The sequence below is a fragment of the Rhinolophus ferrumequinum genome, chromosome 13 (genome assembly GCF_004115265.2).
Source record: "Rhinolophus ferrumequinum isolate MPI-CBG mRhiFer1 chromosome 13, mRhiFer1_v1.p, whole genome shotgun sequence".
Lineage (NCBI taxonomy): Eukaryota > Metazoa > Chordata > Mammalia > Chiroptera > Rhinolophidae > Rhinolophus > Rhinolophus ferrumequinum.
The window spans coordinates 211,941-356,119 of record NC_046296.1 but is presented as its reverse complement, the minus strand read 5'-3'; the positions used below and the strand labels follow the sequence as shown (position 1 = coordinate 356,119).

At 39.0% G+C, this 144,179-nt stretch overlaps 1 protein-coding gene across 1 annotated transcript; it reads left to right on the top strand.

Annotated features, from left to right (window-relative positions):
* The first annotated feature begins 67,142 nt into the window (after positions 1 to 67,142).
* MRPS9 (mitochondrial ribosomal protein S9) lies at positions 67,143 to 126,629 on the top strand. The gene is made up of 11 exons (XM_033125351.1): positions 67,143 to 67,297; positions 74,169 to 74,348; positions 93,951 to 94,013; positions 94,098 to 94,128; positions 104,843 to 104,922; positions 114,609 to 114,694; positions 115,536 to 115,611; positions 118,006 to 118,171; positions 119,075 to 119,183; positions 122,954 to 123,123; positions 125,116 to 126,629. Exons 1-11 carry the CDS (start codon positions 67,163 to 67,165, stop codon positions 125,205 to 125,207), a joined length of 1,188 nt encoding a protein of 395 aa, XP_032981242.1. The 5' UTR covers positions 67,143 to 67,162; the 3' UTR covers positions 125,208 to 126,629.
* Positions 126,630 to 144,179: the final 17,550 nt, after the last annotated feature.

Genomic DNA, 144,179 nt, shown 5'->3' with positions numbered 1-144,179 from the left:
CAAGTTTTCCTTACAACCCTGTGTTCTATCAATTTCTCCTTCTCTCAACTTAATGACGGCAATGTGAGACCCTCAGAAACAATAGGTTTGAGAGGGAGACCATATCCTCTCAATCTAATGTTTGACACTGGACTCCATTTGCTTCCTTCCCTTCCCCTCTCGTCCCCTCCCCTCATCTCACCTCCTCTCTCCTCCTCCTCCTCGTCTTCCCCCTCCTCCTCCTCCTCCTCCTTCTTCTTCTTCTTCTCCTTCTCCTTCTCCTTCTTCCTCTTTCTCCTCCTCACTTTCTGGCAAAAAAAACACGATTAATTAATTAATTAATTAACCAACTGTGCCTGAAAAACACTTTGGGTCACATTGCACTTCCTCCTAAGCCTGTGGCGTCATTTGGGGACACAGAAACACCTGGCTTCTTAGCTCAGCCTCTCAATCAACCCAAATTTTATGTGGCAGACTTTGAACCCTGCCCTTTGAAGAACAAAATCCCCTTCCGTCACTGCTTGCCAACTGACTACCTCTAGCTTGAGTTTATCTCTCTCTTTTAAGCCTCTGCCAAAAGCAGCAAGAAGCAGCTAATCCCTGTAAGAATTCTCAGTTTCCCCAATTGTTTTCCCCTAGAGCTAAGGCTTGATCAGTATGTGACCTGACTCCCAGGTTACCAGAGGAGATGGTTTTACCAAGCATTTGCCATGCCACGGAGAGCATCACTGGCCCTCCAGGAGCCAGCACTTTCTGCATCCTTGAAACTGTGTCCAGTTTCCACCACAAAGTCAATGCCACACAATTTAGACAGTTTTAATACCAAATTCTGTTTTATTTGGATATGCTGTATGGACAGCTATATGTAAAAGGGGTCCAACATAAAAGCAATTTAAATTAAATAGACACTTATTCTCACTAATGTAACTGTCCATAGGTAGGTGACTTGGGACTGGTGTGTGACTCTGCTTCATTTGGTCACTCATAGTTGTCTTGTCATCTCTTCACTCTATGGTCCACAAAGCCTCATTTCCACATACATCTGTGCCTCAAGCAGCTGGATAAGGAAGAGAAAGGAAGATGGATATACTTCTTCCATTCAAGGACTTTGTCTGGAACTTGTAGCCACCACTTTTGCAGACATCCTTTTGCCTAGTGCTTAATCACATGGCCATACCTAGTTGCCGGGAGGAGAAATAGTCTGTACTTTATGAGGTCATGGGCCCAGCTGACAATTGGGGGATCTGCTACTAAGAGAATGAAGGTTTCTTCTGTCTCCAAAAACAATTGGTTATTTAAGAGACATAGAAAGGTTCATTTGCTTCCAACTAGCTGTCTCTCCAACCCACTCTAGTGTCATTGTTCTCATCACTTTAGATTAAGCGGAAGATTCATCTCCAAGTAGTGTCACATTTCACGATTTTGTCTATACTTGTATTAACAGGATTTTCAACAACACAAAATAATTATTGATGTTTACCCTTTGCGGTCTTTAACCAAAACTGCTTCCCAATTCATTTCGCACTTCCGATTCCTCATAACAACAGCTCGCAATCTGTTGCTGTCTCCACCTCTTTTCTGAATTGGTTTGCCACTCTCCCACGATCTTGCATCTGTTGGCCCCATTTTTGAGCTGCATATAACCTGCTTGCTTAATTATGAAATGCAGCCCCTGCTGCCCGCACTACTTACTAGTTTCACAAACCATATCCAAATTGTGCCAGTTTGTAAAAGGTGGTTAGTTCTATGCATCTTCCTCCATAAATCTAAGGTATTGTAAACATAGCCCCATGTATCTTTTAAGTGCAGCACAATTTTTATAAAGTACAGATATGGCAACTTTTGTACTGCAAAGGTACTTTCATCCAGCAAGTTTAAGTGTACAGAGGGAACCAGCTATTTAGCATCCACCAGGAAGCCCTTTGATATGAAGGTAATTCCTGAAAAAGTGAATATTCTCTCCTGATCGACGTTGGAGCAATCTGGGTGTCCTGTTTTTTTGGGAGGTTTGTACTCAGGCTTATACATGATTGGAGGAGCTGGGAAGCCAATGGCTCCATAGGCAATCCAAACTTCATATTTGTTGGATATCACTTGGTCTGGGACAGGTAAGCCTTTATGTCTTTATCAGTGAACACTTTTGATTTGCATATTAGATCATGTGTGATGATAGGTTGAGAGGTGTCTTCACTGGGAATATACAGAAAATTGGCCTTGGTGTTGGAAGGATGTGCTGGAGAGATTAGAAAAATGAGAAGGGAAAGCATAGGTGAGAAATGCCCAAGGTTTTCCCTGGCTCCCCTGGGCTCAACCTCCCTTATTCTAATCCTCAAAATAAAAGCAAAAGAGGGTGGGATGGAGGCCAATGGATGAACCACACAGGACCTCCTTAGAATATGCAGAACTGGATGCTACAACCCTGTGCCCTGCAGGACCCAGAGAAGGCATAGGAGAAGTCCTCAACTCCCAAAATAGCTTTCAAACTACAGAAAGTAAGGGCACAAAGGAAAGCTAAATGATTACTGATGATTGAGCCTAGAATTAAGGTTAAAGAGAAAAGACTATTCATTTTCCACAGAGCTAGCGAGAAGAGGAGCTCTTGGCAGTAGTTCTGAATTTCCAGCTCTGACAGAATTAGAGAAAGTTAACCCAGCCACAAAGGGTTTCAACTCAGAGGTGGAATTTCCTGATGGGGAGTTCTGTTTGTTTAAAAACCATTTTTGGATTAGGTTGGGAATTCTTCCTTTTGGGAGCTTTGTAAAGACACATGGAGATGAAAGGGCAAGGAGAGAAAAAGAAAAAGAGGTGGAGGGGAGAGAGAAAGGGATAAGGACTGAACGCTGGCAAATACAGCAAGTTTGTAAATTAAAAACAAATTCATGAGTCGGCAGGATAAGGAATCAGGGGAGGGGAGGAAGAAGACAAGACTTCCTGACTTCTCCTGACCCCACCCTATGGCAGCCTCATGTAATATTCACAACCCATGTGGAAGTGGGCAAATGGAGAGTAGACATTATGATCCTCCTTAAAAAAATTATTTGGCGAGGAAACTGCTGCACAGAGAGATTAAGTAACTTCCCCAAGGACACACACCTTACCAGTGTACAGACCAATGTTCAACATCAGAGCCCAAATTATATGTGTCATATTCCTGATTTAAGATATGCTGGGGTCAGCACGTCCCATGGTATTAGGGGCCTGGAACTGCTCTAGTGCCCCAAGGTTTCCCCAGGATGCCCTTAGGTGGGTCACAGATTTCTCGATGTTCTCAAAGTACCCTTTCTTTACACCATCTTTGTCTCTCACAATCCTGCATTCTGCTAGTTAATCTGAAAAGTGCATTTTCACATATGTGTTAATGTTTATTACTGTAAAGTAAAACATACACCTGTGCACAGGAAAAATTCAAATGCTACAGAAAAATGTCAAAGATAAAAAAAAAGTTTTCCTTCCATCTCCTGACTTACTCTTTCCAGAGAGGAGAGGAAATCAACTATTAACAATTTTATGTATGTCCTTCCAGAAAAATGTCCTAGGCGTATAAATGGCTCCATATTTAATATGGACCTTCTGCCATAATGTCTCAACTCCAAGGAGTGAGCAATATTATGAGAATTTGAGGTACAATTGTCATGAGGCAATAGTTTATTTTTGTGTTTTTTGTTATTTTTTTAAAATACAGCTAATGAATAACAACAGCTAATGCTTACTAGTAATTCTTTTGGATCTGGCACTCTAAAAACTTATATATATATAAAACTTAATCTTCACAATACAATAGCCTTATGAAGTAGATATTATAGTTTCACAGATAAGATCCTTAAGAGCTTAGGGAAGACAAATCGCTTAAAGTCTTCCAGTACTAAAGGACATAGACAGGAGTTATACCTGGACAGTATGACCACCCGTCTTGCATTGCTAAGCACAATAGATCACCTTTCATTCCAAAAATGTCACAGATACCTTGGAAAAACAGAGAAACTAAGATGAGCACCACTGTCCAAATCAAATCCATGTTCTCATTTAATTTGATCTATTTCCCATTGTGGCTTTCTCTCCTGAACTCCGAATCTCGCCATGGAACCTCACAACTGGTTTAGTTGTTTGATTTGGGAGTGTGTTCACACACAGAAAGTTCTACAACAGGAAGGAAGTTCAGTTACTGTTGGTTATACAACAAATCATGAAGTCACCTGAAAGAACTATCCTAGAAAATCCAGAACTTGCTCCTTAACTAAGACAGAGGAGGAAAATGAGTAATGTCATGGCACCTGGCCTCCCCATAAAGGTGGTCATAGAAAGGACTCTGAAATGGTGAGAGTGGGTGACCCTTGGAGGACTGGAAAGCAGCTGAATGCCAGTGACAACCTCTTCTGCAGCCCCTGACAGCTGGTGCCTGATCCTGCACATTGCCAAAAGGCTAGGAAGAAGGTCCGGGTGACACGGATGCCAGCCACTGTCATCTTTTATTTTAGACTGACACAGAACCACAGGACTGCTGTGAGGCTAAATAAAATACAATTATATTTGGGGTCCTTCTAAGGAAGGAACACTGCTCCTCACGAGCATCACTATTTCTAATTTAATCGCCATACAGGCGGTGAAATAGCTAGAGATAATGATTTATAAACTGTCTAGCTGGGCCCAGGTGTTTGTTTTTATTAATTATGAAGAAAGCAGGAATCTTAATAGCCTTCTTACATTAGAGTCTCACTGATGTTTTAGTTTTTTAATGTGTTTTAAAGAAACTAACTGAAAAGTGTGAGTTGCAAATCACATTCTAAAAATGCTGCTAAGCATACATATTTCATTTCACTCCTGAATGTGGTCAGCTATAAATAGCAGCACGGATATTTAAGAGCTATTCTCACTGAAAAAAAAAGTAATTAATTGGTGTTATACACAAAGGACTTCTCTATTTATTTATTTATTTTTTGGGTAACCAGCACAGCTTTAATTACAAGTAATTGTTCTCCAAATCAGGCTGCTCGTAAGTTCTGCATCCTGGAGAGTGATTATGCATCAATACACTAATCTATCACTTTCATTATTTTAGTCATTTGGGTGTGTAAATTTGTGTTTCATTCAGACAACAAACTAGGCAGTTCCCACTGTTACTTTCTATCAAAGTATGGCTTTTTAAGGCACAATTTGGATGATTCAGATTTTCATTCATTTACTTGGCGAAACAATAGCACATTGTTTTTTCCTTTTTGCTGACTGCAAGGTAAATACAATGGTATCAGATGTACAAGGAGCTGGGCGTGTTACTAGTTAATCAAGAATTTTACTAGGTGTCCCCAAAGAACTGCACTTGCTGCCTCATTTTAATGAGCTGAAGCTTGCAGAAATTCCCCTCTAGAAATTTCTTGGTAGATCAGCGGGAGCCCATTCCTCACTACATTCAGAATTTACGTGTTTCTTTCCTCCCGAGTTGGACACCAGAACGGTTGCCTGGATCTCTACACCCCAGTATACTATTTACTCTCCACTGGGCCTTTATATATCTGTGTGAATCCCAAAAATCAAAATTGAAAGCCTTCCAGGACCTCTGATGGGCACACATTAGCTCCCTCTCGTCCTTGTGGACGACCCCACTATTTTCTTTGCTGATCTCTTAGGCATGCATATAGAAATTCTTTATTTCCTGGATAAAATAAGTTTCCTTGAATGGAAGACAAATGGTGATGCCTTCTGTTTTGTTTTGTTTTTTCCTAACTGTGTGTGTGTGTTAGTCTAATTCCTAGACTAGAGAGTTTTAAATCAAAAAATAAAGTTGAACATTCTGTCCATACTTATAACAAAATAAAACAATCAAGTGATATCTTTGGTAAACTTTGGTTGAATAATCTCATAGAATGTACACAAAACATGCTTCAACTAAACTTGAGACTATATTCTCTGATAACAAGCTATACTTTTTTCTAAACCTTTTTAAATTGGAAATGTTGAACAAAGTTTACATTTAAAACTATCGTTTTTTCATTAATTCTTTTCTATTAGGCTTTGTTATTAAATCTGCATGCTACAGAGTTGAACCACTCCAGAACTAGACTGCTTTGTGGGCATATTCTGTCCTGTCCTTTTTCCCCAGGTAAAGTTTTTATTGCAGGCATGAGAATTTCACCTAAGTAAAAAATTACCAGTAATTTGACATTTGTCGAAGGACTTCTGTGACCATAGATATTCAGTGAGAATAGGACCCATGATGAAAAAAAAAAGATGATAAAGGACATATTTCTGTCTTCCTGGAATTCACGATCCATAAATTAACCCATGCACACATCACACACACACACACACACACACACACACACACACACACACACAGCACTTGTTCCAGATAAGTAGATGAATATGGTAAAAACTGAAGAACTGAGTATTTAAAAACCAAGAAGACTTCTGAAAGTAGAGGGACCAGTTTTGCATTGGAGCTAATTTGGAGAGCTTCTAGAAACAGTGAAATGAATAACATAGTTGTCATAAAGTAGTGCTAAGTTTGATTAAACAATTATTGTTTCACAAACATTATTTGACCAATGAGTACCAGTACTTCACTATAATTTTTACTTAAATGAAATTTTTGAAAGTCATTTTTAGAGGAGGTAAGAGGTTTACAGGTTGGGGAGACTCCAGTGTGACTGAGAGACACAAGAAAAATTCCGGGGACAGAATGAGTAAGTCAATAGGAAGGAAGCTGAGGTTGGTGGATACATGGTATCTGTCTGTATAGAGCTAGTGAACAACAGGGCAGATAATTCCATGAGGATAAATGATGGAGGAAGGAGAGATTTTTTTTAATCAGGTAGAATTGCTCCAATGGGCCATAGAAAATTCTGGATCTTTCTGGCATTTTCACATTGTGATTACTCTCACTTTATGTATGTTCTTGCTTAAATCACTTTAAGCCAGTCACCACAACCAAGGAGTGGAAAAACTGAGACATGCTGTAGTAATATGTGTTCAACCTCTGCCTACAGGATCTCAAGCATGTTAATTTAGTGGAAAATAAGCATTTATCTGATATATATATATATATCTGATATATTTAAAAAATAAGCGAGTGCTTGGCATAGATATATATATATATCTATGCCAAGCACTCGCTTATTTTTTAAATTTCCATTCACTTATTAGTGAATATTAGTGTATTGCTTAAGATGGCAGTGATCTGAGGATGATCCTGCCTTTACACACATAACAAACCATTGAGGGGAACAGCACCCCAGTTTTGTCAATGGGATGCGCTGATTCTGTTTCCTGTTATTGATGTGAACAAGGAAAACTGAACACAACCACATTCCCATCTAATGGACTTTATGTTTTGCTTCTCGGTCACTTGTATTTGCAGGTATTAATTACTCAGTAAATGGTTTTTGAACTAAAGAGATTAATTTGTCTCTTTACACTACACACTAAAAGAACTTCAGTGACACCTCAATTAACCAACCTAGTTAATGGATGAGAAACTTCCAGCCACACCATGAGCAAAGCAAAAGTTTTGAGTCACAGTGATCAACGCTTAGCAGAATAAACACACCTCCATGTATTGTGTTTGTTTCCATTTCCAGAAATTCCCAAATAGGTCCATTTGGTAAAAATTAAAGAATTATAAGTGAAAAGACAAACGGATGTGGTTAGTATTTTGAGAACCTAATTTATAAGTATCCATTACAAATTTTTAACTGTAAAAGTCAGATATCCACGTTGATTTTTATTGTGTTCATGGAAATTTTTGTGGAGAGAGATTATTTACAACATCAGAAAAAACAATGCAGTTGCTGGAGAAATTTTCTTGGGTTTGCAAGGTAGTTCAGAGAATACTTTGGCCAAGAATCAGCTGTGTCCTTTGGCATTTGTCATGCAGAACAAATAAAGGTTGAGGAGTTGAAAGTAACTGTCATACCAAAAGTCAATGAAAATGATCCATCCTGCTTATACAACTCAAATACCTTCAGGGAAATGAGAGTGTTACAACTCTTGCCAGATAATGGAAGGTTTTAGCCTAACAGAATAACAGAGCAGCATGGCAGCCAGCCTTTCCTGGAATCAGGGGATGGAGGACTCACAGTGCTCACTCTCCATGGATTTCCGGAGGAAGTCGTGTGGGGAACTGCAAAAAGGGTATTGTCTTTTCTGAAAAAGCTTTTCTGCTCCTATCATTCTATCAGTTGAAGCTGCTTTAAGTGTTGCTTGCAAAAGCCTTATCACTGAACAGGATTCAAGTCCTTGGATAAGATTTTAACCTTCATATGCCATTCTTGGGCATGTTTACGGCCATCTATTTTCAGCTCCATCATCAACCATCCCGTAATAGACCTATTTTTACTGAGCTACTGGGACATTATGGCCCCCAGCAGAAAGATAAAGAGTTTATAGTCTTTACCTTCAGGAAGCTTACCATCTTCTTAGAAAGATAACACACACACACATCCATAAGGAGATGATAAATTCACTTTCTAGGCAAAAAAATCACTTCCACATGAGCAACAGAGAAGCCCTCAAAAAAGGGACAGCTTTCTTCCAATGACAGTGTCCAGAGCACTTTGCAATAGTGCAGGATGAGTTTCTTCAAGGTGAATGTTATGGGGGAGGGGGAGCCCAGGAGAAGGAAAGGAGTAGTTGTGTGACCCAAGCGATGGCTTTTGAGCTGTGACCCAAGCGCTGTGACATGGGCTGTCTGAGGGGCACTGGCCAGGTAGCTGTTCACCCCCTGCTCAGCCAGGCAAGGCTGGTATGAGCAGAGCCTAACTTTACTTTCTTGTCCCACTGATTCTGCTGCTATAATAAAATGACGACCCACCCCACTTCACAGAGAGAAGCAGAGAACCAGGCCAAGACCAAAGTTTTCTACCTAATCTCAACCTTCCTTTTTTATAAACTGATTTGCAAGTAGGCCTAACTTCAAACATCACATTGGCTGTTTATAGGGCAGGGAACCATTGGTGTTATTATTATTATTTTAATTAACCTGATTTTTCTATATTTCTAATAGCGTCTGGACGATCCTTCAATTCTTGTCTGGTGATAATGAAATCATTAAAAAAAGGTACAAGAACCCTTTTAGCTTGTCTCTGTGCCATTTAATTTCAGGTGTACAAAACAACCTAATGATTAGACATTTACACCCCTCACAAAGTGACAACCCCCCCAAGTCTACAACCCCTCTGACATCCTTCCTAGCTATTCTTTCCCCAGGCTTCTCAAACTCCTGTTTGAATTCAGTTGCTGACGAGTTGGGCATCTGAGTTAAGCACAGTGCTGGGAGGTATGCCTCAATGCTTCCCACATGGCCTTGATCTAGATCGCAAGCCACAATCTACCCAGCACACTTTTTTGTGGCTTAATTGACCTAGTATCTGGGGGTCTTTCTTTGTTGAAACTTTTCTTTAGGTTCCAAGTTGATTTTAGAGCAGTCACAGCCGCCCCAGATCGGGCATTTCACAAAGAGCTCACAGATGACCAGCGGGAGCCCAGCTCTGCTGTTGGGACTAGTACCTAAAATACCTCAGAGCGCTTGACAGACATCAAAGAAGATCTTTCGCTTTCTAGGAAATCACGATGCCAGCCTTTTCCAGCCACGGAGCCCTTGTTAAGTAAGAGAGCAACACAGATTCCTCCCAAGAGAGGCCTCCCTGGAAGAGATGGGGAAGACTGTTCCAGAAGGAGATTGCTCCAAAGCATAAAAGGTTCAGCTTCCAGCCTATCGTTCAAAAAAGTTTTTAAAGCCTTTTTAAGGAAACAATTTAAACCCAGCTGCACTTATCGATCAGTGATTTGATTTTGCTTTGTTAGGAGGGGTTTGTAATCTGCTTTTAAATGTTTTTTGTTCCTCGCCTTCATTGATAGCAAGTTCTGCCTGAGGCTACTTCTCAAAACTCTCACTGAAGCTTTCAAGTCTAACTAGAATAATTTTAATCTGGATCTCCCCCCACTCCTTTCCCTCTGCACAGAAGGAAATGTTAGGGTGTTGTAAGAATTTTTCATCAAATTCTGCCAAACCTAAAATTTTAAAAAAGAAGTCATTTGTCTTTAAAGGGGAGAGCGAGGGAGCAAATTCTATTTACAAAGTCAGAACGAGTCAAGTATATTTTATTTTCTCAAGTACATTCAGTTTGTCGCAAAAAGTATGCAGCTCCTCAAGCTTTGTCTCTGCCTGGTGCCTGGTACCATTCAAAAATAAATTCCAAAAAATATCCAAATCACAGAAGGACATACTATTTTTGCAATAAAGATATTTTATAGAAACTTTTCTGTTTACACTTTTTAAAGGTTGTACCTCTAATGGCACTGTGAACTATTAATTTTATGTTCTGCAAACTACCACAAAATAGTGGTTTTTCTATTATTATTATAGTATGAACTAAAGACCAGGAATTATGTTCCTAATTTAACTAATCACTTCTGATATTCCCCAAGCTTATAAAAACCAAAAACACTTATACGATGTCTGTTCTTTGATTTTTTTTAATGAAATGCACACACATGTTATTTTTTATAACGTAAGCATATGCTTACACATGTATGATCTTTACGAATTTATTTAGCAAAGAAGCCAAATATGTGGAGAAAACAGACTTTTCCAGTGGTGCCTTAATTGTCTTCCATGCATGTTCTACAGATCATTACTGAATGTTTACAGGTCCTGCATAGAATGACTTTACACCAAAGGAGAGGGTAACATATCTTCATTGTTTATAAAAATGACAGCTCCTAATGGACCATATTAGCTTTAACACAAACTATTAAATCCCCTTCATTAAATTTTTCTGTGTTCTGTTTCAGCATCTCGTTAGCCCTGGGAAGTAGGTGCAAACGGCGAAGGAAACGTGAGCACACATTGAGACGATTATAGATCATGGTTATTAGATAAGCCTCGGGAGGATGTTTTTCTTGGGCTGCTCACAAGCATTTTGAAAGAGTTGTGCTCCAGGTTTGAGGTCCCATGTTTCTTCCTCTTAAACTATGAGCAGCTGTAGCACATGACCTACTTCTGTAGGGCCCTATAATGATTTCCTTCCTTCGGAGGCTTCAGGAGTCCTCCTTTCTGCCCTGTGAAAAAAGGGGACAAATATTTTAATCCAAGCAAAATGCTGAAGCAGGTTTTGTTGGTTTCAGGGAAGAAACTCAATACAGCGCCAGCACTGAGTGTAGGCCTCAAATTGGAACCATCTGGGCTGCACAAGCGCTCAGAGACCTCTGGGGAGGCAAGGACGTTCTTGCTTGAGCTGCAGCCCATACACCTGCAGAGATGTATGGGCCGATGACTTTGCAGGCTGGCTGGGCTCACCCTGGAACGGGAGCCTTTCACACGGCCGACAAGCCGCACTGCCTGGTGCTGGCAGTTCGGAATCCCAAGGACGGAAAGGTGACTATTAACTGCTCAGGTGACCACTTATTAAGTAAATATTCCTCATATTTGACACAAATCAGACAGAAACATACATTTCCTAACTTTCCTTTTGGTGGCTAAAGGGAGAAAATCTGCGGGAAACTATACGTTGGTATACACAATATATTTAGACTTATCCTTAAATCTAGAGGGGGAAAAAGGTGTTGACAAAACAATGCATGTGTATCTGATAGGCTCTGTATTCTTTTTATTGATTTATTTTTTGTTTACTAATTTTGTTACAATTAATGTTGGCTAGTTGTACTTTCCAACTCAGGGAAAGGACTTTTCAAGTGTGCTCTAATATCTAAACATAGAAGAATTAGGCCAGTGTTGAGAGCTTATTTTTAAATAAAGTATTTTTGAAAAGTTTGCATTACGAACTTCTCCATGGCTGAGGGATAAGAGTATCAACCCATTTTCAAAGAGAAAAAACTAGGAATCTTGTCTTAACCAAAACCCAGAAATCTTACCACTTAATTTTCAAACCAGCTCATAATATATTTTCTGGAAAGAAAATACGACATGAAGAACAGATAGAAATGGTACACAACTTGTTCGTTTAATAAATATGTTTTCCAAATAGTGGTGATGAGGAATTGTCATTTTTAATCTGGGTTTTAAGTTATTTGCTGTACTTAGAAGCATAATGATTATAGTGTGGCCTTATTTGCATCTTAAATATGACCAAGCATGACACCCCGAGAATGGGAGCCTCACAAGAACCTGAGCACAGAGGTCAGAGGGTGATACAGTAAGAAAAGGTAAGCCACTGAGAAATTTGATGATTTAGAGAAAATATAGGAGAGCTTGTTGAAACTTTGAGTTTAGTTAAATTCTTAGAAGTGTAAATTTATCTGTCTTTTTCTAACTAATCCTTTAAAATAAGCCAGTGGATCTCACTTTTTTGCTTATTGTAATTAAATGTATTGGCTGAATGAAATCAAACAGTAAAGATGTAGATAATACACCCGAGGTAAAATTTTTACATATTTTTAAAAATAAGAATTGTGAGCTCGACTATAATTTGTTTTATATCTAAAGGGGATATAAGCATTTAAAAATACAATTTGAAGAGCAAGATTCACAGAATACCCCTTCCTCTTACAGAGCCCTAAGAAGATAAAGGATATATATGGTGAAAAAGTTTCTGAACACATTGCAAGGGGCGAGGTGGCTGCGGTGTTCAGTTCTGAGTGTCCTCACGTACACACTTCTTCACCAGCCAATTGGGAGGACTGCAGGAGGGTTGTGTGTGTTGGGCTTACTGTGTTTTTTTTTTTTTTTTTTTTGCCCTGTTTCAAATTTATATGCATGAATCTAAATTTTTAACCAAATCTTTGTTCTCCTTCCTCTGGAAGATGCTTCACGCCTCTGCCTACCCACCCAGCTGCACCCAGATCCATCTCCCTCCCTCCCACCCCGACAGCCTGCACTGCTGTTCAGCCACAGGGTGAGACTTAATGGAGCTGAGCACACTTCCTCTCAAGCTTCCTGTGGAAAGCCAGTCAGCTGAGACTGGGAAAGGCCTGCCACCACATGCCAGAAGCCCCGTGGAAATCAAATGGGGAGCCCGGCATGGGGGCAGCTGGCCCTTTCAGGCTATTACTTTGATACCTTTGATATGGGCTTGGGTTTCTCTAGAAAACACTGCCACTGTCTCACTCACGCAGCTCTGAGAGGGCGCCCAGACCCAGCGTCCGGGCCAAGCGGGTCCCGCAATTCCACCGAGTTGTGAATTTCTGAAAAAGTAGCAATGGCTAGACTCAGGAAACTAAGAAAAATCTGTGGCGGGATGATATCATCAACTGAGCCCCTACATTAAAGCAACACTGTAACAATCACAAGGCAACAAAGACAATATTCTTATGATTTTATTTGAAAAGCACCATTCTCGACAAAACAGGAACTAATTGATATAAATAGATTACGTATACACACGTATATACATATATTTGAGAGAAAAGCCCACCCTGTTTTCAGGAAAGGTGACACTTGGGAGTGGGCACTTTCAGACTGATTTATGAGCTGGGTAAGTACTTCTGATTTAAAAAAAAAAAAGGTTTTTTTTTTGCCCAAATGGTCAGGAGGTGATGAAGACTGACTGCCCAGCCCTTTGCTGCCAAATCTTAACCGCCTGAAAACTTACAGAAATGCTTGATTAAAACTAGAATAAAAATCTCCAGTCGCCTTCAGCTAACCACAGCACAAGGGTGGGAAAAAACCGTGCCAGGTTGCAGTTTAAGTATAGTTACTTGGCGCCTGCTGAAAGTTCTGCTCCCTTCCTGTTTAATAATTAATTCAACTTTAAAGCCCCAAGGATCTGGACTCAGCACCAGCTTCACAAAGCCGTACAGAAACAAAACGCTTCCAGAACTGAACAGGGGACACAGGAAGACAGAATCTAACATTTCAAGAAACATCACCACATGGGGCCGGTGAGCAGGGGGTGGGCTTTGGAGGTGGAAAGAACCAGGGTGGAGAAATTCAAAATAAAATAAATACACACAAAAGCGAGGTTATTCACGGCCACTGGCATGAGGACCGGGAGCGGCACAGTGAGCCAGAAGTCATCCATTTGGGAAGCAGGCTGGGTGCCCGCAGGCTAGTGGGGACCAAGAGGGTAATGGGCTCAGTCTCTGGAAAAGGAGAGACCCAGCCTTGCTCGTCATTAGTGGCCTCTGCTCATTAGTCAGAGCATTGCCCTGGAAAAGGCATCAAAGGTAGGCAGTCGTCCCTGCCTGAGCCCCCTTCATCCCCCACCGCACCCCAGCCTCACGATTCTCCTGCCAGGGGATGGTCAGGAATGCACTGATTGGGAGGGCACCATGGAGGGAAATGTGGACACACACACACACAGCTGAAGGAAGAGCGGAGGGACTTATTGAGCGGTAGCTGTCCTGTGCATTAAGGACAACATAGAAAACCAAGCAAGTTACTAGACTTCAATATTCAGTTTCAGAAGTTAATGCTCAACACAGCGGCAGGCCACTGTGGAAAGGAGCCAGCCATCCAGCGGGGTGCCTTGCATTGTGCTTTGTGATTTTTTATAAAGCACTTGCTTTCTGGAAGCTGGGGAATCCAGCACAGAACGCAATACACTGTGGACACGTACAACCGGCAGAAGCCACTAACAGCTCATCAAGTCTCTCATCACACACAGGTAGGAGGAAGAATGTTTCCAGAACGACTGCATGCAGACCCACCTCCAGCCACACAATCCAGGATCAAACCACACGAGCCTTTCTTTTGTACACCAGGAAACTGAAGTGTCCCAAAGCATTGCAGACAGGTGGTAAGCACCAGCAATGAACACATTAATTAAGCAAAATGAAGGCCCGGGTGGCCCAAGAAAAGAGGAAAGCTTATTTAAACATTAAATTGTATTTACTTTCTGCTTATTATTATTATAAAGAAGACATGGCTTGGAACACTCACACATATCCTCTGAGACTATAGTAGGGTATTTTGAAAAAGACATTTATGTGATTAAATGGTTGAGTTGAACAAATAATGATCTGAATGTTTTTCCTAATCCCTAAAACGGGGTGTTTTTAATACTCTCCAATTATCAAAACTGTATGGATTTCTTTGTATTTTACTTTATACGTAAGGTAGTTGTAAAATATTGAAATTACACCTCCTTCCTATCTGTTTCCTCCAACGTCAGACTGATGGCGTTGCCTAGAAAATGCAGCAGCTGACTTAAAAATAAGCCTTGTGTTCCTGTTGACTGACCCCTCAGAACTGTGCCAAACTCAAGCTTGAAACTAGCTTCCAGTTATTAAAGAATTTCAAAGGTCAATACGTTTTCTTTATTTGTGAATCAGTGAATGTCTAGCTGCTGTTTATTATTGTTATTATTATTATTATTATTATTAATGTCAAGATCAGATTCAAGCGAATGTCCCTGTTTTCTTGTGAAGCTTATAGAAGGTTGGGTCATGGAGGGACCTGACCTCAAGCAAGTTATAATACCTGACCTTGCCAAGCCTCAGTGTGTTGACTGTGCAATGGGGATAATCACCATTCTTACGTCACCAGGCTGTGATGAGGCATAATGCATGTGGGGTGCTGAGGACCGTGCTTGCTGCACACAGAGCTCCCTCAAATTTGAGAGCAGTGAAGTCCAGCTCTTCCTTGCGTGCCTGCAACACCACCCTGAGCCGACTCTGGGGTGTGACTGTTTCGCCAACTTGCAGTGTTCTGAATCCTTGTGTGCTCCCTTTCACTTTACAAAATAGGTGAGTTTTAAAGAGTTGTAAGTTGAAATTCTGCAAAGTCAATCGTATTTCCAATATACAGGGGTCGGGGGGAGGGGTGGCTTCCTATTTAAAGGAGCCACCACAGTGCGTGCATTCTTAGAGTAGCAGCATCCTTTGTTGTGAACATAATTATCTATCAGCCGGTCTTTTTTTTTTAAATAATATATCGAGATGCTTGTATGAGGCAATGTGTTATAGTGGAAAGAACACTAGACTTTGACCCAAGCCAGCCTCTAGGTTGGTGTAGCCACTAATTGTGCAAACCCAGGCCAGCTACAAACTCAGGTAGAAAGCCCTGGGTGTCAGTTTCCACCACCACTTGAGGAGGATGGCACCACGCTTCACTTCTCGGGGGCACGAGTATTTGCTGTGTAGAGTGAGCCCCGAGGGCACTGTGGGGAACCCCGTTTATTGGGGTGAGTGGTCATACCCACACCCACAGCCCTCACTGAATTGGTCCAGACTGAGATAAGTACTGTAAGAGAGCCAGAAAATAAACGGACCCGAGGATTTATAAGGCCCATCCAGCCCCACAATTCTGATTTCCTGTGAATCATTCACCAACATCCAGGCCAGTGTTCCAATCACTGACCTTACTCACCAAATGTCGACTGTGACCCATTCACTCTTGTCCAGCCTGGCCTTTTTCATGCAATCCACGAGGAATTGGTGGTGGTTGGTAATTTGGAAGATTCCACCCATGGATATGAATGTGCCCAAAAGGAGAGAAAAAGGGGATTCCATGATTAAAAGAGTGGACATCCATCCAGCTTGACTCTGGGTATTTCCCAGGGCAGGTGTATTCTATTCAAAACTTATCCACACAGGTTTAAAACACTTTGTCAGAAATTTGTGGATAAAAGAGAGGACTACGAAGCAAAAGCCACAACATCTTTTCTACCTAGCACCCCTTTGGTGATCCTCCCTCCCCATGGTTTGTGTGACGGCCCACTTTGTATCACAGCTGAGGGTGGGCCCTGGAGTCTGACAGGGCGGGATTCGTCACCTTGGTTTTCTCTTCTGGAAAGTGTGGATAACAACCTCAGACAGTTGTCTTGATGGTTACAGATGCTGATTTATAAATCTCCTACCAAGTTCTCAGTTGGTGACAGCCATTATTCCTAAGATGGAAGCGGCATGTAAGCATGCAACCCCAAGAGCCTGTGATTAGTACTTGTGTTACCAAGCTGGGAGAGGTTAGAACCTATAATTGTTTGCTAGGGCTGTTACAACAAACTACCACAGACTGGGTGGCTTAAACAATAGGAGTTTACTTCCTCACAAATCTGAAGGCTGGAAGTCTGAGATCAAGGTGTTAGCAGGGTTGGTTTCTCCTGAGGCCACTGTCCTTAGCTTATTGATGGCTGACTTCTATAGCCAGCCATCTTCGTATGACCCCCAGTATCTTTGTATGATCATTCCTGTGTGTGTCTGTGTCCTGATCTCTTCTTAAAAGGGCTCCAGTCATACTGGATTAGGGCCTACCCATTTGCCCTCATTTTAACTTAATTACCTCTTTAAAGACTCTATCTCCAAATACAGTCCCATTCCGAAATACCAAGGGTTAGAAATTCAACATATGCATTTGGAGGGGAGCGCAATTCAGCACAAAACAGCCTCCATACCAATAAAAGCATTGTTTACATTCTGTTTTTAAAAATAGAAGTTCAGATTTGTACACACAGATATATAAATGAAAGAATGGGAAAACAGGCTCCACCCTAACACTTGATACACCATCCTGAAAACCATGTGGGTTCTCGGTTTCCTTGTAAAGAGTAGACCCCCAGTCTGTAGACACATTACAATCAAGCAAAGGTGAAGACTATGATAACACCAGTAGCACTGATACGGGCAATAATATACTCGTTAACTCACAAAGCTTCGATAACATAAACCAACAGGAATCCTCTTGAACCGGGTATATCCCGGCCAGAAAGGAAGCAGATAAACTACCTTGGTCTTTGGCTGGCTCAACCTAGCACCCCCAGTCACCTATATGTCTTTCATAGAGAATTTTGTGACTTATCGACTCATGAAGAGACAGAAGAAATGTTTCACAAATGCATTCTCACTCTTGGGCTCCATAATTTTCAGTGACTGATGGACCCTCGGCTTCCCACTGCGCTCTCCTCTGGGATCGGCCCCTTAGACACCTTATCCATCACTGCCTTTTTGCACCATGGCTGTGTCACCCCTGCCTCAGTGCAGGAGACGACTGGGCTCATTATTTAACTGATGTCTATTTTTAAATATCTTCCCTTAATAAGTTTAAATATCTATTCCTATCCCTTTCAGTTGTTTTTGTTTTTTTTTTCCTTCTGGGCTTTTTTTAGAGCCTTATTTGGAGATTTACTGAATATCCAAGTCCAAGGGAGGTATGTGAGCAGTACGCAATTCTGTTAGATGTTGGGCTCCACATTGCTTGAGCATGAAGCTTTCAAAGAAAATTAAAGTGAAAAAAAATCAGATCTGGTATTTGTTATTAACTTCACCTCAGGGTGACTCCTCTTCAGGGACAATTAAATAACAGCTCTGGGCTGTTAAGTTTAGTGGCTTTACTTGTATGTGGTACCTCTTCTTCAAGGACAACCTCATTTCAGATCTGCTCTTATTTTACATGATGAAGCTGATGCGGACCCTGCACCCCAGATTTTATTTGAAACTGTAGGTGTGACCATACAGATGTGCTTCGACCTTTCTTCTTTAAGAAACAAGTTTTGCATTACCAGGTAAATGCCCTTTCAGTGGAATTCTCATGGAACACTGGTGACATCCTGTGGTCAGTTGTGTCTAAGGCAGCCAGCCTTTCTCAGAAAGTACCTCAGGAAATAAAGAAGTACATGCCCCACAGAAATCCTAGTGTGCTTCGCAAAACCAAAGGAAAAAAAAAATTCTTATACCTAACCATTTTTATAGTATGAATATCTCCTTTCTTGAGCCATGCAATATCTCAGTGAATGTGAACAAAACAAGTTCTGGTAAGGAGTATTTTTGGTAAGAATAGACATGGAAACAAAAGACAGCTTCATCAAAACCGAGGATGAGTGCCATGACGTCAGGCGTCACTCTGCGATCATACCTGTTCTTACCATCTGCTATTGTAGGTCCCCTGTACCTTGGCTCACTGTCGGATTCTCGCAGGAGACAGACTTCTGCAAAAGAGCACACAGCGTGGCTTAAAGGGAAAACAGTGGGTGTTTTGCATTTTTGCACCAATGACAATAAATTGAAGCCATTTAGTTGTAAATGTGGTATTACACTTGATGGTTTCCCCTGGCAAAGCACTGAGTGGCCCATATTGAACGGAGGCAAAAAAAAAAAGAAAAAGAAAAATGGCTCTGGGGAGAGCAGAGTCAGTCACTAGAGTAGCCTACCAAAGGGGCTCATAAAAGCATTTGTCAGTCGTTCAGAACCATAACTCAGCTCAACACTCATGGTACCGGGAGCAAGTGGCTTGGTTTAAGCGGAGGAGAGAAGGCAATGGAGTTTATGTTGTTCTTCTGTTTATTAAAAACGGATGGGAGCACTTGACAGAAAAATCAAACTTCTGGTCATGGCTCATTAATCCCGGTTGTATCTGTCAAGGGTGAGTGTGTGTGGAGTTCCAAGAAGCCTCTAGAAGTAGGATCACTGCTGAGCTTTGGTATTTTCTCTCGTTTTGAATGGAAAAAGAGATGCCAATCGCCTTAAAGGGGAGAGCAGGAAGTTATTTTTAACCCACCCACTTGGAGGACTTTAAATATAAGCGAGTTGGTTTAAGATAAAAATGATTTTGATTAATTTTATCGCCGATATTTGTCATACAGCTTTCTTCAGAAGAAGCAGAAAAGTAAAGATGAATGTGGAATAAAGCCTAATATTGTGGCTCTTTTAAGAAAAGCATAACTCTTGGAGATAGATCCTTGGGGGAACTTTGCAGACTCTTTATATTTGCATATGGCCATTGAAGTGTAATCCTCTATTGAATAATCTGTCTCCTCCCTGGAGATGGAGACAAGACTCTGGTCAATCCAAACTGCTTACATCCACCCAGAAGAAAGAACTAGCAGTATTCTAGTCCCTCCTTTGGGAAAAACGATCATCTGTAAGCAAATGCATGTTTCAAAGCCTTCACTCTGTGCCCGATGCATCTTACGGTTGAGAAAGACCACAGGACGAGCAGAAATGCTGTTTTTCTTGCTGATTTGAGGTTTGAACTGTAAAGTCACATTTCTGAAATCACCCAAAGCTTCAGCTTCCTTGTGCATAAAAGGCGTATAAGGACAATCATTTAGCATCTACCCCAGAGAATTTCGTAAGAGTTAAAGGAGATAAAGTATGTAACTCACTTAAACGCAGCAGCTGGCTTATAGGAAGCACCCAGTAAGAGATGGTCCAGAAAAGATTATGACAGCAGCATCTTCATTATGGACAGCACGGTTTGCTCTGAGTTCAGCTCTCTCCACGTCCCACTCTCAAGTGACGTGCCAGGAGTACATGAGGTGAAGTAGTGTGAGGTTGGACAAAGGTCCTGCTACATCAACTTATTCTACTGTTTGGGGCGGTTATTAAACTAATAATTTTGAACGTTTTCTGGGCTAGGTGCTATAAATGATACAGAGAAGTTTTAAATGTAGTTTCTGCATTTAATAAACTGAAATATAATCATGTTTGTGGATGCAAGAAGTTCTTTATGTAGGCAATCTGAACTCAGAACCTTAAAGCAAAGTAGGCGAAGCCCCCAAAGGGAGACCAGGACTGAGTAGAGTGAGAATTCGGGTGGGAGCAGAGATAGAACCTGGCCCCTGACACACATTTGGGGTCACCCCCTGAGAGCTAAGGATCAGCTGGACTCATGCCCCCGAGGGTTTCCAGTAGGGCTCACGATCTCGTGTGTATTCCTGGTTCTTTTTAAATTTGGTTTTTGTGTAGAAACACAGTGGGTTCTTTTCTTTGCCTAATGTTCTCTGCCCATGGGTAATTGAAACCAAATCATCTGAACATGGAGCAAGTCTGAGATACATTGGGCCCCTTGTCTATAGGGATACGTTCCAATGAATGACTGAAACCTCGAGTGGTACTGAATCCTATACATAGTATGTTTTTTCCTGTACATACACACCTTTTCACTTAAAAGAAGCACTTTACGGCTTCTTTTTGGCATACCCAAATGCCAGCATCACTGCTCTGGCTCGTTGGGGACATTATTAAGTAAAATAAGGCTGACTTGCACACAAGCACTCTGATACCATGACAGTGGATCTGATAACCGAGTTGGCTACTGAGTGACTACCAGACGGGGAGTATCTATAGCGTGGAGACGCTGGACGAAGTGATGATTCAAGTCCCAAACAGGACAGCTTGAGATTTCACATTATTGACAAGGGCATGCAATTTAAAACTTACAAATTATTTATTTTTGGAATTTTCCATGTAATATTTTTGGACTTCAGTCAACCACAGATAATTGAAACCCTGTCAAGCAAAACTGCTGATAAGGAGGGACTACTGTAGAAGTTAGTACCTCGGATAAGGTCTACTACTGTGGTCCTTTCATCTACCACCTAAATTCCAAGTACATCCTTCTAAACATAGTTACTGAATACCCAGGATGGTGAGTGTAATAAACCATGATGCCAGAGACCCAGATGGCAGGGTTTCTCCATCAGGGAACCTACATTTCAGGCAGAAAGGAGCTTCATATACACAAAAGAGTGCGACATAAGACAGTAAATGTTGGTGACACACGGGAAGAGCCAACAAAACAGGACAGAGTTAAGAGCAGAGAGGGAGCCTGTCTCTTGAAAGCCATTAGGAAGCTTTCCGAATTAAGAGATTTTGTTTTAACTGGGCCTTGGAAGGTGACAATTAGGATGTGGACCTATTGGAGATAGAGGCATCTAGGGAGGGTAATCCCAGTAGAGGCACTAGCAGAGCAGAGGCCTGGCGCCGAGACATCATGGAGTTTATGCAGGAAGAATATTAGGAAACCTGGAAAGCACCTGCCGGAAATCTGTGCTGCGTCAGGACAAACAGAAATATTTCAAGGAATGCGCTGCAAGGCAAACTTTATCCGGCTAATCTTTTTGGAACCAGTTCATACCACCGAAAGAGGTGAATCAAGATTAGGGAATCTAGGGCCCACCCGGTGGCTCAGGCGTTAGAGCTCCATGCTCCTAACTCCAAAGGCTGCCGGATCGATTCCCACATGGGCCAGTGGGCTCTCAACCACAAGGTTGCCAGTTCAACTCCTGGAGTCCCGCAAGGGATGGTGGGCTGTGCCCCCTGCAACTAGAAAAAATGGCAACTGGACCTGGAGCTGAGCTGCGCCCTCCACAACTAAGACTGAAAGGACAACAACTTGACTTGGAAAAAAGGCCTGAAAGTACACACTGTTCCCCGATCCTGTTCCCCTTCCCCAATAAAATCTTAAAAAAAAAAAAAAAGTTTTTTAAGAAAAAGATTAGGGAATCTAACTAACCCCGTGGTTTTTATTTATGCTATGACTCAAACCTGTTCACCCCTCCCTCCCTGGCTGGGCCAGAACGGGCGCGTCTAAGGACCCTGCGCGGCATCGTAAACAGGAGCATCTCGGCTGTGAGCCGTATTTTCAATTTTTATTAGCATTTCTTATTTGCCCACAGCCTGATTTCTTTTAGGCTTGACATAATTTGCATGATTGAGTTAATCCAAGTGTGAAATGCAGTAGGGACCCAATTCAATGGGTGGCCGGAAAGGCAGCATTATTAGGACATAAAAGAGATGGAGCAGGGCGCTGCCTCCAACGTCAGGTGCAGACGGACTATACAATAGGACTCTCAGCCTGATCTGCAGGATGGAGGCCGCAGGAGAATAAACTGTGCACTCGGCACCTGACATGCATTTTGCAAGGTTCGTCTTCACAGAATATATCACAGGCTGGGCGCGATATTTGAGCTGGGCAGACACTCTCCGTGTGCCATCAAAATGCCTCAGCCTAACTCCGCTAGCAGCCCTGTGAGCGGAATATTTTCAGCACTTTACTTACTTGTTAACCTTTCGTTTTAAGATAATTTTAGATTTACAGAAAGGTACTACAGACAGCCCCATATCCCCTTCTCCTACCTGCCCCTGACGTTCACATCTTATGTTACTTCTGCACGTTTGTCAAAACTAAGAAATTAAAATTCGTACAGGCCTACTAACTCAACTACAGATTTCATTCAGATCTCCCCAGTTTTCTCACTAATGTCACTTTATTCATTTTGAAAGAGAAATATCACCCCTACTCATTTGGGGAGTTATTGTTCATCAACAGAGAGAGTCGTTCTTGATTCAATTTTGCAACCTGAGGGCCCTGCTTGACCTTTGGGTTGATCAGGAAGCAAAGCTCATTCGTCCACAAAGCAGAGCAGAGCCCCAGGCCCCCACGTGTACCCGACACCCCTCCTGGAATCTCTGAGGACAGGTTTCCTGCTCAGCCATCCAGGGAGCACTACGAATCCAGGAAGCCAGCTCCAAGAAGCAGATATTAGTCCACCGGCAAGGAAAGACCTGGAAGGGTGGCACAAGGACGCTGGAGGAGGAGGGAAGGCATTCGGTGGAGATCTTACTAAGCAGTATTTCTTGCCTTTTTCTTTTTTATTGCAAACTCCTTTAATAGTAATATAATGGTACATTTAATCATAATCCTTGGTACCTTTTTCTACATAATTTCACTGTTTTGTGATGTTTCCGTTAAAAATATTTTATATCAATGTTATTAAAATCATCTTAGGATTCATATTTTACAATCTTTAAATATTACCTTTATTTAAAATATAAAATACATTACACCTTAATTTTATCAAGTTATAAATGACATGGGATGTTTCATTGGTTCTAAAGTATCAGTTTAAGAAAAAGCAAACTTTGTTGATGAATTAAGTTTGAAATGATATGTTGTTTCATCCTTGGAGACTGAATGTATATTAAAATATAGGTTGAGATTCTTAACACACTACTTTATCAAATGTATGAAAAATCTATTTAATGGCCCAATATTTAGAAATTTGTACATTATCCTTTAAAAATTAACTGGCTTATTTTTCTAATTTTTGTCTTTTATTTCTCAATGACAACATGAAGGAGAACATTTCACACTAATATCTATAAAAACATTGCAAATAATACTTGAGTGTATAAGTAGTTTTAGATTTTTAATTCCAAATCAATTAAAAACCAAACATGATGTAGTTTTATCTTTTTAACATTGAATTTTGAAGTACTAATGACATGGTTGTGTGCAATTTAAGACAGTCCGCAGATCAAAGCAGATAATCTTAAGAGGAATTTGCAGACTCATTGTTATTTTGTGCTTCTTATTAATATTAATAAGTATTTTGCAATATCAACATCTCTTATGTTTCTCTTTTTATCCAAATAACCAAATATAAATGTAAACTGTACAACATGTAGCAAAGAATAAAAGTCAGTTAACTGCACAGTGGTGAGAAAGTCTGGAGTGAGATGTGTGCAGGGGGTGACAAATCAGCTGGGTCACGAGCATGCAATCCAAAGTTATCCCCAGGCATGCTCACTATACGCTCGTCAGAGGACTCATAAACTCTTTCAACAGAAAAATATCCCAGGAGTTATTTTATCTATTAAATCCATTGAACAACATGACACCCTGGGACACTTGTGCATAGATGTCAAGCCTCAGGTTTTGCAAAGGCCCAGGAACAGGGACTGCAAGCTTTGGACATTTGGGGACAGGGAAGGGAGGAAAGTGGAAGGGAAGAGGAACAGGTTGGTTGTTTAATCTCTTGCCTCCCTTCAATTTCATCACCTTTGACCCTCTTCTCTCCTATGGTTCCTGTATGTGAATATCCTTATCCCCCAAATTCATAAGGGTTTCCTACCAAAACTTTCTGACAAATCGCTCCACATGGGGAGAGACAGGTGGACAGGTGGGGAGGAAAAAAAAGAGCAGATAGAAACCATGTAAACTCAAGAAAAAACTTACTATAGTCTCTTGTCTAGAGAAAAATATGTATGAGCATAACCTACTTAATCTGGTAGTAAAGCCATTAATGATCATGCATTCTTTTACTTGGGGTTGGAAAATAGTGATATTCTATTTCTACTATTTCTTGCAAAAACACATTTCTTAAAAACAAAGTACTAGTCTGAGTCTCGTCATCTCAAATGTAAAACGGGAATAATAATACCTGCCTTACCTACATCATAGAAATGTTGCGGGGTAGATACAAAAAGCATCTGGTAACTGAAGTCACCATACAAGTATGTGGTAGACATCATGGTTGATTCCCTCCAAATCCATTCAACTTCGGAGGAAACACAAAAACCAATCATGCTGGTAACTCACTTGGGAGCGGGCTTGTGACCCAACCCTCATGGATGGGTCATGTGGGGAAGGAAGCATCCTGAGAAGCTTCTGGGGAAAGGCCCCTTCTCCTCATATAGAGCTGTAGGAAGAGACAGTAACTCTTCTTTCCTCTAAACAATGTCATAGCTGGACTATCATCCAGAATGGGTGCTGTTACTTGTGATCAGCCTTCCTGCTCCATTGAGAAGAGGTGGGAAGAACTCAGATCCTGGATGACACTGTTAATCTGCTGAGTCAACCAGCCTTGGAGTCCATCTTTCCAATGAATCTCCTGCTTTGGAAGATAAAATATTTATTATTTATAGCTAGTTTGTGTTGGGGTTTCTGTTGCAATGGAAACCATCCTAACTAGTACTGAAGGTCAGGAATGATTGTGATGGTGATAGCGATGAATACAGAATTCTAAACAAAGTGCCAAGAAGACAGAAGTCAGTATTAGAGGTATTGAATAAAATTTGAACACATAAACATTCACTCTTGTCAACATGTATTGCGCATATACTCTGTATAAAGCACTGTACAAAACTACCAGTGAAATTTTACACAGAGAGATTTCCAGGAATGGTCTACACATGATTTCTAGCTAAGACACGTCAGCTCTGATTTCTCTTCTGGGAAATGGTACCAACCCATGACTTCATGGTCCTTCTTGAATTTGGTTTTCTCTTTAATGAGGAACCATCTTGAAATCTCTTTGAAGGGTAATAATATTTATAACCAGAGGAAACATTGAATTCTCTGCACAGACACCTCTGCACAGACTAGACGACTTCCTAAAATTGTGACTTGCCAACCATGACTTGTAAGACACTGTCAAAAGCACTTTAAAATGTACAATGTCTTTCTCATTTGTAAAATAGCTTCTTTTCAGAACACTGAGAAATAAAATTCTTCCTAAAAGATGTTTTTAAGTCCCAGAAATATTCTGTATGCACATAATCTTGCATCTAACTTATCTGAAACATCTCCTCATCTTAGATGTGTTTTCCAAAACATATCTTAAAACTGTGTGTTTTGGGAAAAGTAGGAGAATAAAACTAAAAGTCCTTCAGAATATTCTTCAATCTCCAAAACACTGTTAAGAGGTCTTACTGGATGTGTGAATATGTGTGTGTATGTGGGGGGGTGGGCGTGGGCTTGAAACCACCACCTAGCAGAAAATATGAACATTCATCTCTTTATCTGGGGTGGGAAATGCTACAGACCTAACCCAAATGAACAGAAAGGGTCAAACCAGGAAATAGTAGTGGACGTGAATGTAAAAAAATGGGAGGAAGAAAAGGTAGAGGTGGGAATTAGGACTTGGCTCCAGATAATGCCACATTTCAGGGTTAAGAAACATAGATGAAGCATAAAAATTGACACCAGGGTCCCTAGAACAAATCAAAGCAGACACTAAAGGCAGGACACATTATCAAAGATGTCTTGAACGAAGTTGAATGGCTCATGTTTGATCTAGGGAGACAGGGGCATGTGGGGGTAACAGAGTTACCTAGAAAAGGAAACACGGAGGCCCAGCTAAGATGAGGAAGAGACTCTAAGGTTAGTATAGATTTTACTTTGAACCAGTGTGCAGATCCTGGACCTAAGGAAGTGGCCTTACTTCCAGGGCCCAGGCCCAGCATGATTTAGAGAAGGTAGTGAGTGTAAGAATGGGTGAAGCCTGAGTTAGCGCTCCCAAAGCATAAAGCCCGTGAATAGAAAAGCCTTGTTCACTGTTTGGTGGAATCAAACCCTTTAGGAGATCATGAGAGTGCTGGATTCAGATATCAGGAGAGCAAGATACCAAAGCAAGGCTCAATGACAGAAAAGATGCAGGCAGAGTCAAGGAGTCAGCCAACTAGAGGAAGCCAAATCCTTGCAAGAACAATCTTAAGACAAGGTGCAGAGGAAAGCTAAAGCCACGGTCACTGGGCACCAACAAGAAAGAGGGCGAGGGCCAGGATGACAACACGGTCGAAACAATAACTGCTGTGGATGCCTGTTTGCCAGAGGACTCCCGCTGAAGGCATGGCACCTCAACTCTGCAAGTGCCTCTCTCTCTGCCTTAAAGTCCTTGGCACTGGGAAGAACAGGTAGTGTTTTGGACCCTCAAATCCTTATGGCAAAGAACATACATGGGATTGGCCTATGACAAGCCTAGCAAACGTGACAAAGTATGTGGCAAGACTTGGGCTGAGAAATCTTCCATTCTTCCCCTTCAGATCCACTCCTGAGCCTTCGCAACCTGCTCAGTGACCAGGGAGGCTGACCTGTATGGACTGCATTAATGGGCTCTGTTGTCCCCTGAATTCTGTTCTTTTTTAGCCATTAGAAGACACCAGCAGGAGGTCAGCGGCTGGGTAAAGAGCGAAGGAAGGGCAGGTATTCCCTCAACATCTTCCTGTCAAAGTCTTCTACAAAAGGCTACAACTCCTAACCGGATGGCTTACTCCATTAAGCCAACTTACACCAATACATTCTATGAGTACCCCACCTACACACACACACACACACACACACACACACACACACACGGCAATCATCCTGCCCTTGTCACTATTCAAGCTCAGGTACGGTAAAGCTGTTAGTAGCCACAGATATGACACCATCCATTATTGCTTTTCTGAAACTTTACCCACGTCTTTGTAAAGAATCCTGTATTAAGCTGTGTTCAATTACCCAGCTCTCACTGTGCCCTGAGACAGGATTCTTACTGATTCTTACGTGGACTAAACTAACCTTCATCAATATTTTTGGGGGTTTGTTTCTTTACTTGCAGGATGAATTTTTAAGAGAGTTCATAAAGCAATCTCCTTGCTTGTGATGAAAAAGAAAGGGCAAGATGACCCCCCTGTGAGAGTCAGTGGGGGGCAATGATTGAGAGCTGAGCAGAGAGCCAGGCCCCCTGCCTCCATGCCATGCCAGAGTGATAACAAGAAAAGTCAGCCTGGAGACACAGCTGCCGGCTCCAGAGACCGTCACATCCAGTACACACTCTGGTGGCCAGGCAGGTCCATTCTTGCCCTAATGCCTGGCAGGTATTATTTTAATTTATACTATGTAGACCATTCTTGCATTCATTCACTCATTCAACAAATATTTATGGTTTTCTAGATACCAGAACTGTACTTGATTTTGAGAATAAATAAAGCCATGATACCTGTCTGAAAGAACTCCAGCTCTGTTCAGGAAATGGAAATATCAACAACTGCCTGGAACACAGTGTTTTCAGGACCCAGGGAGCCTGGGAACAAAGAGCAATGGAAGAACAGAAAAGGGAGTCACTGAATCTGCTGTGATGGGAATGGGGCCAGCGGAGTCAGGAAAAGCTCTCAGAAGTGGCACCATGTCAACTGGGTCTTGAAAGATAAATGGGATTTTACCAGGCGAAGAAAGAAGAGAAGGGCATGCCAGACCAAGGGAACGGCAAGAACAAAGGCATAACGATGTACCTAAGCCAACCCACCTCTCGTCCTTCTCTGCTATACAAACTTCAAACACTGGAGGCCCTTGAGCCTTCGTCCTGAGTTCTCTTCTCTTCTCTCTCTCCTGTGTTCTCACTAGTGAGCGTCGCTGATCTAGTGTGTTTAAATCTCTGTGCTGCGATCTCTACAAGTCTCCTCAGTGCTCTCGACTGACATATCCAACTGTTGACTTGACATTTCCATTTGGGTGTCTACAAGCACCTTAAGATTATCCTACGCAAACTGGCTGTCAACAAAGGGCCACACAATTTTGAAGAAATCTGTCTTCTTTTGCTCCTCTCTCATCCTCCGTCACTCCATCTAATCTATCAGTAGCACCTATTGGTTTCACTGCCAAAATATACCTTAAATCCATCCATTTCTCTCCATGCTCATTGTCACTCTTTGTGTCTAAGCCACCTTCATAACTTGTTTAGACCATTGGAATAGTCTGCCAACTGGTCTCCCCAATTCTATGCCATACTCCATATGGTATCCAGGCTGATGTTTTAAAAGCACAATTATTTTACTCCTGGCTTAAAACCTTTTAATGATTTCCCACTGCACTTCAATTAAAACTCTGCACTCCGCAACCTGGCTTATGAGGGCTGCAGAATCTGGTCCTGCCCTCCTCCGTCAGTTCCTAGGATCTATGGGGTTCTTTCTAGCTTCAGGGCCTCTGGGCTGTGTCTCTTCCTCCCAGAGCTTTATGTGACTGACTCCCTCTCACCTTTCATGTGCTAACTGAAATGTTTCCTCTTCAGAAGGGTTTTCCTTGACCACCTTGCCTAAAATACTGCCTTACTCCACTTACTCTCCATGATATCCTGTTGTTGATTTCCTTTACAGAACTCACAACAATACAAGCAGTGTATGGATTTTTAAATAAACACTTACCATGCGTCTCCCTCACTAGAAGGCAGGTCCCTGGGATGGAAACCCTGATTGTCTTGTGCTCCATTCAATTCCTAGGCTCTGGCTCAGTGCCTTGCACAGAATAGGCTGTACATAAATACTTGTTCATGAGAAAATGAATGAATGAATGAATGAATGAATGAATGAATAACAGCTTTCTTTCTCTCAGCTCTCCCTAGGTCCTTCATCGCTGAACACTTACCCTTACCTGGGAATTCAATCCTGCACCAGTCCTGCATCCGCTGATGAGGCAGCAATGGGTTCCCTTCCAGATGGCAGGTCTGGGGCTGACATCACAAGATTCGAAGTTTGAAACTTCTTTCCTTGGCTGTCAACTTAGAAAAGTCCCAGTGCCGAGCAGAGTATCTCCTGGGTTTGCTTTGGGTTTTTAAATTTTTAATCTAAATCAAAGTTTCCCCCCTCTTTCTGTTGCACATATTCCACCCCCTTTCCAGATGGTTCTGTGCCAGGACTAACGTACTGCCTTGGTTCTCTGCCCGACATGTGAGATCGAAGGCTTCTGATGAGAGATAACAAAGGTGGAAGGAGCTGGTGAGGTCACCTGTCTACTGAACAAGGCCCCACCAGGCAGTTGGACTTTTCTGATTCCTGTTCTCACCCTGGCCCAGCTGAGTAGAAAAGGATGGCAAAAATAAAGAAGAAAGGTGAGTAGATAAGGCAGGATAGTGGATGTTAATATAATTAGTTGCTCCCCAGCAAGACTTAAGAACAGCCTTCTGCTGGTTCCATTTCTACTTCCAAATTTTTTCAAATATATTTTAATTTTCAAGGTGATCATAACGAACTGAGAAGAGGGAGATATCTGTTTGGAAAATATGTAATTAAATACAGTATTTAATCTAACTATTGACTGATATTCTCCTTTCTCCATTTATGCTGATTATCTTCTATTTACTGTATGTGTGTGCGGTATAATTGAGCATGGTTCAACCTTCACTGCATATACATTATATGCTGGGTAATAAACACATCAGCCATGAGGCAGCCAAAGATGAATGAAGTTCAGAGGGCAGGCAAACATGTAAACAATTAATTAAAGCAGTGTGCTGCCTGCAGGGGTAGGAATATGTGCAAGAGAGGGAGCAGGGAATGTATTTTGCACATGAGAGAAATACAAATAATCTGTGGCCAGGGATCAGACTCTGACAGTGTTAACCTAAAAATAAAAGGCCTTTCAAAGTATTTGTTTGAGACTAAAAAGAACAGCTTTTTGGGAAACATTGATTCAGGCAGAAGCCCAAATAGTGTTCCAACTGGTAGACAAAGGCAAGAGGTATTTATGAGAAAGGGAAGGGGAACAATTATATCCATAGAAGCAAGGCATTTCTATTAGTGCAGGTCACATAACGGAGTGGTGTCAATTCTAAACAATGTTTTTAATTTTCAGTCCAGTCGTCATCAGGCCAGAAGTCATAATATCTGCTTTCTTGCTATCTTTGCAAACAGTTCTTTGGGACACAGTGTTGCTTTAGGTTATTTTGCCCTGTTTTAGCATTCCAATGGTTTGAGGCATAAGACATGCAAGGCAATTCCTCTGTGATGTCAGTTCCAACTCCATCTTAAAGTGGTTCCATTTATATTAATTTTTTAACAGCAGTTTGCAAGCATGGCGCCTGAATCCTTTGAGACATCTCCCATCAAGAGAGAGGATCTGTGTCCCCTGCCCTCAAACCTGGGCTCTGTGACTGCTTGACTGATATAGAAGACAGTGGAAGTGACACTGTGCCAGTGTCCTAGCCTTAAGGAACAGGCAGCTTCCACTTCTTGTCTCTGAGGTTGCTTGCTCCTGGAAGCTGACTCCATGCTTGGAGTCATTTAGCCCACCTGGAGAGAACACATACCCTCGGACTTCATGAAGAGAGAGAGATGCCGGCCAGTGCTCTGCTGCTCCAAAACCTCACTGTTCCGGCGTCAACCACTGTCTGACTGAGCTCCACCAGGGAGTTCTGCTGCTGTCACTGGGGTTTCTCACATCGTTACAGTCAGTAGGCAGCTGGGGCTGGAGTCATCTGAAGGCTTGACTGGGACTGGATCTACCAACCAAAGCTGGGGTGGCTGGCCTCTTTCCTTCTCTGTAGTCTCAGGACCTTTCCATATGGCTACCTTTGTCTTCCTTGCAGGATGGTAGTGGTATCAGGGTAGTTGGACTTTTTACATGGCAGCTGTCTTCCCCCAGAGTGGGTGTTCCAAGAGAACAAGACAGAAGCTGCAAGGCTTGCTGTCAGCCTAGACTCAGCACCAAAGGAACTACACAGGGCATAACTACCAGGAGATATGCGATTGGGGGAATATCTTCAAGACCACATGGAAGCTTAGACATTATCTGTAGAAAATGGGGAGTCACTGAAGGCTTTGAAGCAGGAGAGGGATTTGATTCGAATTTTGTTTAAAACATTTATCTGGGACTAAGTGGACTAGATCAGGAGGGAATGACCTGTTTCCTTTCCAGTGACACCAAGGGTATACGTGGGGGCTTGGAGATCTTGGAAGTGCCTGGAGAAGGTGTAGGCCTAGATGTCTTGTGGCCCCAAAGCAGAAAATCGCTGCCCATATAAATAGGGCAATCAGAGTGCCTGGCTAGAGAAGCTTAGGTATGACACATTCTCTCCACCACAATACAATGTAACTTCCTCATTCCCAGAGGAAGCAAAAAAATGGGTGACAGTTGGAAACAAAGTGGGATAAGAAACTAGCTACATAAAATGTAGAATGCTTTCTTATGAGAATACTGCCATTTACGACAACATGGATGGATCTTGAGATTATTATGCTAAGAGAAATATGTCAGACAGAAAAAGTCGAGAACCATATGACTTCACTCAGATGTGGGATATAAAACTAAAAGCAACAAAGGAACAAGACAAACAAAGACCCAAAAACTCATAGACACAGGCAACAGTTTAGTGGTTACCAGAGGGTAAGGGGGGAGGGGTCATGGTAGAAGAGGGAAAAGGGGGTCAAACATATGGTGATGGAGTGTACACTTGAAACTTATATAATTTTACTAACCAATGCCACCCCAATAAATTTAATTTAAAAAAATGTAAAATATAGGTCTTTTTTCTCCTTGTTGCAAGACAGGATGAACATGGTAAAGATAGGGGTTGGGGGGTGAGATAAAGACTAAAAGCAAAGGACTGTTGTGAACCCTAACTCACGGTAAGAGTCTGCACTTCATCCTCATACCAACCTGGTCTATTTTGCCTCTGAGGAGGTGTCAGTCCAGTGGGGACCCAGGTGGATGAGGGAAGATGCTGGGGTGGGGGAGGGCTGCAGGCGAGGATCACTGGGGATTTTTCAGATGAGGAAGCTGGAACGTCACTCATTCAAGATTATCCAGCCTGTAAATACGGAAGCCAGAAACCATGGCTTTCTGGACTCACCTCCTTGCTGTGGACTACATGGTTTTTTATAAGCTCCTCTTCAGCATTTTGTTCTCAGAGTGTTTACAAATGAAGAACAAAAGGACTTTATAGCGGTTCTCTGAGTTCTATGGTATAACTCTGGCCACAGGAAGTATAATGACGGCTGCTGAAAGCTAACCTAGGGCTTGGAGCTGTAGTCACTCAAATCCAAAGTTTAAAATTATTTTATATTATCAGCTCCTTTAAGAAAAGAATTCCCTCTGTTCTCCTGCTTAAGAATTCTCAGCAGCAGCAGCCAGCTGGAAAAATTGGCAAATGCAACTTTTATGGTTTAATTTCTATCATTTCTACAGTTCTTCTTTTGCTGGACTTTTTCAGCCTATGAAATATAAAGCAAAGTTTGGCCAGGCCAGACATCTACTGCACTAGGTGGCCGTGTGTCTTCTTCGTCACGGAAGTGACAAGTTTCCATCTCAGGGACACGAAGTCCTGATCATCATGGTCTCGGAATTCAGAAAGAGGCTGAAACCTCAAAGCCCACAAATATCAGTCACTCTTGGTGGTTCCACCAGACCTATGTGACATTCAGTGTGCACCCAGAAGATGGAAATCACATCAGCTATTTTAACAGAGATAATTTAACATAAAGCACTGTTAACAAGATATTGAGGGAGCTGAAAATGCGAAAAGGGAACATTAAGATATCATAGAGGTAGGAAATTTAGGAAGCACCTCCTCCCCTAGGATTGGAGGTTGAGATTATTTAAATGTAAAAGCTTGAAGGAGCGTCCCCACAGAGCTGGGACTCAGACTTCCAGGAGAGAGCGCTGGCCGGATGGTGCTGGCAAGTCTGAGGGAGTGAGATGAAGCTGGTTCCGTGAGTGTTGGAAAAACTACAAACTAGATTCAACGGCTGCTACTTGAATGAACAGCTGCTCCTTGAGTGACAAAATGAGGCTGGGGTGACATTACAGGAACAGGTAGCAAACGGAGAGGAACCAGCATTCGCTTCCACCTCCAACGCACCTCTAGCATCCCCTATTGGCAGAGTGTATCAGGGAAGCACCAGGAAAACCAAACGTGTGGATGGTTTGCAGAATCCCAACTCCGGTACCATAAAATAATACGCAAGTGGGTTTGAGAGGAGTGGGTCGACTGACAATAGCTTAATAACTGCACATTTAGTGAGACTTTGAAAATAAAGTTGACACCAGAAACACAGAAAAATCAGAGCATTAAAAGACATTCATTTGGGGGAAATGTTTTGAATTTAACCACTTGCTTTTTATATTAAGCCATTGCCTTGCTACTGGAAGGGGGAAAAAAAGCGTTCTGTTATTATTGGAAAACCTGCATTCAAGTAATGCAAATCTGTCTTCAAGTTCATTTAACAAAGTGACATTTAAATTACTAAGAAGAATGGAATAAACTCTATGTATTTGCACTCTCCCAATACAGTGGGATGAAATTGTCCTGGGATCAGCAACTGATTAAGCTGATTATATACCTTATACATGTAGGATGTGGTTTTTTCAGCCGGCCACAATCAAAATACAATTTGCTTCTGTTAGTCTAATAATGTAGACGCTATAAAAGGCATCTCTCAGTAAGTGTTTTCCATTTACATTTCTCTTACTACTAGAAGGGTATTTCCACAATCTCACTCTATCTTCTCCCTGCCATCAACTCCACATTCTTACTGTGGAAATTTCTGGACTTCTCTGGGTCAATCCTATGTGGGAACCCTGATGCATGATGGGAAGAGAGGGGCCCCAACATGGGCTGCTGGGAAACCACACAACACATGCTAGTCTGGAAAATGGTGGTAAAAGGTGGGTGGTTCCTGAAAAGGTGTGAGTAAAAAAAGGTGTAGACCAGCAGAGCCGCTCAAACAGAGTCAAGCGGAAATGAAAATACCAAACGAAAAAAGGCACTCTCTGTGTGCACCTGTTCTAAAAGGAACATGGTCATGAGGGCAGGGATCCCGTCGGCAGTGGTCCATCAAAAAGGGAGGAAACTGTATTTACTCACTCTCATTCAGATGACAGGTCTAACGTCTGTTCTCTAATCAGTATGGCGGTGATAGATAGGTGTACTGCAAACCTCGTCAGATTGTACGGCGGAGATGCTGCAAGAAGTTATAAACTGTGGGACAACCCTTCTGATTTACTTTCTAGTCAGCCATGCAGGGCCATGTGTGTTTTCCTAAGCCTCTCTGTCTCCACTGCCACAGCTCAGTCTTACATGTCATCCTTCTTGCCTACTGCGTGATCCTACACTTGTCCCTTTCAATTGTTCTCCATAAAGCAGCCAGAATGAGCTTTTTAGAAACTCAAATTGGATCATGTCCCTTATTTAAAAGCTTTCAGACAATTCCATTTCGCTTATAACTAAAATAAAAAAGTTTTTAGTAGAACTTACGAGGCCCTGCATGATGTCATCCCTGTTTAACCCGATTGACTTGATACGGTGCCATTCTCCTTGCTGCTCCTTCTGCTCCAGCTGCAGGCCCGTTGCTCTCACCCACTTCCATGTCTGGGATGTTCTTCCCTCCACGTCTTGCTTGTATAACCCTTACTCATTCTTTATTTCTCAGAAAAGCTCCCCTTGTTCCACCCTTTCTCCAATTCAGAAAAGGTCCCCAAGTTGTTCATTTTCTTCCTGATCCTAAGACTAACTCATAATGCAAGTGCATTTGTTAAGTTAATATCCTGCTACCTACTAGAAATTAAGCACCAGGAGATAAGGATGTTGTCTTTTTCTTTTCTTAATAATTGTTGTATTCCTGGGGCCTAACATAGGGCCCTGGCATGCAATAAGTTCTCAGTAAGCCTCTGCTGAATGAATTAGTGGTACAATAACATTTTGCCTGACATAGCTGTCCTCAAAATCTATTGTCATCCCCTGACTTGGAGAAGGCCAAGTTTGTCCCTTTGAACCCAACCTGTTGGTATCTTTTCAACCCAGCTTTCCCTTTCGGAGATCCCTGTTGCCTTTCCTCCGCCCTCTGGCTGCCAGCTGCCAACGTCAAAAGTCGTATTAATTTATTCTCTGCCTCAGATAGGCGTTGCATTAGAACCTAACTGAGCACTGGACCTGCCTCTCCACATTCAAAAATCCATTAAGGTGATTTGCTAACAGCTTAGTCTTGTGGTCTCCACCCTTTAACACCGCTGGGAGAAACCTTAAGCTGACTGTTTGTCCTTTAGCTGGGGTTCCTCAACAATATTTATGCAAATAAACAGGAAATCTGTGGTTTTTAAAAATGATTATTAAGTTCTTTTCCGTTTTTCAATTTCCAGAGCAACCTCATAGAGTCATGAAAATTTTACTTCCCGTTACATGTGTAATCTGTGGGTGGTGCCTGGATCTAGTCATCTAGATGCTGCTCATAGGACAGGAATTTCGTCCCAGAAATGAGAAAAGCTCAGCCACTTTGAGTGGAGCGTGGGACCACTTATTCAAAATGCAAGGCACAATTCTGGTAAACCAAACAGACCTGGCCACTGCCACCTGGGGCAGGCCTTCTAGTGGGTGATGGAATAGGGGAGGGGCTTTCCTTTCCCAGGTATTTGGTGTGAAAAATGGAAACTCTGATTTTTCAGTAAGGAATTGACCTCATTGTTAAAATTCCTAAAATATGCCCAAATATTTAAAATTAAGAGCTGTATGCTTTATGTCATGAATATTTCACTCCTTATTTTTAAATATTCTAGTGAACATAGGTGCTGTGGAGACTATTTTACCCTAGATAAGGAAAGAGTACATTTCCATACACATAAAAAAATATCTAATACGTGCATGGGAACCTTTGTTACATCACTAATGATAACAATTTCTCTAGTTCTGTGGGTAGCTGGCAGGATCATTATATCTCCAAAAAGAAGAGTTGAAGATGCATGAGTTCAAGACTTTATAAATTAATGGCCGAGGTAGAATTAACACTTCAGTATTAACTAATACTGAACTAGTCATAATCCCGTCATCAAGAATCGGATGTGCTTTCCTCTGCTGACCACATTCACAACGGAACTTGTCAAATGGACTGCAATCCCACAGTCACGGTGACATGAGCAAGCCCCTCCATGAGAAATCTGCTGGTGTGATTTTCTGTGCTCTGGATCCTAAATGCAGCAAGGACAGTAACAGAATTCATCAGACCTGAAACAAAAAGAATATGTCATTATTTGTAAGCCACCGTAAAATGGAAATGTTTGGTGCAACGGCATTGCAAAGGCCTGGGACCACTATACTGTTCACCTGAAGCTAATATTGAATATTATTGAATATTAATAATATTAATATTAATAAAGAAAGGGGGCGTTTCAAAATAATATTGAATGTCAACTGTAATTGAAAAATAGAAGTAGTAATAACAACAATAATAACGATGATGATGATGATAAAATAATAATAATAAAGGCCTGGGAGTATTCACTGTGACTACTGTAAATGATGTGGGGGTTTTTTGTTTTTTGTTTTTTTGGTTTTTTTTAGTTTAAATGCTTAAAACAGAGACCATCCGAATGGGACAATCATACATAAGCCCCTTTCTTTCAAAGCTTTTTTGCTCTCTTAATGCTGTCTTGAGCTCTACAATAGGCAACATGAGCGAGAAAAACCCGTGATCCTTCCAGGTCACCCCGTTATCAGCTGAGTCGGAGGCAGGACAACGGCTTCTCACCTTTAAGCAAACACCTTGGCCATTCGTCACTGCACCTGCCATCCCTAGTTCCACAGCACTCGGGGAAGAGAAAGGGGGCGTTTCAAAACAGCCCAGGAGAAGCCTGAGTGGTGTATAGAGGCTGGTTAATTCCATATTCTGCAATTTAAGAGAATTTTTAAAACAATTTTTTTATTAGGAGGATTCTTAATTTAAAGAGGTACTAGTTCAGGAAGTAATCAACTATTTTACTATCAAATTGAGATAATAGCTACTTCTCAGCCTACATAAACTTAAGTAATATTCATCGTGCTAAGTAATATTCTTGTGCTAAACACAGGAGAATGAAGCATTTTAGAACATACCAATGGGAAAGGATCTTTACAGCTACAAACCTGCAAGACTCACTGACCAGGAGAGAACACGTACTGATCAAGGAGATGAGATAAGAGGCGTATTTTATCGACATCAGTTTTTTTCTGATTAGTCTGTAAACGAGAAAGAGAAAACAAGAGTAAAAGGAAGTTAGAGCAAGGGAAAGAGAGAGAGAATAAGAAAGAATAGGGGATGTAAAACAACCCCCAACTGGTGTCAAATATAAAACATGTCTGTATTATTCAGAAACTCCAGGTTAATTTAGACAATTTACTCAATTTAAAAGAGTCATTTCAAAATACTTTTGCCAGTATGCTCCTTTACTGATGATTTAATTTTCTACCCTATTTCTAAAAATATGTCAAATTTTGAGACTCAGAGTTTTGGCTCTTACAATGTTGATTCATTTCCTGAAAGCAGGCCCATTAGGATGGAGCCAGACCCATAGGCCTTGAGAAACATTCCACCACCACCACCACCACCACCACCAGAGCTTTGCTTGAGTCAAAATTAAGCAAAACAATATTTCTTTTGTTTGGGCTAAATGTCTTGTAGGTTTGTTTCCTCAGGGAAGGACATAGTTTCCATGCAAATAAGCAGAATGTCTCAGAATGGAGTCACACAGCAAGTGTCTGACAACTGCTGAACTAGGAGGGCCACCACTCACATGGTGATGATCAGGATGGTTTACAGAAGGAGTTACACAGGTCAGGCTGACTGTGAAAGGATTATAATCCAAAACAAACAGCAATCCACATGTAACCTGAATGACTTCTTTAGCCCTCTAGGGTCACACTGTCCTTTACTACCTTTACTATGTAGATAAAAATGACTGGAACTCCCAGACACATACTGATGTATGACAATTAAGTTTGCGAACTTGTGCAACAATGTTGCTAACTTTTTTTTGCCATCAGAGGGATTATTCATTATGAATTTGTACCAACTGGACAAACAGTTACTAAGTTTACTATTTGGAAGTGCTGAAAAGGCTGTGTGAAAAGTTAGACGACCTGAACTTTTCACCAACATTCATGGCTCTTGCATCACGACAATGCACCAACTCACACGGCACTGTCTGTGAGGGAGTTTTTAGCAAGTAAACAAATAACTGTATTGGAACACCTTCCCTATCCACCTAATCTAGGACCCCAGTGACTTCTTCTTTATTTTGATGACATTCAGGACATCAAGAGTAATACGATGAGAGCTCTGAATGGCCATTCCAGAAAAAGAGTTCCAAAATTGCTTTGAGGGGTGGACTAGGCGTTGGCATCAGTGCATAGCTCCCCAAGGACGGTACTTCGAAAGTGACTGTAGTGATATTCAGCAATGAAGTATGTAGCACTTTTTCTAGAATGAGTTCTCAAATTCAATTGTCCGACCTTGTATGAGTCCTAACAATTCCCTCTCCTTTCACATGTGGGATACATAATAGCACTTTACATTCACTTGTAAATTTCTTCCTCAGATTTTAAAGTATTTTTACCTTTCCCAGCATTTGTTTATAAAACATGACAACATTCTTATAAATGACCAGTAATTTTTTCCTTCATATTTTGCAGCCTGAAATAAAAAAAGTGATGGGAGTTCCTTGAAATCTCTGATCAAATTATTGGCAAAGGCAGAAGGAGAAAATAAAAAAAAAAATACACCAAAGCAAACAACAAAAATTCCTTTCCACCAGAACATATGGCCTCCAAACCTAATAGCATCATTGAAATTCTATTCTGAACTCAAATTAACATAAAATTAAGAATTCTGTACTTATAGAGAGCTTTGAAAAAACGAGACATGTTTCTTACTTAATTTAAAAACTTCCTAAATGCAAGGAATTGCTGTATAAAACGTTTCAGCTCATTTTTCATTTAGCGAGTAACAAAAGTGGAAGGATGACAAATTGATACAACCAAGCCATAGACTCAAAAATAAGACTTCTCTTGCCTTTCAGGTTCTATAGACATATTGTACGTGCCCCTTTAATTACTCTTCAACACATAGGTGAGCAAGAGCTTAATGCAAATAACTACCTTTCTTTCTGATGAAAATAATGTTTACATTTCATGCTGTAGCATAATATGTTGGTTATATTTACAGCAGTAATCATTCTAGAAATTTTGACTTAATTTTTTTAGCAGTGGAAATGTTTGCAAGAGCAATTACATATTGCTTATTTGTATGAGGAAGGATCATTACTTCAATCAAAGGAAATGTATGCTTTCGCTCATTGATCCATTCATTCATATATTAATGGAATGCCTACTATGTGTTCTAGACCCTAAGGATATTGCAGTTTAGGGAGGGAGGAAATGTACATTTCCTCCCTCCATGTACATTTACATGTACCTCCATGTACATTTACAAGTCTTACGCCCTACAGTCTAGCTTGGAGAGACAGGCGATACATAAAATTAAAAAGTATATATTAAGAAGGTAACAAGTGCTTTGGGAAAGAAATGTAAAATGAGGATAAGGGCTGCACTTTTGATACTGTGGTCAAGGAAAATCTCATTGAGAAAGGGACATTTGAAAATATTCTTGAGGAAGAAAGGGGGCCATATGGATACCTGGGACTAGGCTTGGATATCTGGAGCAAGAAGGGCCCAGTAAGAGGTGAGGAGCAAGGGTTGATGGAACATCCCTGGCCTTAGTTTGACGTGATGCTTCCAGAAGCAGGGAGAGTGATGCTGGATAAACCATCACATAGATCACAATTGGTGAAGTGGGGGGGAGGAGTCCCAGCTTTATGAACTGACTGCAGTGCTGATGTCCCGGGTCCAAGGAGAAGTCACAACTGACGAAACTCTCACACAGTTTCTGTCACAGGAGTTCTTGCCAGCCTGGCGAGTGACCATGACCTTGTCTGCTCTCTGATATATACCTTCCATAGGTAACGGTGCAGAAAGAGCTCATTTCATTCAAAGGGGAGCAACAATCCAATGAACTTGACATAAGTTATATGCAGATATGTACGATGCCCTATATGAGGAAACCATAGATAGCATAAGAATAAATAACCAAAATTCTAAGGAAAAACATCAGCATATATAGTTATGCAGTAATTTTTAAATAATATAAAAATAACTAAATAGGATTTATCTTTGGATTGATAAGAGGCTTTGACATTAAAAAAAAAAAAAAAACTCAAAGTGTTACATTAATAAACCAAAAATAAAAGCCAAATAACTGGTGGTGATTTTATTTTTTCCAGTAGATACAAAATATTTAATAAAATTCTGTATCTATTTTTTAAAAATGTTTAATAAAAGAATTAACTTCAATATTGTAAATAGTATTTATCAGAAATCAACAGTAAATAATTCTGAACATTTAAAGGCATTCTGACTATGTCAGGAACAGGCAAGAGTGCTCACTATCTGTAGTTTCAATACTACTTTGGATGTCTATTAATGGAATAAATTAGAAAACAAAATGAGGGAAAAGAATGAAGAAGAGATTTATTTATATAAGATATAATTTCATACATTGAAAAATCCCAGTGATATAACTTAAAAAATCACCTGAAACTAATATATCATTATATGTCAATTATGTCTCAATTTTTAAAAATATAAGTATTTATGAAGTTAATATCTTTGCTTCCAATTAGTCCATAACTAGTTAGAAATGAAAATGAATCTCACTTCACAAAAATGACAACTGAAAAAATTCAGCAAGTAAAAAAAAATATATAAAACATATAAAGGCAACAATGCAAATTATTGACAAACATTCCCACAACTGTATGGGAAAACATACCATACTCCTGAATAGAAAGACTCAAATAGCATGAAGATGTCACTCTTCCAAAAGCAATATAAAAACATAATGCTTCTTCAATCAGAATATCAAAGTGGTTTTTTTGAGGGGATGAGGGAAGTATTGGGGAACAGTGGTGTTTTTCCAGGGCCCATCAGCTCCAAGTCATTGTCCTTCAATCTAGCTGTGGAGGACGCAGCTCAGCTCCAAGTCCAGTCTCTGTTTTCAATCTTAGTTGCAGAAGACACAATCCACACTCCCATGTGGGAATTGAACTGGCAGCCTTTGTTGAGAGCCTGCGCTCTAAACCAACTGAGCCATCCGGCGCCCCTCCAGCAGCTCAGCGGCAGCTCATTGTCTGCAATCTAGTTGTGGAGGGTGCATGCAGCTCACTGGTCCATGTGGGAATCAAACCCGCAACCCTGTTGTTCAGGAGCTTGTGCTCTAAGCAACTGAGCCCATCTGGCAGCACCTCAGAGTAGTTTTGAAGGAACTTAATCAATTGATTCTAAATTTCATCTGGAACAATAATTACATAAGAATTGTCAAGAAATGTTTGAAAAACAGAATGAGTGAGACATGTCTTATCATTAAAATGTCCTTGGGGCGGCCGGTTAGCTCAGTTGGTTAGAGAGCGGTGTTAATAACACCAAGGTTGCCGATTTGATCCCCGCGTGGGCCACTGTGAGCTTGTGCCCTCCTTAAAATAAAAAAAGTCTTAACAATGAAGATAATTAAAGTTCCTGATATAGTATTCCATACTATATTCCTGATATAGTATGTTATTATATCAGGAATAAACAAATAGTTCATGACACCAGAATATATCCAGAAATATATGTGTATGCATTGAACACATGAAAAAATGTAACATTTTAAATCAGTAGGTAAAGAATCTATTATTTAATACAACGGAGATGGAGCCATTGAATATCCATTTTGAATAAATTAAAGTTAGATTCTTACCTTATGAGATGTATAAATATGAAACAGTCATGGTTTATAAACTATTAGGAAAAATTTAAAGGAATTTTAAAATCTTTATTAAAGAATGACTTTCTGCATAAAGTCCAGGAGCCAAAGAAAATTGAACATAAATCCTAGGTTTTACTACTAAAATTGTAATTTTTCTCTATGTTGAAAAAATACCATAGGCAAAATGAAAAGGTAAATGACAGATTAGGAGAGAATGTTTGCAATTCAGAGAACACAGAGGGGCGAGCAGGGGTGCTGCAAGCACTTTCAACTTGAGGGCGTTTGCTGAACCTGGGGAACCTATCATCAGTTTTCAATAGTTCAGGGGTAGAAGAAAAGGCCCAAAGTGGGAGCTAGGTAGGACACAGTTCCCCACCCCATGGAACATAAAGGGCCACACTCTCACTGTAGAGTTAAACTAGAGCTAACACTGGCTCTATTACATTGGACTGTAAAGATAGTGCCAATCTCAAACCAGGTTGCCAAGTGGCATAGCTATAATCCATCCTTAATGTGATCATCTAAACTAGGGGTTTCAAAAAGCCTCAAGCCAAGAATTTAATTTAGAATGGTCCTGGGCTGATAGTGTCCTCAGAAATCTGGCAAAAGCAAACACAATCCTTCCTTCAGAAATGCACCTTTATCCCAGGACCCAAGTATTTCTCTCCCCGTCCTCAAAGAAGGACGAAGAGAGAGAGAGAGAAGGAAGGAAGGAAGGAAGGAAGGAAGGAAGGAAGGAAGGAAGGAAGGAAGGAAGGAAGGAAGGAAGGAAGGAAGGAAGGAAAATGAGCGTCTCTCAGTCAAAACAAAACAGAAAAAGAAAAATGCCAGCAAAGTGTGTGAGAGAGCACCAACAATGGCTAGAAAAAAATTGATCTAAAAATATTTGAGATCAGTTGTCCTCAAAATGTAGTCCCTAAACTAACAGCATCAGCATTCCAGGAATTTGTTGGAAATATGAATTCCTGGGCTCCACTCGAGACCTATAGAATTAGAAACTTTAGGGACAAGGCCCAGCAACCTGTGTTTTAACAAGTTTTCAGGTAATTTTGATGCACAGTCACGTTTAGAAACTGTTGCTTTTAAATTTTAAAACCCAATATATAGTGTAAATACGTTTGATATGTTTCTCAAGAAAAGCTTGAAAACATGACAAAAGCACCAACAATGTTGAATAAAACCAAGCAGGACTTGCAGAAGTGAAAACTACAATAACTGGAATTTAAAATTCAATTGATCCATTTAGCAGCAGAGCAGATGGACATAGCTGAAGATAGAACCAAAGAAATGGTGTAGAATGAACTACAGAGAGATAAAGAAGGGGAAGTACGAAAGTGAGGTTAAAAGAAGCATAGAGTGAAGTTGTATTCTGAATTTTACAACATACAGAAAAAATTTGACATGCTTGAGTGGTATAATTAATGCAACTGACTTAATATATACACAATGAACTCTGCACCCCACAAACAGAGAACTCCAAAGATATGGGTCCCTTTCCTGGGCACAGAGTTGGGGACGCTGTGGGTCCTGGGGAGAACTGCAGCCTTCAGGCCATTGTCGTCCAGCAAAGAATGGGAGTCACAGCACAGGGTGAAGGTAGAAAGGTGAGCCTGAGGCAGGCAGCATTCCCAGAAAGCCCCAGGGAAGAGCCACAGTCGGAAAGTCGAGAGGCTTTTACCCACGCCGGACAGAGGGCCTACACAAGTGCTTTCATATATTGGATTAGACTAAGGTTACTAGGGCTGGAGTAAGTTTATATTTGCATTGCTTTTAAGAAATCAATGTGAGAACTATCAAATTTCAATGAGGCTTAAAGGAAAAAATCAGACTAAGAGTCTTAGCGCTTTCCTGAAAGAGAATTCAAGACATCCATATCCTAGTAACTTGAAGAGTGTGAACTAAAAGCTGCTTATGGCGAGCCATCAGTACCAATAGTACTTACACTTAGTCTATAACATGCAGGTTTCATATGATTGAAAGTATATGATTGAAAATGAATATCTAATTAAAATGAAAAAATAAAAACTCTTAGAAAACCAAAAACAGAATGCTATCTCCTGGACGTGATAAAAGATATAACTTAAAACAGTGGCCAATATCATACTTTCACAAATCACCCAAAGGTATCATTAAAGAATAGGTCAAAGATGACTGCTACCTACAGATTATTTACTCTCATTTCAGAGAAAAAAAGGGAATGAATACGCTAAACAACTCTACCAAAATAATTTGTAGACCATGAGAATTCAAAATAAACATAGTTGAATTGATACATAAATTTTCTCTTTGTCTTTGGGATTCTTTAATTTCCTATCCTATACTTAGATGCAGAATTTTATTACCTATCCTGTGAACTCTTTTGTCCTGTGAGGTCTTTCATATTTCTTTCATTCTAGAAAATGGAATATTAAATTTTATTTAATAACAAGCAGTCATTTAAAAAAAGAAACCGAGTGGAAATAATGATTGAAAACTATCATTGCTGACATAAAGAACTGGGTGGATGGTATGAATGTCAGGGTGGATTCCACTGAAAGACAATTTCATGAGCAGAAGATCAAGTGAAGGAATTCTTCCTGAAAGCGTCAGGAAGTAATAAAAGGTCAACATGTTGCTTAGTAGGAGTGCCAAAAGGAGAGTGGAAAACAAACGGAAGAAGAGAGGATGCATTTGAAAAAACTGATAACAACTGAAAATTCTTGAAACTTGCAGAGAGAAAAAGCAAATCATATACAAAGAACCAAAATATATCAGACTTCTCAACAGTATCATTGGCATCAAGAAGACAATGGTGAGACTTCAAAGAGATGCAAAGAGAATAGCTGTACAGGTCGGCATAAAACATGGGAAGGAATTTCTTTTTGCTTCTGAAAGACAAGAAGAGAAGAAGTGGAGAGAGAAAGACGTGGAGAGAGAAGGTAATGGTGGAGAGTGAGACGGTCTGAGGCTGGACAAGATGCCGTGAGTTGCAGCCAGAAGAAATTTCCCAGTTGGCGAAGTGGCCAAATAATATTTAAGGACAACAATTTTCAAAATTCAACTTAAGATGATTTACATTGTTTTGTGGAAACTACTGTCCAACGCCCATCCCCCTCACTTTTGAAACTTATAGTAAATATTTTGCTCTCTTGAATACTTTCTATGAATGTGTGTTTGTGTTTGTGGTTTGTGTGTGTGTGTGTGTGTGTGTGTGTGTGTACAAGTAACTCGTGGGAGAGGTCAATAATAGCTGAATTGATGTGTAATGGATAAGACATTCTCAATGAAATGAAGAGCTTAGAGATGAAGGTAACCAACCAGGAATTTTCAGAAATCTTGGAAGTTCTACCCTTGTTCTAAAGGGTAGAACTTCCACAAAGTTTTGAGCCAAGCCATCTGGATAACCAGGGCCTGGATGACTTCATTTTAGCTGAAATCTGGGTTATGTAGCACTTCCATTTCCAGAACAAAAATCTGCTCTTTCCAGGGTGGCTCCTGTGCCTTGGGTTCTTTCTGTAGGAATCCCCGGAAAAATGTTTTCTCTAGATCTGGGTTCTCAGACCTTACAATGTTAATTGCCTCAGTCTTTCATCTTCATTAGCATACCTTTATTCTCTTCCTTTTGTCAAAACTCAGCATTTTCCAAAAATTCTCTAAGCACTTCTTTTCTAATTGTGCCAGCTCACTGATTCGTGAGGTCACCTCAGAAACCACTGCTCAGAGTTTCATTTTAAGTATACATGAATTAGCCTGAACTCCAGGGGCCTGAATATCTGCAAATCCATCATGTGTTTGCAAAGAAGGGGTCCTTTGTTGTAATATTCACTTCATTTCAAACTTTTCAAACTTTTCCTGTAAAGTTTAGTAACTATTTTAGATCTTCCAGGCCAGATGGCCTCTGTCTCAACTCTTCAGTTCTGCCATTTTGTGTGAAAGCAGCCATAGACAACATGTAAATAAATAGCTGTGGCTGTGCTCCAGTAACATTTTATTTACAAAAACAGGCAGTGAGAAGGATTTGGCCCACAGGCCTTAGTTTGCTCTAAACAAGCACTTGCCAAAATGAATGCCAGTCCTCTAGGGTATTGAGTATAGGCAAGGCCTATGGATAGCGGGCTCTGGGTGACATTGGCCTGATCTTCCTGTGGATGTCCAATCCCTCTGCAAAGACTTCATAGATTTCTGAAGGTGAATTTTAGTTCTAGACTTCTGCTTTTGCACAGGTTGCCTCTGGTCTGTACCTGGTCTGCCCTGATTTATGCATAGAAACCATTCACCGATTTATGCACGTACTATTCACACCACATTTTGGGGAATGTATGAGATTGCTAGGGTTAGCATAACAAAGTACAACAGACTGGGTGACTTAAACAACATGTGTTTATTATCTCAAAATTCTGGAGCCTGGAAATCCAAGAGCAATGTGTCAGCAGGGTTGGTTTCTTCTGAGGCCTCTCTCCTTTGCTCATAGATGGCTATCTTCTTCCTGTGTTTTCACATGGTCGTCCCTCTGTGTAGGTATGTGTCCCAGTCTCCTTTTCTTATAAGGACACTAATCATATTGGACTAGATTCCACCATAATGATCCCATTTTGACTGAATTACCATTTTAAAGATTCTGTCTCCAAATACATGCTGAGGTAATGGAGGGTGAGGACTTCAACGTCTCCTTCAATATAAAATTGGGAGTAACACAATTCAGCCCATTTTATGAGAATATAAACCTTCATAAAGTCGTGTGGTTATAGGAAGGAGTCACCATATATATTACATAGCAAAATTTTTAAATTGATTGTTAGCCATTTCTGACTACTCAGCCACTGTGGATTTTGATCAGTCTCTGTATCCAGATTTCCACCTTTTAACAAGCATCTGTTTTATTCACCTGCTTCTCAAATCTTTACATCCGTCTTTCTGGATTGTGGTCACACAATAACAATTGACCTGGAGACTGCGGTCAACCACATGGACAATGAATCAATCATGCTTGTGTGATGAAGACCCAATAAAGACTGGTCACTGACACTCAGATAAGTGTCCTAGAATTCATTGGACCTAGAATAACTAAAACATATTGAAAAAGAATAATGATGAAAGACATAAACTATCTGTTTATAATCAATAACAAACCACAGTGAACAAGATAGTGTGATATTGGTGTTAGACTAATAGATCAAAGGAATAGAGATTTTAGAAATGGAATTACACATATATGGTAAATTTTGTTTTCAACAAATGTGCGAAGCAATTCATCAGGGAAAGGATAATCTTTTCACCAAACAGTGCTAGAATGATTGGATAGCCATATACAAAAAAGTAACCTCAACCTTTGCCTCACACCATATAAAAATACTAACTTGAAATGGATTTTATATATATATATATATATATATATATATATATATATATATATATATATAGAGAGAGAGAGAGAGAGAGAGAGAGAGAGAGACATCATCCAGAATAAAAAATAGGAGAAAACTTAGTGACCTTAAATTCAACAAAGTGTTCTTAAATATGACGCCAAAAGTATGAACTATAAAAAAATCAAAACAATTGAACTTCATCAAAATTAAAAAGTTTTGGAAGTGGTCGGATGGCTCAGTTGGTTAGAGCGCGAGCTCTCAACACCAGGGTTGTCGGTTCAATTCCACACAGACCAGTGAGCTGCTCCCTCCACAACTAGACTGAAGCCGATCAGCTGCCACTGAGCTTCCAGAGGGGCAGCCGCATGGCTCACTTGGTTAGATGTGAGCTCTGAACAACAAGGTTGCTGGTTCAAGTCTCCCATGGGATGGTGGGCTGTGCCCCCTGCAACTAAGATTGAAAACGGAGACTGGACTTGGAGCTGAGCTGCTCCTTCCACAACTAGATTGAAGGACACTGACCTGAAGCTGATGGGCCCATGAAAAACACACTGTTCCCCAATATTTCCCAATAAAATTTATTTTAAAAAAATTTAAAAACTTTTGCTCTTCAAAAGATAATGTTAAGAAAATGACAAAGCAACCATGTACTGAAAGAAATTATTAGCAAGACATATATCCCTTAAAGGACTTGTATGTAGAATATATTAAAAACTCTTACAACTCCAGAATAATACAAACCAATTTTTTAAATGGGTAAAAAGATTTGAACAAATACTTAGCCAATAAGATATACAAATGGCAAATAAGTACACGAAAAGATGCTTAGCATCATTAGTTATTAGGGAATTGTTAAGTTTAAACCATGAGACACACTTTCATAAACATCAGAATGGCTAAATGTAAAAACCTAACTATACCTAGTATTGACAAGGATCCAGAGCAACTCGAATACACTGTGGGTAGAGGTAAACTATGTCACAAATACTTTGTTAAACAGTTTGTCACTTTCTTAAAATGTTAAACATACATCTACCATGTGACTCAGCTATTCCACTCTGAAGTATTTATCTAATCAGGGGAAATGAAAGCGCACATATCTACACAAGAACTTGCACACACATGTTTACAGCAGCTTTATTTATAATAAACCAAAACTGGAAATAATCCAAGTGCCCATTAGCTAGTGAATGGATAAACCAAATGATTAATCTACACCAAGAATATTATTCAGGAAAAAAAAAACAGATGAACTATTGATACAAAGGTATATGAATGAATTTTTAAATAATTGTCTGAGTTAAAGCAACCAGACTTCTACCCATGAAATAAGAGTACATACTGCATAATTCCATATATAAAGTTCTAGACAATTCAAACTCATCCATAGTGACAGAAAACAGCTCAGTGTTCACCTGGGCCAGGGCTGGATGGCCAGGAAGGATGACAAAGGGGCACAGGAAATTCGGGGGCATGATAGATGTGGTCATATTGTGATTATGAGGGTTTAAGGTATATATATACAAACACATACACAGAGGGTTTCAAAAAAATGTATACACATTTTAAGAAAGGAAAAAGCTGTGTTAAAGTTGTAATACTCAATATACACCAATAACAAAAGATGAATACAAGTCATGTGTATACACTTTTTTGGCACCCCTGGTATATACATATATATCTCAAAATTTATGAAATTGTATAGTTTAAAGATGTGTAGTTTATGTATGTCAATTATACCTCAATAAAGTTGTAAAAAAGAGAGCTATTAGTCACTAATATCAGGAAAAAAGTTAAAATAAATACATGTATCACACACAAAAAAGAAAAAGGTTTATAGTTCATTGTGCTGGGTGATGGAGAGACTAATTCTGCTTGTGAAAATGCTCCGAGTCTCAGTAGGAGAGCTCTTCATGGCCTAGAAGACAGATGAAGCCAGCGCGTGTACTAAAAAAGTTCAATGAAAGGAGGTGGGGTTAAGGAAGGGAATGCACATCTAGTCCAGGAATAAGAGAAGAAGCAACATTCAAAACGAAGCCTAAAAGATTCAGACAGAATGGAAAAGAACGGAGTGGATACCTGGTAGACCAAAGCATCTAGACAAACACATAAATTTGGATATGTTTTTGGGTGGGGTTTGAAAGCTGTATTCCCTTTCCTAAATAGCATAATTTTTGCTCTAAGGATATTCAGACCAGTAGTCATATTACTAATCAAATATAATAGTTTGTTTTTCAATGTGAGCATATGTTTGAGTATCTGCATTCTTTGTAGGACACTACTCCTTTTATTGGCACTACAGGGTTTATATTGCACACATCTGTCCATAGGAACCTAGTCCCTGGAGGAATTTCTTTGTATTTTTAAAAATATTTTTAATTAAAATTTCATTGTATTATTTTGGGGGGTGGGCTGAAGGAGTTCTTTTTATTTTGCAGGTCCCTTCAAGGTAGTTAAATAAGACTAGTGGCCCCGTTGGTTCTGTAGGTACACTTGTAGCTTCCTTTAAGTATTCAAAGCATTTTAATATAAAGCTACATGTTTCAATTATATAAGAATTACATGTTCAAATAAAACGGGAAGAAGGAAAAATCTCCCACAGTCATGCCACATTAAACATCCACGATTAACATTCTGGTGTTTATTTCAAGGATTTAAGTGCACTTCTTAACACAGTGGTGATTACAATACATATACATTTTTGTTGGTTGTAAAGAATATTTTTATCTCAATAAAGATAATTAATTAGGTTACTGGGTTTATTTCCACTTTATATTTGGGAATTCTATCTTGTTAAGTGCAAGGGATTTATCAGTGCATTGTATCGTTAAGAGATGGCCTACCATTCTCACATGGCTGCTTGTCTGATAGATAAAGGACAAAAATTAAAACAGTATTATTTACAGATAGCTTTCACTAATAACTTAATCAATAGTAACTATATCCATGTGATCCATTTTAAATCAGCAAATGGAGAGTTAAGCATTAGCAAGGCCTGTTCTGAGAGTTAACAAGAAACATCAGCTTTCTGATAGTCAACTTTTGGGTTGAAGAGGTTTTTCAATGGAAATGTGCGCATTTGATGAATGCTAATTACGTGGTTCCAAATCTTCTTTAGCCAATCCGTTTGCAGCTGTTATCCAAGTTATTTTATAAATGTCTGAAACAGCTGTCAACATTCTGAGGGGGAAGCTCGTCAATCAATGAATTGACAGAAATGCAATACTTAGATTTTTCTGAGCAGAAGGCAAGAGAGCATAATATACATCTATTTAGTTATGTAGCCAGCAATGAAAGGAAACGATTGATACTGCTATTGTGTTTTAAAGGGTTGAAAATTTTCATGCTCGTGGGCATGGAAAATACATTATAATAGCACACTACTGGTGGGGAGGGCCTCAAAGTCAAATGGGACTTGAGTGTCCTAAGGATACAAGCAGTGCAATCTTATTTCCTATCAATAAGAATGCTTTTAGTGGTGCAGAGAGGCATTGTAAATCATATTTTAATTAAAATTTTAGTACTTGTTGATGTTATTTGTTTATTGTCTCAATAAAACATTTTTAACAGATGACATCTGGCCATTTTGCTTAATTTCTTTTTTTTCTCTATAAAATTCTTTAGTAAATCTAATTGTTGAGAAAGGCATCAAACTGACAGCCCTGGAAAATGAAGCCTTTTATTCAGTCTCAGAATCTGTGTTTTCAGAAAATAACCGCCTTCGTGCTGTTATTGGCCTCAGTTCCACACTAGAGAGACAACTTCCTAAGAGAAGGCTCAGGTCACGTTTAACCTTGATCTAACATTTGCTTCTTAGCTAAGGTTGCAGCCTTAAGTGTAAAAATGAGCAACTTGTATAGCAGTACTTTCTGGATCTTCATGTGTCAGAAATAAGATTGAACCCACTGTGTCTTTCCATTTGCAAATGGTCCAAAAATGATTCTTGAACTACCATGACCTACTTAATAGTAACCTACTATTTCCTTTGTGAGAATGGAAGAAAAACCCTGTCTGCTCTGACTTTTCATGTCACCATGTCCCTGAATGGGCATGTCATAATTTGTCTTATGCCGGTAACCATAGAACATAATTAGGATGTGTTAGTTTGCAAAAGTCTGCCTGGTTAAGTCATGCTGGCAAAATACATATACTCATCTCTGCAAATTTGATACTGATAATCAAATATATGAAAACATTTTGATGTTAGTGCTGTTCACTAATAGATGGAAATATCAGTAGTCATAGCATGATATCCCCAGGCAGTTTTTAAAAAACACACAAAAGAAACTTTTAACTTTCAAATGAAAATTAAAAATAGCAAGTCCTCTTTGTTGAGTCTGAGACTTCAAACAAACTGCTGAATAAGTTTGTTTGTTTCCAATTAATATTTCATTCTTTATTATTTTATCCTTCCTCCTTTAACTAAGCAACTTCTAGGGTTATTTACTCCATGGGTCCACCATGGAGCCATAGACCAGTCTGTGCTCCCCAGAAGCAGATCCTGAGACAAGGATATGTATGCAAATGATTTATTCAAGAAGTGCTCACAGGAGAAACCAATAATGGACAGGGGGAAGCAAGCCAGGGAAGGTGAAAAGGCAAGCAAGGGTATGATCTCAGGCAAAGTTTACTGGAGAGAAGAACCAGCCTGATTTTGCAAGGGAACTGGATTGTTTAGTTTTGCCTCAGTTTATCCTCACTAAAGGCAAGAGAGCTGGGCTTCATTGGCTGCACCAGTCAGCCATCGGCTAAGGGCTTCCCTGAAGAGACCTGAATTCCCAGGCATTTCCTGCTATCTGTACTTGTGCCCAAAGAGGCTTCTGCAGAGCTTGGGCAGACCTCCAAAGAAAGACACAAGTGTGGTAGAGAAGCAGAAGCATACAGAAGCCAAGGGAGAGTTGCATAAGAATAAAAGCAATCCAGCTAAATCTGGCCAAGGCCCAACAGTGTCTAATACATGTAGAAATGTTAGACAATATGCCTGGAATCGTAAAGTGAGGATAAATTCTCGTTCATAAATCATGAGCTCTGTCCTAAAAGTGTATGAAAATGTCAGAGCAGTCGTATTTTGAGTAGCATGCTCATTGCCATGAGAGAAAGAAGGCATAGAACAGAAATTCCCATGCTCATTAAAATCACTTGAGGATCATTTAGAAATTCCAAAGCCCAGGCAATTCAGTGCTCCTGACCATTCAATCAGAATTGCTGGGACTGGGGCCATACATCAATGCTTTTTCAACATGTAGCCCATGTTCAGAAACTTTGGCATAGAGTAGGGACTTAATATCGATGGTACTCCCAAAAGGATGTGGTTGCCTGTCTTAAAATGTTTTTTGTTTATAAACAAAACATTCTTCTTTTGATATAATAACATGCTAATGGGAAAAGGCCTTGCTTTTGGCAAAAACATCATCCTTTTTCCCCATTAATATATTATTTACTTAGTATTTATTTAAAAATTGTTTAACTGGTGCAGAGACAAGCTATTAAGAGTTTTGCAGAAATCTACAGGAAAACTTTTTATTGTTCTTAAAATACAAAACAAAGAGGACTATTTCAAGAAATAATAAGAAATCTACCTTTTATCTTATAAAAATAAAGGGGGGATTCTTGAAAGATGGTAGACTAGAAAGCACTAGGAATCCATCTCACCACCTAGACAACAATTGCACCAGCAGAATCTGTCTGACATAACAATTTTGTAACTCTGGAGTCAACTGAAGGCTAGCAACTTCCAGGGGGAAGTCTTAGATGGTAAATTGCACTTAATTTTATGGTAGCAACTACTCATCTCCCCACCCCATCCCCACACAGGCAGCTGTGCACATGTTTCAGGAGCAGCTTGCACACAGCTTGAGGGAGCCAGGGTGCATAATAAGGACCCTGCCTCCAAATATCAGGGATCTGTGCTCTGATCCCAGATTACTACTTCTGATCACAGAGGTGCAGACACAGAGAGTCATTGTTTCACTCCTTCCACTGTTACAAACCTCTCTTCTTCAGGCTGAAATGACTGTTAGAGTGTTTAAAGAGCCAGCATCTTTTTAAAGTTTGTTTTGTTTTCTTCCACCTCTCATTTTCCTCTTTTTTTTTTTCCTCTTTTGAGACCCAGGCATTTAAGGTTGAGGACATTCAAAAGCAAACACATATATGGAGGAATTTAGAAAGTCATCATGCCTGCCCAGGAAGAGGCACAGGCTCAGAAAAGACCCAAGAAGACCTTAAGTTTTTACCTCAAGCTGACCCCAGCACAGGGACTGTCTACAACAATAAAAAAATAAAAACAACAACAAAAACAAAAATCAGCAAACCCTGGGGAAGAAGGAGAATCTAATTTCCAAAGTTAGCACATTATTAGTTTCAAAAGACCAGTTTTAAACAACAACAAAATTTCAAGGCATACAATGAAACAGAAAAGTATGGCCCATTTAAAGGGAAAACAACAAACCCAACAAAACTGTCCCTGAGAAAGACCACTTGGAGGACTTCCTAAACAAATGCTTTAAAATACCTGTTTTAAAGATGCTCAAAGAATTAAAGGAAGATGTGGAGAAAATCAAGAAAATGATGTACAAACAAAATGAATATAACAATAGAGATAGAGAACCAAAACAAAAAGAAAAAGACATTCTGGAGCTGAAAAGTACAACTGAAATGTAAATTTCACTGGAGAGATTTAAGTGCAGGTTTGGGCAGGCAGATGAAAGAATTAGTGAACTTGAAGATGGGGCAATTGAAAATACTGAATCTGGAAAGAAAAAAGACTGATAAAAGGTGCACAGTCTAAGGGACCTGTGGGACACCATCAAGCAGATCAACATATGCACTGTGAGAGTCCCAGAAGGAGAAGAGAGAGAGAAAGGGGCACAGAGATAATTTGAGAAAATAATGGCCAAAATCTTTCCAAATTTGATGAAAGACATGATTATCAACATCCAATAAGTTCAATGAACTCCAAGCAGAATGAACTCAAAGAGACCCACACCAAGACACATTAAAATTAAGCTGTTGAAAGATGAAGACAAAGACAGAATCTTGAAATCAGTAAGAGAGAAGTGATTCTCCACAATGATCTTCCATAAAATAATCAGCAGTTTTCTCATCAGAAACTTTGGAGTCAGATGGCAGTGGGCTGATATACGTATTGAAGGTGCTGAAAGAAAAACAAAACCGTCAATCAAGAGTCCTATATTCAGCAAAACTGTCCTTCAAAAGCAAGGGAGAAATTAAGACATTCCTAGAGAAACAAGAGCTGAGGGACTTTGTCGCAGTACACCTGTCCTGCAACCAATGCTAGAAAGAGCCCTACAGGTTGAAATGAAGGACACTAGACAGTAACTCAAAACCATATGAAGGAATAAAGAGCTCAGTGAAGTTAAATATATGGGCAATTATAAAATATTAATTTCTGTTTGTAACTTCACTTTTTGTTTTCTACATAATTTAAGAGACTAATGCATAAAAATTACTAGTTTTTGTTTTTGGGCACAATCCATACAAATCTAATTTTGCGACATCAAAAACTGAAGGGTGGGGATGGAGCTGCATAGGAGCCGAGTTTTTGTATGTTACTGAAGTTAAGATTATACAATTTCAAATTACAGTGTTATAATTTTAGGGTGTTAAATATAATCCTCATGGTAACCACAAAGAAAATATCTATAGAATATACATGAAAGGAAATGTGAAGGGAATTAAAATATTTTATGACAAAAAAAAGTCAACTAACACAAGAAAGTAATATGGGAAATGAGAGACAAAAAGGTTATAAAACATAAGAAAGCAAATAGCAAGATGACAGAAGTAACTCCCTCCTTATCAGTAATTAAATATAAATGGATTAAACTCCCCATTGAAAAGACAGAGATTGGCAGAATAGATCCAACTATATGCTGTGTACAAAAGACTCACTTTAGATCAAAGACACAAATAGGTTAAAAGTGAAAAGATGGCAAAAGATATTCCATGCAAATAGTAACTACATAGCAGCGTAAGTCACAATAGCTAAAATGTGGAAACAACCCAAGGATGCATTGATAAATGAATGGATAAGCAAAATGTGGCACATTCATACAATAGAATATTATTTGGCCTTAAGAAGGAAGGAAATTCTGACATATGATACAACATGGATGAATCTTGAGGATATTATGCTAAGTAAAATAAGCAAGTCACAAAAAAGATATATATGAGGTTGATTGAGTAGTCATTGAAAATAGACAGAAAATAGAATGGTGTCAGGGGTTGCAGGGAGGAAAGAATGGAGAGCTATTGTTTAAAGAATCCAAAGTTTCAGTTTCCCAAGATAGAAGAGTTCTGGAGATGGATGCTGGTGATGGTTGCATAACAATATGAATGTACTTAATGCCATTGAGCTGCAGACTTAAAAAATAAAGATAAGAAATTTTGTGTTGTGTGTATTTTGCCACAATAAGGTAAAAAAGAGACATCATCATCAAGCTAAGAGAGAAAAAAGTTTATGTGGAGAAAGTTAATGAAGAAAATGACAAGAATATGATAGAAAATCTATCTTAGCCAGTTGTTTTTCTAAATCCTCATTTTTACTCACTCTTACTCTGAATTTGGGAAATAAGCTTGAGCCCCTAGCCAAATGAGCGTTTTATGAAACCTGGATATAAATAATTAGGGCAAATTAGTGTTTGTGGTGCTGTAATTATTTGAAAAATTATTAAAGGATATTTTCATATTATGTAGGGAAATATGCATTTACTCTGTGTGTGTGCATGTGAAGAAATTAAAAGCATCTAAGAAAGAGGTAATTGTTTTCAAAACTAATATTTCAAAACCTAGATAATGTTTTATTTTTTCCTTTGAAGTATTTCACTTTCATGGTATTAACAGCTATTTTTTCATTCTACAGATAAAATAACACTTTTCCATTGTTAATATGTACTCTTAGCATTTAAAGTATGCAAAAGCCAGTGTATCCAAACTTGACACAATTTCTAGTATGCTTAAAATCTGATTAGGTTGTTGTGAGAATCAAATGAGGTAAAATATGTAAAAATGCTTTGAAAAACATAAATTATGGAATAAATGTAAGTTATACATTTTGTTCTAGATATGGTTATAAATCTAATTTTGGAGAAAACAATTCTTACAAAGTGGAAATTTGTAAAATAAAACATGGAGTTGTGTGTAATGTTCAATAAATTCACTTTAATTAATTCCTAAAGGTGTTGAACTTTGGGTACTTCAATTAAATAATTGTTACAGTAATTCATTTATAGAAATATGTACACGCTGGGTCTGCACACAAAGTAAAATTGAGGTTTCTACAGATCTGAACAGAAAATGAAACACCAATGATATTTTTTATACGAAAGGAAAAAAAATCAGAGTTTTAAAAATAAGGAATAAGGGGCCAACCCGGTGGCTCATGCGGTTAGAGCTCCATGCTCCCAACTCCGAAGGCTGCCTGTTCGATTCCCACATGGGCCAGTGGGCTCTCAACCACAAGGTTGTCAGTTCAACTCCTTGAGTCCCGCAAGGGATGGTGGGCTGTGCCCCCTGCAACTAGCAACAGCAACTGGACCTGGAGCTGAGCAGCGCCCGCCACAACTAAGACTGAAAGGACAACAACTTGAAGCTGAACGGCACCCTCCACAACTAAGATTGAAAGGACAACAACTTTACTTGGAAAAAAGTCCTGGAAGTACACACTGTTCCCCAAAAAAGTCCTGTTCCCCTTCCCCAATAATAAAAAAAAAAGTAGTAAGGAATAAAAAAATAAGAAGGAAAAAACCCTATTATAAATATGGGAACAAGAAAGGGAGGCATTTGCTCAACAACTGGCAGTTCTTATTATCCTTCACCCTAAATCACAGAAATAAAGCCACAATAAGGACACGCTGTTTGGAAAACTGATATGATAATCATTATTTTCTGATTACTCGTGTTGTATCTGCCCTGCTTTAACAGCTAAGGTGCTCTTTTCTAAGGTTAGAAGGAAGGTATCTTCAGCAGGTATAAAAATCTTCAATGATACCTTTCTGAACAACAAATATAGAAATGGATCCATTATAAAAGTACACTGTTATTGTAATGACCAGCTTTACATTGAGTTAACTAAGTATCAAAATAAATTTAGCTGCCACTATAAAGAGAATGTGCACAGAAACATACTCAAAAATCTTCATTTCTACACAGCCTCAATGTAGGAAAAGAAAATCAAACAACAAAATTATCAAATATAATATCTAAATGACATCAAACAAAAATTGGAGAATAATCAATGTATGAATCTTGACCACTAAAGAAAGGTGGAGATAGAAGAAAAAGATAACTTATGTTTTATGCAGTCATTCGTTCAACCAACAAATATTTATTGATTGCCTAGCATTGTGCCAGGCACAGTCGAGCTGGGGACACAATATGAACAAAACAGACATAACCCTGCCCTCAAGAGAATTGAAAAGGACTTTAAATTCATTTCATCTAAGCATCTACTAGATGCTCAAACCCCCTTTAAAGCAATATCCCCATTAACTGGTTGTTGCAAAAACCATGGCTTAGCTTGCTCAACACCCCTTCCAATTTCTTCCTTTCAATAAACACTTATGTTCCAGGTTCTAGGTAGTTGGTACTGTTTGGAAAACCATTAGGAATGGAGCAGCAAGCAAAACAGTTTTAAAAAATTATTTGCCTTCTATACTGTTAAAGCTGGAAAGTGAAAGACTCCCTTGCAGCTAGAGTATCAGACACAATTCAGCATCTGCGAATCAGAGGCACCCACGTAAGACTTAAATTTGTAAACTGGATTAAGTGGGAATAGATGGGCAGAGCATGAGGCATCCACTTGATCCTTCAAGCTCAACTACAGCTTGATCTATTTTAACTTTCAGTGATTTTTGCAAATTAGTTAATACCTGGTAAAACAAAACAAAACAAAACAAAAAACCAGATCCCCCCTGCATTGAACACCAACTGATACTAACGCAGTGCTTGTGCCCATTATTTAGCAGGATTCTCTCCCTGCTTCTAGGAAGGTGTGAATTCTCATTATGTACATGCAAAAGACAATACATGAATACTAAAATCCCATTTCTTTCCTTATGTTCTCTCTTTTTAACAATAGGCCAAATGTATTTTTAAAAATCTGGAAGTCATGCTGACCCTACTATCAATTTTATCTTCCCTGTTTTATGTAGAGATTAATTGCATGAGTTGTTAAATTCTTAAACTGAACTCTTGATTTTGACATAAAGAAACACATTGCTCTGGTTAGAAAAGAAGTTTTCAAAAATATGAATTTTTGACAAATGCATGCCTGGAGGTCAGCAACCTATATCTAAAGAGTGCCAGACATACAGATATAATGACAGGAAATCATGGCTTTACCATATAAACATAAATATTTCTGAGCTTTAGTGGTCATTAAGAAGGTAACTCTTAGCTCTGTTTGAAAACTGATATGCTTATTTTAGGAATCTGTATTTCCCAGGATAAAATGATCCTTTGAGTCTAAAGTCAAAATAACACCATGCAGGTTTTACCATCTAATTACAGCAAACTATATTCATAAAGAAATGATATAGTTCAATCATACACTAGGCTGTGATATGCTTGCTGAAATTGGACACAATTGCAGATTTCAGATATATTTGATTTTGGAAAACACGTGGAGAAAGGTCAGAAAGTTTCTTCAGTGGAAATAGGGAATGTGGCATTTAGATGCTTACGACTCATTTTAAGTATGTTAAATAATAATTTTTAATCACTTGATTTGATAAATTGAGATAAAAAATTCTACTTTGTAGATATTATAAAATGTGATATGTTAATTGCTTTCAGAGAGAGTTTAGAAGTGGTTCTGCATAATGGTAAAGAAATGAGTTAGATGGTTTCCTTATTTTGATTTGCAGCTCTATAAAACATTTAGGAAATAAAACCATCTTCTTTTTTTTTTTTAAAACCCAACTCATTTTTTTTTTTTAGATTTTATTGGGGAAGGGGAACAGAACTTTATTGGGAACAGTGTGTACTTCCAGGCCTTTTTTCCAAGTCAAGTTGTTGTCCTTTCAGTCTTAGTTGTGGAGGGTACAGCTCAGCTCCAGGTCCAGTTGCCGTTGCTAGTTGCATGGGGCACAGCCCACCATCCCTTGTGGGACTTGAGGAGTTGAACTGGCAACCTTGTGGTGGAGAGCCCACTGGCCCATGTGGGAATCGAACCGGCAGCCTTCGGGATTAGTAGCATGGAGCTCTAATCGCCCGAGCCACCGGTCCAGCCCGGAAATAAAACCATCTTGATCCACTTGACAGGAAGTAACATTTTCCTTTTCAAACCCCTAAATTACTTTACAATTCTCTCATGACTATATCACAGTTTTTCTTGAATAATCATATTTGTGGAAGTATCTTTCCCCCCTTTAAGTTTATAGGCTGCTGAAAGACAGTTACCATCTTAATACCCAGGCTGTTCCTATCACAGAGCCTTGCCAAGTATGTAGCAATAAATACTGGGTGATAAAGAAAAAATACACTGTGTGGAGAGTAAATTCTTTAATTCCTAAAGTACCAAAATTCCACGTTCCAGGAGGGCAGCAAAGTCAGAAGAGATGTTGGGCAGGCTTATCCATGTCTCCGAATTATGAACTATCCAGTTCCCTGGGTGGCCTTTCTGAAAGAATCATTTGGGTCTCCAAGCCCCAGCATTCCTAGCCTCTTCGAACAGGCAAAATCTGAATAGTGTGGCTTTCATGTTTATCTCAGAAAGTATGCATCAAGGGCGTGTGTGCAGCACTCATGGTGGGCCCTGTAGAAAGTTGGGGTGTAACAGGAATGTGGGAACAGCCTGAAGTACGACACCAAGAGTGGTGGGGACGTGGTAAATGGAGGGTGTGTAATCAACCTAAAGCATCCATATTTAAATTTCATACACATATAAACACCCTCCCCACACACACACACGCACCACTGGACAGGCCAAAGAAAACATATTTGAAGGACAGTTTTTGACCTCTGAGGAGCAACCAAGGCAAATGGAATCTCACTTATGTCCTTATACAGAAGATAGGATAGGTGAGAACAGTGAGAAGCAGAGCTAAGTGGGGCCGGAAGCTGAAGCAAGAGGACGAGTGAACTGGAGTGAATGGTAGTAACAGTGAGAAGATGTCATGGATACAGGCAAGAGTGAGGGCCCTTAAGACACCCTTGCCTGTCTCCCAATTCTGCGTAGGGCTGGGCATACTACGGAGAAGTGGTGTTAGGTGTGGGTACTCCTGAGCCCCGTTGCCTGGCTCCGTCCCTTCCTAGTTGTGGGACCTTATGTAAGTTATTTAACTTCTCTATATTTCAGCTTCATACGTCTAACAAGAGGATAATAATAGTGTCTTCCTCATAGAGGTCTTGTTGTGATTAAATGATATAAAACTTAGAACAGTGCTCAATTGATGCCTTATAACATTATATAATTCTCTTTAAAATTTTTAATGTTTTATATGTGTGTTTATGTGTATAAGCATGTAGAGTTTATATAACTCTCTTAGAATTGTATCCCACGGTCCATCTAAATCCGTACGCTTTCTCTGATAGAGACACTAGAGACATGTTGTTTTTAGCTTTACTTCCACAAGAGTAAGAATGAAAATTACACTTCAGAACATCTCTCATTTTTCAGGTCTGGATAATAAACTTCTATTTATTTACAATGTCAGGCTGCATCAACTTCTTAGGGGCAATGCACTTTTTAAGTTGCCTCCCTACGGTGTAAAGTGGTACTTCCTCTAGTTGTCTTAAAATAGTCTGTTTTATGCCTCAAGAAATTCACGTTGGATCTAATTTTCTAGCATTTGATTATTAAGTCTGTGTTTATTCTAGTTATGATTTTATTGATTTCAATTATATTCTATCTTAACATTTTTTCATTATGAAAGACCTAGTGTCTTGGCTGTATCCAGTCTATAATCTTGGCTATTTAGTTCTCTTTTTGCCTAGTTTAGTTGCCCCTCCTTACCTCCACTCAGCACCCATCACAGAGGAGACCTACATGGAGCTCACATCTATGCTTTGGGCACAGGTAAAAGAAATAGCCATAATGTCACAAAACATTTTCTACACACTATGATTTCAAACAGGGGAACTACTCATAATCCAACTGCCCTATAGGAATAACTACTTTCACCATCTACATGACTTTTTTAAAAAATGACATGGTCTACGCTAAATAATTATAAACATGGTCAAGGGGACACTAGCCCTTAGCATACTGCCCCTAAAGTTGTGCCTGTTTGAAATAATTTTCAATGCACAGCAAATGGTGTGACTAATCCATCTTTATGTTCCATGTAAATTTGTTTTATTTTTGATAATGAAGCCTGGAGAAAAGACTCCTGAAGCATCATAACAGCATTGACTGACAGCTCTCCAAGTGCTGTGTCTTTTACAAGAAATATAACTGACAGCTCATAGGTAAAGAGCATATGTAGATGGATTGGGCCCATATTAAACACAGCAGGGGAAAAACAAAAAAGGTATTTGTTCTATTTGTTATTTATTAAAATTCAGTTAATATGGTGAAAGAGATGTATTTGGGAGAATAAATTTAGTTTATAGGCTGAGATAGATTCAGTTTTTTTACTGTTATACAAGTTTTATATATAGTAATTATGTACTAAAATTACCTCTCATAAATATTTTTAAACTCCAGTGAAATTTACATTACTCATTTTCCTACCCCATGTATACTGTTTATTTAGCTGGGAATGGTCAAGATAATGAAAGACTTTTCAAGTTGTAGATTTAAATTCCATTCAAGTTATCTTTTGTGGGCACTTGCCTGTGTAAATTAAGTTAAAAATCTTGTCACATTAAAAACGGGAATCCTGCAATGCCACATCTAGCTATAGACTCAAAAGAATTCAAAGCAAGGACTTAAACAGAGACATGTACACCCATGTTCATAGCAGCATTATTCACAACAGCCCAAAGGTGGAAACAACTCAACTGTCACTTGACAGATGGATAAACGAAATGCGGTATATACATACAATAAAATATTATTTAACTTTAAAAAGGAATGAAATTCTCATATGTGCTACAACATGGATGAACATTGAACATATTATGTTAAGTAAAATAAAGCAGGCAGGCACAAAACGACAAACACTATGATTCCACTTATATGAGATCCCTATAATAGTCTAATTCATACAGACAGAAAGTGGAATGGTGGTTACCAGGGGCTGGGGAGAGGGAAAATGAAATTCATTTAATGTGTTCAAAGTTTTGTTTTGAGAAGATGAACAAGTTCTGGAGATGGAGGGTGGTGATGATTGCACAACAATGTTCTTAATGCTTGATGGAAAAGTAAATTGCCACTGGATTAAATGTAATAGAATCGAACTATGAAATAACAGATGGTAAACTCAAAAAATAAAACAAGAATTCTGAATTATTTGTGGAGCTTTAGGCTGGGCCTCACCTATAGATATAATAGGTCTGGAATGGGACCCGAGAATTTGCACTTCTAACCAATTCCCAGGTGTACGAGTTATTTTTACAGCATAACAAATTACCCCATGTTTTAGTGGCTTAAAACAACATACATACACTCTCAGAATTTGTGTGTTTAGGAGATTGAGATCAGCAGTCCTGGCCCAGGTTCTCAGGAGGTGGCAGTCAATATGTTCACGGAGGCTGCAATCATATGAAGACTTGCCTGGAGGATCCTTTCAGCTCCCTCTCATGGCTGTTAGCAAGAGGCTTTAGTTCCACACTAGGCAGACCTCTCCATAGGGCTGTCCCACAACATGACATCTGAGTTGGCCCAGAATGGGTGCCGAGAGTTGTACACCATGACTTCCACCTTATTCAATTCTTCAGAAGTGGGTCATCAAATCTGGCTCACACTCAGGGGGCGAGTATCAAGGAAGGAGTATCAAAAAATGATGGACATTTAAAAATCAATGCACTGGGTGTATTCCTGAAACTGCTGTATGAAAATCCAATAAACTGGGGGACTTAAAAACAGAAATTTATTGTCTCACAATTCTAGAGGCCGGAAGTTCAAGATCGAGGTATCGGTAGGGTTGGTTTCTCCTGAGGCTTGTGAGGGAGAATTTGTTCCAGATCTCTTTTGTTGCTTCTGGTAGCCTCAGGTGATCCATGGCTTGTAGATGGCGCTGCATCTTTACATTGATTTCCCTCTGTACACGTCCGTCTCCATATCTAAATTCCTTTTTTCTTTTTTTTTTTTACAAGTATTGCTGTCATATTGAATTGGGACCCACCTTAATGACCTCATTTCAACTTGATTACCTCTGTAAAGACCCTATTTCCAAATCAAGTCACATTAAGAGGACTGGGGATCAGACTTCAACATCTCTTGGGGGACGCAATTCAACCCACAATTCAAACAGGCAATGCTGATGCTCCTGCTGTGGGCATCATGCTTTTGAGAATCACTGGTCTAATCCACCGCTACCCCACCCCCTATTACACTGATGAGTAATGTTTTCCATAAACTAAAAGAACTACCAAGTGTCAAAGAGTGAGTCTATGCCAGGGCTCAGATAAGCACCCTGATGTTTTGATCCACATGTAATGCACATTGCATGAACCACGCAGTGTTTAGTCATCTTTGATCAAAAGTTCTCTAAAGATCTCACTTATCCGCGAAATCTATTAAGCCTTTGTGGTTTTTCCTAGGCTAAGATTTTTCATGTTAATCTACAAAGCTCTGCAATTAGAAATGTTTTCTAGGAATCCTTTAAAGGTGTGTGTGTGTGTGTGTCTGTGTGTGTGTGTGTGTGTGTGTGTGTATTTTCTGGGGACTACATCATTCAGTATTTAAGCTATCACACTGGGTAGGAAAAGATAGTAGGGAATGAAGAGGTGATAACAGAGAAGTAAGGAAATGAGGTATGAAAATCATAGGAAAAAAATAACAATTGTACCAATTCACACTCCCGTCATAGCCTGCCACATGTTCCAATGAGTTAGAGAGGATGAGAGATGAAAATCAGCTCTTCCTGTTATACATGTATGTATCTATTACACGTTTAGAAATTCAATAGTAAAAACATCCCTGGATATTTACCATCCTGAAGTTTGTATTTCATTCTCTTGCTTTTCTTTCTATTTGTCTTACTAAATAGAAATAAACCCTTAAACAATATCTTGTTTAGTTTCGCTGATTTTTGAGCTTTATGTAAATGGAATTATACTATGTATGTATATATATGTGACTTTCTGTTTCTCCCCCCACCTGTTGAAACTCATCCATACTCATATGTGTAGTTGTGGTTCATTTATTGTCATTATTTTATGGTGCTTTTATCCATCCACCATCCTCCGATCAATAGATAAGTTATTTTTATTGTTACTTCTGGTATATTGTACAAGAATTTCTGCAGGGTATATATCTAGGAATGGAATTGATGGGCTGTAGGGTGCGCTCACCTTAACTTATATTGATTAGTTGGTTGATTTCAGGAGGGTTGTACCAATGTACAGTCCCACTAGCAGCATCTAACAGTCCTTGCTGTCTCACATCTTAGCAACCAACACTTTTCGTTAGTGCAACATTTTAACTCTCCTTATGTTTATCTTAACCAGCTGACTTTAGAACCAAACCCTCACATTAGACATGACTCCATCTTATTGGACTTTTTGGGTCTTAATGATCCTGATAGCTAGGGTGCTTGATGTCTATGCCATAACGGGTGGTCAGTGTATGAGAGGAAAAAAACGAACAGAAGCTTTAGGTGTTTGGTAAAATTACAGATTTTTTTTCATATTTTAAATGTTTATTGGACATTCTTGATTCTAGTCTTTCCTCCTCTCTTCAAATTATGTACCCAATGTCAGTCTATAATGGTGTATTTGTTCCCAAACTCAAAGGCTATACAGGAAATTTAATGCAGTCGTCCAAGTGTTGCCCCTAGAAGTGGGAAATGTATTACATTTCCTTTAATGTAATATAGTAAAAGATTGTAACATGAATTTTACAGAAAAAAAAAATAAAACCTCCACAGTCCTTAACCTAATTTCAGTATTTACTTAGTTCTTATATGCTCCAACATGTCACTTTTTTAAAAAAATGCTACACATTCTGCTTCTACATACCTATTTGAATCTTTTCTACTTGGTTAAATTTCCACAATTAAGTTTAAAACAATTTTTTTTTACAATATGTAGGAACTGCTGTTTAAAGACATCTATTTTAATAAGCTATAAAATTTGTTTCCCAAATGTTAATTCATGGACCTCTGCCAATTTCTAATGAGTTTCACAAACCTAAAAGGTAATAACAAAAAGAACAAATGCATTCCATTTAAAGGACTGCTCTTTATTCGAAGATTATGTCATTTCTACGTTTTTAATGTTAAAATGTGTTTTAAGAAATGATGGTGAGAGTAGATAGCATTTATTTGCTTGACAACTTTGTGTGACCTTAGATTTTGTGTGTGTGTGTCTGTGTTTTAATTTTACTGATCCTTCAAATCTAAATGTTTGGAAACCCTTTCAGAGCAGTTTACTACATCATTTAACGTGTAGTCCGTGTAAAGCACCCTGGGAGTTACTGTCAGGAGGACAAGTCTCAGAAGGCAAAGCATACTCATTTCTATTTAACACCTATTTATTTTGTTCTGATTGGGTTTCAAGTAAGGCTTAGTACTCAACACTACCGGGAGTGATTACCGGTTTTCAGTTTAGCCTGTTAGCATTATACAGTTAAAAACGTTAAGAGTGCCATGGAACTGAGTGAGTGTTCTCGGAGTTGCTGGAGGACGATGGAGACCCTGGACGCTGAAAAATGTGGCATAGTCGAGAAGAGTGAAAAACCAATGCTAAGTAGGCAGGCAGCAGGAACCAAAGCTTGGAGTCCATTCTTGCGTGAGGACCAGAGGAGCGTCTGTGTTAAAACGTGGTGAAGACAGAATAGAGAGGGAGGTGCTGGCGGGCTGCGCAAGTTCTACGGTTCAGGGATAGCCGGCTGAAGGTGCAACAGTGGACATGAGAAGGAAGGGTTGATTAAAGAGTCACATGTAAGTGAGTACCAAGGAGACTTGGAGAGCGACTTAATTCAAGAAACGCATAAGAGGAAAGAAGACAAGGTGAACGACCCAGTCACTACCTTTCCAGCTCGCTTTCAATGAGGGCTGGGAAGTGGATTGGACACGCCCCGCGGACTTACGCACCCTATCAGGGGCCTCAGATCTCAGGACACGCCCCCTGTTTCGAACGTCCCTCAAGTGCTTCTTCCCGAAAACCTCAGGAAACACGGCCCACGTGCGCCTGCGCAGTCTCTAGGCTCCGCCCCTTCGCCTCCTGGCCCCACAGCCAATATGGCAGCTCCCTGTGTGTCCTGCGGCGCCGTAGTCTCCTACAGGCTCTTTCTCGGGGGAAGAGTTAACTTGGCTTGGAGACAAGGCCTTTGGAAAGGCGCGGCTGCTGAGTTGCAAACAGGCTCCCGATCCCAGGTAAGGACTGGGAGGAGTGGAAGCGCTGGTCGCTGTAGCGCGAGGATGTGGAGCCTGCGCCTCCACCTTCCCCTGGTGTTTTGGGTGCCCACAGACGAGGTCCCTAGGGTCTTAAGTACTTAGTAGAGGTCTGAGGTTGAGAGAGGAGAAGTGGGTATTGGTTTGCAGCGGCCACCCTGGAGGTTGTTTCTGGATTTCGCAGGATGCAATGAAGGGGAGAAGTTACCTGCAGAAGGAAGTAGAGCAACCCCTCCCTTGACTTGGTTGCCAAGCTAAGGAGAGTCCCGGCCTAGGTGTGGTGTTGAGTCCCGTCCTTCCCGCGTGTCCCGCGCGGTCCAGAAGGAGGGCCGCGGCAGGAGGGCCGCGGCCAGAGTTGGTGAATGAGAACTGGACTCCTGCAGTGGCCTGGAAAACTTAATGGAGAAAGTCTTACAGTGGAGAGGTTAGATAGTGACATTTTTCAAATGCTTTCCCCCTGTGCAGTTTCTGTTTTCTTAATTTTCCCGAAACTTTGTCTATGGAGAGATGGAGACCAGAATTTGTACATTTCATTTGACCCTGAGGACAGTGGGAAGCTGCCTTCCCAGATGGTTGGATGATGATGCCATTCACTGATACGGTATCTTAAGAGGTGGTACAGATTTTAGAAGATGAAAACGAGTTTTGTTTTGTATTTTAGGCATCTGTGAGATGTCCAAGTGGAGATTTCTGGTAGGCCCATAGGTAGGCAAGTCTGTAGTCAAGAAAAGAACTAAATGATTTACAGGTCCCCTCTTACTTTGTAGATGGTAAATGAAGCCTTGGAAATGCATTAGATCACCTAAGGAGGGTGTACTGAATGGGGAACAAACTGAGAGACAGGGCCCTGAAGGACAAACCTCCAAGGAAGAAGAGACCCCAAGAGATTGAGAATGAACAGAAGGAGGGGAAAAACCAGACCGGTGTGATATCATAGAAAACAGAAGAATGTTTCAAGGAGGGATAAGACCCGGTCTTGTAGTAAAATAATGTAATGTAATGTAATATAATATAAAATACCGGGTATAATATAATATAATACCGGGACTTATATTAATTTTTGCTCCAAAAGACGCATTAGAGCTGGTTGTCTGGGTAGGTCTTATTTTCGGGGAAACGTGGTAGTAGTTGCTCAAATTTGTTATGTGCACTTGTAAAATAGTTTACTTTTTAGAATTTTGTTATGAAAAATGAAGCATATTCAAGCATATACAAAAATATATAATAATGTAATATTATATATTATATAATTATATATATTATATATTATATATATAATAATATAATATTATATATTATATAATTATATATATTATATATTATTATATAATATATATATAATATATATATTATATTATATATATATTATATATAATATATATATATTATATAATATTATTATATAATAATATAATATATAATAAAAATATATAATAATGAACCCCATGGATATGTCAACCAGCTTCAACAATTATTAATATTTTGCCAGTCTTGTTTCATTTGTCTCCCTACCTTTTTGTTTTTGGAGGCTTTTAATGTAAACCTCAGACTTTCTGTTATTTTACATATAGGTACTTAAATGTGCATATCTAATAGGTAAAGATTCAAAAACAACAACATAGCTTCCGTGCTACTATGAACATATCCAGCAGAATGAATAGATCTATTACCCATTCCATGTCCAAATTCCCCTGGTTGTCCCAACAATAGCTTTATAGTTGGCTTGCTTAAATCAGGATTTAAACAAGGTCCATATATTTTATTTGGTATGTTAAATCTCTTAATTTATAACAGTTTGTGGAATAAATACAAATGGTGAATTTTGCTTAAGTAGTATCGTAGGTTTCCTTGATTGTTTAACCTGGCACCCATTTCCCCTTCATAACGGCACCCCAGTATTCTCAGGAGGAATGAGTTCTTCCCTATTGGATACAATACAGAGGAACCACAGTCTGCGGCACCTCACCCAAGGTGGCCCCATTGTGTATCCCCTCCCTTGAGATCTTGAGCAGAGAGACACGGATGGTTGTAATACCGTTTTACCTTAATGGCCACCTTCTGACTTCATTGATCGTGCTGTGGATCATTGGAGTTCCTGCTTTTTAGCTGCCACAGATGCTTTGGACCCTTCCTGCTTCAGGTATTAGCCTATGGACCCCTGTTAGCCTTCTAAGAAATGTCCCTTTTGCTTAAGTAAAGCAAAGTCAGTTTCTTTTGCTTGCATTCAGAGACCTCTAGTTGATAAAGCCTGTTCAAAAAGGTTACTGTAATCTCTCTCTTGGAGTCCTTGTATTATTTCTATCCACATTTTCTCAGATCTGACTTCAGTCCTTACCTTGTCTCTTATTTCTCAAAGTATTATTTTTGCCTTTTCTATTCAAGTTAGAAGCGGATTCTTCTTCGTTCCTTTTTTATCCAACTGAACAAAGGAAAGTCCACCATACTCTGTATTACCATGAAAGTAGTGTATAGCGCTGGCATGTGGCCAGGTTTGGGACATCACTGCCTTGTCAGGATGTGGCTGCTTCTTTGGCATCCTGCTTAATTGAAATTACACTTGTTTGACCCACTAATTATCTTTAAAAGGAAACATATCTGTCAAGTTGTATTTATACAATTCCATAAAAACAAGGTCTGACGAACATTCGCTGTCATAGCTTTTCACTTGGAAAAGAACCTGTGAAAAATTTTGTTGGGAATTGTACTAACAGTGGCAAAGTGAACTCTCTCCAAGAATCCATACTGTCCTTAGCTAAAGATCTGGTCATTTGATGCTCGGTTCTCATCTCACTTAATGGATTGTACTAATAAGTAATGGACTCCTTTGAATGTAAATATTTTTATGTTTCATTGCTGGCATAATTCAGAACGTTTAATAAATATATTCAATAGTCCGGTACTGATGCTGTGATGACTTTGTGACTTTAATAGGAGTATGTATAAATATCTTTGAAAAGATTTTAAAGATCCAAAAGAGATTTTATGAAAAATAGCAAATTAGGGACATGTTTAATAAAGGAAAGCTCTTTCTAAATGAACAACAAATAATTTTACCTATTTTTTTAAGCCTCATGTTGAAAGTCCGAGAGCTGTCACCTCATGTCACAAACTCTGGAGAATATAGGCAGACACAGAGTAATTTTAAATCAAGTGAAAAAATGAGCTTTTAAGCCAGTAATCAACCCTTTTACTTGAAGCAATGCTAAAGTAAGAAAAGCAATGCTAAAATAAGAAAAGAAGAAAAGGAGCAATATGGAAGAGAGAGATGAAGAAAATATAAAGGAATGTTTACTCAACAAAATGGAAGAATTATTTTATTATAGCTACTTTTCACTGGCAAGAACATTAAATAAAAAGTTGGATGAGAGGTTGGCCAGTTAGCTCAGTTGGTTAGGGTGCAATGCTCATAACACCAGGGTTGCCGGTTCGATCCCCCGTGGGCCAGTGTGAGCTGTTCCCTCCACAACTGGATTGAAACAACTACTTGACTTGGAGCTGATGGATCCTGGAAAAGCACACTTAAAATAAATAAAAGTTTAAAAAAAAAAATCTTAAAAAGAAAAATGTTGGGTGAAGGAGAGTTCTATGAAACAGGGTAAGGAGTAAAAGAAACTGTTAAGGAAAGAATTTTGAAGATCGACTGATGATATAAGAAGCTAAATTCAGAGTAGCTGTAGAAAGCTGGAAAAAAAACAAAGATTAAAAAATCATAGAATGTAGGAAAAAGGGTCAAGAAATAAGACTAAGAGAAGCTGATATATATGGAGGACAGAATAACAGATCATTACTGTAACTGAAAAAGAGAACAGAATAAGTAGGTGAGAATTCAGTGGGTATTGTTTTACTTCTGCAGTTGGTAGGAGAAATACATGCAAGCATTGTAGTCAGAGACATAGATAATCACTAGTAAAACAGAAGCAGGCTGTATACTGTCTAAATTGCCAAGTCAAAAGATAAATTTAAAAAACCTACAGACCATATAGTGAAAGAAAGAGAACAGGAAGGAAGCATAAAAAAGTATAAAGGTAAAATAAGGTGAATAATAAGAATATTAAAACCCATTTGAAAGGGACATTCTCATGTATTTAAAAACTCAGATTGAGTCAAAAGAGCAAAACCTAAATAAAAAATATGGGCAGTGATATTCTGGGGGAGTACAAATGGGAATTTAAAAGGGTTTGCAATATTATGATCCAACAGAATTTAGTTCAGGATAAAAGTATTGCATGGGAATGGAGCACTTTAGAATGCTGAAGGGTACAGTCTGCCTGCAGACAGAACTCTCCTGAACTGTCGTGCATTGAATATACCACTGAAACATACAAAGGAAATACACCGGGGGTGCCAAAAAAGTGTACACACATGACTTGTATTCATCTTTTGTTATCAGTATACATTGAGTACTACAATTTTAGTACATTTTTTTCCTTTCTTAAAATGTGTGTACAATTTTTGGGTCACCCCTGGTATAGGAAACAGAAAGAAAATTGACAAAGAAAATATTATAGATAGTGTGTAGATGTAGATTCCTGTCTGTTTCTTTGATATTCTCTTGGCTTACATCCAGTATAAAGGGCTACTAAAATTTTTTCCTAATTTTCTTTGCTTTAATTTTTCTGTCCACCCTTTACAACCGTTTTTTGGATGTGAAGGATTGAGTCAAACCTATCACTCCTTACTCTGCAGACCATCTCCTGTCCTAGAAAACAGTGGCCATAAGATATAAGTAACCTTATCTCTCTGCCTACTCTTCCTCACAAACTGTTTTGTTTCTTTGCATAGAAGAGATGTTTCTTATTCTAACACCAGTGGCTGCCATTTCCCGTGTTCTGATGGTGTCAGTATCATGTCCCATGCTGACTATTCACAGACTGTATATCTCTAGCTCAGATCTCTCCTGCGCGTGACACACACACACACACACACACACACTCACACACTCACACACTCATACACACAGCCTGAGATGCTCATCAGCCATCTCAGGCTCATGCCAAAGCTGGGCTCATCACTTTCCTCCCTAATGCTGCTCTTCCTCTAGAATTCATTACTTGAGTGAATGGAGACATATTCCCTGGGAGACTCATTTTCTCCTTCTGAGGGTTGTGGTTGGTGATTGGTGGGAGGTGTAGTGGGTTTCCCTGTATTATGAATGGGTTGTTTTAGCTACGGACAAAAACTTTGTCATATTATTTACAAAACCAACGGTGTAATCGTTTTGGCAATGGTACATTTAGGAGAATTACCTCTACTGTATGACTGCTACTTTTCTCCTTCAAATTCATACCTGTGCCATGATTCTTGGGGCCGAAAAGCATTTTCACTTGAGTATGGGAAGCAACTTTTTCCATTGTTCACAGACGACATGGAATCATTAAAGGGAGGGAGGCCTGGAAAAAGTGAAAACAAGATGGTAAAACTTCTGAGGTGGGGAGCTGGTGCTGGTGGCTGTGGGGAGAGGTAGCAGGTTGTGAAAACAGGCTGTGTCTATAAAAGAGCAGGCTAACTATACATAAGCAAGTTTTGGTCGGGTTTTTATTCATTGATAGTAACTGCATCTTTATAAAGCATTGGAAGAAAATACAATTACTGACTCTATGCTCTCCTGAGGAAAAATGAACCATAAAGTTTCATGGAATTTTAAATTGCCCTTACTCATTAAAAAGCAGCAAGACACTATTTTATCACTGGTTTAATTTGTGAGAGTTTGAGAACATAATGTTTACCTTAATTGGTATTTTAATGTTTGTCCTGTGTTTTTTCTATTTTCTATTGTAACTGTGGTGACAAATTATCATCGAGTTATTTGAATCTGATTCTCAAAAGGGATATGGAATGGATGACGGAGGGATGGTGGTGTTGTGTGTGAGACAGGCTTTTGTATTTTTGAAGAATTGCATAAATGATTTACTAAGAATTGCAGCTCTTAAAGTCGGAATATTGCTTAAGAGTGTTTAAAATTGTTGAGGCAGGGATGAGGTTGAGAACCACAGATTTAAGATTTTGAGAAAAGCCAGGACGACAAAGATCTGTTCTAGTCATATCCAGCTACTGAATGTGGAATGGTCACTTGAAACCATTCTTCTGGTTCATTCCCTGTATCGCAGGTGAAATATGAATGCCTTGGGGGGAAATTCCTAGTGCCACTGCTTAAAAAGATCAACAACAGCAAGTGTGATGTCATAACTGATAGTTTAAAAGGATGGGAAAACCCTTATTTTTACCCTTAGTGTATTGAACCCAATTAATCATAAGAAGTCTATATTCAGTGAGGCAATTTCTGCATCGTGTCAACTTAAAATAAGGACCATGGAATAAAGTCTCAAGCTAAGCTAACTTTATCATTTTAAGGCGTTTAAAGACTGCATTTGTACCCTCAAACAAGTGAATGCCTATAGTCTAAGGGTGCTGTTCCCAAGTACATGCCCTTTACTCCTGTGTCTCCTGATTGCTGGTTTCTGTCTGCAGGTGCACTTACCTCTTTTTAAGGGAGTGGTAGATCACTCTTCATTCTATGTGTGGAATATCACAACTAGCTGACATTGACTGATCAGTATCAAATATAGATGCTTGTAGTAGATAAGGAAGTGGCATATCACTTACAAGTATTTTTTTTTTAAATGTGTTGAAATGCTAATAGTTTAAACTACTCTGTGAGCACAGGCTTTTAAAAGCAAGCTTTTGAGCAAAGGGTAATTCCTAACAATTTTAACAGGCGTTTAACCTGGTTTGCAGACTCCTACCAACTGTGTACCATAATAAAAAGACAACTGTTTGAATACCCTGTTTTATTTAGAGACAAGATCATTATTTAATTAAAATTTTTTTTCTTTCCATTTATATTTTCTGCTAGGTATTACGGCTCAGACATACCACAGTTGTAACAACAAAGAAAAATGTGGCAGCCTTAAGACGTGAAACTTACACAGTGGATTTTATTAAAAAGCAGATTGAAGAATTCAACATAGGAAAGAGACATTTAGCCAACATGATGGGAGAAGATCCCGAAACTTTCACCCAAGAAGATATTGATGTAAGTACAGTTACTCTGTTGGAAAAGTAATTGCTGTAGAGTTTTAGATATTGAAAACACTTTTCTTCAGCCTGAGCCCTTTAGCTCTGTGTAAATTTTAATCAAACTGTCAGAAAAAGGAAAAATGCCACTATACTTTGTAAGTTGAAATTGTGGTTTCAAAGAATAATGCTACTCTGTATTTGAAGCATAATGAAATATGGTGAGTTTTGGATTTTAACTAAAAATGGATCCTTTCCTTGATTCAAGGTCATAGGAGCCCTTATGAATGCTTGCTAATGCATGATTTGGAAACATTTATCCTGCTTAAAGCATAGTCTTAAACTTGGCTTTCTCACAAAATGATAAAACCAGTGATAGTGGAAATACAGTCAAGTTCGTAGGAAATCCCATAAGTAAACCTAAGCCCAGTGTTTTTATCAACTTAACTATATATTTGAATTTTCAAAGTGAGGGCATGTTCTAAGTAATTTGAGAATAAGTTAAACAGTATTCCTGCTCCACTCTTGAATTACTATGATCCTGATAAAAGTAGTAATAAATCAGTATTACTTTTTTGCTAGACATGCCAGAATAGCTAGCAAAAGAACTTAAATTTAACAATTTTGAAACTTGTTCTAATTTTTTAAAAAGTAACATAACATCTCTTGGTGATTTATATTTAAGAGCAACAACATCGTTCTATAGATTTAACATTTTATATGATTTTAAATATATTACCATTTTAATCATTTTGTGTTTTTAGGCATTTTAGTTCATTTCCCATCTTTTTGTATACCTTTCCTAATTGTTTGTAAATGGTACTTCAGTATCATTTTAAGGCACCAGACCAACATTTTTGACTCAGAAGGATTTCTTATTGTCCTTCTAGGTCTAGGTGATTGGAGTTATGAGCCTTACAGCTCTTGTCCTGTTTTTTAATATTACGGTAATCTGGACAATACTTGAGGATATGAAGAAAACTATTTTTATAACACTAATTTTATCATAGGTAGTGCAGATATTGCTCCATTTTTAGAAGAGACTGAGGCACAAAAAGTATAAGCCCCATGTTCAAAAATATAAATATGGATAAAGAGAAAAGCTCCAAAACTTTAAACTTTGAACCTAGTGTTCTTTCTTCATATCTGCTTCATTTCATAGATAATGGACACCTGACAGTATCCAGAATGTATTACATAATTTTTAGCTACACACTCAAAAAATTAGGATTTTCAAGAATTGAAGAAAAGGATAAAAAGTAACTAGTTGTAACTAGTGTTTACATACTCAAAAAGTTAATTTTTTTTAAATTTTATTGGGGAATATTGGGGAACAGTGTGTTTCTCCAGGGCCCATCAGCTCCAAGTCGTTGTCCTTCAATCTAGCTGTGGAGGGCTCAGCAATAAGTCCAGTTGTCGTATGCAGGAATTAAACCGGCAACCTTGTTGTGAGAGCCCGCACTCTAACCAACTGAGCCATTAGGCTCCCCCAATATTTTTTTAAGAAGAACTGAAGAAGAGGACCAAAAACAAAATAAGATCTCCTTCCCCATTTAATACCATGTTTCCCTGAAAAGAAGACCTAGCCATACCATCAGCTCTAATGCGTCTTTTGGAGCAAAGATTAATATAAGACCCGGTCTTTTATAAAAGTAAAATAAGACCGAGTCTTATATTAATCTTTGCTCCAAAAGACGCATTAGAGCTGATGGTCCGGATAGGTCTTTTCAAGGAAACACAGTAACATTTAACCTTTAAAAAGATCAAGCAATAATGAGCATCTTGGCATAATAGTCATACTGTAGATTTGTGTTTTCCAAACAGAAATGTAATCTCTGCATCTCTGCTCCCCTAAATCTCTCTTGCGACAACTTCTTTTGCTGTTTCCTTTTCTTTGTTCCTTTCTTCCTTTGTTTGTTTGTTTGTTTGTTTCTTTTTTTTTTTTGGCTGCTTTATAGAGACATAATTCACATTTCATCTAAAGCATACAGTTCCCTGGTTTTCAGTCTGTCCCCAGAGCTGTGCAGCCATCACCAGTCTAATTGTAGGACATTTTCATCACCTATAATGAAGCTTTGTGCCCTTCAGCAGCCACTCTGCACTTTCCTCCTCCCCCAGCTCTAGACATCTACTTCCTACTTTCTGTCTTTGTAGATTTGTCTCTTCTAGACATTTCGTATAAACAGAATCATACAGTATGTGGTCTTTTGCAGCTGGCTTCTTTCACTTAGCATACGGTTTTCAAGATTCATCCATGTTTTAGCATGTATCAGTAGTTCATTCCTTTTTATTGCCAAATAATTTTCCATTATATGAATAGACCACATTTTTTTTTTAATTTATTCATCAGTTGACGGGCATTTGGATTGTTTCCATTTGGGGCTATTATGAATAATGATGCTATATACATGCTTGTAAAAGTTTCCATGAGGTCATATGTTTTCACTTCCCTTGGGTATGTACCTAAGAAACCACTGCTAATCCAGGGTCATGAAGATTTGCATTTAATGCTTTCTTCTGAGAGTTTTATAGTTTTAGGTCTTACCTAAGTCTGATTCATTTTGAGTTCATTTTTATATGTGGGGTAAGAAAAGGGCTCACCTTCTTTGATATCCAGCTGTCCCAGTGGCATTTGTTGAAAAGACTATTATTTCTCCATTGAAGTGTTTTGTCACCCTTACCAAAAATCAGTTGACTGTAAATATGAGGGTTTGTTTCTGGACTGTCGATTATATTTCATGGCCTATGTATTTATCCTTACGCCAGTATTACACTGTCTTTATTACTATGGCAAATTTTTAAATTGGGAAGTGCTGGTACTTCTACTTTCTTCTTCCTTTTCAAGATCATTTTGGCTATTCTGTCCCCTTTGAATTTCCATATGCATTTTAGGATGAGCTTATCAGTTTCTGCAAAGAACCAAGTAGGCTTTTGATAGGAATTGTGTTGAATCTCTACATCAATTTTGGGAGTATTGCCATCTTAATATTAAGTCTTCTGATCCGTGGACATAAGATATCTTTCTATTTATTTAGATCTTCTTTAATTTCTTTAATGATGTTTTATAGTTTTCAGAGTTTAAGTTTGGCATTCCTTTTAAATTATACCTTAGGAATAATTTTTCTAATGCTTAAATTAAAAGCATTAATTTCTTTTCTAAAAAATTCTATTAAGTAGAATTGTTTTCTTAATTTTATTTTTGGATTTTTTTTTTATTGCAAGTGATAGAAGTGCAAATGATTTTTGAATATTGATCTTGCCTCTACAACCGTGCTGAATTGATTTACCAATTCTTATAGTTTTAAAGTTTTTAGTTTTTAAGTGCATTCCTTAGGATTTTCTATACACAAAATGTCACCTGCAAATATAAATAGTTTTTCTTTTTTTATTTCCAGTTTGGATGCCTTTGCTTTCTTTTTCTTGCCTAATTGCCCTGGCTAGCACCTCCAAGAAAGCTGAATAGACATGGTGAGAGTGGATATCCTCATCTTGTTCCTAATCTTAGGGGAAAGCTTTCAGTCTTTAACCGTTAAACATGATGTTAGCAATGGGTTTTTTTGTAAATGCTTTTTGTCAGATACAGGAAGTTCCTTTTCATACACATAGTTTGCTGAATGCTTTTATCATAAAGATATGGTCAAATGCTCTTTTTGCTTTTGTTGAGATGATCATCTCTTTTATTGGGATGGTGAGTTCTGTTAATTGATTTTTTTTTTTCCTTTTCTTTATTAAATTAAAATAGTAACAAATATTTTCATATTATTGTTAGGACTAAAAAAAGACAAACAAGCCAAAAAAAAAAAAAGCTGATGACATAACAAATCACAAAGTCAACCATCAAACAGTCTTATTTTACCTATAGATTTGTTCTGGGAATGATAGATGCAAATGCACATTTTTGTTTGTTTTTTTAACATTGTTCAATGAGACATTACTTATTACTAGTAAAATGTTTAATATGACCTCGAGCTAACAAAGTTTTAGATGTCAATTAAGATTAATAAGAATCATAGATTTTATCCTGTATTAAACTTATACTTTAAAGGATGCAGGTTATTTTTTGATTGTTTATTTTTCACATTAATTGATTTGGGTATTGCACCAATTTATATTCCTGGAATAAATCTCACTTTGTCAGTGTGGATAATCTTTTTTTTTAATGTGTTTCCAGATTTGGTTTGCTAGCATTTTGCTGAGGATTTTTGCTTCTAATTGATTTGTAGTTTTCTTGTTGTTGTCTGATTTTGACATCGGGGTAGTACTGGCTTCATAGGATGAGTCTGGAAGTGTTCTCTCCTCTTCTATTTTTGGAAGAGTTTGTGAAGAATTGGTATTAATTCTTTAAATGTTTGGTTGAATTCATTATTGAAGCCGTCTGGACCTGGGATTTTTTTTGGGGGGAGATACTTTTTTTTTTATCACTGTTTGCTTTTAAAATTAGTCCTCCCCTCCTTGTAACCTGTGTGTCGATCCCACAATCCAACTGAGTTTACCACTAAGGCATTTTTGAGCATTTCTTTACTACTGTTTTGGATGTACATTGGGCATATTTAGCTGACTGAGAGAAAAAGAATCAGTTAACAGTTTTGTAATTCTGTCTGAAGGGATAAACATTTTCACAACATAAGATTAAAAATGAATTATGTTGCTTGGAGTGGTTCATTATTTGGGTGTTTAATTAGAATATTAGTTTGGGATGTTAAAATTATTTTCACAAGAATTTAATTTCTACAGAGTAGACATTATATATACTTTAATTCAATTACCTGGTTAAAAGTCTAGGCTCACTGTACAATTTTCACATAGGTAAATTAGGTGCCCTTGTATTTAGACTAAGCCATTTATTTATGTATTCGAAACTGGGTTTTCTATACTGCTTATTAACCAATTGCTAAAATAATGATAACCAAAACCATCTATGAAATGCATTTAAGCAAGCCTTTCTAAGATTTAAATGATCTGTTTTCATATATTAAAATCTGTGTACTTTTTTTTGTTAAGGTGTTTGCAACAGACACACTTTGGTGTCTCCATCTAGAGTATCCTTTTTATATTATTTAGAGAAATCTTAAAGGATTCTATCATTCAAAGCAGGTAGAAACAGTATGTTTAGTTCTGGTTTTTAAAATATAAAATTGTTTTCCAGAGAAGATACATTTGACATCACTATGTAAATATAAGAAGTACAGCTTTTCTGTACTTTTAAAACTGCTTGTGTATATATATCCAGTGAAAGTAAGTTGATGTTATTTTGTGTCATTGTGCTGATAGAATATAATAAAAATCTCCCTTGGATTTAGCCAATAAAGTAATGAAATCATGAATTTATATGAAAAAAATCCAATTCCTTCTTTCAAATATGTGGAATCTTTTCAAATGAAACTGAATTTCTTGTGTTGTGAGGAATATAGATGCAGAACATATAGAACTTTGTTAAATGGATGTTTACAAAAAATAATAAATTCATTGCAATTGAAGTGATGTTGTAGGAAGATGCAGAACCCAGGAAAAGGAGATTTGTTGCAGGGTCACTGACTAGTAATGTTTAGCAAGTCACAGCACTCTGTCACTTGATTTTTCTCATCTCTAAGCTGATTGCCTACCTGAGAATGTAACTAAGGAGCGTGAGATTAATGCAATGTGTTATTGTTCTCGTTACTGATAATTGTAATAAATAAAATCTACCATAACTTGAATTACTTACTTGAATTATGTAACTTGAATTACTTCCTTCTAATTGCCTTTGTCTCACAAATGTTCCATATCACCTGAGACTGAATGTTGGGAGAATAATCTGAAATACTGTTGAACACATTGATTTATCGTTGAGTGACTTAAACTGGAGGTTGCATTATATACTAGGTTCGTGTTTTGTCTCACCTCACTCACTATCTAAAAGCCTGCATGGGAGTAAGTGTTAGCCATTTTCCTTGACACCAGTGACATAATTCTGCTGTGCTATACTTCCCTGCAAGTGATTGATCTGCTTCACTAGTCTCACATATTGTATCAATGAACTCTTTTGGCATTTTATTAAATTTAGTGGACTCTCATTGGCATCTGAGTAGATATAAAAGCAAAGAGGACAGTGGCAACCAACAGTTACCAAGGCGTTAACATTATATACCCATTATGGTTCCTGTTTTCATTATGTTTTTGAAACTTATTTTAGTAAGAGTCAGCTGTGTGTGTAACCTGAAAGAGAGACTGTATAGCTGAGGAACCTTGTTTAGCATTTCATTTCTAAAGACAAAAATAAATACTTTGATATCCAAAATCAGGGAAATATTTTAAGGTTCCAGGTAATCTTTGGAAGAGCATTGTGATTACTGTTACATATTTAGAAGTTATAATGCTTTTTATGATGTGTTTGGCTTTTAATATATAAATTAAGGTAGGTACAGTAATTTTTCTGTTAATGTGATCAGGAAATTAGATACACCACTAAAAGGGAATTTTCCAGATAAGGGAAACCTATTTTTAATTGTTTTTTGTAATGAAAATACCACTACTTACTAAAAACCTCTTATATGTGTGCAAGGTGCTGTCGGGAGCCTGGTATGCATTAGCTCATGTAATGTTTATAAAAACCTGTGGGGTAGTACATATTAATTGTTGAAGAAACCAAGGCTGTATATACACAGTCATTCTGTATCCAAAGTCTGTTTTTTCTATGCTTTTAAAGATTACTTTGTTTTGTTCACATTTTCTACTATAAGTAGTGGTTTCCCCAACCTTGTAGAGTATAGGGAGTATAATTCACCTTTATACTGCCTCAGGATTTTCCTTTCCGTGTGGTCGTTAAACTGTGATATGCCGACTGGGGCACAGGTGCATGTTTGTCCCTGTCCAGAACGTCCTGGCCGTGCTTTGTTCTGCATCCCGCCATGTCCTTTCCTCTCAAGATGGCTGGGTCTGTGCATCTGCCTCTAGCTGCTCTCGCCTGCCTTCCAACCTTCTGGCATAACTAAACTTGTTAGGCATGTGAATTAAAACTAAGAGCAATTGGACTCAGCATGAGGACCTTTGTGCCCTTCCTACTAAGCAAAATCATGAATTTATTATGTCAGCTGTGTCTGCTCTTCATAGGCCTTTTCTTGTTGATTTCTAGGTTTACCACTTTATTCCAGAAAGTTGCATTTGAATAGAAATATGGCCTCTGGCCTCCCTGAGTGCAGCATGTATAACTTATATGTGAAAAATATACTTAGCTAATTTTATACGCTAGTGTTTCCTTAATTTAATATGGCTTTTAAAAGGAGTTCAGAGGTGAGTTGGTAAAATAAAAAGAAACATCATATAATTTTATGAATAAAAGTAATTCTGCTTGTCACTGTTGATATTTACTTTAAAGTTACATTATTCAGAAGATTTTTAATTATTATTAAAGTTGTATATCTGCTAAAAATTCTTTTGCAAAATTACTTTGTTGTATTTAATATTCAATCTTGGTATTAAATTAATTTAAAATATTATTTTTGGTTGGTAAAATACCAAACTAATAAAAAGAAATTAGTCATGGACAAATACAGATTTTTCTCTGTTTCCAAAAGTTTAATTTTGCCTGATTTTTAAAAGTATATCAAAAAGAAAGAAACCACCTATTGTTCTTTCCCACTGAATCACTATGGTGCTACCAATAACCTTCAGAAGATCTAATACAAGGAAAAATAGGTCCCTTCTAACTATCAGAAGTGTATAGGGTACGATCAAAAAGTATGGTGAATGTTTAAATTTAAAAAATGATTACAGTGAAAGACATATTGCTGTTAATCCCCCTCAAAATGCTCCCCCTCCCTTCGAACACACTTATCCCATCACTCTTGCCACTTTCTGAAGCAGTTTTGGAAGTCCTCTTTTCTGAGTGTCTTTAGTTGCGCTGTCGTGGCTGTCTCGATGTCCTGAATCAATTCAAAACGTTTACCTTTCATGGTCATTTTGACTATGGGGAAGAGCCAGAAGTCCTATGGTGCCAGATCCGGTGAATAAGGTGGATGAGGACACACCGTCATGTTTTTATTTGACAGAAATTGCTATACCAGAAGTGATGTGTGACATGGAGCGTTGTCATGATAGAGGATGAAGTAAAGACACTCACGCAAAAGGACTTCCAGAACTGCTCCAGAAAGTGGCAAGAATGATGGGATAAGTGTGTTCGAAGCAAGGGGGAGTATTCTGAGGGGGATTAATGGCAATGTGTCTTTTCCTGTAATAAATTATTTTTATTTAAACATTCACCGTATTGTTTGATCACACTTTGTATGTGGTGTCTTGCTGAAAGGACTTAAAATGCATGCTAAATATTTTGAAAATAGGTCTTAATGCAGTGGTTCTCAACTCCTGTTCCATAAATGTTTCACAGGTGACTGCCAAATGTTGATCAGTGAATAATAAGTGTTTTGGGCTGTGACAGTATATGTTACTGTGAGGAGGAATCTGTCAGATGAACACTGAGCTGAGTGTGTTTTGTAGTAATTCAGCATAAAGCACTTAGCTTTGGTCAAAAGAAGATTCTATGTGTGGAAACTATAAAGAAATATGCCCCATAGCATGTAACAGAGGCAGGGCAGAAACAGTTGTCCTCAAATAGTGACCCAAGCCTAAATAAGACTGGCCTTGTGAACAGTGCAGTCTGTGCCCATGGAGTTTTACAGACGTTGTAAAACATTGTTATATTCGAGTGGACATTGGGTTACAATTATTGCTAATCTGTTTATTATCATAGTCTTTTAATCCTTTCACATGTACCATCAAAAATTATTTTTCTCGAAATTATGCTGTAAACACACAAAGTTGAGAACCACTGATACTTGCATTTTGCTTTTTGAAGTAAGCAGTATCAGTTATACATTTTTTAAGTTGGAGACATTTCAGTTATATTAAATATTATGAATACAGAATTACACTTGCATTTACTAATGTCACTGGGAATTAAAAGTTAACTTCGACATTACTATAGAATTTCAGGAAAAAAGCCAGCAAATTGATATATAACACTGCTGAAGTCTACCAATTACTTTTTAATTGGTATTGTAGACCTCATTCTGAAACGAGAATGTTTTATTCTCCTAAGTGTGAATATGCCGTATGAAGTTTCTCTAATTGATTTGCTGTGCCCATTCCATTTGATGTATCATTTTTCACAATATTTCATAATTTGTGCTCACTTCTAATGAACAGAGTCGTTAGGACAGGCATGTCTAAGTACAACTGACAGCTAACATTAGGTGCCAGATGCAGTTTATAAAGCTATGTAGAAATGTAGAGAACAGTTTAAATAAATTAGCACCTGTACATTAGTCTCACTTGCTGGTAATTTATAAGCGAATCAGTAGAGATGACATTTAGGTAAGTCATTGATCAAGTTAACAGCTGCAAACCCACTGCCCAGCTGGGATAGCTAATTAATTGAGATTGCATTCCTGACCCACTGCTTCTCCTGGGTTGTCTGCAATGCTTTCACACTTTGACATAAACCAAAGGATATTGTTAAATACTTTGCCTTCATTTCAGGGAACCCTTCAATTACCAATATTCTAGGTAAAATCTAAAAAAGTAAGAAACGTGTACAAATGAGAATTACTTTACTCCATGACTTATTTAGATTAATTTTAAAAAATTTACATTCTTTGTTTTTGTCGGTACTTTTTTTGTTTTGAATTCCGATAAACATGCTGTTGCCTGATGAATTTCTAAAGGACTCTATCAATACTTACCATTAAATGTATACAGGTGCTTTTGGACTTAATGGTAAGGCTACATCTTGATAAACTCATTGTTAAGTTGGAAATACCGTAAGTCACAAATACACACACCCACACACACACACGACATTTAATACACCTAACCTGCCGAAACTCATAGCTTAGCCGCCCCACCGTAAACGTGCTCAGAGCGCCTCCGTTAGCCCACAGCTGTGCAGAATCATCCAACACAGTGAACACACCAGCGTGTGTCGGTTGTTCACCCTCGTGATCGCATGGCCCACTGAAAGCTTCGGGCTCTGCCACAGCCCAGCATAAGGAGAGTATTGTACTGTACATCGCTAACCCAGGAGGAGAGCAAAATTCAAAATTTGAAGTATGATTTCCTACTGGATTCATATTGTTTTTGCACCATCGTAACGTCGAAAAATCATTACATCGAACCATTGTAAATTGGGGACAGTTTGTATTCCATCTTTTTATTTTCCCCAGGAGAAGTAGGGGTTTTTGTTTTTGTATTTTTGTGGCAACCAACGATTGAACCGAAACCATATTTATAACAATTTTTCACATGTGAGATTAGTTTAAAATACCTAAGAACTTGGCCAAATTGAATTCCATACAAATCAAGAATTGAATATAGGAATTATTAAGGTAGAACTTATTATGGGAAAACGCCCTTTGTTTTCCTGTGGCTCAGATTTTCTTCTGAGTGAATTTAAAACTAAAAGATTAAGGCATCAACATCAACAGCCTTGAATCAGAATAAGGCCATGATTTTGCACCTGGTTCAGGTATGTTGTTCTTAGATGTTGGTGATGTGTGAGTAACAGATTGTTATAGGCACATCCAAAGGCTGGTTCCTAGGCTGAGAAAAGGTCTCTTGAAATACAACGAAGCCTAAAACAAATAAAAATACTAGACTAGTGATACTGTTTTCAAGCTTCTCAAAAAATCATTGAGTCCCAATGGGTACACATATTTTTGTTTTTATGGAGGGATTCGTTTTCTTAGTCTCAATAATATATTTTCATGGTGATTGCTTAGAAGTGGAAAAGTACTTATTATAGATGATTATGAAATTTCTGTTAATTCTGTCATGGTTGATAAACTTGGTCCAAATGGGCCAAACCCCAGTTCAGATGTGAGATGCCAGTTTCCCTCTAATTTTAAGGCACTCGAGGGCTTATGCGATTTCCTGCTGGTGCTTTTTGTCTAGTGCTCGCTCGGTGCCACACACGCACAGGATGTCACAGGACACAACAGGTGACAGGCATTAGCAGAGTCAAGTAGCTCCCTCACCACCATACTCCCGTGGTTTTCTGGTTGACTTAATATCCCCATCATAATATTTCAATTTTTTGTTGTGTTTTATCATGCTGATATACATATTTGTGAATTACATATCAGAAAATGGCTTAAAAAAGTATTTTAACACTTTCTTTGCCTTTCTGTTTCTCATTTTCTTGTCTGGTTGTACTTCTGAACCTTTCCTAACCAAATCTTGACCTTAATTTAAAATTTTATGTGAAATCGTCCATCTGTCCCAACCATTTGTCTTATGTATTGTTTATTATCATCATCTTATTTGAGATGCCCTCCTGAGCTGTATGTTGAATTGGGAAATTGTATTTTTAGTTGCGGTATAGTTTGGGAAACCCCAAGGACTCAAGAAGTCAGCTCATGGAAAACTGGATCTTCCATGAACTGGATCTTCCATGAACTGTTTTCCAGAGGCTGTCGAGTGGAAGGACTGAGGGTGAAGTTGTCTTCCGTCTGCAAGGAGAACTTGGGGAAGTCTCTCGAGCCTGTGGCTTTTGAGAAACTACTTGAGGAAGCCAAAGGGGCAGTGGGGGTAAGGGTATAGATGGAGAGTTAAATTTGTATTTCAAAGGGCTTGAACAAATGCCTTTCTACTAAAATAAATGTCAAGTCACACCATCCTAATAGACCAACTTAGGGGTGTAGGGTGTACCTGCCACTGGGCTAATTTCTCTAGACATGACCAAGGGAAAATCAGAAGATTTGATGACAGGGCATGGGAGAAAGAATTGGTAGAAAGCAACAAAAGTTTGGATGTGATACTAGGATACTTAAGTGGGGAAATCCTAAAGTCAATTCATAGTTGGAAATTGGCAACTATGTATATAAATTTTTTTCAAGCAACTCTGTATATAAATTTGCTTGAAAGGAAGAGGATCAAAGATGGCACTCTTGAGGGAACCAACATTTAAGGTAGGGGCAGAGATGTGTTTAGAATAGACCAAGCAGGGACTTGCAGAGGCTGGAGGGGGACCTGACCACAAGAGAGGGGAAGACAGCCACTCAGATGGAAGAGACCTGAAAACAGTCACGAGATCTGAAAAGAAGCCTTGGTGATTCCTGTCCAAGCAATTGTAGGATTGGAGTTACGATGAGGCCAGATTGAAATCTGCGGGGAGAATGAGGTATTTCAGGAAGTGAGTCCTTACTTGTAAGGGATGTGAGTGGGAATCGAGGGTTGTTTCGTGGCCTGGACCCCAGGAGTCTTGTTTCGATGGCTCGTTCACTTGCGCACTGGGGTGGCTCACAAATACGGCAGCAATTGGTACGTAGAAGGAAAAAACGAGCTCATCAGCCCTTTGTGATTGCTTCATGTAACGTGGAAATTGAAGGCAGTTAAAGGATGGGAGAGAATGGACTAGCCGGATGGTATGGGTCCTGAAGCTGACCTCTCTGCTCTTTGACCAAGGTGGTGGCAGCTGTAGAAAAGCGTGGATAGTGCTCTGATAGTGGTGGAAATAGAGAAGGGAGATAACGGAGTCCTGGTGTCACAGGCAAGGTTGTCTTTGATCTGGGTCTCAAAAGACAAACAGAAATGTGATAAATGGAGAAAGAGAGAAAACAGTATGTAACAGTACTTGTTGAGAAAGGAAGAAGTGACTGTTAAGAAAAGCCAGAGGAAAGTATCACTGAGAAGGGTAACTGACCACCCTCCTTGTGACATAAATAGTTCTGTCACATGTCCTGTGTGTATTATTTTATTATGTCTCATTATTTCATGTATAATCTTACAACAGCCCCCCTACTGGAGATTATGTGTGCATCTGTGTCCACTGCTAAGAGTCAGGAGTCGTATCTTACCCATCTTTCCAAACTAGCAGAGTGCCTGGAACTGAGGTGGGATGAATATTTGTTGAATAAAATTTGTCAGTGTAAATAAATGGTCAGTTTCTCTTCCTTTGGGCACATTTGGGTTTTTCGTGTAATTTTTACCACTAAATAGCTGAAGGTCCTTGATGTCAGTGAAGAATACATTTGTTTTCTGAAAGGACTAGATTGGTTCCCTGTAAGAGGCAAGGGAGAGCACATTGCCAAATTACATCTGAGAAGGTTCTGCTGCTTCCATCTGTGAAATAGAACCAATGAATGCGTGACTGTTTTGTCCATCCTCAAAGGATGTGGGAAAGTGCTTCACATAGGCCAGACATTTTTGTGTGGCTAACTTTCACCAAGTGCCTGCTGTGCTCCATGCTTTTATGAATACCTCATTTAATCCTCACCACAAATGGATGAAGTTGACGTCTTTACAAATCAGAATCACTGGAAATGGTGGTACTTGAGAAATATTTTTATGATTATAAGATACAGTAAGCGTTATGTTATTTACAGATTCATCCTATTTTCATGTTTACCACCCCCTTCAGAATTCAGAAATGCAGTGAAAGTAAGGGTTGATAACATGTAATGCTCTGATCAAAACATAGCTATAGGCTGTTCAACTTCACATTCGGGTCCCATACCCCGAAAATGTTGGTTCACGTCCTTCCCGTACTAATAAACCCACTCATCTTCGCTACAGTCTCATTCACCATTATCCTGGGGACCCTTATCGTAATAACAAGCTCACACTGACTGCTTGTCTGAATCGGCTTCGAAATAAACATACTGGCCATTATTCCCAGGATAATAAAACGATCCAACCCCCGATCCACAGAAGCCTCCACCAAGTACTTCCTCACACAAGCAGCCGCATCCATGCTACTTACATTGGCCGTAATTGTTAACCTCCTTCACTCCGGCCAATGAACCTAAGCCCAGCGGCCTCAGCCATCATAACCCTAGCCCTCACCATAAAACTAGGCCTGTCCCCATTCCACTTCTGAGTCCCCGAAGTAACACAAGGTATTCCCCTATCATCAGGCCTCATCCTCCTCACATGACAAAAACTAGCCCCCTTATCAATCCTTTACCAAATCTCACAATCAACCTAGATATCCTACTCACCATATCTATCCTGTCTGTTCTAGTCGGAGGATGAGGGGGACTTAACCAAACCCAACTACGAAAAATCCTGGCATACTCCTCAGTCGCCCACATGGGATGAAGAACAGCTATCATGGCCTACAACCCCACCGTAGCACTACTTAACCTAATTCTATACATTCTAATAACAGCCACAACCTTCATATTATTCATAACCAACTCATCAACCGCCACACTATCCCTATCGCACCTCTGAAACAAAATACCCATGTTAACAGCATCTATCCTAGCAATTATGCTATCACTAGGAGGCCTCCCCTTTCTCTTGTTCTTATTAGAAATATGTGCTATTTGTTTCAAAAGGATATTCACCCCGACGTGAGCTTTAACTGGGAGTTAAGCAGACACAGAAAGCAACAAAATTATTTATTTCATAAAATCGAGGTAGTTCTTTGTTTGCTTCAGAATCTGTAAGAAGTCTGTTTAGAATGCCCATCGGAGATAAATGGAAGTCAGGTCACATTAGTGCCAGTCTCCGCATACTCTACAGATGACAGACAGCATGCTGGGAATGTGTCTTTTCTATTTTGTATATTTTATTTTGTTGAAAAACAACTGGTTTGTCTTATTTACTCTTCCCTCCTTTTTTCCATTTTCATTGTTTTTACTGAATTTGCAATTTTGCTTTTTACCTGACATGGTATCTTTTGCTCTGTGAATCTTCTCCACAGTACTTGGTATAAAACCTAATATAATTTGGTACAAATACATATAATATAGTTGGTACAATATAGCAAAGTATATTGTATACACTATAGTAGTAATTAGTAATATAGTGTATAGTATAGTATAGTATAGTTGGTAGAGTTGGTTATTATTATTACAACCTAATATAGTGAGGAATTATAAATTAGTAAATATGTGTTAATTTACTTTTAGCTGAGAGTTTTTTTTAAAAGGCAAAGCCACTTTTCCTGATCCTTTCAGATGAATTTCAGAATACTTCCAGCAAACTTTTTGTTAGATTGTTTTCATTTTTTCTTTGAAACACGGATTGCCTTTAAGACCTAGACATCGTTTGCAATTGATGGTTTATTTTCAGGTTCTACCAATTAACTGTATTGTGGCTTTTCTAAGTCTTCTTTTTCATTGGAAATCCAGTTGTGTGGTGGAACTCTTCCCATTTTCATTTCCCTCTATTGGGTGGGCACCTAAGGTAGTAGTCATTTTCCTATTTGAAAACGATGCCTGTGGTGGCTTGAAACTGACTTAAAAGTCAGCTGGATTTCCTCTTTGTAATTATGGTGACCTCACTCTAAGCTGAAGAGTGGAACCTAGTCTTCCGCGCCGCCGCCTACTATTCTCACCCAGGCCTGGGAGTCAGCAGCCATTTTCCTAAGACCTCGGAGCAGCTTTGGGGCTGCTGTGTGTGACGGTGAGAACAGGCCCGCTGTCCAGATGGCCCACACATGCTGTGGCTCCTGCCCGCCCTGCTGAGACAGGTTGGCTTCGGGAAGTCCTTATATACTTTTAAAATTTGTAACATTTTCCCACCAACTTTTTATTTTAAAAAGTTCAAAAATCCAGAACATTTGAATATTCAATGAATGCACACATGAATGTCTGTACACCCTTCACGTAAGTTTGCCAGTTGTTAACATTTTGCCGCATTTCCTTTCTCTGTTTATATAAAAATTTTTTTTTTTTTTTATTGGGGAAGGGGAACAGGACTTTATTGGGGAACTGTGTGTACTTCCAGGACTTTTTTCCAAGTCAAGTTGTTATCCTTTCAGTCTTAGTTGTGGAGGGCGCAGCTCAGCTCCAGGTTCAGTTGCTGTTGCTAGTTGCAGGGGGCACAGCCCACCATCCCTTGTGGGAGTCAAACCGGCAACCTTGTGGTTGAGAGGATGTGCTCCAACCAACTGAGCCATCCGGGAGCTCAGCGGCAGCTCAGCTCAAGGTTCCGTGTTCAATCTTAGTTGCAGGGGGCGGAGCCCACCATCCCTTGCGGGAGTCGAGGAGACTTGAACCGGCAACCTTGTGGTTGAGAGCCCACTGGCCCATGTGGGAATCGAACCCAGCAGCCCTTGGCATTAGGAGCACAGAGCTCCAACCGCCTGAGCCACCGGGCCGGCCCCTATATAAAAAAAATTTTGAGCGAACCATTCAAAATGTAGATGTAACACTTAACCCTTAAGTATATCACCCATTTATTTAACCCCTGAATACATACATTCTTTATCCCACTGTCTCCCACAATACCACTGTTACGTCTAATGCAGTTATAATTCTGTAATGTCATAGTCTATATGTAAATTTCCCCAGTTTCCCCCAAAACGTACTTACAGCTAGCTAGTTGTTTTGTAGAATCCAGGCCACTTGTCGTGTACAGTTGTCCCCGGAGTTCTGGCTTTCTCTTTGCTTCCTCATGATCAGATTTAGAATGTATAAATGACCCTACTTACATGATATTGGAGCCTTCTCATTGCCTCACACCAAGAGATGCATGGTCAGTGTGTCCACTGTTGTCTGTCTGACCCCTTGGTTAAGGCAGTGGCCACTAGGCCTCCTTATTGTAAAAGTTGCTTTGCTCCCTCTGTACCTAGTAATCCGTAGGGTGATTTTGAGTCCATGTGAATATTCTGTTCCCCAATAACCTTTTAGCCACGGACTTTGGCATCCACTGATGATCCTTACCTGAAATGAATGATTACCTGGGAAGTTGTAAAACAGTGATTTTCTATTCCTGTCGTTCCTTATACTTTTACTAACTTTTATTAAGGTATGATTTTATAAAGTGGCTTTCTTCAATGTGTGTGTGCGCATACACATGGACACTGGTAAACATATACATACCCATACATACTGAGTGTGTTATCAGGCACTGTCATTGTTCTTTCTGATGTTCAAATTGTCCCAAGTTTGGCCAAGTGTGGGAGCCCCTTGAAGCTGGCGTCTGTGTGCTTTTGAGCACTTCCTTGTTTTCTAGCACAGGAAGTTACCTCAGCCTCATTTTGCACTCTCCTTGCCGTACACCTACAATCAGCCTTTTCTCCGAGATACTCTGTTTCTTAAACTAGGAAATTGTATTTAGAAACCAAGAAATTTTAATACAATTTCTAAATACAAATACATAACTGTATTTAGACATTGTATTAAGAAACTCTGTTCCTTAAACTAGGAAATTGTATTTAGAAACCCCTTTGGATGCAAGGAGCCACCCAGTGCTTCTGGAATTCTATTGCTTCTGTGCTCTTTCAGGAGACAGATCTGAAAAAAAATATTTTAAAAATATTATAGGAATAATATAGGAAATAATGTTTTTTGAGGATCATGAGTTTATATTGATTTGTCTGATTCAAACTTAGCATTACTTAACATTACATTTCCTTTACATTTATATCCTATAATAAAATTTTGGTCATTATAAAATTAATATATTTATTTATTTCCTTTATGCTACAATATGCACATATTTCAGAATTAGAGTTTTTTTTGAAAATTTTAGTTTTTAACATATAAAACATTTACATGCTTCAAAGTTTAAGGGTATGAAAAGTATAATCAGAGAAGTCTTACCCTCATCCTGCTCCCACCCCATCCTTTAATAGATAAATATTTGTATTAGTTTTCACTTTATTTTTACCGTGTTTATATGTGGGAAAAAAAACAAAACCTATGTATGTTTTTCTCCTATTCCAACAAATATTTTCTTATTTCTGTTTCTTACACCAGTGGTCTCATTCTAAGTACATTTCTTTTGCATATTGCTTTTCTCAACATATACATTTTTTTTTTATAGCTATAGAGTACTTGAGCACATAGATGTACCACCATTTATCCAAATGAACTCTTGTATATGGGAATTTGGTTGTTTCTAGTATTTTGCTCTCACAAATCAATGAATAACCTGTGCTTATGTTGTTTTCTATTTGTATGTGGGGGGTATATCTTCAGGGTAAATTCGTAGAAGTGGGATTGCTTGGAGAAATGTATATGTAGTTTTGTTAGATAATGCCAAACTTCCAACCTTAGAGGTGGTATCGTTTGACACTCCCAACAGCAAGGCGGCAGAGTGTCTCTAATCTGGCTAGCAGTGTGCTGTCAAGTTTTTAAATTTTTGCTGGTCCTATTAGATGAAATGTGTTATCTTGGTGGTTTTAATTATACTTTCCTTATTATGAATAATGAATATATTTGAGCCATATTTTTCATTTTTTTACTGTAGCTTAATTGGTCAATCTTTTTTTTTTTTTTTGCTTCTGAATTTTGAGTCATAATTAAGACTTTCCCACAACTACATTATAAAGGAATTCACCCACATCTTCTGTATGAGGGTTTTTTATTTTTGTTTTCGTTTTCTATGTTTAGCTCTCTGACTTATTAGTTTATTCTGGTGTATGGTGTGAGGTTTGGATCCAGTTTTATCTTTTTCCAAATGGCAATCAGTAATCTCACATCACTTATTAAAAAGTCCCCCTTTTGTCCTTCAGAGAAGGAAGGGAGAGGTATCCCTAGTTTTAGAAAGAAAAAGTTCAGAAAACGAACACTCTGATTTTTAAGGGTTTTTTTGTTTTGTTTTGTTTTTAGTTCAATTTCATTGGCAAAAGGCTGAATGAGAATGAGCTTGACCCAGAGACACAACTGGAGTCCCTCATATAATTGAATTTATGTCCCCAAATTATAGGCCCCCTATTTTCAGGAGCAGAATGGAATCCAGCACATCTGCCGTTTGGATGGGCAGTCAGGCCCATCCTGAGAGCAGACTCTCCAGAAGGGGGATTACCTTGCTTACATGAGCTGCCAAGTTCACTTAGAGATCAGATAGCCTGCTGAATCCAAGGCCGGAGGCTTTTCACCTGACCACGGTCAACAAGAATGAAAGTGCATTCTGTGTGTGTGTGTGTGTGTGTGTGTGTGTGTGTGTGTGTGTGTGAGAGAAGGGGTGTTGGAGAAGACACAGTAGTGGCTAAAGCAGTACTGCAGCCTAGCAAGTAAAGGACATTTGGAAATGTGTAAGGGTGAGATTCGTCACAAGCACTGGGTATATCGCTGGCACAGTTTCTTAGAAAAGGGCCAGGGATATTAAATGACCTGCAGTATCAGGGAAAGTTGCCTGCAATGGAGCTGTCACAGAGTGCCAAGAGCATCCCCACTGAGAAACAGACATTAAAGAGAACTTGTTTCCCTACCTGTTAGTTGCCTAGAGGCCCTATTGGTCATGGTATTGCAGTGCTTGTGTTCAAGGCACCTTATTTTACTTAAAAATGGCCCCAAAGTACAAGAGTGGGGATACTGGCAATTCGGATACCCCAAAGAGAAGCTTTGGGAGATAAAAATATAGGGAGAAAAAACACGTGTATATGTATAGTTTGGTACTATCCGTGGTTTAAGGCATCCTCTGGGGGTCTTGGAACTATCCCCTTTGGCTGGGGGGAGTGGGGGCTCCTGTAGTTACATATTTTTTTCTTTTGGGGGATGTGTATGTGGTAATTCATTCATTTGAAATATTTTGAAATAAGATAATGTATATGAAACAGTTATAATGTATATAATGTATATAAAACAGTTCTTTTATTAATGTCTGGCACATAGTAAGCGCTCAATAACTAAGTCATAACATTAACTGTTTCTTATGACAATTGTTAATTAACCTTTCTGTGTATTTTCAGAGAGCTATTGCTTACCTTTTCCCCAGTGGTTTGTTTGAGAAGCGAGCCAGGCCAATAATGAAGGTAATTATCTTAATATGTTTTAAAATTTCACTTAGGTTTATATGATACAATAATTATCTAATGCACTTTTCATTTATTTTACAGCATCCTGAAGAGATTTTTCCAAAACAAAGAGGTAAGTAAATGTGATCAAGATTGAAATAAACAGTTCTTTTATTCTACAGTGTTCTGTTTTTTTTATTGGCAGTCATTCACGTATTACGGAGATCATATCTGTGTCAGGTCATGGTAGTCCTGAAGTAGGTCAAAAATATTTTATAACTAATAATGAATCACCGGAGTTAACGGATTTGTTTTTTAATAAATAATATTAAAATTAGATCCAGTTAGAGTTTAAATCCTATACTAATGTCAACTAATTTATTTGTATTCCAGTATACCTTTTTTAGGAAGAGTTTGGACAGATCTACTGGAGACTAATTCAACTTTTTTCATATTAAAATTTTAAATTTTTCTTCATTTTGGAAGCATATTATCACTGAATATAGATTTTCCTCCCCCTTTTTGATCTTTCATTACTGATGTGATTCCATTGTCTCTTGTTTTGCATCATTTCTGATGAGCAGTTAACTATCATTCTTGTCTGCCCCGTTGTGTTCTCTGGGTTCCTTTAAGATTTTCTCTTTCTTTTAAATCTGTAAAATGAAATCTTGGAGAAAACATCCAACAAGCTTTAAGGAAATAATATATTTACTATTTTTTAATGTAAATTGAAACCTTTTATTCGTTATGGACTGGTGGTAGTTGTCAGTTAATTTAAAAAGTATTCAGCAAGAAATCATTTCTTAAAAACACTCAAAATATAAATCTATATTTATTCATCAGTCTTTTGCTATCACCCTGCCACTGATGCATCATCAAAGTTTTGTAGTTTTGATTTCCTTACGATGGAACAAAAACTTAAACTTCCTAAGAAGTCTGAGTGCAGAATATGTCTATATTCTTACAGATTTTTCCCCTTATCACACTGAGTTTAATAAACTTGTTTTTTTAATAACTTGCCTGTGAGTCTAAACTATTCAACTTAGTTGTCATAGAAGCAACAACTCTTTCTGTTTTCATTCATATTTCATCTGTTTTTGTAATACTTGGTTGATGTAATCACAGAAATAAATACAGTAGTGATAAACAGGTTTAGGAATAAACACAACTGACTCTTGGAAAGCATGTAACTCAGCAGCAAAAATGTGTAGATAGATTAGAGAATAGCCTGGTAGCCACAAATGCTCAGTGTGCAGGCAGCATTAGTCCGTATGTTTAAGAGTCTATTAAACGTAGATTGGTAAGAGAGCACATATTTCTGTAAAAATTTATTTGTTTTGCATTGATGTTTTTGCTAAATGTTGTTTGTGTTCAAAGCTAGGCATTCTGCTATTCTACTGCTCTACGTCACTCTTTGAAATAACTTACGTTGAATCTTGTTATGAATATTTATAGTCTTTTTGTACATATGTTCTATCTCATATTTCCTCGATTCTTAGATGTGGTCGATTATAAACTATAACATAATTTAATTAATAGCTTTTGGAGAAATAAGTGAAGATTATATTAAAACTACACATCAATTTTAAAGGTGCAGCTCAATTTTATAGAAATAAAACTGTATGCACAAGGCACAGTAACTTATACTTACTGGCTTTTCTGTAAAGGTAATAACTGTTTTTTTAAGTGGCTCCTCTATTTCTCAATGTCTCAGGCTCCTCATTTATGTCTCTTCCTCACTTTGTCCTATATATCTCTAAAAGTTGCATCTCTTTTTATATATCTTTTTCTCTGAGACTGTTTCTCTGTGTCATACCAGCTTCTCAGCATTAGAAGTTAATTATTACTATCAGCTATACTGTAACAACTGGAACTTCTGTACATCCCTGCAAAATGCCCATGTGTTATGTTAGAAATATGTCAGTGTTCGTAAGATTTCCTTACATTGCAGGTAACTATATTTAACCATATGTAAACAGTAGTTCTTCAGAAACAGCAACATATTTTTTGCCACCTACCTACCCACCTGCCAATTTTGCTGTACTTTGTAAATATAGGAAAAATTGATTTTTTATGTTAAAAAATGTTAGTGAATTTTAGATTTGCATAGATTATGACACTTGGAACTATCGCTTCCCTTGTTAAAAGATGAGTGCTTCCAGATTGAGTTAACATAAAAATCCTGCTTTACTATTTAAAGCAAGTGATAAAAATATTGGGAAAAACTAAGATTATATAGATGGATGGCAGAAGCAATGAGTAGTACCTAACACTAGACAAAATGGAATTCAAGATCAGGGAATCATTCAATGAGACAACAATGCTGGTTTATATTGATAAAAGCTAGTGTCCAGTAAGTGGATCTGAGGACCATGAACCTTTTTTGTACCAAGCATTTAGCGTTGAAATGTTTAAAGCAAAAGCTGTTAACTAAGGCTCTAAAGAATTTGAATAACACAGCATGATTTTATAGCTACAGATACAAGTGCAAAGAATGCATTTGCTATGAGGATGCCAATGGAATATTAATAGAATTATGATGTAATAAGTTATAGAGAAAAGCTAACAATTTCCAAAAAGTAGGTATAATATAGATTAGATTTTTCTGACTTAAAATCAATGGAACCGTAAAACTTCCGGGTTAAAGAGGAAATCAAAATTGAGATTACAAACTGTCTAGAAATATATGACAATGAAAACATTTCCTATCAAGCAATATGGGATATGGACAGTGTGTTATCAGAGGCAAATGTAATTATTAGGCATTAAGAAAAATTAGAAATAACTGAACTAAGGATTTAGTTTAAGAAGGCAGAAAAAAGAACTAAATTGACAAAGTGAAGAAATTTAAAAGAAGTGGTGGGATAAATAAAACCAACTAGTTCTTTGAAAAAGCCAATGAAATTGATTAACTTCTGGCAAGTCTGGTCAAGGAAAAAAAGAGGGAAAACATAAGACAATATTAATTTTATTTAAAAATTTTTTATTAAAGTATAGTTGGTAAATAATACTATATTAATTTCAGGTGTACAATATAGTGAGTCAACATTTATATACCTTACAATGTGATCACAACACCCTAATTCTGGTAACCATCTGTCACCATGCAAAGTTATCACAATATTATTGACTGTTTTCCCCTTCACCTTTTTCACCTGTCCCTTCACTCCCCTCCTCTGGCAGCCATCAGTTTGTTCTTTGTTCCTATGAGTCAGTTTTTGTTTTGTTTGTTCGTTAGTTCTGATTAAAAAAAAAAAAAAAAACTCCACATATAAGTGAAATCATGCAGTACTTGTCTTTCTCTGTCTGACATTTCATGTAGCATAATACCTTCTAGGTCCATCCATATTGCAAATGGCAGGTTTGCGTTCTTTTTATTGCTGAGTAATATTCCATGGTATATATGTATCACATCTTCTTTATCCATTTATCTATCAATGGATACCTAGGTTGCTTTCATATCTTGGCTATTGTAAATAATGCTGCATCATTTCAAATTAGTGTTTTCATTTTCTACGGCTAAATACCCAGAGTTTTGCTGGGTTTAATGGTAGATCTATTTTTAGTTTTTTCAAGAATTTCCATACAGTTTTCCATAGTGGCTGCACCCATTTGCAGTCCCACCAACAGTATATAGGATTTCCCTTTCTCCACATCATCGCCAGCACTTGTTATTTGTCAACTTTTTGATAATAGCCATTCTGACATGTGTGAGATGGTATCATGGTGGCTTTGATTTGTGATGTTGAGCATGTTTTCAAGTCTGTTAACCATCTGTTTATCTTCTTTGAAGAAATGTCTCTTCATAGTCTCTCCCATTTTTTTGATCAGATTGTTTACTTTTTTGTTATTGAGTTGTATGAGTTCTTTATATATTTTGTATATCAACCCCTTATCAGATATATCATTGGCAAATATCTTCTCCCAGTTAGTAGGTTGTCTTTTCATTTCATTGATGGTTTCCTTCACTGTGCAGAAGCTTTTTAGTTTGAAGAAGTCCCATTTGTTTATTTTTGCTTTTATTCCCTTGCCCAAGGAGTCATATTCAAAAAGATATAACTAAGACTGATGTCAAATAATTTACTACCTATAAGTTTTATGATTTCAGGTCTTACATTTAAGTCTTTAATACATTTTGAGTTTATTTTTGTATGTGGTGTAAGTGAGTGGTTCAGGTTATTTTTTTTACATGATTTGTCCAGTTTTCCCAACACGACTTGCTGGATACACAGTCATTTCTCCATTTTATATTCTTGCCTCCTTGTTTTGCATTAGTTGATCATGTAAACAAGGGTTTATTTCTGGGCTCTCTACTTTGTTCCATTGGTCTATGTGTCCATTTTTGTGCCGGTACCATGCTGTTTTGATTATTTATAGCTTTGTAGAATAGTTTGAAATCAGGGATTGTGATACCTCTGACATTGTTCTTCCTTCTCAAGATTGCGTTGGCTAATCATGTTCTTTTGTGATCCTATATCAATTTTAGGATTATTGTTCTACTTCTAAGAAGAATGCCATAGATATTTTGATAGGGATTGCATTGATTCTGTAGTTTGCTTTGGGTAGTATAGACATTTTAATGATAATAATCCTTGTGATCCAGGAGCACGGTATGTCCTTATATTTACTTGTGTCTTAATTTCTTGTTCAATATCTTATAGTTTGCAGAGTACAGATCTTTCACCTCCATTCTTTCTGATGCAATTATAAATGGGATTGTTTTCTTAATTTCTCCTACTGATCATTTGTTGTTAGTGTATAGAAACATGACGGATTCCTATATGTATATTAATTTTGTATCCTGCTACTTTACTGAATTCATTTATTTGTTCTAATAGTTTTGTTTTGTTGTTTTGTTTGTTTTTTTGGTGGAATCTTTAGGGTTCTCTATATATAGTATCATATCATCTGCAAATAGTGACAGTTTTACTTTCTTTCCAATTTGGATGCCATTTATTTCTTTTTCTTGTCTGATTGCTGTGGCTAAGACTTCCAATGCTATATCGAATTATAGTGATGAGAATAGGCATCTCTATCTTCTTCCTGATCTTAGAGGAAAAGCTTTCAGCTTTTCACCATTGAGCATGATGTTAGCTGTGGGCTTGTCATATATGGTCTTTATCATTTTGATATTAAGTTCCTTCTATATCGTGCACTTTATTGAGAGTTTTTATCAGAAATGAATGTTGAATTTTGTCAGATGCTTTTTCTGCATCTGTTAGATGATCATATGATTTTTATCCTTAGATTTGTTGATGTGATAGATCACAATAATTGTTTTGTGGATTTTGAGCCATACTTGCATTCATGCTATAAATCACACTAAATTGTGGTATATAATCCTTTTAATATATTGTTGAATTTGGTTTACTAGTATTTTGTTGAGAATTTTTACATCTGTGCCCATCAGGGATATTGACCTGTAATTCTGGGTTTTTTGGTAGTGTCTTTGTCTGGTTTTGGTAATAGAGTAATGCTGGCCTTGTAGAATGAGTTTGAAAGCGTCCTTCTTCTTCATTTTTTTGGGAATAGTTTGAGAAAGAGAGGTATTAATTCTTTAAATATTTGGTAGACTTCACCTGTGAAGCTGTCTGATCTTGGTCTTTTGTTGGTTAGCAGTTTTTGACTACTACTTCAATTCCATTGCTAATAATCAGTCTGTTCAGACTGTTTGTTTCTTCCTGGTTTTGTCTGGGAAGGTTGTAATTTATTTTAGAAATTTATCCATTTCTTCTAAATTATGTAATATGTCGGTATATAATTGTTCTTCATATTTTTTAATAATCTTTTATATATCTGAGGGGTCAGTTGTAATCTCCTCTTTCATTTCTGGTTTTATTTGGGCTCTCTCTTTTATTCTTGGTAAGTATTGCTAGAGGTTTGTCAATTTTTTTTTGTTGTCCTTTCAAGAAACTGGCTCTTAGTTTCACTGTTTTTTTCTGTCGTTTTTTAGCCTCTATTTCATTTATTTCCACTTTGATCTTTATTATTTCTTTCCTTCTACTTACTTTTGTATTCGGTATCTGGTGAGAGCCCGCTTGCTGGTTCATAGACAGCAGTGTCTTCCCCTGTGTCCTCTCATGGTGGAAGGGACCAGGGATCTCTCTGGGGTTCCTTTTATGAGGGCACCAATTCTATTCATGAGGGAAGAGCCTTAAGTACGTCCCAAAGGCCCCACAACCAAATACCAACACACTGGGGATTAGGTTAATATGAATTTGGGGGGGGGGGTAGGGTGGCACAGTCTATAGCAAATATGTAGTGTAAATACAGGTTAAAACAATTTGTGTTTTGGGGCAGGCTGTTACAAGCTCAGTTGGTTAGAGCGTGATGCTCATAACACCAGGGTTGCTGGTTCTGTCCCCGCATGGGCCAGTGTGAGCTGCGCCCTCCACAACTAGATTGAAACAACTACTTGGCTTGGAGCTGATGAGTCCTGGAAAAACACACTTAAAATAAAAGTTTATCTTTAAAAAAGAAAAAGCCATTTGTGTTTTTAAAAAGCATGTAATCTTTTATATTTTAGTAGAGATATATATATATATATATATGTATATATATATATAGATATATATAGATATATAGATAGACAGATAGATATAGATATATATATATATATATATATACACACACACACACACACACACACACACACAAATACACCAAGGGAGTCTAGAACAATAAACTCTAACCTGACCTCTGGTGAGGGAATTCTAATATTTAATCTTTATAAGAGGAGTGAACAAAAGCAGTGCTTAGAGGGAAATTTACAGCATCAAATGCATATATCAGAAGAGAAGAAAGATCTAAAAATCAATCATCTGTAAGTTTCTATCTTAGGAAAATAGAAAAAGAAGAGAAAATTAAATCCAAAGTAAGCAGGAGAAAATAAATAATAAAAATTAGGGCAGACATCAATGAAATTGAAAACAGGAAATCAGTGGCGAAAATCAGCAAAACCAAAAGCTGGTTCTTTGAAAAGATCAATATAATCAATAAGCCTGTAGCCAGGCTAACTAAAAAAAAGAGAGATGACACAAATTACTAATATGAAAAATGAAATAAAGGACACTGCTACAGATCCCATGGACATTAAAAGGATAATGAAAGACTACTATGAACAACTCTATGCCCACAAATTTGATAACCTAGATAAAATGGACCAATTCCTTGAAAGACACAATCTGCCAAAACTCACACAAGAATAAGTAGACAATTTGAATAAGCCTCTATCTTTTAAAAAAAATTGGAGCATAATTAATAACCTAGAAGACCTTGGGTTTGGCCTAGTTTTTTAGATACAACACCAAAGGCACGCTCCATTAAAGAAAGAATTGATAAGCTGATTTTATTAAAATTAAAAATGTCTGCTCTGTAAAAGACACTGTCAAGAAAATGAAAAGACAAGCCACAAAATGGTAGAAAATATTTGGAAAAAACATATCCAATAAAGGACTGTTATCCAAAAGATAAGGGAACTCTTAAAACTCAACAATTGGAAAGCAATTCAAATATGGGCCAAAGATCTTAACAGATGTCTCACCAGAGAAGATATATACAGGTGGCAAATAAGCAGATGAAAAGATGCTCCACGCCCAGGATATCCAAATTAAAGCAACAATTAGCTACCACTACACACCAATTAGAATGGCCAAAATCCAGAACATTGATAGTACCAAATTCTGGCAAGGTTGTGGAACAACAGGAATTCTTCACTGTTGTTGGGAATGCAAAATGGTACAGCCATTTTGGAAGATAGTTTGACAGTTTTTACGAAACTAAATATATTCTTACCATACGACCCAGAAACCTACACACAGATGTTTATGGCAGCTTTATTCATGATTGTCAAAACTTGGAAGATGTCCTTTAGTTGGTGAGTGGATAATTAAACTGGTACAATGGAATATTCGGCAATAAAAAGAAAGGAGCTATCAAGCCATGAAAAGACATGGAGGAAACTTAAATGCATATCACTAAGTGAAAGAAGCTAATCTGAAAAGGTTTCTTTCATGATTCCTACTGTGTGACTTTCTGGAAAAGGCTAAACTATGGAGACAGTAGAAAGGTCAGAGGTCACCAGGGGTTGAGGGGAGGGAGTAATGAACAGACAGAGAACAGAGGACTTTTGAGACAGTGAAAATAGTCTCTGTGATACTCTAATGGTTGATACATGTCATTATACATTTGTCCAAACCCATAGAATGTACAACACCAAGATGTAAACAATGGCTCTGGTGATGATGACATGTAGGTTCATCAGTTGTAACAATTGCACCCCTCTGGTGGGTGGGGAGACTGATAGAGGGGAGGACTTGCATGTGTGGGGCAGGAGAATAAGGGAAATCTTTGTACCTTCCTCTCAGTTTTGCTGTGAACCCAAAACTGCTCTAAAATATAAAGTCTATTTGAAAAACAACAAAAGAATATATTACTTGTGGAATTAAAGTTAAAGTTATAGAAAATATAGATAACTGGGGGCAGCATCAAGAATAACAGAAACTAAAATACAAATAAAACTTACAAAAATATGAAGGCGACTTATACAGAAAATTATAAAACTTAAAGATCATAAGTGAAAATCTAAATAGCTGAAAAATGATTTCATGTTCCTGTAAGGAAAGATGATATTGCACAGAACATACTTTTAAAATTTTTAATTAATTTAATACAATTTCAGTCAGTGTCCCAGTAGGACTTTTGGGAGAAACCTGTAAAGTTTATGTGAAAGAGCAAATGTGCAAAAAAGCAGCAAGAAATTTTTAAAAAGAGATAAGGGTAGTGAAGAAAGCTTAGCCTACCAGGTATCACAATACAGCAAAAAGTTGATTTTAATTAAGTGACGGTAGTGGTGCGGAATAGACAGACCTGAATAGAGCATTCAGTGTCAACATTTGTTTGTTTATGCCATATTTTGTGAGTTCTAAGACTCAGTTTTCAAGTTTTAACATCTTTGACAACAGGATTCATTTTACAGTCAATGTAAACTATGAAGCATGCTGTCAGCTTTTTTTCTTTCTTTGTGTAAGATACATGATGAGGCATCTTCTGTGACATCTTTGATTAAGTGAAATCAAGTGTATATATATAATATATATATAATATATAATATATACACACACATACATTATAAAATCAAGTATACACACAGACACATACACACACACTCACACTCACATATACTCACATGAACTCAGTCAGACCCAACTCAAAAATCGCTCCAAGCTTTATATCTGCAATCACGACATTTGTCTTTCTTCGTTACTTTCTAACTGCTTTAACAATACAGTGAAAATTAATTGCACAGTACAGTTACAAATATTGAAAAATATGCAGGATTTCATGATGCTTATGAAAATGATGTTGGAGAAGTATTTAATTCATCCACAGATCATTGGCAAATAAGAATCTTGTTTTATTTTTCAAGCTAAACTCCCTAGCAGCACTTTTTTCCACCATATATTATGAAATTTTGGTTTCTGTTTTAAGTGTTTCCACTTACAGTGGCCCGTGTGTGATGCCAGTTATTCTCAGAAGGGAAAGATAGCCTACATTAATTGTGCAGGCAGTGTTTCAACAGAAAAGAGTATAGTATTTAAACACACTAATGGGTAACAACTCTTTCCTGGACAAAATACTTGGATTTCTGCCTCACAAATATAAATTCCAGTTAGATTAAATTTCTGAACGTAAAAGCAAATAAAAATTGCAAAAGAAAATACAGGAAAGTAATTTTTAGAAAGCCCAAAGTCTTAAAGCGTGCTTCCCCAGTGGGGGTAATGTTGCCCACAATGGGGCGTAACTTGGTTCACAGGAGATGACAAACATTTCAGCTGTTGCAGTGTTGGGCTCTCCAAACGGCCACAGTGCATATCAACAGATGTGCAGTGTGTCTGTGGTATTAAAATTTTATGGAGAGGGAGGCAATTAGAGAAAAACTGTCTAAAAAGGCTCCTTAGTAGGGATAATGGAAAAAAACCAGTTGAGAAACACTGCCATAGAGGAAAAGTGACATATTCTACAAATACACGTGTTTTAAACTTTTTGATTATGAAAGACACAAAATTAAAAGGCATGTGACAGACTGGGAGAAAAGAGTTTACAACTTATGTAATGGACAGAGGAGTGTAATCTTTTATCTGTTAGAGTACTTACAAATCGTTAACAGAAACAACTCAATAAAAATATGGGCAAAGGACGCGGAGTTATGTTTGGTTTATTTACTACAGAGACTCCATTTCTCAGTTTGTTTAGTGTTTATTAGATGTGAATGACCATCTGTATTTCAAAAGGAATTACACGTGACACCTTTCGGGGGGGCCCCTTCTGGTTTGGACGTTTTAAACTCTCAGAGGTATGTCACCACGGAGTTGAAACAAATAATGTGGTGTGGAGAAATGCATTTAGTGTTTTTCTTTGTTGTTATATTATCCCCATTTCTGATTTCCTGAATGAACTACATTATTGACTTTTCTCAGTTTTCCTTTTTAAGAATATGGGAGGGCATTGTATTTACAGCCAAACCTAATTTTTTTGTTCTTGTTCTAACAGAATGATTTTGGCTATTGTATGTGTGCACTTAAAACAAGTTATAGAAGTTCCCATGATGAGACATGTAGGAATGTTTTATCAAACAGAAACATTTGTTTTATGTTAATAGGTAGTAAATATCTTAAAAATTCATATTATACATACTAAATATTAAAATTCTAAATATTAATGTTTTGTGTTAATTTTCAAAATTAAGCAGAATGATAAATGTTTCATAACTGCAATTAAATACAGCTATTTAATCCCTGTGTATATTTTTGTTGTTGTTTATTTGTTTTCTTCTGGCTTTTTATTAGCATCCCAGTGGGGAGAAGATGGCCGTCCGTTTCACTTTCTCTTTTATACCGGCAAACCATCGTATTATTCACTAATGCATGTAAGTATGTTACATTTATGATCAATAATAGGAACTGTAAGCTGAGTAACTATTTAGAGCAGAGATTTTACTCAGCTTCAGAACTTACCTAGTATGTTTCCTAATGGACCAAAAGAAAACTTCCAGAGGTAAGACAGTATGTTCGAAAGGCTTCATATTTCATTAATTCAGTTTTGCCAAAGGTAAACATGATAGAATTTATAATAGAACGATTTGTCCTCAAAATGCTTTCCCTTACAAATCGAGATCCTGTGAGGAGACAGATGCTCAGCTCTGTGACAGGCACGTGTGTGCAGTCCAGGTACGTCATGAAGCAGGAAAAGGGCAGAGGACATGACATAACCCTGTTGGGCTGGAAGGCATTCTCCTTGAGAGTCATCCTTGCTTTTGTTATTCAGATACAAATTTTGCTTTTCATAGGCTAATGCACTGTCTGAGACTAGAGTTGGGGCCCCCCAAAAGACCTAAGGAAATGATTTTATTACACTTTGGCTTCCCACTGCATTGACATGTACTGGAAATTTTTGTTTTAGAGCTCTAGTGTTTGATAGCGTGCAAATTTGGGAGTTCCGTTGAGTTACGGTGGGGGAAAAAGTCTGGATGCATATACCTAGTTTTAAGCAACAGAACCCATTTTAATCTCAGAAGTCAAGTTTTATTTTATTCATTGTATGATATTTTGAAGTTACAGAAATAGTCACTGGGCTTCCCCCATCCAGTCAGATTTCAGGTTGCTTGAATCTCATGCACACATTTCCTCTGCTATTTAGAACTGTCTGGTGTTTGTTTGCGGCCCACAAACCCAAAGGACAAAATCCCCACTTGTCAGGTACATTTATTTCTTGGGGAAAAAAAAAAAGAAAACCTTCTTTTCGTTTTTTGTTAACCTTGGGCAAATGAGCTTCTTGCCCTGGCAGAAATGAAATGAATGATAAATGTATAGTGTGTCTTTGCTGAGTAATGGAGCTGTGGCGCTGGCTTTCCACTGTGGTTGTCTCCGCACAGCCCGAGGCTGCCCGAGGACCCCTGCTGTTCATTTAAATAGGTATGTCAAATCTGCCTGCAAACGCCGCTGGTTTGATCTGTGGTAATATTTGTGAAGGTTCCATATGGACTTGAGCCCCCTGCAGTGCTAAGAAATAATGTACAACGCTTCATGGTGCAGACGCAAATTTTCTCTGAAAAGGGATGCAGCGCTGTGTTTTAGCTGTCGGAGGGGATGATGGAGCTGACGCGCTAGGCCTGTCAACTTGTTACACGGATGGGTTGCACGCAGCGGAGCTGTGGAAAATCTGTGCCTTTTAACTTTTCTACTTAATCACGGTTGTAGCATCGCCTTTAGACTGTATGCTACATTAATTCTCTTCCTGCCTTCTGCCTTTCATCCCAAGCTTCACGGAAAAAAGTAAAGCATGCAGGTCTTGTACAGGAGCCTTATCAGACAGCTGTCAACTGACAAGCCATTTGCATTTGTTTGGGCTGAAAGTGAGCAACCCAAGGGCAATATATTTTGTTGCATTCCATCATAATGAAGAAATTACATATTGTAGAAGAGGCCTAACTTTATTTTTAGTTTGTGTATGTGTTTTAAAAGGTATTGCAAGAAACTGGTTGGTTTCTCAGTGAATAAAACACTACCATACTCTGACTGAAAAGGCCAATTACATCCGATGAATAAATGTTCTTTCTTTTTCAGTAATACAGTTTCTGTTACACATAGGAGAGTTCTTTGGGCTTTCGTGTTTTAGTTAAATTTATTTTCTTGTGTGTTTTGACTCCCTAAACCGTGCGGTGTTTAGCGTTTATTTTATTGCTCTTCAGAACAGTTTACACATAGGAATTGCAGATATTTTGGTTTAACCTGAGTATTTTAATTCAGATAATTAATAAAACCTTGTATTTCCAAAGACGTCTTTTATGGCATTTCAAAATAATTGTATGCATGGCGAAAAGGGATAAATGTTTTCCTAAATATATGCCAATCACCTTAGCTTCGTGTATGGCGAATGTTATTCATTACAACTATAATCATACCAGTCTCGTCTCCCAGATGATACAAACCAGCAGCATCGTAGATTCGGCTTGTTACTTTAAAATACTATGTGACTGAATATTCACTGTTCGGCTTACGAAAGTGGTTTTGTAGCGAAGCCAAGCATTGTATGTGAAGTAAAATGGTAAAACTTGAAACTGCCTTGAAACTGCCTCGTGTTTGCTCCTTCCTTTGTTCTGCCTTCCCTTGGTGGTGACGGGGCTGCTGTTCCATTCTCTGTGTGACAATGACTCCACTACTGCCGTCCCACGGTGTCAAGGGAATTGGCCCCCCGAAGTCAGGGGTGGGCATTAAGTACTTGGAAATGAATCATTGTTACCGTTTGTTTTTGTTGACATAATTTCTTCCCATGTGACAGGGTAAAAGACACTAAGCCAAACTCTGTTTTTACCATGTCGTTGACCAACTATAACTGTGTGAGGCATGGCAGTCATCAGCCAAGCTTTTTCACCAAAAAAAAACAAAAACAAAAAAACAACAAAAACCAGATTTAGAGCATGTATGCAGTTCTGCCAGGAGACCTTACTGATGTTGATTAACGTTTTTGTCTTCTATGCCAGATCTTTTCTTTTTTTATTAGTATTTGCTCACTGCCTATTAAGCTTATGTATTACATTGTAGCAACTGATAAAAGATATTACTAAGTAGCAACTTAGTAAGACATTATACATTATCCTTAACTAGTGAACACTTTCCAGTTGGCCTATAATTAGTCTATCCAACTTTTGCGGAGAAGTGGGGAGGTTTTTGAGGGAAGATGAGGATAAGAAGGAAGAAGCAATGTATTGTTCCTGTCCAGAAATGAAGCATGGTAGGAAAGTATAAAATGAAGAAAAATACGCTGATCCATGGAGCATCTCAGACTTTGTAAATGTGTTACATTCTAAGGGTTCGTTAGCAGGTCGGTTGGAACTCCCATTTTCCTGTGAGTACAATGATACCCGTCTTCAACTTCCTGGGAAAGTCAATAACAGCCCATTTATTTTATATTTTAGCGAGTATGATGTACATATGTAATGAAAAAAGTATAAAACAGTACTAACAAGTAATTTCTTCAGCAGTAAAAAGTAGTTTAAGAAGAAATGAGAGACTTAAAGAGTTTCTCAGAGGATCGTTGAGTACTGAAAAGGGAGCCCCACGCTTGACAGTATGGGCTCGTGTCTTTTTTCACCCAAAATGGATGCTTTTCCATTTCCTTAACAGCCACTTAACCAGTAGAACTTGTATACTTTTCAGACAGTATTTAGAGTTTCAGTTTAGGGGTTCAGGAGCAGAATGAGAAATAGAGAAAGGATAAAAGAAGTTTCCTGAAATAGCTGAGCAAACACATAAAGTAAGGGGGGAAGAGTTTTTAAAGAGAAATGTCTGCAGTAAAGAAAATGCTATACCATCGAACAACTGAGTTGTGAATAGCCCAGGTCTAGATGAAGGACAAGTAAAGGATAGGCCAGAGGGGTGTGCCCTTTGGGGGGGCAGCCTTCCAGTGGTGCCCCTTGCCCACAGCAGCTGAAGCCTGACCAGGCCAGCCAAGCTGGTGGTGAAGGGGAGAGTGGGCTATATTCGTGAACAAGACGTTGGCAACCTGGGTAGTAGTTGTGGCTGAGTTGGTGTAGATCCTTTAATTTTAAGAAAAGTATTAATTTAGTTTTAGTCACTCTGTTAATAAATATGTGTCTGAAAAATTTTAAATTTATTCACTAGAAATGAGTTGGAAATGACTTAAAACTCATTATTGGAAGTGATCATTTCACTCTGAAGTGGGACCCCTTTCATAAAATACGATTCATTAAATCAGGGCACGTCTATAATGCAGCCTTTCCCAGAGTGCTTTCTGAGAAACACAGGTTATAAAATAATCTCCAAGAAAGGGTCTCTGAAATTAAGTTAGTTTGGGGATGCTGCCTATTGCGTGGGGGGGAACTCTGATACGGAGATCCTTATTAGTGATGAAACCAGTGCTTGGGAAAAGCTGTAGAGAATATTGAAAACACTGTAAGTTGTCAAATATATTAAGTATTTATTGAAATTTGACATAAGCTGCCCTCCCCAATCTTTAAGATAAGGTTATGCATCTCTAAAAACTGCACTGGGAATTTAGCATCATATAGAATTTTCATTTATAGTTTAGGATGAGTTTTAGAGTAAACAATGGAGTATTATCAAAGGGTTTCTATAAATTGAAGGAATTACATGCCCATTGATGAAATTTTTACCCAAAATAATAATAATAATGTATAAAATTAGGGAATAAGTAGATCATGATATACTTAAACTGCTGTGCTGAATTGAAAAAACAAATTTTTTAAACATGAAAGAAAACCAAGTTAATTCTAATTCTGATAACTCAGGTATAAACAGGATTCATTTGCCTTTTGAAAGAAGCTCCTGGCTTATTTAGAAATTCTCCAGTTTGTTTTAAATGACTTAAGTGACCTTCCTTGTTCGTGTTCATGGAGCATGAGAAGAGCAGCCCCAGGAGAAACGTGCAGCTTCATTAGGGGAACATTCCAGACTCCATAAAACACACGTCCTGGGGACTGAGTCACAGAATTCTTACTTCGTTTACATCTTGCTCGTAACCTTTTGGTGAATATTTAAAACTCTTGATATATCGCTCTTATCTACAAAAATGGAATCAAAATAGTGACCCTTCTCACAGTGAGGTGTTGTGAAATAACTACTTTACAACTATGTAAAGTGCTTATTTTTGAAAGCTACAGACTAGTGCTGACATATCTGCATGCTGTTTTAAGACTTTTCTTGACAGCAGGAGTTAATTCAGTAATTAATTCAGCAGTAGAAATAGCTGTTCCAGAAGTACCTTTAATATACATTTTCCTCACATAGGAATAATTACCGTTGTATATCTTGCATATTCTAAATGTAACAATTAGGAAAATTATTTTTTAAAAGCTGATTCAACTTATTGCCTCTGTTGTTTTAATCAGATTACTTCTTTTATAATGGTATAATTTTTATTATAGTGTATGGTGGAGCTTTAATTTGAGTAGTAAAAATAAATGGTGTCTGAGTTACAAGCACTTTTATGTAATTACTCCTGGGTGTGCACATTCCCAGAGTACTTTTCTATATGACCTATATATGAGACTATTTCCGTTTTTATGTTGACTAACATTACATGATGTGTTAACTGTATAGTATATTGTATTTACAAAGAGATAGCAAGGATCTACAATAGAAGTATACTTGGAACTTTAGATAAATAGCAGAAACCCTGATAGATAGATTATATTTACATTTATTTCATTTGATTTTGTATATGCCAATAGCCAGAAGATTGAGAAGATTGTTTGTTATTTAGGAAATTGATTTTCTGTGATTCTTTTTTTAAAAAAAAACATATTTTAAGTCAGTTATTTTTCTGTTATTGAACTAGTACCTAAGATGTTAATTACTATTAGTATGTTTTTGTATGTTCGTATATCAAAATACAGTTGACTTTTCCTATACCACTCTCCCAAGAGATGTTATTTGTTTACCCTTCTAAAATTGGAATTTCCACATGATTAATATAACCAAAACAGATTTTAGAAAACTACAATCAGATTTTTAGACCAAAAATCATATTGCCCACACTCTTGGAAGGGTTTAGTTTAAGCACTTCTTTTCTGCAACCTGAGCATCTGGTATTTTCAAATTAGGCACCTTCTAAATTTGACTCATACATTATGGAAATCTGATGACACGAGGGGTGGATAGGCTTGCTTTGATTTTATGAAATATTAATCATAGCTGTGATTAATGATTCAGCATTTCACATCTGGGTTATTCCTGTCATATTTGAAAATTATAGCATTAAATACAGTATATAAACTTAGTGTAGGTGGGTCATCCTAATTGTCTAGTGTCCCTTAAAAATTAAGCGGAAACTTAACAATATAACAGAAGCTACCACTGATAATCTGTGATGTTGACAGTTCCTGGCATATTTTATACCCTCAAGGATTCTTGGATGTAAATTAGTACACATATCTTCAGGGAGTTGAAGCTATAGAATCTACTTTGCAGGGAACTGTTGTTTCTGAGAAACCACGATAGAATCTCAAGAGTGGTTTTATTGTGTAGAAGAGAAAGAAAAATAGAAACGATACACCAATAAAATCATTTCTCAATTATTTGACTCTTGAATGCCATCCCTCATCCCTGCTGTCATTTCTTGACCATAAGTATAGGTCAGGCACTGTGCTAAGTAGTTTACATATATTTTATTTAAAGAAGTGTATGGGGTGGCGTAATGAGCATTATGGAATTGGGTGGATTACAGTCATCAAAGTGTAAACATTTGTCATAAATAAATAGAATTTGCCATGTTTGAAATTTGGCATGTACTATTCATGGCGTGTTTCCTCATATTCCACATTTTTTCTGATTATGTTACTTGCACTATTGATAAAGTAGTATGGAGCTAAATATAACACTGGATGATAATAGCATAGTAAAAGAAAATTTTAAGAAAAATACAGACATAAAGTAAACATTGCCCAGCAGTCACTGGAAAATGATGGTGAATTTAGCAGCCCAGAGTTTGACTTGAAACTTACCTATGAAGCAGGTCAGTTACTTTTATTTTAGTTGCCTTGGTTATTCCAGATAATTAAGTAGACCTTTACAAGCAGGGGAGGGTATCTTATTACGGTTGTTGGTATTCTCTTGGGTTCATATTTTCTTGGCTAGATTTGAAGGATACATCGTCTCTGACTTACGCTCTCAGAAGCTGAAGACTCTGGAGCAGACCAGCTTGAGAACTTGGCACTGTCCTGTCCCCAGGGTCCCCAGATGTAGCAGTCTGGCTGGGGTCCTGCCTACCAAGGGGCCCGTGCTGGGTGCACAGAGATGCTGTTTGCACCGTATCTGCACCCACTTACATAAGTGGGGTAGGAATCAGTGTGTGGGGTGTTTTCCTTTATTTTACCTGTTCAAAGCACTTGAGAATTGCATTCTAGAAACAGGTGCATATAAATTTTTCTCATAGATTGTTCAGTTGGGGTCACAACCCACTATCTGAGCCTTTCGCAATGAGTGAAAAATACCCTAACCAGAAACGATAAAATAAGGCTTACCAATTCTTGGAAGACAAATTGTAAAGTTTTATTTTGAGTGGAATAGCAGGTATATGTTCTATATGTGGGTGGTTCACATCAGTTCTTGCTTTCTTTAGGGTGGAGAGTTGTTTGTTTTAAACTGTCAGGTCCATTCTTCTGCTGCTACAGCTGCTGGATTTGTGCTTCAGATATGGCTGTCGGGATAGTTATCCTTTATATGGACACTAGAATGGAATTAACTGAATCTGTCCCTTTGCTGTCGTGATGAACAAGGCTCTCCATAGTTCTACCACACAGATCCAAACTTTAGTGCACATCGTTAACACAGATCACTGGGCCCAGCCCAGAGGTTCCTTTTCAGAAAGTCTGGTGTGGGGCCTGAGAATTTAGATTTCTATTTCTACCCAGTTTTAAGTATGGATGTTGTGCTGCTGCTCTAGGAACTTACCTTTAGAACTCCTGAGCTGGATTGTTTCCCTTTGATTGAAATACTCACGTCCACTGTTAGAATCTGTAGCTCAGCCCCAGTTTTATAGCTTCTAACTGCTGCTTCTCTTCTTTTTCTTTCCGCTTCTTTTCTTGGTCTCTACTCAGCTATGAATTCTACTTCCCTTACTGAACAACAAAACAAACACTCTTAGTCCCCCAGCCACGAGAAATGAACTTCTATAATCTTATCACTAAGAAGTCTCAGCCTACTGAGTACAGCCTTTTCTCACCTATAGTTATGAAACTCAGCGGCTCAATCTTTATACATCCTTGTTTCTTTCCTTTTTTTTCTCTTTTAGCCTTTTTCCCATGAGAGAAATGGATTCCTTAAAAGAGGTGGCAGAATGACAATAATAATAAAATGCAGGCACCGCTAAATACAAAGACACTGGCAAAAGGACACTTTTGTAGAACAGACTCTTCCCCAGCATCACTGTGGTGTAATGCAGCCGTCTAATCAGAGCCTGCAAGAAATTTCCCCAACTGGAAATGATTAAGACGATTTTGAGATACGGATGAACATGGTCTATCAGTAACAACTTGTATCTTCCAACATCAGCTAATGATACGGAAGGTCTCATGATGAACATGAAAAAAATGTCATTTCTTTTTTTTTTAATTAAAATTTATTGGGGTGATAATGGTTAGCAAAATTACATAGGTTTCAGGTGTACAATTCTGTATTACATCATCTATACATCACTGTGTGTGTTCACCACCCAGAGTCAGTTCTTCTTCCATCACCATATATTTGATCCTGTTTACCCTCATCTACCATCCGCCTCCCTCCCTTGCCCTCTGGTAACCAGTAAACCATTGTCTATATCTATGAGATTGGGTTTCGAAAAAATGCCATTTCTATCATCTCTAATCCTTTGAAAATGCCTGTTTGTTCATTCGGTATTAGTATGATAGGTTATGTGTAAATTGTAAACCTAAAGGAATATGTGTATTGGGTGTGAGTCTTGAAACACTTAAGTTTGCTCAAACAAAAAACTGGGTGACAAGTTACATTATTCTTCTTGTTGTAAACTCATTTCCTGGAGAATGTATTTCATTGATAACATTTATTGCCAAGTTTTAGCAAGATGACATATTTCCCCTACTTGCATTACAGTTTAACAAGTGACATGCATCCATAGACTTTGTTAGAAAGTAAACTAACAAAAGGAATCAAATAATGAAAAATAAATATAATAGAAAATTGTTTTTAAGATACAAACTACATAGTGAGGACTTAAATATTATGTAAATACTAAATATTAGATAAGTAGGTCAGCTGTAAATACCATAACTTTTACTGATTAATTCTCTAAATTTAAAGTGTGTATTGCTATATAAATTAAGATTTTTTTTCCTAAGGAAAAAAAATTTTTTTTTTTTTTTTAGTGAAATGAGAGAAACTTTATTGGGGAATGTTGGGGCACAGTGTGTTTCTCCAGGACCCATCAGCTCCAAGTCCAGTCGCCATTTTCAATCTTTGGTTGCAGGGGGCGCAGCCCACCATCCCAGGGAGGAATTGAACTGGGAGCCGTGTTGAGAGCTTGCATTCTAACCAACTGAGCCATCCAGCTGCCCCTCCGAAGGTTCAGCGGCAGCTCGTTGTCTTTAATCTAGTTGTGGAAGGTGCAGCTCACTGGCCCATGTGGGAATCGAACCGGCAACCCTGTTGCTCAGAGCTCACACTCCAACTAACTGAGCCATCTGGCTGCTCCTCTAAGGAAAATTTTTATTCCTGTTGGTGGGACACTAAGGAAAATAAATAGTTTGTAGCTTTGGTCTATTTTTACCAACTTCACTGGAGTTGATCCTAAGAGAGTTGTTTAAAAATCAGTTATTTAAAAATCAGCTAATGTATGTATGGTACTAAATTCTCATTGAAATTACTCTCATCATTTAGTTTGAATGAGAAATAGTATTAAAAATCATTTTCAGTATTATCGGCTATGCAACGGGTTTATTTGAGGAGGTCATTTTTGAAATGAGGGGTACTCAAGGGAAAATATAAAGTAGAAGTAATAATGTACCATCTCTCTTATTTTAGCATGTTTTGTTTTTTGTGTTTTGTTTTTTTGCCATAGGACACATATGGAAAGCTACTTGAAGTAGAAAAACATCACAATCAGTTGCGAGCCAAAGGTCTGTTTCCAGAAAGAGCTAAAACCAAGTAAGTTCTTTTCTTGCGTTAAAGTATATAAAAGATTTGAACTAAAAACATGGCACTTATCGTTAGTGTTTTTTAAGCATACCTTAAGCCTAAAATATTGGTTCAGTGTTTCAGTATCAATCATTAAAATTAGGGGTCAAAATAAGAGGTGATTTTTTTGGTTTGGGAGGAAGTCAATATTAAGGTTATTTTATGTTACTTTGCTCCATCCATATTTATATATTAAATGGTATTTAATTACTATATTTGAGTATGATATCCTTAGAAGTTTTGTATATATAACTGCACATTTACTTAACTTTTACATGCTTTAACTTGGGGGAGTATTTCAAGGTTTGTGCTTCCATTTAGCAAACAATAATAGACTAGCTCCATCAACCCGAGCAGCCAGTTTTCAATTTCCACCTGTTTATTCCTCTATTTCTTCTAACGCAAAAGATGCGAGTCTTTGAATATTACCCCTAGCGCTTTAATTGGACTTTATTAGTACTTTAGCCCATTCACAGGTTAACTTTGTGACCACAACATCTCCTTTGAAGTAAATTACGAAAAACAAGTGACATTTTAATTTTTAAGAAGTCTTGTGGCTTTTAATAGCAAATGAGTTCCAGAGGCATGGTAACTCTTCAAACAAAACATTTGCTAACTGGGTATCTTTTCTGAAGTAAATTGAGGAAATGAAATATGTCTGAAAAATAGTTTACTTGGATGAAATTTTACAGCTATATAATACAAAAATTTATTTACCCATCAAGAATCACTACTACCTGTGGGATCTTTTGTGATATAACTCTAATTGCATGGTTAATTTAAAAGAGAATATATATGATATTTTTAACAGAGACCTGATTGCCAGCAGATGGCTGATTAAGGAGGAACTAGAAGAAATGTTAGTGGAAAAACTGTCAGAGCAAGATGTGAGTAATTAATCTTTTTAGTTTAAGGGGACCTGTGACATAAGAATGCAGACAATTGCTGTGTTTAATAGTAATAGGATCTTAATAGTAACGTTCCTCAGAGGAAGGTGCTTCTAAGACAATTGTCCTTTTTGAAACATATTTATAGTTGATTTCTGCTGTGAGAGGGCCTTACCTGTAGTCAGGAAGATGACATGCTTGGTCTCCAGACCCTCCTTATGTAAGTGCCATCGTGTCGTCTGCTAGTCGTTCTAGGGAAGCGTGACAGGTGTCATTTTTCATTTCCCAGTAAGCTTGCTAATTTTACAAGCTCATAATAAGTGTAAGGAGCTATTACAGGTTCAATAGTAAAGGAATTAAGCTCATGGTTAGTTTCCTACACTTTCCTGCTTCCTGGCTTACTTATGTACAGTATTTGCTAAGGCCACCATTTTTCACCTGGGAATCTGCAAGACTACCTGTATCAGAATCACTTGGAAGGCTGGTTTCAAAATACAATCCTAAAATATGATGTAGCTTAGAAGTTCTAGGGGGTGCCACCCAGGAATCCATATTTTTCACAGGCTTCACAGGTGAATGAATGTCATATCCTGTAAAGTTGGTGACCTCTGCTTTATGTCGCAATTAGATTCTTATTTTGCTAAATGTTCTAATGAATGCCAGTATCATCAGAGGGAATTTGATGTTTAAAATATTTTGATGTTCTAAATTTAAATTATTCCTAGAAGATCTGAGTGTACGTAAATTTCAAAATAGTTCCAAGAAGAGTTTTTCTTCTTCCATGGCAGTGGCTAACATTGTTAGTACCTTGCCACCATGTAGATTTTAAGTCATGTACCAAAATTGCCTTTGTTCTCATTTAACATATTGGATAAATTGATGATTTGGAAAAGCTGCAGTTTGCTCAACCAAGGTGTCAGGCATTTAGTGAGCGGTAGGCCTGGACTTAATTTCTAATATCCTACCCACCAAGTCGGTATTACTGCACGTGGATCTAACAGAAAAATCTCCCTCTGCTTCTGCACTGAACACATAATTTTATTGTTGCCTCTCTTTTCTGGCTGCTTTGATCGTTATAATGCAAGTTTGTTTATTTGTTTTTTCATTTTGAAAACATCCCAAGGACTTTATTACAGGTATGCGGCTATGAAGACAAAACAAACATATGCATGTGTGTGTGTCTTCTGTACTTTCGGAGTACTGCCTGTCAGAAGAAATGCTGCAGCTGAGGGCTGGTATCCAGATGAGGGAGGCAGGGGCGGTCAGTGACTTCCTCGACCGCAATCCTAGTTCATGAGCAAGCCTATGTCATACCTGCAGTTAGCCCCTGGTAGTTTCACCGGTAGTCACAGAGTGTGAGAGAATAGCTGAGAACAAAGGATATAGGCCTATAAATGGAGGGGACAAATGAGCTTTATCAGGCCAGGTACCATAGGTAGCTAAGTGTCTCACCCTTACTTAGAAAATTGTTTTCTCTTTCATTGTAATCACAGGAAGCAGTAAATGAAGCAGTCCTCTTAAGTCTTACTGGTGAGATTTGTATATATTTCAAATTATTAATGGCAGGTTTTCATGCTAAACGCAATGGTAACAAAGGTGGGTGTGATTTTTAGGGTTGGCAAAAACATTAAATAAGGTTATCAAAAACTGGGTTTCACACTCCATATTAACTAAGGATCTCAAGTATTAGTTGTTTCCTTCTGCATAACCACTTTAGAATGATTATTCTGGCTTCCAATTTTAAGGGGTTAATACCAAGTTGTTTACTTTCTAATCACATGTTCGAGAACTATTAAAAAAAATGCGCAGAGTAGCAAGGATAATTTATTTCAAGAGGTTGCCCTTTAAGTCAAGTATCTCTTGAATTTTTAAATAGCTTGATTGTTCGGTTTTAAAGGAAATCATAAACATTAAAGTAACACAGCTTGAACAGCTAAAGATATATTTGCCAAATGTATTATGAAATACAATTTTAAGAGGTACATTTTCTCAAAATCAAACTCTTCCCATTTTACTATACATAACTTACTGAAAATTATTTATGAAGCTCCTCTTGGTACAGTTCTAATAAAAGAGTAGAAATTACACTTGAAGATCATCTAAATATTTTTTAGGAAATGAATTTAAATCTCAATTTCATGTAATCAAAAATACAGAGAAACAGACTTTTCTCTGAATGATAAATCTCTTTGTTTCTCGCAAGAGAAGACTGAGCACTACAGATCCACAGGGCAAGTGCATGCTGTTTGAAAAGCTGCGTGAAGGTGCAGACATGTCATCCTGTCAAAACTCATCAAGAAAAGCAACATTGGAAAGACCAAGTCTATAAAAATAGAAAAAATTCAGCAAATGCAATTACACTTGCGTCTTCTAATGAATTTTTATTGTCTGCAGTATGGGCATTTCATTCGGCTGCTAGAAAGATTATTGACATTGCAGTGTGATGCTGCTGAAGAATTTGTACAGCGCTTTCGTAGGAGTGTAACCATTCAATCAAAAAAACAGCTGATTGAACCTTTGCAGTATGACGAGCAAGGAATGGCCTTCAGCAGGAGCGAAGGTAATGACATTACGTGGAGAGAGAATAAATTCCATGACGATTGAGAAACTACAATTATTTTTCTTTCCTCTTGCTCTCTGGTATTCATTTGATTTGTTTGTTTATTTTTGCTCCAGCCACACTGGATTTCTTCATTTTAAAGATTCTGTTGATGTTTTTAAAAACAGATCTTCCTAATGGCGCAAGAACAAATGTGGGCACAATCATATGAACACTTTTTATTTTCACATATTTGTGTGAAGTCCTTTTATTTTCACATTTTCAACTGGTGGCAACAATAAAATATTTGTAATAAAGATGTCTTGTGTAAAATGAAAGTGCTCAGTGAATCAGCACGTCAGATGTGAAAACTGTAGAACACGTGAAAACTTCAGGTCTGCACTCACGTTTTCCTAAGGATGTACAAAGACATTTGACATGGTGTAACTTTTAAAAATCAACTTAATTAAATGATATATCTGCAATTCTTAAACATTTAACGTCAGTTCTTTGTCATTTTCAACTAATGTTTTGAGAGAAATGTGACTTTTCCCGAGGATTACTTTCATGTCTCTCAATTATATTTTATCATACTTATAAAAGAACACTATGTAAATTGGTTGATTTTTTTTTCAGTAATGTAAATAAATATAAATTTCTTTGTTGCTTGTAAAAACTAATTTAAAAATCATTGTAGTGGTCCTCACATGGAATTGAAGAATAAAGTTACCTCGTAATTAGCTTTATTACATTGATTATGCTGTAGTTTCCCTGTTTTATTTTTGTTTGACTTGTAGTAGTTCCAGAAATTTCCTATATGCAGTGCTATATAGTTTTTCAGGGGGGAAGAAAAAAATTTAGCTTTACTGTCTCAAAGCATTGGTCTTTCAGATGTTTACTAATAGAAATTTTATATTTTTAAAGGTAAAAGAAAGAGTGCGAAAGCAGAAGCAGTTGTTTATGAACGTGGAAGTGGAAGAATAACAGTTAACGGGACCGATTACCTGCTTTACTTCCCCGTGACACAGGACAGGTTAGTGTCTGGGTTTGCTTTTGCTTTTTATTTTTAAAGAAAATATGTTTCACAATACATCATGGTCAGTTCATTAAGGTTTGTGATTTTCTGATTATATTTGTCTGAATGATTATTTCTCTTGACCAGTATAATTTATCAAACTCTCTAGAGGGAAGCTATCACTATTTTTTATGTAGTTTTCCAGATTTTTAAATAGCGTTTCTAGGATTCCTCATTAATTGAATGTCCCTCTTTTCATCAGATCCTACTGGAATTTGACTGTTTCTGATATATCTTACATTCTGAAATGCAGACTATGCCAGTGTCAGAAAAGTAGATTTCCACATTCTGTTTCTCCAGTTTGGGGGTGGGTATGTCCAAAAGAAAACAACAAAAACCAGCCTTGGCACTTGCCATCATAAGTATTAGAAAATGTCTGCTCTGTCACTTTGGGTTTTTCCTATTCAGCGGAAGTGGATTATACTATATTTTGAGCAGGCAAAGACACCTGCCATGTATGCATGAAAAGAAGAGCTCATCACGCTTAGCTTAGTTTCCAGTGCTAAATATGGCAGTTGTATTTTTTGAACTTTCTATCCCATGGAGAAATAAACATGGATCATAAATGGGTGTTACAATTCAGATCCTCTAAATATACTCATCTTAGGTCTCTCTGTGCATCCCAGACAAAGGCCTCTTCTGGAGACGGTTATTTTTTCAGTAGTTACTGTCATTACTCACAAGTTCCTCCTCCTGCTCCCCGAATGTGTAGTGGTTTTAAGGTCTATGGGGCAAAGCTCTGATGCTCCCAACGCTTGTGTAAGGAAAAGAGGACCTGCTGATGTAGTGTAAGCTTCTGGACAGAATAATTACTTCAGGACATGGATGTTTATTTTATTTGTGTGTTTGTTTGTGTCAAGAAGTAGCCCACTCTAACGCCATTTAATATGAAGTAAACTTCTGCCATCACCCTCACATCTTTCTCATAAGCCCTTATTCCCTTATGCAAAGCCAGAGAGACCCATAACTTCAGCATCGGGGACTGCTCAGTTTTGACTTGATCTCACAGTTAAATTATAGTCTTAGAACTTATTCTTCATCTTGAAATCAGCCAGCATTTACTATGGATCATGTATGAGTCCAGTCTTCTCCTGGGCATTGTGAAGGTATCATAGCTACTTAAGATTGATTTCTATCATCAAGAAACGTCCTGTCTGCTTGGGAAGCCTAGGGCTGGCCTTTGTGGGAATGGGCCCCATCCGTCTCGTCATCTTGAAGTAGTTGTGGGGACTTAGGGCAGCAGTGCTAGCTGTGGCCTGGCCTTTCCTCTCGCGGGAGCGGCTCACGAGCTTACAAATTCAGCAGTGAGGTGACATTGTAGGAAGACTACCGAACCCACAGTCAGATGATCTTGATTCTAACTATTTCCTGGCGGTGTGACCTTAGCCAACATGCTTAAAGGTCACTTCCCTAATTGGCAAGAGGGAGTTGAACTTGATCTCTAAGACTCTTACCCGAAAGTCAGCTGAACTGCTTACTTATCTTTCTAGGGACCTTTCTTTAGGCTGTTTTTACACAAACAGCCACAGATTGGGAATGGTGACTATGTTGCCTTCCCGGCGTCATCAGAAGTTTTTCTTTCATTCACTTACACAGCAACCACTTGTTACTGTGTGCCTGGTCCTGTGGAGCACAACGATTAATAACTATTCGGATTTGGAAAGGCCTTTGTTCTGTCAGTCAACCAATAAAGCTATTCCTAATTGATCATCTGCACAAAAGAAATACATTCCTCACACAGCACTAACCACGTAACAGAGAAGATAAGGTTAGCATTTTAAGCAATTAATAGAAAAATAAAAGAGTATGCAGTTATATCTATCCCAAGTTACATGCTAATAGAATTTGTGCCATAGGAGCAGCGGTCAGACAAGATAGAAATGACATTTTTTTTTCAAAATAACTTATTATAACAAGGTACAAAATAATTTTGATTTTTTTTTTAACTTGGTTTCATCCGGGATCCCTGAGAGAAGATGAGCTATGAAATATTTTCATGTCACATTACTGTTTTTGCATGTGCCAGTTTGCAGTCCAGATTAACTAAAATCTATAGCTATATAATCACTTTTGATTATTACCCTTTGGGTATTTTTTCATCTATTTATAAATTTAGTGTTGTACCTCAGTGTACACCAACTTCCCAACTGTCCAGACTCTTCTTAATGGTTCTTTCTTACCTTGACCACTCCAATGATACAGCTTCAGTAAATTGTAAAGAATTTTTTTTCTGAATTTTAGTCTAAGTTTCTTTAGAAACTTTAGGGAATCTTAAAATTGTAGGAATTAAAACAGATAAATGTTTAAACTCCCAAGCAAGTGGGTGAGCAAAGCTTCTCATAGTAGCGTCACTATGTCCATGACTCACGTAACTGTGTTAGGCAGTGCAGAGACCTCCTGTGACGTGGACACGTGATAATCCCACAGAGTCCATCTCAGCCTCTGTTTCCTTGCTGGAAAAAGGAAGTGATGGAATTAGATTATCAGTCTCTAAATTTCTTTAGTTATTACGATAATATGGGCATTCCTTGTAACAATACAATTTTTATAACATTCCTGTCTTTGATTTGGTGGTTTTGAGACATTTGTTCAAAAAAGCAATGCAGATTGATGTTTCCCTATTGAAACAACACCCCTATTGAAACAGTACAGTTACAAGTCCAGTGAATATGCTGGTGAAGGTTCTGAATCGTACACCTCTCTGCGAGTGATTGTTTTGCTGGTATAGTCCAAGGAGTAACACTTGAGGGTCCTGTCTATATCCATCTTTCAGCTTCACCGTGTTACATATAATAAGCTCTGTTTTGGGTCTAGAAAGCTACAGTGTCAGACAAAGCAAAATGCAGTATCAATCAACTTTTCTAAATAAAAATTCAACAGAAATATTGAGGCAAAATCAAAGTACTCGACAAGGGAGGTGGTGAACGTTGCACCTGGCACGTAAGTGGTGTTCAACAAATCCTTGTTCAGTTGAGCAAGAGAAAGGCCAGGGCCACATTTTGTCTGAGGTCCCTTCTCCAACCCTGCGGTGCCTGTCCAGGACCTTGTGGGCACTCCCGATTGGGGTGTGCAGTGTGTCACCAGGCAGGGGCAGGGTCCTGCAGCTCAGAGAGCTAGAGATAGGAATATGTGTTTCAGTGTGTGTGTGGGGGGGGGGGAGAGTTGAATGTGGTTTTGGTGACTTCAAGAACTAACCGCCAGGATGAGCATTTTATATACATTATACATTAGATATATACATTAGATACACACACACACACACACACACACACACACACACAAAGCATACTTTATTTAGTGATTCCACATGGCATTTCATAACTGCTTGGCAAAGCCTATTAATACTCTATCTGATCATTGAATGCAGAAAGTTCCATTGATTGATGGAGTTTCCCCACGTTAAGGCTTCTTTATGAGGTTATTTCTAAGGCTCGCAAAGTTGTCATGATGATAAAAGGAATCAACAGTGAAATACATTGCTATAGCCAAGAAAAAGAGAAATAAACCTTGCTCTCAACAAGGCATCTGAATGTCAGAAATATCAGTGTTTCTTTGTGTACTGGATTGATCAGAAAGTATGAAAAGTGTAATAATAATGAATTGATCGAGAAGTATGAATGCTGGCGTACATCGTGTGGTTTTCATAAACGGTCAGAACGTGACCAGTTTATAAAATCATGTGTTTTATAGTGAACTTAACTACACTTCTTGTGATGTGTGTGCTTTAGAGAACAGTTGATGTTCCCGTTTCACTTCCTTGACCGACTGGGGAAACACGATGTGACCTGCACGGTCTCGGGGGGTGGTCGGTCGGCGCAGGCTGGAGCCATACGCTTGGCGATGTCCAGAGCGCTGTGCAGCTTTGTCACCGAGGAAGAGGTCGAGTGGATGCGACAAGGTATGAGTTGACGTGGGAGGGGCAAGCTTGTCCCCATAACGTCCGTGTTTATTTGATTCTTGTGCTACTTACCTGAAATCAGTGAGAAAACAGTTAAAGATGTAGTATTGCACTTTGCTGGCTTCTCTTCTCGTGCTCCAGACCTATAACATGATTTTTCAGTTTTGATTTCTACAGAGTGAACTTGAATTAGGAAAAAGAAAAGGGAGACCCTCCCAGCCTCAGAGGAAATTTAGTTTGACCTTAAGGCATAACCTTTTGTCCAGCTTAACAAATGCTGCTCAATCGTGTTTAACAGATGAATTGGCTGTTTTTGTTTTGTCGTAAGAAGTTGTAATAATTATTTGATTAAATGGTGAAGCACTTCAGGTATTTCTTTCCAAAATTATTGGAGATTTCCATTTTTCCATTGTGACGTTGGAATTTTCTGTTGTCTCACTTTTTTGTGACCCCGTCATCTGGTCATGAATACAGGCGTCTCTGCAGTGTGACAATGAACATGTCATCAGTTTCTTCCTTCGGGCTGTGCTCCAGCACTTACAGTAAATCAGGGCGCTTCTCGCTGAGGATTTTCTTCACACTTTATGAAGAGAAGATGGTGCTGAGGGTGCTGCTAAGGAGCCAGTGGCCTGGGCCAGTCACTCACCCTCACCCCCTGGCCCCGCCCTTCCCCGACCCCTACCCCCAGCCGCTGGGCTCTGATTCTGTGCTGCAGAGAACCGCCGCCTGTGGCTTAGGCTAGTTTTTTTAAGCCTCTTAAAAATCCATTTGCTTGTAAACAACTTCACCAGTTTGTGGGATTCATATCTGGTCAAGAAAATAATTTGATAGGCTCGTACTTAACATTTCTGCTAGTTTGAGTTACTGTGCATATTGAAAAGTCATAAAGCATTATTACTTATCATTTAGACCAGAATTTAGACAGGTCTTGGCTGCCTTTTGTTCAAAACACTATTCTATCCTATGCCCTTTAAGTATAAGTAAATTGCAAAAGCTCTGGGTATGTAATAAGCATTTGAAGTTTCCCTTTGCTGTATGGCCATTAGAAGACCCCAGTGAAATGCTTAAGCCTTGTTTACAGTGAAAAGAAGTGCTAGTGTCGGAAGAATGAAAGGAAAAAACAAAAACTAATGAAAAACTGTTGTCAGTTTACATATTTACAAAAGTAATTTAAGAGCTTTCTCCTCGCTGGTGTTTTTGAAATCTGTGGTCTTTACTAACATACTCCTGTTCCAGCCACTACTGGGGTGCTTCCTCTGGGCCATGTGTGGGGAGTAGCTCGTGAGCTGCCGAGAAGTCATCATTGATTGCTCCTGGTGGTTAGGGGTATGGAAGCTTCCAGCTTAAACTGACTTTATTCTTGTAGAATAAACTGCTTATGCTGAGAATACAACCGTAAAACTTACCTTTTAGATGCTGAAACAAAATACCTGGGATATTATTATCACACAAATTAGAATAATACGTTTCTTTTCTCAAATACGTTCAGTAAGTCCTATTTTATGTGCATGTACATTCATGTATACTGTTAAGACATGGTGTCTGTGTACTTCCTCACGTTTCACCGGACAACACGTGTCTTCTCTGCCGCTTGTCTTCATTAACACTTTCCCGTCTGTAATGACGAGGATGCCAGGTAAGCTCCATTGTGGTAAATAGTGACTGCCCACCCAAGAGCAGTTCCATCTGAAGTTGAACAAGTTTAAAAACCAAAAAGGAGTCAGTCCTCCTGGGATAAGGAAATAATGTAGCTGGCGTTTGTCTCAGAAATTGGAGAAATACCCTAACAGAGTAAAAGCAAACTGCTGTCAGGCTGATACATCATTCATGGGCCTGGTTGCTTTCCTCTAGTGTTTTCTCTCATAACAGTACCTACATATTCTAGTGTTTTCTCTCACAACAACACCTACAAAATCCGTGCAGTTCCCTGCCGCCTCTGCTGGGCATCGCACATTTCCATTGTTCATAAAGCCTTCTCCTTTTATGCTGCAGCTGGACTTCTTACCATTGATCCGCGCGTCAGAGAACGGAAGAAGCCTGGCCAGGAGGGAGCTCGCAGGAAGTTCACCTGGAAGAAGCGCTGAGCATGTTTTCACAGGAAAGGAGAGCAAACGCTGTGCGTGTGACTGCACGTGGCGGACACGCAGTAAATATCTGCTGGCCACGGCGAGGGCAGCACTGTCAGCCATCTGAGTTGTGAGAGGATTTATTTTTAAATGCTACTTTGTAAAGGTTATCTTTTAAAAATAATTTTTAAAAATGTGTAGCTTCAGTCTGCTGCTTTACTTTTTAAACTTTTTCAGAAGATAGTTTTCAAAGCATCATAATTCATAGCATCTTGACCTCTTAGACCTGAAGGGAACACTGGGCAAAACCCAGTCAAGTAACCTCCTTTTGCGGACGGGGAGGCCCAACCTTAAGGATCAGGTGACCCACTAGAGCCAAATTGCTAATTTAATGATTGAGTTAGACTTGAGTTCATTTCTCCCAATTCTGTTGTCTTCCCATATGGCGACTGTTACAACCCAGTGTTCAACACTGAGAGATGGGAGTCCTTGTCCAGGAGACTGAAATAAGTTGAGCATCTTTGGGCTGAGCTGCCAGGTGTCCAAGTAGCCAATGAAGACAACAAGCCCATTTCCCCCACCCTCAGCCCCTGGCAACCAACATTCTCTTCAGTGATACCACACAGTATTTGTCCTTCTCTGTCTGGCTTATTTCACGTAACATAATGCCCTCCAAGTTGGGTACAAATGTTCAGTTACAAGGTGAATTAGTTCTGAGGATCTAATGCCCGGCATGGTAACTATGGTTGATGACACTGTGCTGTGTCATTGAAATTTGCTAAGAGGGTAGACTTTTAAGTTCCCACCAAAAAGGAAAAAAACAAAATGACAACCGTATGAAGTGATCGATGTGTTAATGAACTTGTTGGTGGGACTCCTTTCACAATGTATATCAAATCATCACACTGTACACTTTAAATATATTATAATGTTGTCAATTAAATCTCAGTAAAGCTGGAAAAAAAATGACAAGCTAAATGAAAATAGCCAAGCCTGTAATCACTTACTTCCATTGTATAAGAGACCAAACCAGAAAAAGTGCGCCCTTGCCCTGGAGCTCTCAACAGAGGCACCTGAGGAAGGAGCCACAGAGGCTTCTGAATGAATGGGGAGGGTGTAACAGGCGCTGAGTCCCTGGCTGCGGCTCCCCTCTGTCACGTCAGGTGAGTGTCGTGCCAAGAACTCAGAACACTGGAAGAGAAGTTGCTGGGAGAGGGGACAGTGACACCAGAGGGGTTGACTTGGATTTGGTTGAGTCTCAGGTGTTTGCAGCCCACCCAAGTAGAGAGGCTGTGACACATTCCCCAAGATTAACAGGCACAGAACCGTAACAATGAAAATCATCACCATCTCACAAGAATTATTGCCACGTCCTGGCGAACAACAGAACTTTTTATTCTAAGCCTTTGGTTAAAACACATACTAAACCCGTTTTTGAAAATTGGAAGTAATCTTTGAATACTAAGGTATAAAAACTATCGAACTTCAATACTGTGAGCAAAATCTTACCAGAGAATTTTTTCTACCATTTCACAGAAAATATAAATTAAACTAAATAATCAATAAAATGAATATTCTATCAAAAAAAGGAACCATAGATAGAATGAAGAATTTCATTAGAATTAGAAGACAAAGGTCACGATTTCTGGAGTGGTTTCTGTATTGACCGTGTGTCTCTGATGCTTTGACCTCTGGGACCTGGCTGATGCAGGACTGCCCCCTCCATCGTGAGCCAATCCTAGAGATGCTGTCCAGCGTGCGTGCCTTTCTTGTGCAAACCAACCAGTGCAGCGCCCATACCCCCAACTGTCGCGGCCTGCGCAACGGGGGTTGTGGGGAGCAAGGGGGGCAAGCGCAGGGTTAAGAAAAGACAGTAGCCATGAGTAGAGTACAAGAAGGGCCAAGGGTCTCCAGCCTCAAGGACTGAGCCCCGAATTGGGCTGATGCATAGTTTTTATTACTTAGGTGGAGAAGTAAAGGAGATAAAGCTTGTCAATCTCAAGATCTGTGAATCCTATACATCATAATAGGAAACTGATACAAGCCAGTCATCCTTTCCTGCAGGCAGCTGAACCGTAAGTCTCAGGATGTATGTACTTCCCCAAGGGACAAAACCTTTATACATATGAATAGATGGAATCTCTTCCCCTGCAGATTGTGGGAAGGAATGCAGCCACAGAGGCAGAGGCTCTCCTTGGGAGGGGGGGAATGTGAGGGGCTGTGCCCACCTCTATGAACCCCGTGGGTTCTCCTGTTGGTCCCCACTCGACTTCGCCTGGCTTGAGTTTCCCCCCCGCACCCCCCCTTGGGGAATCTTACTCGTCATTGGCTGACCAGCCATCTTTCTGGGGCCAAACAGGGAGACATAAGGTGTAAGCACAAAGGTGAAGCAAAGTCCCTGAAAGGTTCCGTCTCACAGACTCCTTTCTTTGGGGGCAGGTACACGGAGACAGAAGGGTAGGCTGCTGCGTGGCAACACCCAACTACCTCCTGTATCTGCTCTCACACTCCAGGCCACCATCCGTTTGCTCTGATCACCCCAAGGCCTGGCACCAGACCCATGTGGACAGCCATTATGTCCCAGAACCCACTGAAATTATTCAAACTAGCTAGTCCTAAGCCTGCTGACCCTGCCTTAAGTGCCCCATCCCTCAGAAGGCACAGTAAAGGGTCTTGCCTGAGTTTTCCACTTGCTCCCTCTGCCTCCTGCCCACCCCCACCCTGTGCTTTCCTGTCTACCCACCCCGACTTCCCATGGCAGGGCATGCCCCCTCTCCTTGGGAGCTGAGTAACAAATTATTTTCTGAATGGCAGCTGTCTCCTGATCTGTTGGCTTCACCAGACCCGAAGAATAGTAAACCTGCATTTCAAAGAAGGCCTCTGCCTTTGAGGCACTGCTACTAGAATAGGAGGAATACAGAGGTCATGGTGTGACTTGCTGTGTTAGTCCCCTTTGTTATTTGATTTTTACTCATCAAACACGTATATACCAAGGTTATAAACATGAACCAGACAGGTTCCTTCTAGGAAATTTGTTTTAAGGATGGGAGGCGACCCCTTTATTAGAGTGATAAATTCATATTACTTTTCATTAAATCACTGCTACCGTATTTCCCCAAATATAAGACTTAGCCGGACAATCAGCTCTAATGCGTCTTTTGGAGCAAAAATTAATATAAGACTGTCTTATTTTATTATAATATAAAACTGGGTCTTATATAATATACCACCGGGTCTTATGTTAATTTTTGCTCCAAAAGATGCCATTAGAGCTGATTGACCGGTTAGGTCTCATTTTCGAGGAAACACGGTACTTAAGCTTCAACAAAAGTTAGGAGCACTTTGGAGTGCTCTATGAAAACTGTTCGGGAGAACTCAAAATTTATTCCTTTTTCATTTTCCCAGGACTTGATTGTACTCCTAAGAAAGATTGGAGCCTCCCCAGGGGGCCAGCGTCTCAGTGTGAGGCCTTTCTCTCCCCATCCAGAATGAAAGGTTAATAGGGAACTCTCCTTAACTGTATCCAACCACACAGCAAACTCTCCACAGAGGACACCGTCATTACTTTTGTGGAGTGATCCACTATTAGGTTGGATTTCTTTTTCATGATTTCAGAATATTGCTGCTTCAAAGTGAGGGGAGCAAATGGTGGAGAGAAGGTATTTTTTTATAGTGGTGTTCAATAGATAAAGAAAGTTGAGCGTTGCATGTCAGTTGGTGGTTGTCTTAGATTATATTAGGACTCCCTTAGTTGCAGGTTGCAAAAGCCCAAAACTTGGACTATCTTTAAACTGAAAAGAGGGATTGGGGGGATGGTAGCTAACCTACTTGAGGGAAGAGGTGACTGGCCATCCTGCAGGAACGTAGCAACAGCTCGGGTTTCAAGGGCAAAATACTCCCAGAACTCACCGCCTTCAGCTTCCTTCCCTTTCATGCAGAACTGCTGCTTCTGCCTGGCCAGAAACATTCCCCACCGGCTCTCTCACTGAACATCTCACTCCGTGTCTCAGGATTCTTCTAAAAGATTCCAGGAAATCACTTCTCAGCCTATCTGGAATTGGCTGGGATCATGTGGGAACAATGGCTGCTCCCACTGAAAGCAGATGGCTAACCTCAGACACCACCCACTGTGTCCCCTTGGCACCTCTGCCCCAGCCGGGCTGCCACCTACATGCCCCTCTGCCCATGAACTTCTTACTTTCCAGTCAGACATGCTGGAGGCCTGGCCCCACAGTCCCCAGCACCCTGCATGTCCCCTCTGCGTCCTAACACTAGCTCCATCTGTGCCTGTCACAGTGCTCATTACACAGTAGTCATTGGTGTCTTTTTCCCTCAGAGCTCAACAAAAGGAGACTGTCCTCATCTTTATGCCCCAGTACTTGGGACACAGAAAGCACAGGAATAAACACTTGCCACCTAGTTCAGGGGCTTCGTTAACTGATTCCTCATACAAATATTCAGGTAAGTGAGAAGGTGGCCGTCTGCTTGCCCATCTGCCTTGTGCAGTCTGGATTCTGTCAGTCCTACCTACTGACTGATGACTCCTTTGGGGTACAAAAAACAGTCAATTCAGAGTTGTTTACCTCAAAGCTTAGAGTCTAATTGCAAAAACACAACAAACACAGAAAACAATCAGAGGACAATTAAGTCCTGCTGCGAAACGTTGACTGAGTGGATAATGATTGAGCTGAGGGGCTCCTGGGCGGATGCTGGGACCTCACCTGTCAGGCTGGGCTCGGAGCGCAGCCTTTCCAAGGTGAGCCTCCCTGCTCTCATCTCACATTGCTCAGGTGGGAGAGGCCTGGCACAAAATAGGTGCTCAGGAAACCATGACACTGCCTTCACTGAGCCTTGGCTTTCTGGCCTTAAAAATGGAGACAGTAGCCCTACTTTGCAGGGTTCTGTGGATCCCTTAGAGAACTTAGGTGAGATACCTAGCCAACTTTCTGAAACAGACAGGTCCTTGGTAAATAGGTGTTACCAGTGTTGACCCAAAAAGTCAAAACTGCTTCCAGGAGAAAGTGAGCCCTGACTCACAGGTAGTGTTTAGAGAGGCGTGTGACATGGATATTCATTGTTGCCTTCTTTTCAACTGCCCCACCTTCAGTTTTCCGTGGCCCTTTTCTTCCTGAGAAAAGCATCACTAGGAAAACAACTCTGTAACTTGGCATCTCACTAGATTTCTGAGTACTCGCTGTGATGATTTCTTCATCTGTAACGTGGTGTGGCTTGTTTGGAATTTCTTGATCCCTTCTTTTCTAGGCATACTCTTTGATCTTATTTCTCTTCCCGTTGGCTTCTCTCACAGACTGACGAGTGGTTAGTTAGCAGTGGCCTGACACACAGGTGTTGGAGGCTTTGTCTGTAGACACCTTTGCAAACAGGTTGTCCAAGCTGGAGGCCATTACGCACACCATAAGCCGTGTGTTTTCTTTCAAAATGATACGAATTTAAACTGTAGAAAAGTTCTACTGACCCACATTGGAGTAATGGAATTCGGTGAAAACAAAGGACTCTTGCCTTGGAAAGACGTTAAATAGAAGCAGTACCATACCGTGAGCCCCTGAAGTCCGTTCAGTTCATTACTATGATGGGGCAAATTCAAAATTTTAGTCGACTTACTTAATGTCTGCTTTTCTTGCTCCTACCTTTAAAATAGTTGCTTAAAAAGCACAGTGGATTCATTTTGGTCTTTACATATAAGCTCCCTGTACACAGTAAGTCCTCACTTAACGTCATTGATAAGATCTGTGACTTTAACCAAAGGACATATCACAAACCATAGGATAATTGATATAAACAAGAGTTAGGTTCCTATGCATCTCATCAGTGTTATAATGAAACATTATTTGAGGACCTGTTGGATAAGCCACAGATATCATCATGTGGCTTTTGTACCTGCCTGTAAGGCGTCACCGTCTGAAGTCTCTCCCCGTGCGTGTAAAGCTACCCGATTCCCTCCCTCCGCTTTCCTGCCCGCCAGCCCATCGCCTGCATTTGGTATCCGAATGGAAGAACGGGTGGTTCGTTGGGCAAAGGGGCAGCTCACCAGCAATGTCTTCCCCTTGTCTCCACACACTGCTTCTCCAGGACTGCCAGGCTTATTGGTAGAAATCTTCCTGGGTCTCACAGGGTTGGAAGGGAGCATTCAGAGACCAATAAGCAGCCCTGCAAAACTCCAAAGCAGCGTTTTTCTAAGTCACAAACTTAACTCTCCCCGCAGAATGGAACCCACACACAGGTCACCCAAGAGTGGGAGCTGAGATGTCATACTGTGCAGGGAGCGTGACACAGTGGAGGGGTAACAAGACAAGAGTGACTCAGGAGTAAATTGATGAGAACTTTTTATTTCTAACAGCCCTGCTGTATGTCTGTGGCTACTCATTTCATTTTACAAGTAGTCCTCGTAGTACCCAAGTCTTAGAATGTGCTTCAACGATCTGCGGAAGTGCTGAGCTCCATAAGAGGAACAATAATTGGCCTGTGGCTCAGTCAATCTATTCATTTCTTAGAAAAATAAAAACATTTTAAACATTGGATAATTTGTATCCTAGTCTGTGCTTTTCATCTAACTAGTGAAATAAATCGCCAGCCTTATTATTCAGTTGGAGTGACCACGAGAAGGAAGCATAGCCTGTCCACACCCAGATTAGAGCCCAGTGAGACTATCGATACCTTCTAACCGACAGAACTGTAAAGGTGTGTTGTTTTCGGCCATTGAGCTTGTGGCAATTTGTCACAGCACCCACAGAACATGAATACAGGTGTGTACAGAGTATATGTTATTGTTAATGATAGAGGCTCAGTTAGAATGAAATCAGGCTGGTGCAAGAACAGGGTGCAGGCAGAGGTCCCAGGGAGCTGTTCTGAATACCTCAGGGTCGTGGCAAGGACTCCTGGAAAAGATCTCTATGCATTGAATTGCCAAATAGAACCAGGGAGTCAGCCTACTTTAGGACCTTTCTGTGGTCAGTTGGCCTGAGGGAAGAGCTTGTGTGGGTAATTTTACACCTTCTGATGGCTCTACCATAAAGACTTATTTTCAAAAAGAGAGATTCTGTGATGTGCAAATTTTGAATTAAAAACAAAACAAAACAAAAAAGGAACCCCCCCCCCCCCATATATTACACCATTAGCACCTCTCGGCCTAAGTCCTAGGCATGGCTCATGGATGGACTAACTGGGTGTGGCCACCTGGACCTCTAAACTGGGAGGATTTCAATCCACATAGGGCTGGACAGGAAGGGGCCCCTGGATTTGAGATAATTGCCCCGACTGGGGCCACAATACCATGTCCTGTCCCCAGTCTGGCGTGGTCTTACAGTTCACAGGCTGACGCCCATCCTGAGAGAAGGAGTCGGATTCTGCTCAGCCAGAGCTCCCCCTACGCTCTTTCATCCATCCAACACGTGCTTGGTCCTACGGCCTGCAGCTGCCATTAGTGCTTGAGGAGGTTCCCCTGAGCAGAAACAAAATCCCAGAGGGGAAACAAAGGCAAGTACCTGGTGTTGCACATGGTGGAAAGTGTCATGAAGCAGGGAAGTGGGGGACGGGGGTGGGAGAGTGGGGTGGAGAGGTTGCAACCTGTAATAGGCAGGTCCGGGGTCAGGAAGGGCGATTTAAGCAGAGACGGGAAGTCAGCGAGGGAGCAAGCGATGCACGCATGTGGGACCAGAGGGCCCTGGGCAAAGGGCTGAACTGGTGCAAAGGCCCCGAGGTAGGACAGGAAAAGGAAAAGGCAGGTGTGGCTGCAGCGTAGAGAAAGCCGGGAGGGTGGTAGGAAGTGAGGTGAGAGATGGTAGGAGCCCCCTACAGGGCCTTGAAGGTATTTAAGCAGTGGTTTTTCTTGGAGGGAAAGGGGAATGCTTGAGTGTTTGGCGCAGGATTTGGTGTGCTTGTGTTAAGGAGTTCCTGGAGATGCGGGTCGGGTGTGGGTGGGGGAAAGCAAGGAGGCCTGATAAAAGGCCTCCTTGCTGCACCAAATCAGGTGACAGGTGACGGTGGCTTGGACCTGAGTGCTACGTAGCAGTGGAGGTAGAGGAAGGGGTCTGACCCTGGATTTTGAAAGCCAAGTCCAAAATCAAGTCGTTCTTGATTTATCTAAAGTTTATGTTGCCCCATCCTGTTCCTTTATCAAGATTGCCAATAAATGCCAGATCAATTAATAGTATAACCCATAGTGTGGACAGCTGAGCTGTAGTCTGATCTTGTGTGGCGGGAAAATGTTGAAAATTAATCATGTGAAGGTGAAAGCTAAGGGACTAAGAAAGAATGGGATGTTTGCATTGATGTTCTAGATCAGTGGACCTCAAACTTCATCACCTGGAAAGCTTGTTAGGACAGTCAGAACCCACCCCCTGAGTTCTGAGACGGGAGGTCTAAGAGAAGGCCTGCGAGTCGCATGGCCAGGTGGTTCCCACCTGATGCTGAGGTGGCTGGTCCAGGGACCATGCTTTGAGAAGCACTGCTCTGGTTTATTAGGAGTTCTCAGGATAGGAACAGAATCATTCCATGTCTCAAGTGGAGTGGAACTTACGGAACATTTAATCCAACTTTGCAAACTAAATGCTTCCCCAACAAGGCCACACAAAGGTGTGGAACAATGAATGTGAAACCATGAGCACCCGAAGGTCTGGGGGCTGGATTCAGGGTCCCACTGGTGTGCAAACCCCCTCCCCCCACTTTAACAGATCAGGAACCCGAGGCCCTAGAAGGTTGTGGTTACCCTAATTTCTATCAAATTATTCCAACCTGCTAACATAATCCAAACCTGATTAGCTCTCATTCCAAAATTATGTTGAAGTGGTGATTCATTTGACCTGAAGAAGCAAACGGTAAGCTATTTCTGTTGTATAAAAGAATATGCATGTATTCTATGCCTATATTTGACTTTTAAATTTTATGTGTATGTAGAAATTTCTAGACAATGAAATTACTGATAATTTTTACTTTCTTCTTTTGTGTATGTTTTGAATTGTTTAAAGCTCATTCATAACTTATAATAGAAGGGAGAATACAGTGATTTGATTTTTTGCTGTGAAAATAAGAACATTTGTATTTTTAGGTATTAGTTCCCTCGTTTAACCACAAGATGGAGCAGTTTACAACCTAATAAACACAGAGAAAGACGGAAGGGGTGGGATTCCTGCCCCCTTCCTGAATATAACCTAGGTGATTCTTGTAATCTGTAATGTATCTTGAAAACATCAGGCGTATTTGTTATATCTTTAAATCCATCTAGAGATGAATCTCTAAATTCTGATTTATTTTTCTTATGAGTTCATTTGAATTTATAATTATCTTACATATTAAATCCTGAGGAAGGAAAATTCTTGCAAACAAAAGTCCAGTGACCACTGCTTGCACCTCCAGCTGCCCTGCCCCCAAATAAAACTGACCACCGTCTGTCTTCTAGTCGCCATTTCAAAATGTACATTTACATCACTGTTTTGAACCCTGACAAGGAGAAAATTCTGAGATGCCTTAAATTAAATTATAGCAGGCCCGAGGGTGGAAGGAAAGACAAGAAAAGGTTAACCAGTTAACAACTGCAGGGCAAAACCAGCAAACACTGCTTGCATTCCTAAGGGTATATTGGAACTTTGCGTTAACTTCCAGGTGGCCATTTTGCAATTAACGAAAGAGAATAGCCAGGCACCACGGACCACCAGGAGCCTGTGCTTCTTGCTTACGCAGGAACTTTCTGGAATGTTGCCAACATCCAGCCCAAAGGAGCTAACATTTCTTCCTTACAGACTCTGTACCTATCCCAGAACTGGCCCCGCTTCTCCTTCTCCCACCCCTTTTATCTAAGCCAATGTAAATTCTTTCAAAACAACTTACATCTTTCTTCCCCAAACTGTTTTCATAAAAGAGCCTGTCAGCCCCCAGACGGCCACTTGTGGCCTTCCCCACAAGTGATGCTGCTGGTGGTTAAGCCGCATGCTCCAGGACCTGGTCCTTTTCTGGCTAGCATTTGGCTCAGTAAACCCTTGCTTACAGAAAAGCTTTCAGCCATGAATGGTTTTTGTTTAACAACCGTTAATAAACTCTTTAAATGTTAGTGTACAAAAGAGGAGGAAAGTAAAGAGAATTTAACTCAAAATAGCGGAAGACAAATATGAAGAGACAGATTCAAAACCAACACATTTAGGACTGCATTCTACTCTGAGAAAGATGTGGGAACCAAATGAGGGCGGGTTGGTGGGCTCTGCTAGGGACGTGCTCCAGAAGAAGGAAAGCTTACACGGGGTATATGCTGGGTACAGGTGGAAAGAGCCCCTCTGTTCCCTTCCCTGCCTCCCACCCATACGCCATCCTGGCTTGACACGTGGGCCGAGAATGTTCTTAAAAGTTTAGCCAGTGCGCTTTCTATCAAAAGCATCGAGCACACGGTGCACTGCAGGGTGAGCGAGGCTGCAGGGTAGGGAAGAGGCACCCATCATTGAGTCTCGGCATCAGATGGCAGGGAGTTCTAATGGATTTGCTAGTCACAGAAAAAGCATCTTATCAGACCTCAGTACCATCAGAGTACAGAGAGAAAAACTCAGTACGTTCTCTTTTGAATAGAATAATAACTAATAAGACATAAGGCTACGTTTTTGTTTTTCTGACTAAAATTGTAGCACTGGGATTCAAAATGAGTTTTCCAAATGGAGAAAGAAAAAAACATCGCCCATAATCTAACCATAATCCCCAACCAATAGCTAGTATCATTTTTAGGAATTCTGTTGTAGTATATTTTCATGGGAAAGCATATTTCACATCATTGTAATTAGAGTATACATACAATTTTAAAACTGATTTCCCATTTGCTATCATAGCCATTTTTTCTATGTAGCTATAAGCTTCATAATTGTAATTTAATGACTTCATAATATTCCATCCATTGAGCATATGTTTCATAATTTACTTAACTAGTTTCCATACCGTTAGCCACATGTGCTTTTTAAAAATAATATTGTAAATAATGTGCCACAAGCATATTTGTAAGTACGTGTGTTTTTTCATTCATTTATCCTGAGGGTAAATTCCCAGAACTAACTTCATGGAGTCAATGGGCACGAACTGTGACTTTATACCCGTTGCCAAATGACTTCCCAAAAGCAATTTGCCATTTCCAGGTGAGAGTGTACCCGCTTCCCTGTGTCTAGATCAGCATGGAGCATTTTCATTTTCAAAAGACTCCGACTTTCCCACAGTCTGCCCAATGGCTGCACAGCCATTCCCTGCCCTGCTGTGTCCAGGTGTCCTTCCTCTGCTGGAGGCGGATGTTCCCGCGTGTGCCTCCCGTCTCATCAGCGCGTTCCCTGACCTCCTCGGTTACTCTCTGCGCCAGTTTCTCGCCCTCGGTCGTGAATGTGCTCAGCGGTCCCCAGTAGCCCCCCGCAGCCCGAGGTCTCACAAATGCTGCCTGTGCCCTCCCCTCCCCAGGTGCACGTCCCCACACATCGTACCCCATGTACACTGCACCTCTCTGTCATGCCTCAGTCCAAGGCAACCTGGCTCCTGCTTCCATCTCTTCGACAGAATGGCTCTTTTGAAGGTCACCAGTAATGTTAACTGCAAAAATCAGTGGACATCTTTCAGCCTCTTTTTGTTTGGTCTCCGCGAAGCATTTGACACCATCTTTCTGGAAACTTTCTCCTGCCTCGATTTCCATGTCCTCCTACCCTTCTGACACTTCTGTCCAAATGTCTGCCATCCCCTTTGTTGATCTGGCCCCCACCCATTGGTGTTCCCCCAAATGGGAGCACAGTGAGGTAAATGGCCCTTGGGGAAACGCAAAAGGGCCTTACTCCTGCTCTCCAAGCTGTCGTGCCGGTTTGAAACTCTGCACAGCCCAGTGTGCTCTCTACCTCGGCTTTGTGACTCCGCAGTCCCTGGGTTTCAGTCTCCACCTTCTTCTTTTCATTCTACACACACGCTCCGTGGACAAGCTCATCTGCTTCTGATTCTAACCCTCCCCTATGCTAATGACTTCCCAACCTGTGCCTCCAACAAGATCTTTCTACTGAGTTTGCCTCTTACCTAACTCCTGTTGGATAACTCTATCTGAATGTCCTACGGGCATCTCAGATTCAGCAGGTACCAAATCATTATTTCCCCCTTCACCCTACCTGCTGGTGTACCCATGTTTTCCTGATGAATGTTACCACGCTCCACTATCCAGTTCAGAAGCTGTCCATCACTTCATACCACTTCCCCTTCTTCACGTCCGTGGTAACTTACTCCCTGGGAGCCTGTCCAGTCCACCCCTAAAGCTCTCCAATGTCTCTCCTCACGTCCATCCATCCCTGCTTCCTGAGTTCACTTCACAGCTCTTGTCAGCTGCTGTCTGGATTATTCCGACTGCCCTGCAAATGGCCTCCATTCTATAGCCCATCTCCCCAGTCCATCATCAGAGGTGATGTCATGCAGTGTGAGTGGGTAGGCTCTGCAGGCAGACTTCCTGGGTTTGATTACACTCTGTCTTCATCTAGCTGTGCGACTTTGGGCAGGTTCTTTAACTTCTCTCCATTTGCTCACATGTAAGAGGGACAATAATAGCCTCTGCCTCAAAGGAGAATATGTGAAAATGGATGAGGATTACAAGAGTCAATACATGTCAAGTACTTGGGACAGTAACTGGCACTTATTAGGCACCCATTAAATGTTAGTTGCTTTCGTCTTCTGTTCTTCTTCCCCTTCTCCTTCTTTTCCCACTCTCTCTCCCTCTCCTTGTCCCTCTCCCAGTGGAATATTATTCAGCATTAAAAAGGTGGGAAATTCTGACATGTGCTACAACATGGATGAGACTTAAAGACATTGTACTGAGTGAAATAAGCATATCACAAAAAGACAAGTGCTGTATGATTCCACTTACATGAGGTCCCTGTAGAAGTCAAGCTCATAGAGACAGAAAGTAGAGTGGTGGTTGCCAGGGGCTGAAGGGAGGGGGTAGGGGGAGTAAATGTTTAGCGAGGACAGAGTTTCAGTTTGGGAAGATGAGAAAGTTCTAGATATGGATGGTGGTGAGGTTGCCCAAAAATGTGAATATACTCAATGCCATTGAACTGTACAATGAAAAATGGTCAAAAGGGTACATTTTATGTAATTTTTACCACAATAAAAACATTTACAAAAATAAATAAACCTTCATTGTCTCCCCATTGCCTACAAAATTGGAACACCAAAGCATGTGCTCCAAGCCCTTCAGGATCCATGTCAGCTCATCTTTTCTGGCCTCTTCTCCTACCTGAGCCTGAGCTGCGGCCACACTACTGTCATCTCTCGGGTCAGGAACTTAAACAACACTCAGCTTCTTCAGGGGTCTCAAATGCCCTGCCCTTCTCGTCTGTCATACTAGATTCTCACCCACTTCCTGTATTTCTGGTCTTGCTGATGAACATTCAGGTGGACAAATCAAAACATAGAATTGTGGAATATTAGAAATCATTGTAGTTGAACTCTCTTATTTACAGATGGGGAAATCGGTCATAGGTTTACCTGAGAATATGCAGCAAGTTGGTGGTGCAGCCAAGAAAAGGACCCAGGTTTCCTGCCTCCCAACACTGAACTCCTGATATTATACTTCAACAACCACTGCATTCATGGAAAAAAAAAAAACAAGTCCTGGATCAGAAACAAGGCCAGATGCTGACACGCAGAGGCCACAGACAGGCCCCGAACCACAGCTCCCCAGGCTAAGGGGGATCCTATTTGTAACTGATGGCCACATTAGACAAACTTGTTCATTTGTTCATTGAATCATTTGTATATCCATCCATTCATCATCTGTACATCTGTCCATCCATCTATCCAACCGTCCATCATCCATCCATCCATCCATCCATCCATCACCTCTTTCATTCAGTGGGAGGTGACATAGCTCAGAGTCCAGATCTGGACTGCTTGGTCTGAATCCTGCCTCTGCCACCTATTTATGTGACCTTGAGCTGGTTATTTGCCACCATGTGCCTCATTTTCTTTATCTATAAAATGGGATAATAATACTATTTACTTCATAAGGTGATTATGAGGAATAAATTAACATGTAAAGTGCTTAGAACTGTGACTGGTACACAATAAGTTGTACACATATTTGAGTCAGCAGTAAATTGAGGGAGAAATACCCCCAGTTCTGGGAGAAGTAATGCACAGGCTGGTCTGTTTGAGTCGTTCTCCCACTGTTGCCATCATGAGTAGTAATGATGGTGAACATGTCTGCATGTCAGAGAGGCCCAGGTTTCAGAGGGGAGGGGCTTGGAACCACAGCAGGTTTCAATTCACCTTAGTGCCTATGTGTCTCTGAGCTTGAAATGAATTTCAGACAATATTTTGATAGTATGCAAATATGATAGTAAAGTTTGTGCAACAACATGCGCATAAGTAAAATTTAAAATTTATGGGCTTTTCTAATGAGAAAGGCAAGAAGTAAAGCCGTGTGGTAATTTCTGATGATCCATCTAAATGATAAGAGGCATTTAGATGTTGTCAGGTAGGAAGTGAGCTCCTCTTGGCTGAGGTTGACAGAACCTCTGCATTTCAAACAGAGGAATTTCTCTCTACTTCTACCTCTTACAAGTCATTTTAGATGTTAGAAAAATCTTCTTTAAATATAAATTAAATAGAAAACTTCCCTCCTTATCATACAAGAGCTTTTCCTGACCATCCACTAATTTGCATCATCTACAAAGCAGGAAAAGTTTTTATAAAAGACATTTTTAGCTACTTACTTTAATTTGTTAAGTGGGGAGAGGTAAAGTTATTTTTGCAAGCATTGATGGATGAATATGGCTAACTTAAAATTTTTTCTCTAAGTTAAAATACCGTTTCCTCCCATTTGAAGCCGAGAAAAACTGCTGTGAGCATCTGTGTACATGTTTTTGTGTGAACCTAAGTCTTCGTTTGTCTGGGACAGATGCCCAAGAGTGCAATTGCTGGGTCATGTAGTATTTGCATGTTTGGTTTTATAAGAAACTGCCAAACTGTTGGCCAGAGTGGCTGAATCATTGTATATTCCCACCAGCAGTGAGTGAGTGATCCAGTTTCTCTGCATCCTTGCCAGCATTTGGTGTTGTCACTATTTTTTTATTTTAGCCATTCTGATAAGGTGTGTGGTGATAGTTTATTGTGGCTTTAGTTTGCGTTTCTGTAATGGTGAATGATGTTGAAGATCTTTTCATGGGCTTATTTGCCATCTGTGTACCCTTTTCTGTGAAGACATGTCATATTCCTTTCGTGTCTTTTGCCCAATTTCTAATTGTGTTGTTTGCTTTTTACTGTTGAGAGTTCTTTATATATTCCAGTTACAAGTCCTTTATCAGATATGTGATTTGCTAATATTTTCTCCCACTCTGTAGCCTGTCTTTTTATCCTCTTAACAGAATCTTTCATGGGGAAAAGTTTTTCCTTTCAGTTAGGTCAAGTTTTCCATTTATGGATCCTGTTTTTGGTGTCAAATCTAAGAACTCTTCTCCTAGCCTTAGATCCCAAAGATATTCTCCTTATTTTTTCCTAAAAGTTTTATAATTTTACATTTTTCACATTTACGTTTTTAAAGTCTGTGATCCATCTTGAATTAATTTTCATTGTATAAAGTGTGATGTTAAGTCAAGGTTCATTTCTTTGGCCTGTGGGTATCCTATTGCGCCAGCATCATTTGTGGAAAAGACTATCTTCCTCCACTGAATTGCTTTTGTACCACTGTCAAAAAGTTTCACCTTTGATCACAGACATCCACAGCAGTGTTTTTTGCTGAGAAGGAAGGTAAGGTTAGCTGATTACATATTGTGTGCTTTCCCTCTGTTTTCTTCTCTGTATCAACACAGAAGTTTCGATGAGGTGCTGGCATGGTAGCAGGAGTGGTTTATGTACTAGGGGAGCCTATTGTGGAAGGAATGCAGTAGGACAGGTCTGTACAGATGGTATTCTCATTTTAACCAACCTGAAGCTAACGTCCACATGCATGCTGAGCCCTTCCAGGCAGTCACCCTGGGACCATTTCTCAAACCCTGGACGCCTTCTGTGGACTTCCTTTCAGAGATAAGACAACTGAAGAAAATCAGGCCCACTATTCATTGTGCTGTCTTGCTTTTGGTTTTAATCATAGCTGGTGTTTCCTATCCTGATTACACACCCCACACACACACCTTTCCCCTTATTCACAAGCTGAGTTTTGCATGTCACTATGACCAGGTGCAGTAATTAGGACGGAGTTTCACAGTGAAGGACTTGCGTAGCTTTGCTTCTAATGGCCAGACTTTGCTAAGTCTCAGTTGCTTAGCTGGAAAATGAACTCAGAAAGTGAAGACTAAGGAAGCTACAAATTCAGGGTGTATAGCACAGTGCTGGACACATAATAAATATTTAATAAATAATAACCAGTATTGTTAGTGCTTTAGACTCTTTTGAAAAATTAAATCTTTGTAGGAATATGACTGAGGTTACCAAGATAATTCCATAAGGGACTACCAAGAATGTTTTGAGTTGTGTGAGGTGATTACTTTGAAGGGGTGAACACTCGTTGGTTATGTAATGTCCGACATGTTTGTTGATAAAGTATTTCAATGATAAACACAAAACTCAAGACAGTGATCACTGCTGGGGGAGGGCAGGAGGATGGAATGGGCCAGGAGCAGACACGAAGTTTGACGGTATTGGGAATGTTGGGAGGTGAGTTGACAGGTATTTGTTTTATTAGTACATAGTACACAAATTCTTTTCAATAAATCAAATGTTACACAATAAATTGTTAAAAAATTAGTCTCATTGACTCATAGTCATACCTGATGCATACACGAATAATAGTCACATGGATAAGTAAGGCACAAAAGTCAATTTAGTTAAAAAAATTTCTATCGAACTCCTACAATTGCATAAGAATAAACAAAGATATAAGTGTTATACATACACTCTGAGAGGGCTTAATTGACATTGGAGGACAAGGGAAGTTTCAAATGAAGTTAATAGTAACCAAGGAAGATTTCTTGGAAAAGGTAAATTTTTTTTTTTTTTAAAACAAGGAATTTTTTTTTTAAAGATTTTATTGGGGAAGGGGAACAGGACTTTATTGGGGAACAGTGTGTACTTCCAGGACTTTTTTTCCAAGTCAAGTTGTTATCCTTTCACTCTTAGTTTTGGAGGGTGCCGTTCAGCTTCAAGTTGTTGTCCTTTCACTCTTAGCTGTGGAGGGCGCAGCTCAGCTCCAGGTCCAGTTGCCAGGTCGCAGCCCACCATCCCTTGCGGGAGTCGAACCGGCAACCTTGGGGTTAAGAGGACGCGCTCTAACCAACTGAGCCATCCGGGAGCTCAGCTCAAGGTGCTGTGTTCAATCTTAGTTGCAGGGGGCGCTGCCCACCATCCCTTGCGGGACTTGAGGAATTGAACCGGCAACCTTGTGGTTGAGAGAGCCCACTGGCCCATGTGGGAATCGAACCGGCAGCCTTCGGAGTTAAGAGCCTGGAGCTCCAACCACCTGAGACACCGGGCCGGCCCGGAAAAGGTAAATTTTTGAGTTAAGAAAAATATATTTTAATGATGGAATGAGCCAAGTGAAAAATTGGAGTTTCTGTGGAATTTTTGTACATTCCTCCACCCTCAAAAATGCTGAGTATATATTGAGGATGTAACATAGGTCAGTGGTGTGCTAGATGCCTTCATACGTTCCCTCCTTGGAGATGAGGAATTAAAGCTTGAAATCAGATGATATGTTCATGTGAACCTCAAATCCTTCCCACTGTACCTCAGCACCCATTGACAAAGGAAAAATATTCAATCGATCAATGCTGCTATTGAAACTCAGGAGTGCTAATTGTAATTTTTCTATCCCATTGCCTAAAGGTAAAAAGCTTTGAGACAGCAAAAATTCATTTTTGCTGACTACAAATAAGATGAGTTGTAAAAGGTTATCAGTGAGCTTAGACTAAATTATGCCACAGTAACAAGCAGTGGTTTACAGCAACTCACCTCACATGTCCATCGTGGGTCAGCCATGGCTCTGTTCCAAGACTTCTTTACTCCAGACCCCAGCCACCACAGCGACTCCCATCAGGGACATTGCTCGTCTTGTGACAGAGGAAAAAGGAAAGATGGCAGAACCACACAATGACTTTGTGCTTCTGCTCAGAAACACATGGGCCAAAGCAAGTCACGTGGCCAAGTCTGATCCCAGTGGAGTGGGCAGGTATAATTCTCCCTCAGGAAGGGGTGGTGAACTTTTTAAAAACAATAGAATCTAACAAAAAGAGTAAAGCAACAAAGCCAGAAATACTCTCAGAGAAATCTGGGTAACAACTTCGGTTTTGCCTTGATATCTTGCAACTTGAACAAAGTATGAAAAAGAGTAAGAGAACCCCAAAGAATGCAAATTCTGTTCTTACATGATTTCTCTGATACCACTCATTCATAAGAGAGGACTGAAAACAGGCAGTAGCAACTGGAGATAGCGCTAGTGAAAACGTGAATGGGTGAATATGTAAAATTTAGTGCACAGAACTGGTGGCCATGTAGACAGAAAAGAGTGTAGCCTTTTAGATAAAAGTTCAAATCCCTAAAGCCATTATGACTTGGGTAAATACTTTAACCTCTGACCTTCAGTTTCCTAGTGTGTAAAAGTTCTTCATTTGATTCTCCAACTTTATTTAGCATTTACTATGTGCCAGGCTCAGGAACAGCAATGAGATGTTGTGGAGAATGAGGGAGGTGGGATCTGTTTTGCAGAGAGCTTATAAGCTTGTGGGGTGCAGATACTTATGATTACAGTGATAAGTGCTATGTAACATATCACCTGGAAAAAATGGTGAACTAAACCCCAAGGGATGAGTAGGTATTGGCTTGGGAATAACTGGGGAAGAGGGGCAAGGAAGGAAATAGACTTATTCTAGTAGAGGGCACATATGTTATCTAGTAAGTTCCCTACTCCCTCCCTCAAAGATTTAGGTAAGTGTAGCCTAAATCTGGTGTCCAGGGCCTGGCCACTCAAAGCCTTTCACTCAATTTTCAATGCTC

What these genes read in the sequence shown, in the direction of transcription:
- MRPS9 (XM_033125351.1), top strand. Translation starts at nt 67,163, where the DNA reads ATGGCAGCTCCCTGTGTGTCCTGCGGCGCCGTAGTCTCCTACAGGCTC. An exon ending in AAAAACTGTCAGAGCAAGAT is followed by an intron (nt 115,612 to 118,005) that starts GTGAGTAATTAA and finishes TATTGTCTGCAG; the next exon opens with TATGGGCATTTCATTCGGCT. An exon ending in GGCCTTCAGCAGGAGCGAAG is followed by an intron (nt 118,172 to 119,074) that starts GTAATGACATTA and finishes ATATTTTTAAAG; the next exon opens with GTAAAAGAAAGAGTGCGAAA.